Genomic DNA, 122917 nt, shown 5'->3' on the forward strand with positions numbered 1-122917 from the left:
GAAAGGCAGCTCTGCTTCAGCAGTTAACTTGCAATTAATATGTAAAATAGTACAAAGGGTAGTATAAAATATAGGACAGTAGTAAATAAAGGGTGAATTTCTAAAAAAGTTTTGGAATACAACATAAATTAACGGTTTCATCATAGGAAGAGAAAAATCGTTCTCATCATGTTATGGAAACTTACATGAAAATTCTAGTGGAGAATATAGAACAAAAAGGTCAGCTGAAAGACCTGCACCGAATTCCCGTCAAAAATAGTAATTCGCAGAAAATTTAGCAATTTTACAATGAGTCTGAAGCATGTATCTCACCTATCCATAAATGTATCAAAATCAACATTACATAGAGTTATCTAATCATCTACAAAATAAGAAAATGAAACAAATACTACCTCTAAATAAGAGCCACAAAGACAAACCTTTGACGTGGACTGATAAATGGCAATAAGTTATAAGGAGTGATGAGAAGAAATTCAGCATGGATGGGCCAGTTGGATAGACAAAGCTATTACCACAATATTATGAAAAAAACTTAAATACTCATTATATAAAATTGAAATAAATCAGACGTAAAAAAGGAGTAAAACTAATAAAAATAATATGTTTAAAAAATTCTTATTCTTTGAATTTTATCTCGTAATCTGTAACAAAGTAATTAAATTATTAGGCTCTTTATTTTTTATATTTAAATAAGTTACGAAAAAGTTATCATCTCAGAATAATTTAAATATTTATTATTAATTAAACTTTATTTTTGTATTTTATTACCATTTATTCCTTCTCATTATTTTAACTATTTTTTTTTTTTTTTTTTTTAAATTCACTCAAGAACAGCAGCAAACTGCTGGAAGTGTTGTATTATGGTATGGTGTGCATTTAGATGGGGTGGTACGACAAATTACCTTTTATCTCGGGTCGTATTAACGCTGTATGATATCAGCAAGTACCAGATATGCACATAATACCATTTTCTGAATAAATTAAAGGGAAACAATTTCGAATCCAGATAATGTACCCAGTCATAGTGCAAAATCAACTTTGGACTGATTTCTGGCAAATGGTGTACATGTTATGGATTGCTCTCATGTTTTCCTGATCTTAATCTTATAAAAAACATGTTTAGTATTTTAGTAAGGAAAGTATACAGGAAAAAAGCAATATACATCAGTGAAATCATTAAAAAAGGCAATAACTGCTGCTTGGCACAAAATCACAGATCAGGAGAGGAAAGATCTTATTAAAACAACGGCTGGTAGCGTTTACGAAGTAATAAATAAACAAAATGGCATATTGCTTATCAATAATAAATAAAACCACTAATTATTTAAATGTTGAAATCGCTCTATCATTTTGGGACAAGTATATCTTATACAACATTGTTAAAATTAATTTACATTTTTATTTTATTACCGATTTTTGATAAAATTATTATTATATAAAAACAGAATAAACCAAAGGCCAATTTCATTCTATCGCTTTGTAATGTTCTTTTATTTCTTTATTAATGTCATTATTTCACAGCGGCTGTGTTATTTTGAAACTGACTGTATGTGTAAATTGGCAAGGCCGATGCCGTGAATAAGCTGGAATTTTAAAATTCTATCTACGGGCCGAAATATTCGAGGTTAAAATTTGCCATGTAAAATCTACGGTTCGGTTGCCCGTTGTATGCTGGTCGTGCGCAACATGCCAATCCAGTTAACGATTGTTATCAATCTACATTGATCGCTACGACAAATTTTTGGACAAGCGGTTTTCGTACCCTGAACACTGGAAGTTCGATCGTGAGTTTCGCGCCTCGCTCGGACAGGCGCGAAACCCACGACTGTAACGCCTAAATAGGGGCCAGTTTCTCTTAAAAGTCCTACCGGAAGGCATCCCCACTAAGCAGATCGCCCAAGTGTTGCCTTGCCATAACTTAACAAAAACGGCAAATTTTTATTTTGATCTTTACGATTTAACATGCATGATGTCATGACAAAATCAATTTTTGAAAACATGGGCATGTGCGGCTACACGTTTAAAACACTAACATGCAGTGGCGGATTTAGCACTTGAGAGGCCCCAGGCGAAATACAAATTTGAGAACCTCCTCTAAATATTTTCACTACCCCTTTAATTTTAATTTTAATATTATAATATTGAATGATCAAACTTCTAGAAGAAAATTTTATTCGTTATTGACATCTAAAATTTAAAAAAAAAGAAAAAAAAACTCATCTCTACCCTCAAAATTAAGCCTTTTGCGGTTGTTATAATATAACACGGGGAAAGTATTGTAATCATCTCAAATTTTTACTGTCTTGCTACTTTCCTGGTCCTTTTAACGTAAAATTGGTTACATCTCCAGTTGTTATACTGTATTATTGTAATTGTGTCACATTTGACCTTCCGGGTTTTTGTAATCTTGATGTTTAGACACATCCAAAACAGTAAAAAAACTAATACCCGGAATATGTTGTATGTAAGAATGTATGTAGCCTACACGCTAGGGATTGCAATCCAGCAGTGTTTTGAATCCAGCTGGATTTTTGATGGATTGAAATCATTCCAGCTGGATCCAGCGCGGATCCAGCGTGGATGTATTTTTGGTGCAATAAAGTGTTATCTGTCTATCTATCTATCCTGCAATTTATGTTTTTTTTTTTTTTTTTTTAATGAAATAAAACATTTTATGTTCTATAGTTAATGTTGTATTTTTTGTAACTGAGAAAGATCGTTAAAAGCGATTGAATACATTATTATTTTATTAAATTTTGCTGGATTGATTAAGGTATAGTTTATTTATAAGTAATTTAATTATTAGTGTTAGTAAAGTAGTGAGTAAGTAATTAGTAGCAGTCTAGTACAGTGGTTCCCAGCCTTTTCTAGGATGCGGAACACTTTTGTGAGCAATTTTCTTTAGAGGAACACTTACTTAAGTTAATATGAAATACATAAGCTTGTCATCAGTTATTTTATTAGAATTGAGCAGTTATAATTCAATATCTCTACTCATATTATTAACGCCAATTCTAAGACAGGAAAAAATATACCTAAATAACTTTAATGGGAAACTTGTGCCTGATGTTTTTTACATATTTCATTCAGTTTTTATCATTGCCTTTATCTTATTCGAAACAGTAGTACACTCCATAAGTACGAGTCGTACAGTACATATATATTTAAGTTTATGAAAATTTTATGATTTTAATTTTTTGATATTCGACGGCTCGAATACGATTGTACACTTTCCGATTTGCGACTAAATCTGCGGAACACTTGGAGATGCTTACGGAACACCAGTGTTCCGCGGAATACCGGTTGGGAACCACTGGTCTACTAGTTAGCAAAGCGGCAACGCGACGACGTAGACTTTTGCGCAATTATTTAGAAAGTTAATTGAGTATTTGCGGATCTCAGCGCTGGATCCAGCTGGATCCCTACTACACGCGTGTGTACGTGTGTCTGTTGGCGTATATTTCTTTTAATATCTCAGTAAGGGATAAAAATTACGAAAATAAATTTGATAAGGTAACTTGTATATAAGCGGCATTGATGCTATTAAATTTTCGTGGTTAAAAATCGAGGGGATGGGGAAGATATCTTGAGAGGAATCGGACTTAATGAAGATTTTACTCATTATTAGCCCTTACAATTGTTATTATAAAACCCATCTGCCACCAAAATTAAGATTTTTGCCATTTTATAATAAATAATAATATAAAATGATTTTTACAACAAAATCTCGTAACAGAAAGAGCCACTAGCAATTTTAATTTAGAGGTAGTTAATAGTGTTTTTGTTTTCATTTAAGTATATTTTAAATGGAGATTTTTATCATAATTCAACAATATTATTATTTTGAAGCTTTTGTTATTATTTAAATTTTATATCCTGGTATAATTGAAAATTATCGGACTTCCTAATAGTCTCCTTAACCTCTTGTTCGAGTGCAGGTAACAGCACTTGCCACATTATTTAAGAATTAACGCATTGGCATTGTATCATTTCAGATGATCAAGTTTAAAATTTTTATGTTAATATTATTCATCGTTATTTTCCTGATAGTGATGTATACAGAATTTGGTAAGTTATATCAACAAATTTTTATATTTTTGAATAAGTTTAACTTATTTGATTAAAGTATGTTTTAAAATAACTTCAAATATGAATTTATTCAGGAAATTAATGATTGATTTCTCAAAAAATGTTAGGTCCTGTCACGTTTAGACTATTGTCACGTGTCGTTTTTTTAAAAATTAATAAATTTCAAAAAATAAAATAAACCTACCGAAATTCTTTAATCTTAATCTGATGTTTAAATGTTTCAATTACAAACCGATTATTAAAGTATTTCATGTAAAGTATTCGTTTTATGAATACTCAGAAATGTGAATTAGTTAAGGAAGGCCTCTTGTTCCACCACTTCGTCATTTAACGCAATTGGGGTCACACACGTATAGGTCTACACAGATATGTGTGCATCAAAAACCCATTGTTTCGATGAAGATTATAATGCAATCTAAGCAGTCACTGAACAGGAAGCAGATGACTAATGTTTCTTGAGTTTGAAATCGGCTTGAATAATGGGTCATACGTAATAGCGTTTATATCAAACTTTAATTCAGTTTTCGAATGATATTTATTGCAAGTTTAAGAATAAATTTTGAAACATTTATACATCTTAAAGAACATTTGGAATACCACATATATTAAAAAACTGTTTCCGAAGTGGGAATCTTCTCTAATTACGGTATTGAATAATTCAATTCATAACAATTTATACCTTTAATTTAGTAATAGTATTAACTTATTTCCAAAGCTAAATTACCTTGAACTTTTTACAGATTATTATTTCATCAGTAACACACCAAGAAAAGAAAAGTTGAGAATATTGCAATTTGAAGAACAATTAAAAGGGAATATTTTACTTCCTTCCTCCAAAACTTCATCGAATTCTTTAAAAGTATCTTCTACCAAAAGTTTGAATATCTCCAAGCTTCAACAGAACTCGTCTGTTCTTGAAAAAGATAACATGACAAGAATATTATTAATTACTTTCCTTCGAGGAGGTTCAACGTTTTTAGGCGATCTTATGCAACAAAATCCTAAAACCTTCTATTTTTACGAACCTTTACATTTTTTGGGAGTGAGAAAGAAATTTAACAGTTATGAAACGTCTAAAATTTTCAATACTCTATCGCATCTTTTTCGTTGTCAATTTAACGAAACAATTGAATATAACCGGTATTTACCTAAATATTCTTTCATGTTTAATCAGAATAAATATTTAATGTCAAATTGTAAAAATACAGTTTTGTGTCGCGATATCAAATATCATTATAAGATTTGCAGTCAATCACAGTCAATACTCATGAAAGTCGCGAGACTTAACTTGAAAGATGCTTTAGTTTTTCTTAAACAAAATTCTGATTTAGATATCAAATTGGTGTATTTGAGCCGCGATCCCAGAGCTATCCTTAATTCTCGAAAAGAAATGAATTGGTGTACAGATGTGAAGTGCAACACACCCTTTTTCCTGTGTAACGAAATGAGAAGTGATTTGGAAGCTTTAAACACCTCCAACATGTCTCTTCATTGGATAAAATACGAAGATTTATCTTTACATCCAGAGAACATGGCTAGAAATCTCTACAAAGGGTTGTCCATTCCCTTCAGATCCGAAGCTGCAAGATTTCTGCAAACGCACACAAATAGCCAATCCAAAAGAAAAGATTTCTATTCCACATATAGAAAATCCTCGACCGCTCCTCTCCAATGGATCCGTCGTTTATCTTTCAAGGAAATCGATCGCATCCAAAAGGAATGTGGTGACGTTATGAATAAATTAGGATACAAAATGATTGATAATTCCACGTATTATATTTATAATTCACAAGAATTTGGTAATTATGACAAAAATACTTTTTATTGAAAATTATCGATGTTAGAAGGATTTTTAAGTACCGAAAAACGAGATCAGCAGACGGACAGAAAATATATCTTTTTCTATTCAATATAGCAATTTGACCAATAAAACGTTTATAAATAATCACTTATAGAATAATAAATATGATGACTTGTTTTTATAACTAAATTTTACATAATTTCTCAAACCTATTATTGGAATGAATTCCTTTGAATTTCTAAAAAAGTCCTTTTCCGATTGTTACTAGAATCCTATTGTGTTTGGAGTTATCGTGTTCCTCTGATAAATAATGCAATGTTTATCAATGAGTGATTTTAAAACAACTGTTTATTAAGAATTTTTAATAATACTCAGAAATAAATAGCGGAAATTTCTTAAACTACCAGGAAAAAAAAAGGCAAAAATTGTTATATCATCTTGCAGGAATAAAAATAAACACTTAGTATTAAAACTTTAAAACTGGTGATATAAACGTTTGTAGTGATTTGGATATTATTTTTGCTATTAAATTAGTAATAACTTATAAATTACAAACACTGAAATTGCTTATTCTATATTATCTTTTTTCGAATCAGTGCAATAGTGATGTCAACATGTTTTTTTTTTTTTTTTTTTTTTTTTTTAAATTCGAAACAACCTTAAAAGTCTATTTCTGAAATATTTTTCACATTAATTCGGCTTGGAAACAAGTAAAATAAAATAATGCACAAGAATAATTTACTTTTGTTAACAAATCTTATATAGGCTTATTTTTACCTAAAAAATTCAGTTGCAGACTTAAATAGCGATAACTGTTAACTGTTTAGTTAAAATATTGTTTTATGCATTGTATTTATTCTGTAATATTATCAAATATAAAAAAAGACTTATATGTTTCTTCAATTTGTATATTTTGAAATAAAGAAATGAAACGATTGTTATAAAATTAATTATTTAATTGATTCTTTTTTCTTGCACGATCATGTTGCACTTCCTACTTGTTTTTAGTTTATGGTACAGTATATACAAATAAGTTATTCTGTAATAATTCTTTAGTTATCGCGTCACGCAGCCATGAGGTTTCTGAAATTAAGAGGTTTTCGCATAACGCAGAGACTAAAAATACAACTTAATTACAACATTTCGAAAGAATTTTTAGTTATGATGCTAAAAACACTTATTATTAAAGTATCAACAGTTGAGCCAATTTGCATTAAAATAACTTTTAATCTGTAGTGTTTTCCTGTTTACAATCCAAAAATCTCATTTTGAAAATAATTCTGTGTATGTGAATGAATGTTCTTTATAATATTCCTGTTTAATGCATGAATATTCTGAAATTTATTAACCTTTTTATTATCAGTTAATATAATACGATTCTACACTTTTGTAGGTCAAAAACGAGTTTGTTTTTTATTTGTAAGCCATTTTGCATTCATGTTTGTTTTGATTTTATACAGATCTTAATTATACAGGATTAATATACGGGTAATTACAACGGATGAAAAAACAATGTCTATTATGTAATTAATATTCTAAAATTGATCCGAGGAAAATGAAGGTCATTAATAAATTTTCAATACACGGTTTTGGCATTTAAAAGTTTCACAGGAAATTGCTGTTTTTTGTAATATTTTTAATACGATGATGTTAAATACGGCTTTTGTAATTAACTTGAAAAGACACTTATACAGGCATGTAAAGGACGTTAATTTTGTTTTAAATAATAATAAAATTGAATAGAAGTTTTAGATTAGAAAGATTATACGAAGATAACAGATGTTGGAATAACTGCAAAAATCATGGTATGTTTACATCATTTAACTTAGTATAAAATATATAGCTTTTAATTTATGTCTGATAGATTCCACCTTAGATAAGATATTTTATGGAAATAATTTGATAGTAAAACCGAAATAATCCTAATTTTTAATATTTCGAAAGTTTCCATTTGATGGAGATTCTGCCTCTTTCAGTTTTAGTGGAATTGATAAACATGCTAAAATTTAACACGATAACCCTATATAAATAACCATTGAGCAAACTATAATAAGGGCAATTGTAATGTGTATAGCCCTGGACAGGGTTTCCGAAGATGATACAGTATTTCTAATATTGTATAATGCTTTTCAAAATTTTTAAAAGGGAAGTTAAAAACTGTTCGATACGAGTAGTTTTTATCTTTAGAATTTTATTTAATTTTATTAACTCACGGCTTCAGAATTTTCAAAATCGAATTTAATTTTCTATGAATTTTTTAAGTCATATATCACCAAATAACTTATTTAAAAAATGAAATCCCGACAAAAAAATCTTCTAATAATACATTTTTATTTGTATGTCTCTTATCTCTCTATATCTGTCTCTCCTCTTTTCCTAGCCTCTCTCTTTCTCATCGGTTACAGATAACTTTAGAACGTTTTACATAAATTTATTAAACTAACAATTAATAATTTACATTAGTATTCATGGTGATAGATCCAGTATTTATCGAAATTTAGTTATATTTACATGACAATGTCGTACATATTAATGTAAAATATACAGCTGCTGAAAGCAATTTATTTGCAGTTATTTTCTTTTCGACTTTAGCAATTATTTTTGTTACATTTAATGAAAATATTTTTTATAATAAAGACACATCAGAAAATATTTTTTTTCCGTCAACATGGGAAGTATTTATAATAATTTATGCAAACAGTAAATACTTTTTACTAAACGAAAACATACTACAAAGTTGTCTGCATCGTTGACCAGTCGCCTCGTAATTATCCAAGCGTCATTCCAGGGCTAATTGATGCGAATTTCTTATTTATAACATTTTGTGATCGAATTCCTTATATAATATCTGAATATCAAATAAGAAATTCTAACATTCTAAATATAAATCATGTTTGTATAACATTTAAAATGATTTATTTTCTATTTTGTCGTGTCGAATAAAAGAAAAAAAATCTAAACAAATTTCCCTGCAGTCATTCCCTATTTGCAAGAGAATACTAGCGTTAAAATATTTGTCTTCAATTATGTTATGTTAATAATGTTTATTAATAATTGATCTGATCACAATGATAATACAGGCTTACTTCTGTATATAATTACATACAGAATATTTTAAAATGGAAATTCTGAAATTACATTTATTACTATATAACGGGAAATTTGCGCATTTAAAGGGAAATTCTCAAATTAAAAGTATAAAATAACTGAAGATAAGATATTATATCATAAAAATTCTAGACTAAAATCAAGCATTCAGCAACATGGAGAATTATTATAAATTTATATAACAGGTCCTAATTAATTTTAATATATTTAAAAATATATTTTAAAAAACGATTTAATTTCTGATGTTTTTCGAGATTGGTATGGGGAATGATGGGGATTTAGGACCATCATTCCAGTTCATTTACGTACTGTACATATCATGATTAAATTTCACATTTTGTAATGTTTATCGGGCTATGGGGTTGGAAGGATTGAGTTCATCCCTAAAACATCATTAAAGTGCATTGTCATCGGACTTAGGTAACCTATGTCCTGAAATTTCCGCCTTCAGTTCGAAAAACAGTTTAACATTCCTAACAGATATAAAATACTTATAAACTCTCACCGTTGTATTTGTAAACGTACGTTGACCCTTCTTTCTGCCAAAATATGTTTAAGTGCAGTATATTTCTTACCGAAAAAGTAAATGGTCTAGTACAGGGGTCGAAAAGTGCGGCTCTTTGCATAGATGTTTGCGGCTCTTCGGACATAAACTCCAATCTCACCTCATCTCAAGCAGCCTTATAACTTATGAGTTTATGAGATAGAGCCGCCGAACAAACTTCAACTCATACGGCATACTCTCTACCATTCTTTAGCCTGTCCGCACATGATCACTCGCGTTGATTAATATGATTCGCATGCGAGTGGTAGCATTTAAAGCATATATATATATATATAACCTATTGAACGCGTGTTCGTCCGTCCGTGTAATGTTATGCCGAAAACGGCCACTAGAGACGTCCCTGTTGTCGTATGTCGTATTTCGCACATTTAAATTAACAATATAAATTATTATTTACATTAACAGTATAAATTGTTATTATTCATTTGGCCAATAACAATATAAATAATTCAGTATATTTGTAATAGGAATTTATTATCGTCACGAAATGCCTGTAACGCGCACTAGGGGGCGTCCTTCAACACAGTTGGTCGGCGATCGGCTAAGCAGGTAAGCCTCGATGTGGTTCTCTGGTACCTTTGGTATCTTATTTCCATGACAATTTGGCTCTTCTCACTTGACAAACTGCCGACCTCTGGTCTAGTAGAAAGATTTTGAATATGTAAGTAAATAATCCAAAATCAAAGAATTCAAATATTTATGTTCTACTAGACATCAAAGTTTGTTTTCGTTCTTGTAAAACAAAATGGTGTATAAACATAACATTTTGAAAGTTAACTGTCTACTTTAAAAAAATTTATAACTGCAGTAGACTCTCTCTAATCCTTCCTCTCAATTATCCGTTACAGCCTCCAGTGATATTGCCTACTCACTTCCGTTTTCTTGAAAATGTTAGTCATAAATTTAACATCTCGTTTTCTTCTCTACTCTGGTTTCATTTCTGTGTCTTGTAGTACCAGTGGTGTTGGATCCCCAGAGACTTTAGGAATAAAATTTGAATTTAAAAAAATTAGTCTTAAACAGCAAATTTACAATTACACTTTATTAATGAATAATTCAATATCAATGAATGCTCGGTTATCAATCGCTTACTTACACTATTCGCCTGTGAATTGCTCTAGAAAAAAGATCATAGTTCGGATACCGAGTTTCGATCTCGAAGTTTCCATCTAGATGTGTCGGAAGCATTCTAGAACATTTGTTTAGCGGGTATATAGGGACACTCATTTGCCGGAAGCGAGGAATAATTTCTTCATTCTTCGCTTAATTTTTCTACATTCTGATTGTAATAAAAAGTACAATCATCAATAGATGGTCCTTCCAGATCACCCCAGAGCAAAGTCTTAGTTACGCCACTCAGTATTGCATTTCAGCGCACCATATTATTTATCTGCCTTCTTCCAAAACCAATCAGTACCAAAGAGCGACATGTCAGGTCCTTGTTGCCTCTGGGCAGGCTTTAGGCCTATACACTTAATAATCCGGCAGTCCAGTTAATCTGGCACCACTTTGTGCAATGAAGGAGAGTCTGCTTTATTTTCTTGCACTTCTCTTACAAAGTAATTAAGGTTTTCTTTTGTATTTCTACTATCAGAAGCATAGTTCCATTTAGGGCTATATAAATTTTTCTTTCTATAAAACTTTATATTAAAAAAGATTACAAAAGCGTTACATTATTTCAAACAAAGCCTTTAGACTCCAGCTCTAATTGTCATCTCTAGCTTGTCATTCGATTGACTTTTTTATTGGCATGGTAACTGGTTTATAAAAGGCATTAATTTCATTAAATTTTGTATTAGGTAATTCAAATGGGTGGTTACGTAGAAGAGGTCGTGTGTTATATCTCGAATGAGGTCGGATTAAATGAAAACTATACTCGTTATTGGTATTTACAAATTTTTTAAAAACACTCCTCTCTATCCTCAAAATTAATCATTTTGCCTTTTTATAATAGTTAATAATATAAAAGTTATTTTTTACTAACATCACCTAACAGACGACGCCAAGCACAATTAAGTTTCAGCTAGTTTATAGTGGTTTTTAAATCTAAACGTGTTTTACACAGAGCGTACCGAGGGGGGGCGTTGGGGGCGGTCCGCCTCGGGTGTCACCCGTTCAGGGGTGTCACCCGACTGTGAAAAAATAAGTCGCGAAATAAACCTTGATGACGCGCTTTAACATTAAGTTGTGGAAAATTCGATCGGCTCAAAAAGCAATGCCTGGAAAAAAAAGGGTCAACGGATACACGCTAGCCAATATAAACCTATGTGTTAACATCGCTTATTCGATATAGCGTTCAAGTTTGCTTGAGTACGGACATATTACGATTCAATAATCCGATAGTGTTTTATAAAAGAGTTAAGAAGGGTGACACCCAAGGTGCGACTTGGGGTGACACTACGATATCCGCCCCGGGTGTCACCCATGCTAGCTACGCCACTGGTTTTACATGGAGATTTTTTAAATCATAATTTGACAGAATTACTCCATTTAAGCTACTGTTATTACTTAAATTTTATATCTTAGTATAAATGAAAATTATCGGACTCCCTAATGGTTCTGTTCGAGCGCCGGGAATGTCGAGTTAGAGCAGGAATTCTAAACGTTTTTTGTACCGTGGACTTCTTTTCTAGTCAGGTGAAGGTGACGAACCCTTCCTCAGAATAATTTTTTAAATGAATAAAATAAAATTACAAACAAACACTGAAATAGCATTATGTGTTTGTTGTTAATGGTAATGCAGTTATGAAAAGGATTAAAATTACAATAGAAATCAGTTATATAGAAATCACTTTTATTAATATAAAAACATATGATATAGTATACTGTATATGTGTTGTTTTATTGATTTTTAACACAATGATTAACAATTTCACACAATAATAAAATTTAAAGTACTAATGAGCGTAAACAATTTTCGAGAGGTGCAATAACTGTAATGTGGTATGAAAATGTCAGTAGTTTTTATTGTTGAAGTAGATCTACCTAATACTACTGTTATTTTCCAGAATAATAGTATAATTATTATACTATTACTCTGAAATTAATTAGCGAAGTGATGCATGATTAGAGTAGAGGATAGTGAAAATTAAGATACTGAGTTGATTCTTACTTTTTCAAGCGCACGGACCTTTCTACGGATTTCTGGTTAAGAATCATTGAGCTACAGCCCTTGCCAGTTTATTTAAGAATTAACGCATTGGCATTGTTTCATTTCAGATGACCAAATTTAAAACTTTTAAGTTAATATTGTTCACCATTATTTTCCTGATAGTGATGTATACAAAATTTGGTAAGTTATATCGACAAATTTTTATATTTTTGAATAAGGTTAAATTAGCTGATTAAAGACTGCTTTAAAATAATAAAATAAATTAAAATACGGTAATTCTTCAAAAATCTAGTAATCATAACTCGTGTTTGTTCATTTTGAATAAATAAACAAGTAATATAAAAATAAAAAAAATTTTAAAGTCAATTCCTACTTAGGTCAACAAAGAAAACTTTTATTTTAGTTCACACTCTCTAAATATAAGTTCACACTCTGCTAAATATCTTATATAAGAGAAATTTTTTTCTCCCATATAAAACTAAATTAATTAATTAAATTTAATTAATGAATTAATATTTGAAAAAAAACTGTATTAACATCAAGTGTCATCCACTACAAGTTTAAAAAAATGTATTTGAACTTGAGTGGATGAATAAAAAGTATTTTATTAACGATTGAAAATTTGAACAAGATATATAAATATATATAGGGAGAGTGTGAACTAATAGTAGGAATTTAAAAATAATTTAGTTGGTTTTTTTAAATTTAAATAATAATTTGTTTTACTTTGTTAACGAAGTATAAAAGACGTTAAAATTTAAAAATATAATTTTTTATACTTAATAATATACGTAATATCAATTATTCTTCTGGCGTTTATTAACACCTTTCTGTTCCAGACTACAAAATCTTTCTATCCATTTATTGTACAGCTACAAAATTCGCTTGAATGACCGATGTAGTCATTCAGCCATACTCTGATGTACTGTATCAGTCTGGAGCCAAATTTATTTATAAGTATGAAATTAATACAGGATGCATGCAAAAGTCTTTGTGCAGTTTAAACTTTAATAAGATGTTTAGATATTATAATTACTAACCAATTACTGAACGCTTTTATATGCATTATTAGTTTTCTGAACACTCAGAAATGTGAATTAGCTGAGGAAGGCCTCTTGCTTGACCACCTCAGTTCCCTGACTTAACGTCATTGGATTTCTTTTTTGTACCAAACGCCGTTTGGGTGCACGTCAAAACAGTCATGCGTGCATCAAAATCTCGGTTTTTAGATATTTTATGATGAGGATTACAACGCAATCTAAGCATCTGATGAATGTTTTCTTCAGTTCAAAAATCAGCTCAAGCGATGTGTCATACGTAACAACGGTTATATCAAAGTTTAAGACTACATAAAAACTTCAATAACTGAGTATTCGAATAATATTTACTGCAAATTTAAGAACAAATTTCGTAACATAGATCTTTGTTTGGGAATGTTCTGCACTTACAATTAATCCGGTAGATGGCATTTTTGTTTCTGCGTTAATTAATTGTATGCCGTCTGGCTGGAATCTCTTTAACAACGATGTATTAAGTTTGTTTGAGGTGTCATATTCAACACTGGTATTTGACGTTTATTTCTAACATTAGACCAAATTCTTAGTAATATAAACTTTAAAAAAATAGAGGACTTCTTTACAGTTCGTTCAATAAAAATTTTATTTTTTCAAAGTTTATATTTATGTCCCGGCAAAAAAAGCTTTTTCTTAGTAATATACTTTCAGTTAGTGTATAAACTACGTTATTGCTGTTACTTACATATTGAACAATCTTAAAACTGCGTAAGGACATTTGGAATACCACATATATTAAAAAACTGTTTCCGAAGTGGGGTTCTTCTCTAATTACGTTATTGAATAATTTAATTCATAACAATTTATACCTTTAATTTAATAATAGTATTAAATTATATCCAAAGCTAAATTACCTTAAACTTTTTACAGATTATTATTTCATCAGTAACACACCAAGAAAAGAAAAGTTGAAAATATTACAATTTGGAAAACAATTAAAAGGGAATATTTTACTTCCTTCCTCCAAAACTTCATCGAATTCTTTAAAAGTATCTTCTACCAAAAGTTTGAATATCTCCAAGCTTCAACAGAACTCGTCTGTTTTTGAAAAAGATAACGTGACAAGAATATTATTAATTACTTTCCTTCGAGGAGGTTCTTCGTTTTTAGGCGATCTTATGCAACAAAATCCTAAAACCTTCTATTATTTTGAACCTTTAGATTATTTGGGGATACATAACAGATTTGACAGTTATGAAACGTCTAAAATTTTCAATACTCTATCGCATCTTTTTCGTTGTCAATTTAACGAAACAATTGAATATAACCGGCATTTATCCAAACATTCTTTCATGTTTAATCGGAATAAATATTTAATGTCAAATTGTAAAAATACAGTTTTGTGTCGCGATATCAAATATCGTTATAAGATTTGCAGTCAATCACAGTCAATACTCATGAAAGTCGCGAGACTTAACTTGAAAGATGCTTTAGTTTTTCTTAAACAAAATTCTGATTTAGATATCAAATTGGTGTATTTGAGCCGCGATCCCAGAGCTATCCTTAATTCTCGAAAAGAAATGAATTGGTGTACAGATGTGAAGTGCAACACACCCTTTTTCCTGTGTAACGAAATGAGAAGTGATTTGGAAGCTTTAAACACCTCCAACATGTCTCTTCATTGGATAAGATACGAAGATTTATCTTTACATCCAGAGAACATGGCTAGAAATCTCTACAAATGGTTGTCCATTCCCTTCAGATCCGAAGCTGCAAGATTTCTGCAAATACACACAAATAGCCAATCCAAAAGAAAAGGTTCCTATTCCACATATAGAAAATCTTCGACTGTTCCTTTCCAATGGATCCGTCGTTTATCTTTCAAGGAAATCGATCGCATCCAAAAGGAATGTGGTGACGTTATGAATAAATTAGGATACAAAATGATTGATAATTCCACGTATTATATTTATAATTCACAAGAATTTGGTAATTATGACAAAAATACTTTTTATTGAAAATTATCGATGTTAGAAGGATTTTTAAGTACCGAAAAACGAGATCAGCAGACGGACAGAAAATATATCTTTTTCTATTCAATATAGCAATTTGACCAATAAAACGTTTATAAATAATCACTTATAGAATAATAAATATGATGACTTGTTTTTAATAACTAAATTTTACGTAATTTCTCAAACTTATTATTAGAATGAATTCCTTTATTGAATTTCTAAAAAAGTCCTTTTCCGATTGTTACTAGAATCCTATTGTGTTTGGAGTTATCGTGTTTCCTCTGATAAATAATGCAATGTTTATCAATGAGTGATTTTAAAACAACTGTTTATTAAGAATTTTTAATAATATTCAGAAATAAATAGCGGAAAAGTTCTTGAACTTCCAGAAAAAGCAATTCATAATTTGTTATGGACTTAATATCTTGCAGGAGTAAAAATAAACTCTTAGTATTAAAACTGTAAAATAAATGATATAAAAATTTGTAGAAGCAACTTAAACATTATTTTTGCTATTAAATTATTAATAACTGATGAATTACAAGCACTGAATACAAACATTTCTGTATTATTTTATTTTATTTTTTGAATTAGTACAATAGGGTTGTCAACGTGTAGTTTTTGAAAATTCAAAAACAAAGTTGAAAGTCAATTTCTTAAATATTTGTCACATTGTTTCCGCTTGGAAGCGGGTAAAGTAACATAATGCACAAGAATAAATTATTTTTGTTAACAATTCTTATGCTAAAAAATTCATTTTCAGACTATTGATAATTCAAATAGCGATAACTGTTAACTGTTTAGTTCAAATATTATATTATGCATTGTTATTTATTCTCTAATTTTATCAAATATGAAAAAGGTCTTACATATTTATTCAATTTGCATATTTTGAAATAAAGAAGTAAATAAATAAATAAAACTATTGCCGTAATCTTAATTATTTAAGCGATTTTTTTTTTTTGTAAGACCATGTTACATTTCTTACTAATTTTTACTTTCATAGCTGTTACAATATGACAGGGAAAATACCATATGGTGATCGGTCAAATAATGATTCCCAAAATCTCCTATGTACAAAGGGGATCAAATAATAAAGTGGATCTATGTGTTATGTCTCGAGTGGAGCTAGACTTAAATGCTAATAACGTGTAAAATTTTTATTAACATTTTTATAAAACTCTCCTCTACCTTCAACATTAATCTTTTTGCCAATTTATAATAATTAATAATATAAAAAGTTTTAAACGAAAATCTCATAACAGATGGCGCCACACATAGTTTTAACTCTTGCCGGAATGTTATGCAACTCTTTACTAGATTTTTATTTTTTGGAATCAATATCATTACGCTTTTCAATGGTTTACGAATTTTGTGTTGTTTATTTAACTAACAATATTATAATCTTATGTGCTTTGTTCTTTAACAATATGCATTTTCAAGCTTGCTCTTTACTAGTTGTCATTTTGTCTGTCTGTTTTAAGAGATATAAAAGAAATGTAATATATTTTTAATTGTATTGTAGTATGAATGTCGTCTAAATTAAATGATAAGAGACGAGGCTGAAAATGCATATTGCATATTGCGAAGAAAGAAGTGCCGAAAAATATATTTTAGTAAATTTTATGATTTGCAATTTTTGCGTTTTCGGTTGAAGTACAGAAAATGTTCCGTTTCTACATGCGATATTTTATTTGATTTACGAAAAGTATTGTCTTTGATACGCGTAATAAGTGATTTATTAAAGGAATGAATTTTATTAATATCCATAAATTGTAATTTTTACATATCAAAAATTCAAAAAAAAAAAAAAAAAAAAAAAGATACTCTTTAATTATAATCATCATGTAGGTGTTAAGATTAGAAAGAGTAATTAGACAAACCTCAGCCAAATTTGGTAACTTGAGTATAAAATTTTGATTTTTGGAAAAAAATTTTACTTCAAAATTCAGCTTCTAGGACAAAATTATGGCACAACTGTCTCCTTAACAGTCCCATTACATAAGTTTTATAACTAGTTTCGATTGCATGTTGATCTGAATACCCAGAATTGCCGTATTAAGTTTGACGAAAATCCATACATTAACCAAAATATTTCATTGAAGTCACCAAAGGTAACCAAGTAATGTGATGTAGCGTGGTTTTACATCATTTTTTATCATTGGTTATTATTTTTTTAAAGAAACTGCTTCATCTAGACTATTCCTTTTAGCTATACATCCACAAGAGCCGAATTATCGGGCTAGAGTTGGCTATAATAAATAAATAATTAATAAGACAATTTGGCACTAGAGCTTGGCGTTAGGCGCCATCTCTTACTAAACTTAATAATTATAATTAAATTAAATAAATAATTTGGAACTGGAGGAAAAGAAATCGGCCCGAAGCGGGACTCGAACCCGCAACTTCTGCTATCCGTGCAGACACGTTACCAGTTATGCTACCCGGACCTTCAGTCCGATCGCCTCCTCCAGTATATATAAGCTAACATGACGACCATCGACGGTCATTACAATGCCGGCTGGGGACACATCAAGTGCCCACGTCCTCCCAAGGCACCGAGGACGTGGGCACTTGATGTGTCCCCAGCCGGCATTGTAATGACCGTCGATGGTCGTCATGTTAGCTTATATATACTGGAGGAGGCGATCGGACTGAAGGTCCGGGTAGCATAACTGGTAACGTGTCTGCACGGATAGCAGAAGTTGCGGGTTCGAGTCCCGCTTCGGGCCGATTTCTTTTCCTCCAGTTCCAAATTATTATTATTTAATTTAATTTAATTATAATTATTAAGTTTAGTAAGAGATGGCGCCTAACGCCAAGCTCTAGTGCCAAATTGTCTTATTAATTATTTATTTATTATAGCCAACTCTAGCCCGATAATTCGGCTCTTGTGGATGTATAGCTTTGTAACGGGTTAGTCGTTATTTATTTATATTCCTTTTAGGCCACTAGACACGGATATGATGCACCTGGACGTATCGTTTTTTATGATTTTCCCAGCGTGAGTTCGACTCACAATGGGTGCCGCGTGATGAGGAATGCGCCCGACATATCCATGAGATTTTTTTGTCCCGTCAGAGTTCATTCCGCTGCCCCCACGACTGTATGCTGAAAACTTCATCTCTCGGTCACCCCGCCACATTCTGGCTTAATGAACAATGAACAGCCGATCGTTTCCAATGTACTAATCATGACTGCGGTGATCACCAGAACTGAATCCCTGTGACTTTTTGGTGACTAAGGAGTCTCGTTTATCAAAGTAATGTTCTCAACCTAGCTGTCTTAAAAGACAGAATATATCATCATATGTGTGACAACTGCACGCAGATGAATTGCGTTTTGCCGTCGAGTGTAAGCCTATTGAGTAGAGAATGTAGTTTTAGTATGAGTTAGTGCAATTAGAGTATGGTCAGTTGAAAAATAAGGCGACGTAACACTGTAACGATTTACCAAGAGACGCAGGAGACTTTTTATAGGAAGCTTGTCCTTATTTATCTGTTATACGTATGAAGAAAACCCGAAAAATTTCATATAGCCAGCCCACGAAGGCACAACTAACATTTAGTTGTTTTTACTTACTTGGCCATCGATGACCTCTTTAGAGTATGGAGATGGAGAACATACAGAGCCATAACTTTGATGTAATTGTCAATAGAGAGGTTTCAAGGTCGCATGTCACGTGATAAAACACACGTTTGCTCCGCCCATTCGCCATTTTTGTGGTAGTTTTCGCTCGCTTAGCTTGCACGTGGTCTGTTATTCGATGTCTTTTTTTTAGTTTAAACGTACAAAAATACTGCAGTTCTATTATCATTGATTAAGTTAAAAAAGATTCTTTTCTTGTGGGCTATTCTAGCGGTCTAACAGGACGAGATGCAGCTCTGTACGAAGAGAAAATTTCGTTATTTCAAGGCGATCCATACGAAGCCAGTTTATCAGACTTCGTCGTAGATCATGAGTTGTGGCCGAAAGTAGAATTTGGTGACATTATAAACTATTTGGTTTTGACAACAAATTTCTACACCCTGTCACAAATGAAAGCTTATAAATCTTTAGAGGCCCATAACTATTTAACAAGTAGCTGGGTTTCTCCTGATATAAATGTAAAAGTAATGAATAACAGCTAAGTAATATTGCTTGGAAAGATATGTTTTCTTTGTTTAAACTCGTGTTTTTACGTATTTCTTAACTAAGAATTTTTGTCTGAAAGTAAAAGTCTGATTAAAAACAGCTGTGGAAATTTTTTAATTCAAATTGTTCAGTACCTTTATTTTCTAGTTGAAACTAGCATATAATAAGCCTGCTTTTAGTTTTAACGTGTAATGTTTATAAGTTTGCACTAGCTAAAGCCTGAAATTACATTAGTTATTCGTTTATAAATGCACTATACCTAAATAAATTAATATAAGCAAATCGGTAAACTCTTTTAGGTTTTAAAATATAACTTAGTGTTTATTAACGTAAATATTGAAATGAAATGTTTCTGACAAACTCTTGTATTGATATTCACTTTATTCGTAACGAAATTTTTCCGGTTAATTCTCGAGAGCCATGCAGTTTGCCTTCGTCGTGAAAGCTCCTCAGTTTGGGATCCTTGATGACAAATAATGCCGGGAATTTTAAAAAATGATGTTCCTTTGTTCTTGAGTGAACTAGCATTACACCCAATTACACAACAAATCACCAGTGATATTCGCGACGAAAAAAAACAACACAAGAACTCCAGTTAAAGCGCACGTGAACACACACAAAACGTAAACAAGTCACAAAGAGTCACAAAGATGGCGCTGGACAATTGCGCATGCTCATGACGTCACTCGTGATGTCGACAAGAAACCTCTCTATTGTACATTCCACATGAAATGAAGTTAATAAATAAAAAAGTACAGTATTTATTTTATTTATATTTATTATAATAGCTCTTTGTTCTTTTGTATCAATACTTTATTTCTCAACTCCTTAAATCCTTTAGAAAACGTACGTAATGTACTGTGCACATTAATAAGACAGGAGTGCCAAATTTCGTCCTAGTAAATGAATTTTGAAGTAAATGTTTTTGAAAATCAAAGTCTCACATCAGGGCAGAAAGTATACGAAATTTGGTTTAGAGTGGTCCAATTCAGAAAGCTGTGTACGCTTTAATTATGATCGCCTTGTAGAATTAAAATTTCTAGCGTCTAATTAAACAGTTTCCTTTTATTTATCTACATTCTACTATCTGCTATTTAATTACTTATTAAATCTACTATTTATTACTATATAGGCTAAGATATAAATAGTACATTTTGTATGCCAGATTGTGTAAAACATTTCCAACAGATGGCGCCACAAGTATAATTAAAGTTTGTGGTGCCATCTGTTAGTATACTATTTTTACTATTAATTGTTATTAATGCTTTTGACCTTAATTGTCTTTAAAGTAATTAAATAAAAATAATAATATAAAATTTTTATTTTTCAGTAATTTCTTTCACATTATCTGACAGAAAATTTACATTAAATAATTAATTTTACCATTTTATCTAAAATAAGATTGTTTCTTTGATAAAATAACGGTAATGTATTCGCCAAACAATTAAAAACCTAATATTCTAAAAACAAATATTTAATTAAGATCTATATTTTGAAAATTTAATTTAAAAAAACGAAGTTGCCACGAGTTCCAACTTAAAATTAATATAAATAATTAACAAAAATCTCAGAATCGAGTCTTTAATCACATATGATCAGTGGTGGTGACTCGATCTCATCATCGATTTCTGTTTTAACAAAGTAAAAATTTCACTGTTTCAAGTACAGCATCGAAACCACAAACTCGTACAAGATAGACATGATGCGAACCAACAAAGCCAACCATTACCCCCACCAAATTACTCATATCTATCTATTAATATATATTAATGTTTCTTGTATATGAACACTTGCTACATCCATCGATATTTAATACTTCTAATCGATTAAATCAAGCTAATAAACATACAATAAGCATCACTTATTATACTACAGATGAACACACTCGTTTGTAACATAATGCTTAGATGCAACGGCATACTTATGGGGGTGATGTGGGTGTTTGATTCCCAGAAGTTTTATGGTACTGCTTAGATTCTATCGATTTGTAGAGTTCATATAATGAAAATTATTATCTAAATTCTATAAATGACACATATTTAGTACATTTACGTACTTATTTGTAGCATTTTAATGCTACAAACAGCATGGTGTTTCACTTCTTTACGTATTAATAAGTTTCGTTTGATTAGTGTAGCGCTCTGCAACAGATTTATATGTAATTATACCTCGTTAACATTAATAATTCCAACTTTTCAATGTATATTTTGATAATAAATATATATATAACTTTGCTTAAAGTGACGACGCGTTATTTTATCAAATCGATATTAAATACGTCCCACATTAAAAAAGGAATCTCGATTGTATCAGAAAGAATAATAAAGTGAATCTCGTTAATAAAGCTTCTGAGTAGGCTAAATCTAGGTTTCTGTGACGTTTCGGGTGGCATTTTTCGAAGTTAAAGGCTAACCCAGAAACGCCGCTGTGACCCAGAAATTACGATAGAGCCCCTAAAAAACAAACCAAGGTCACCGATCGGGATTTTGGAAAAATAGCCACTCATTAAAATAAGCATATTGTCGTTCCTCGCTACAAAGAACATAATAAAATATAGTCACACTCCAATTGTGACTTTAAAGAGATGGGATTGACTTTTATTATTTTATAATGATCGATATCAATCGCTTTAAATCACTTTAACGAGTATATTCGATATAGAATTATACGTTACGCATTTTGTATAGGATGTTCTTATTTCCAGACACTTTTGTAATTAATTACGTACTTTTTTTTATAACGTCGTGATTTCGTTTCTCGTCTACGTAATTGTGTACGAATTATTTTCTGTCGGTAGGAAGGAAGGAAGGTTCACGCGTGGCCAACCGGGCGCTGTGTTAAGTCAAAGAAGACCTTGAGTTAAAGATCGGTTTGTGTTAGGTCCACCCGATATCAACACGTCGAGAAGTAAAAATGGGTCAAGTGTAAGCTTCAGAATTTCTCCACCCTCGCCTCCGACGCTCGCGGTATCGCGCGATGCGTGTGAGAACGAAACAATTGCGTGTCCCACGATAGAAAATGAATACTTTTAATCGGATGTGATAATTATATCCGAAACCTGCACGAAATTCATGCTCTGTTCATTTACCATCGAAATCTGCAAATTTCGGGTTAAGGGTATCGCATTTTTTAAAGAAATTTGCTTAAATTGTATCAGAAACGTCATAAATTATCGGTACAAACGAATCTTTGAATCTTATCTGACGTTCTGCGCTATCAGTAAGATCACCTTTGAGAGTAATATTAAAATTATTATTATTTTTTGACATAAATGAGTCATACTTTCAGGAAGAATAACAAACGATCTTATTTTGAATTTTAAAAAAAAGAGACATTCATCCGCCCTCTTTAGCTATGTTTATATTAAAATAAAAATTAATTAATTTGCATACTGGAATTTTAACTTCCTCTTTATTTCATAAAGGTAATTTCCGGAATTCTTGTGCAAAACTAATGCTTATTTTATTTTTATTCTGAAGACTCCAGGACCATCAGTTCGCCTCTAAAATTAGCACTAAATCGAGTAACCCAAACAATAAATATAAGGTTTACTAAACACGAGTCTGAAATATGACAATTTGAAAGTCACGTGGTTTAGTGATAATGTTTGCAATGAGAAACTACATTCAGTAATTCACAATAAGGCGGCTTGCAAAGGAACTGGAACGACGTCCCGGAACCCATGAGCTTTAGAGGCCCATCAGAGGGAAAAAATCAAAAAATTGTTCGTTTTCTGGATTATTTTTTTCAAATAATGAAATAACTTTGTTCACGGGCTAATATTTATAGTAGATTATTTTTCTACTTCAATATTATCGTCATTTGTCAAGCAGGGTCTTGGAAAGGGGGCCCCAAAATGGTCAGCTCTCCATTGTCTCGGGGGGGGAACTCTGAGTGCTATATCGAGGTTTGAATGTATCGTTATTTTATAAATACCGCTAATTTTATCGAATCGTTTGCAGTTTTCTTAACTAATATATAACAGTCAAGTTTTAAAAAATTATAAGCACATTTAAAGACTAGAGACTAATAATAGCAACAGACCAAATTAGAAGAATATCCATTAAAAATAATTAAATTACTAATAATCCAAACGACTTCGACTAAATTTTAATTTTCGAATTTACGTTTTTTTTTTTCCGGAAAAACAGTAATTTTACTTAAACGACCGGAAAATCTAACAATATTCCAACATTCTTCCTGACATAACAATGAATTGTTGATGCGTGGAGCTATAAAACATCCACTAACTAGTAAAGGATTGTCCTTGACATTGTATTATAAGATAGGGAAAAATTTTCAGAATGTTTTCGTTTATTTTTAATTTTTGAGAGGAAGTTTTTGTCATTTTAAATAAATAAATAAATAAATAAAATATATATATATCCTATATAATAAATATAAATATACATAGTTTAAAAGTTGTGTACGTATATTGAGCAATCGGTTAACAACACAGAGCGAAAACGACATTACATTATGTCGAAACACATTTGTATACCTTATTTAAATGTCAGCACTAAATTAAATATATTTTACAGCAATCTTTTTAAATAATCTAATTATGTATGTGGATTGCGTGCACAAAAAATGTTACAATGAACACTTTCAAAGATTATTGTGATTCGAAAAGCGATTCAGGAAAGGGAGATCCTGTTTCCGTTATCGTTTCCGGTATTGTAGAAGATCCTGAATACTAGTAAATAAGAGAAAAATCCCCACCCAATTTGGAACAAACTGCTATGTTTACGCTACCATCCCTTCCTTGTTTTCTACTGAATACCTTTTAAATGATTACATCCTAGTATGAATTTTATAAAACTGAATAATGTCCTTTGTTATGTACAATATTTATCGATATGCTTTCGTCTTCTGAAGACAGAAGAGGATTTATAGTGTGCGGGGTGGTCCCTTCTGGCAGTTTTCCCGAATAAATCCTGGTAGTAAATTTCGAGTAAAAAATTTTGTAAGACATATTGTTTTTCTGTATCCTCTTTAAAGATTTCTGAATCCGCTACTCCCTGATAAAACCTGTCAATTGTCTGCATTTTTTACGCCAAATAAATGAATGTCAATCATCGTAAGTACAACGTTTCCATTTAATAATTTCACACTATTTTCCACAATTTGCATTAGTAGTTACGTTTTAACTCTTAAAAATAAGGCAAATGGCGCAATGTGATAGAAAAATGGCAAGCGATTGAGAGTATTTATGTAATTATAATAGAACCTCAAGTAGTCTACACATTGCGAGAAAACACATGGTTTATTTTAAATTTTAAAAAATTCAATTAAACCTTTGGGTGGCGTTTGAAAAATCAGACCATCGACATAATCACGTGATAGATCCTCAAGCGATTTCGAATGTCCCAATTTCGGAGATGGTTTATCGTCCGAAATTTTGTCCGACATATCTCGTTTTTAAACTAACTTAATATGTTTATTGCAGGTATAAATCTAACAAATGAGTATTTTTTTTCACAATTGATTCCGTTAATTTCACGTTCCATCGAGCATTCGTCACGATTGCATCAATAGAAACGATCGTACTGCCGAAACAAATTATGTCATAGAAACTAATCAAATTATGCAAATTAGCCAACCATCTCTTAGAATCTTGTATATTTAATTAAAAACACACATAATTACGAATATAAGTCAATTAATACCGAGTTTAGAAGGTACAATCGGAGTACAACGACCCTGTGGTCATAAATGTTAAAAAAATACATAAATAAAAACGATAAGAAGTAAGAAAATGCATTAATGAATAAAGTTATTATTTGGATGGTTGTTCATTCAAGGTTAAAACCACCTACCGATGGCATTGCTTATTGCCTTTAGGCAGGAATAGAGTCGAAAAAATAAAAACGAAATAAGGACAGCCCATGATGTAACCAGACCCACCTCACAAATACCCTAAAAGGAAAATGATAATAAGGCCATTGTCGACTATTAATCTATAAAAATACTTTTTTTTTTCAAAATATTCTTTCAAAGAAAATAACTTCTGTACAGATGGGGTCGTATATTCTCCTTTCGTTACAGCAAGTAGTAATTACATTCGAGCCTACTTTTTTTTGTTTGCTTTGTACCTATACTCATCGTTGTAAGAGTTAAGCATATTTTCTTTTGTTTCTTAAAGAGCTGAACGGATATTTTTTTTACTAAACAATCGAATCATATTTTCAATATATACACCCATCTTTAGTTATAATTCGACACAAGTAAATACTACTTTCGGTATTTTTTTTTTTTAACAGCATCGCCGTTATAAGTACACAAAATTTCTGATTTTTATATCTAAAAACACTCGAGGAATAATTTTATATTTAAAAGATGGAGACATAATTTCAATTTTATTGTCAACCAACGAACAGATGGTCATTCGAATGTGGGTGTTTCTACGGAATTCCATTAGCAAATGTTTCATTACAAGACAAGGTTGCTAACTTACCAAACCCTGAAGAGAAGGTCATTGGAACAGAAGATTACCATAAAGAGGGTTTGTTTATTATACGTCATAATAAGAATGAATTGAAAATTAGGACAACATCCAGCGGACAATATCGAAATTGCAAAATTTGCCACGATTATACAATCTTCTTCTAAACAAATTATTATTTTGTCCAAGGGCTTTATTGAAATTATTCCAATGTCCATACATTGCAAAATTTCAGATGATTAAATATGATTCATGTATTTCCAATGACATATTTTATAAGGGATTTTTTGGAAGACATTCTTTTCTAATTATAGAATATTTCCTTCTTCAAGGTTAGTAGTCATCTCGATTGTATTTTTTGTTTTTGGTTTTATTTTTGATGAAGGAGATTTGAATTTTTGCAATATAATTTTAAAAATTACATTTTTCTAAATTTTCCTTATAGTCTTAATGACTTTTATTTGAAATTTTATAACAATGATACAAGACCTGAATTTTAATCATTATTTTCTGTACTTAAAAATATAATTGTGGAACGTATGCTAGTGGAGTTGCTCATTTACCTTATTATTGGGCTAGTGATTTTAATATTTTTGTTTGTATATATCTAAAAATAAATTTATTTTTAGATGTTTTTAGAATCATTTAAATATTATAAGGCACAGTTAAGAGTTTTTAAAAGACCTTTTACTATAGGGCATAAGCAAAGTCAAATTTACATAAAAGCTAATCAAACTACAGCTTAGAGCTTCATACTACGAGGGGGCCTCGCTTCCTTTTCAAAAAATTCATATATATTTTCATTACTTGGTCTAAAGAGAAGGGCCTTTTGTAAGTTGTAAGTTAGAGCCACAATTTAACGCCATAACGCAGGACTTCGAATTCGAATGTAAATCCAGTCCTTGGTATAAGGTTTTAAAAACGTTTAATTCCTTAAATAGAAGCTGAATTTTGAATTTAAATTTGTATAGGAATTTAATTTTAATTAACAATCGTTTAAAAAAAAAAATGTTATGTTTTGTTTAGCCTTAACTCTTATTGTGTGCCTTCGCTAATTAAACACAATTAAAGAAGTGGAACAGTCACTTGTATTGTTCATTGAATAAACAAATATGATTGTGATTTAATATAATTTTTGAAAATTTAAGCATTAAACAAAGCTTTTTTGTAAACTTGTTTCGTGCTGAGACAATATTTTAAGATTGTTTCAACGTTGTTCCAAATTTAAATCGAGATCCAACTTTTCAATATATATATATATTGAGAAAGTATTTTAAAAATTTAATTAAAGATACAAAATTATATTTAAATTATATAAATTGCATCATAATAATCCTCTCACGTCTTGGTCCATATAAGGAATAGACTGAAATCGCAAAGTTACGACCATAAAAAAATCGGTTTGCAAGCGGTTTTTCGATGAAATTCCTGAACACTTACCGCTCCAGCACCTACCTGTACTACCTGTACTACCTGTACGTCGTCGGACCAATGGGAAGAGTTGGTTTGACGTCACGAACTGGCCAATTCTTCCAAAGTTGCTAAAGCGAGAATGTTACTCCTGCGTTGCCATACATGTGTCTTGTACTATGGATGTATACGAAACTAAAAGTACACGGGACTAATTAAACGACTGTAGTACGTTTATGTACATACCATGAAGAATATATGTGATTTAAGAAGATTATTAACAACTCTGATTATACTTTTTTGCCATCAGGTAAGTTGTTAATGCGAGGACAAAGAGGTCTATGACCAAGTGGTTCTCGTGGCAGATAAGGATAGCATCTAAGTCTCCCCATTTATTACTATAGAAGTATAAAGTTAGATATATTTACTTTTTATATAGCTCTAGTTGAATTTTGTTCGCTTCCTCGTTCAAAATGGTCGGCTCTATTAGAAGTAAAAACAGAAAATTTTAAGTGAAAGTTAGTGAAAGTAAACTGTCTAAAATCAATCTTGCGGAACTAAAATAAATACATTATTCTGGTAAAAAAAAAAAAAAAAAAAATTGTGTATTTTTCTAAAATGACAAATTGCTGTTTTGTAGATTTGTATTTTATTCTATAAATTTGGGAATTTCGCTTAAATCTAAGTTCATAAGCAATTTGTATAGAAGTATATTTTAAAAATCCATACAATGTGTTAAATTTATTGATGTTTTATGTATAAAGTTTTTATTACTTCTTGGATATTATTTACTTTCCATAAAATAATACCTTTTAAGTATGTAGTTAGCATATTTTTGATATTTTTTCTTCTGACAAACAAGTAGTAGGCGTAAACAAGTATTATCGATAGGTCTATAATATACAGAATACTGTATCTTTACATTAACATATGAAAAATACCCTTTTAATTTTAGTCTGTAGTTAACATTAGTGATTAAATTAATTTAAAAAATTAATGAAAATGTACATTTTGACATTTATTTACCATAAATTTCTATGCCAACACTTTTAAACATTTCGTCACATAGGCGAGTTTTATGGTTATAGACGAATAGGTTACAGTAATCAAAAATAAATAAAATAGTTACAGGTTGGTTCTTTGTCAATAAAAATTGAATTTTTAAACACGTCCACGCAGTACGGCCTCGTCTAGCGACCCATCTAAGTAGGACATATGCGGATCACGTGATTTACCCCACGTGCTACCGATTTTTATTGACGACCAAGGATGTCCCTCGTCCGATCTCTAATCTGGAATTAATCGAGCGTATCTTCCACCCTTCAAGAAAAAAATATACAATTTTATTCTTTTACTTTCGAATAATCGGTAATTAAATATCGAAATTCGTGTAATTTTGTGTCCTAAATATCCCATTAATTTTCTTTATTTTTGAGAATTTTTATACGCTCGTCTTTTTGTTTTTTTTGTCGTAAAACAGAAAACACGCTCCAAAAAACTGCCAATTAAATTATAGTAATGTTCATATTCAATAAGTATTTAAAATTTTTAAATATAGCAAAATTTTAACCATTATATTCGTTAGATGGTGTCTCAAAACTGTCCCTAGCTCCCAGTGAAATTGCCAATCCATATCTCGTGAAGCATGGTCCTTTCTAACTTTTTTCGTCGTCTAGACTCTAGGGTTCACCACTCACGGGGAGCTGAAATCTTACCCTTAATTTACCTACTTATTGAAGTTAAGAAAATCATTTCCCTACTGAAAAATTAATTTTTTTTTTAAAAATAAATAAATAAATAAAAATATCCAATATATTCTTAATGACTGGTTGTTCACGAAGGAAAAATTACGAAATATTAACAGCGAAATGTCATTCTTACAGTCTAGAAAGCATTTGGGCAGATGAAATATTGCTAAATGTTTTAATGCTTGGCTGGAATTTTTGACAATTACTCGACGAACTGAAAGGAAGTAAGACGGCGAAAAAAGTAAATAACCAATTTCGAAATCTTGCATTTTGTTCCGAAAATTACACAAGAATTGCCACCTACCGTATGACATCATATCCTGCACTTCGACACACCTGTTTAAAGATTGTCCTCTACGAAATTCCAACATAATTTGTCCTTTCAGAGAAGGTTGACGTTCGATTCTCGTTAAAGCTTAAAACTTACCAGCTGTGTCCATTACGACATCGTCTCATTGAAACATACTGTAAAACCTTTCGAGTTATTGCCTCTACGTAGTACTATAATTATTGTAGGAGTGCTGCACTACCGATGACAGTTGTTAAAATCGGAACAGCCGCTTTCATAAATGGAAAAGAATGGCTTTAATTAAGAAATAATTTAATTTCGAGGCAAATTTAATTAGGAAAATTCATTCAAAATTGAACATTATCTCATCTTAATCATTAGTAAACAGCTTAAACTTTTATTTCCTTTTTTTCTTTATTGTAATAAATAAACTGTAAAATAAATTATAAAAATTACGTTTTATTACTGAATTTTTAAATATTTTTTCTATTAAAACATTACGTAATTTTTCAGTCTTGATACTTAAACCACAAGCATTTTAGTATAATGCTGCATCGTTTAAACGGTTTTAAATTACGCACGTACGTTTAAATTTGGTTAAATTTTTAAGACAATTATATAAATTTTCTGTAGAATAAAACGGAGATAGAGATATTTCCATGAATGCAATTATACAGAAAGTTTAAGTTGTTAATAATTGAATAAAAAAGGAAAAAAATTACAGAGAAAAAGGCAGACTCGTTTATTTCCAGTTTTGAATTTCTTGAAACAAAAAGGAATTTTGAATAAAAATTTTTCTTCTTTCAAAAATTTTTCGTTTCGACACCTTTTAAAACCATTTTTTTTAAATGTGTAAAGTCATAATTTAAAATTTTTTTGTTATTTTTCCGCTTCTTTACACTTTATACTTTATTTAATTATCATGCTTATACTTTTTTTTTACATCAATTTAAAAAAAAAATTGTTAAAAATTTAAAATTTTAGAATTACTTTAGTAAAATTTCCTTTTTTCCTGAGTTCTTTCTACATTTTATTTATTAATTAATGAAATATCCAACTGACTTATCCAGGAAACATCCAACCAACCGTATTCATCAATTACTAATGCATAACTATTTTACAAATTATGAATCTTATTTAAATAATTAGAGAAATCTTAGAGCCGAATAATTATATATATAAAAACATTTTCATGTTACAATTATAACTTTAATTACGAATAAGAATTTCGTATTATGAAATAAGGAGAAATTTTAGTAATTTCTGGCATTTATTATTCTTCCTTAGATTTTCTTGTAAACTATTTAAATTATGTTTTATAAAATAAGAATAATTTGGATTAAATTTGCTTAATTTTTAAGCTTTTTTTAAAAAAAAAAAAATGGGTGACCGTCAGTTAACCGAGTTAACTGGCGTTTTCGGATTGACTTTGGGCCAATCTGTATTTTTTTCCTTATATTGTTATTTAAAGTTCGAGCTATATTTAATTTTCCTCTTATATTTATAATTGTGCTTGTTAAATATTGCTATTAAGGTATAGAATACATACTTAAATTCGTTTAATTTTCGTGTAAATCGATTTTCTGTCCCAATTTTTCATTTTTATTTTCATTGTAAATTTATTTGTAACATTCGCAAATTTAATTATGAATATGTAACGTAATTTCATATGCAAGAAAGTACCGTATTGTACATTGAAAATGCACGTTTTAAGTAATTAAATTTCTTAAAAGCTCCCTTTAAACAAGTTAAACTCTTGAACCCTGTTGTGAGATTTATAGTATTAAAGTCGCTGATGATTTTATGTTGTTTACTCAATAAACATAAAATTACAAACGATAAAGTAAGACGAACATGATTAATATAATATAATAGTTTAGATGCGGATGAGCTGTTTGAAGACGTATAGTAGTAAAAATATTTCGATGATTTAATTGTTATTTACTAATTAGATAGTTACAATTAATAAATAATTTACACGAAGGATGAGTTTTTAATTATTTCAAGAAAATTAAGAGATTAAAAACGACGCCCTTCATCCATTCGTCCATTATTTAGATGAGAAAAGAGGAAGTAATGAAGATACGGTTCTTGACTAATTAATTAAAGAAAAATTCGAAAAATCACAAAGGATGATCAAGTTAAAGAGATTTTTCTTTTATGTTAGCATTTGATAATGTCGCCTACCATCATTTATTTTTTATTTTTCCTCTAGCTAATCAGTGGAGGAAAAGCGAAAATGAATGCATATTTTTTATTTATTTAATTATTTTTCAGCCTCTTTTAAAGCTAATATAAAAAAAATAATATATATATATACCGATAACTCAAAAATGTAATTTTAAAATCTCCTCTTATATAGAAGTGTTAAATAAAATTTAATAAAATTTTACACTACTTCTTTTCGTATTATTATATGCGTGTATATCGATTTTTCCTACGAGGAAGTTTCGTGTTAGTTAAGTAATTCAAATTCGTTCTAGTATAAATTATGCAAATTTGTGTTTAGTGCTTCATAATGATCATTTAACCTTCACGCTTCCGTTAATAAAGTACTTCTTAAATTTTGTTCACGAAAGTAAGATCAATATTTTCTATACATTAATTTGTCTGTAATGATACTAGTTTGTATCATAGAAAGTATATTAAATTGAGATAAATGATATAGAATAATCTGAAATTATAATAAAAACTTTGGCATGATAATTATAATTGAAAATTCAACTTAAATATATACAGAACTTGCATAGAAGCGACTTGATACACGTAAATGACAGTTGTATTCATTAATAGTGAGACTTTTGTGAAGTTACTTTACTAACATCAGTTTTTCTGAAAGAGGGTTGACATTGTGATTTATTTTAATGCTATTATAATGAATGTTATACCATTATTTTTAACTGGTTCAGTCTTTTATTTTTATGGATGAGCTTACATTTGATAGTAATTTATACACACAGAGAGAGAAGACCGTGTTTTCAGGATTAACGTTTAGTTTTTCCGATGTTTCTGCAAGAAAAAAATAAATATATAATAATGATTCATTTTATAAAAAATTATCTTGAGGAAAAAAATTATATATGAATAAATTAGTTTTAAAAGTTATCATGGGTTGACAATTGGAGCTGTATCGAGTATAGGAGATTAAGGCTATCCATACAAGAAGAGTCGTTTCCTTAATGTGAAGTAATAATCTTAAGCATCAATGATTTTCGCAAACATTTTCAATTATATATTTCTTTATGAATAGTCGAGGATACGCGTATACCTATTAAATATATTACTGTTATAAAAGTATATTTATCCTGTCTTCGTTCATTGGTTAGTTTAGTCGTCTGAAGCAAGCGATGACTCTGTCATTAACACACCTAACAGCTGTTGAAATTAACTCATAAGTTTACGTAATGTTTTACCAGGTGCGTTTAAAAAACATTTCATAATTCGACAACAAATTATTGATTCTAAATGGCTTACATAAAAGCATTTAACAAAATTGAAAATATAATCATCATCGCTAATAATTCTATCACTTTGGTGAACTATAAAAGCATGAAATGGGGAGTATATCGCTAACAACTTACATTAGAAATTATAATTTATAATAGAAATGTGTTCTGCTGTTGCAAACAAGATGGTGGCCGAGATTTGTAAAGGAAAACCTCATTCATCATCATCATCATCATTTGAATTAGCTTGTGTTATAAACATTTATTAATCTTTATAATAATAATTTTCTCTAAATAGACATTAATTTTATCTTTTTATTGATTTTTTCTCTGCAAGAAGATAATTGATATATTGATATATAATTTTTTATGATAATAAACAACAAATTTTGTGATATAAGATAATAAAATGTGAAGCATTGAATTAACTGTGTTTCTAAGATAATTAATTTTTAAAATATTTATACATTTGTAATATTAAATCAGTTCATTTGATAAATATTTCATATTTTTTTTTTTTTTTTAATATTATTGAATTTATCATGTAAGAATAAAATCAGTAATTGTAGGCAGACCTCTGCCAAATTTGTGGGAAACATCGTGACACGAATTTAAACTCTGTTAACAGATTGGTTGAAATTGAAATTATTCGTTCGATTATTGGAGTAAGATAAAAAGTAGGCGGGGAAACTTTTTAGATACGGTTTTAAAGATTTATTTCCACGTATTTGGCAGAGGACCGCCTATATTTATAAATTCAGAAATGTTTTTATTCAATTATTTTACTTTTCAGTCGTATCTCAAGGTTATCATGTTTATTTTCAATTCACTTTGCATATTTTGGTTGTATTTAATTAAATTATCAAATTAATTTTATTATTTCACTGATTTAATCACAAGTTAAAATATAAAATTGTAAGGCACTTTTAACAAATTTCTATATTTAGAATAATAAAAACATAGTTGTTTAATATATATATATAAATTCAAATTAAAATTAGGCCTGAACCTGAGGACGAAGAAAATTATATTCAAAATTACTTATTAAAAACATGTAAATGAGAATACAACTTCATAAAATCGTCTTAAATTTCTTTTAATAAATTGATGAATAAAGAAATTCAAATATTTAAAAATATTAAAACGCGTTTCATTGTTATAAAGTTAATTAATGATCATTTAATAAGATCAATAGATATTATGTATAAACAAAAAAAGGCATTTATGAAGCTAATATTGAGAAAATGAAGATTAGAAAGTTTGTATAATTGTAATTGTAAATAATGTTTCAAAAAGTATATAAACTCTTTTAAAAAATACGAAGCAGTATTATAACTCTACGAAATATTAACTTAAAAAACTTCAAATTTCTAAATGCTTTACATATTTTTAATTAAAATTATTATTTATTTTTAAAAAAATTCTTTGTTTTCATTATTTTTTAAATAACTTATAATAATTTTTAAATAGGATTTTTATTCATCCTATTGTAAAAAACGAATGCGAAATTAAGTTTAATCTACTTATACTTAATTTTGATGTACTATTTTTATTTATTAATTCATTTTATAGACCTATAGAGCGTTGTTAAAGTTTTAAAATATATTTTTGTAAGTATAATCAATATTTTAACCATAAAATTCTTTGAAATTAAATGGAAAAAGTCCATTCGTTTGTCCATTCCTTTCGAAACAATTCTTGAAAATAGGAGAATAATGCCAAATTAATTCAATAGAAGTTATGCCTGGTGGGATGTTAAATAGTCAATAATTTTGGCTTAGAGCCTTGACATAAAAATGCCAAAAAGTTTTTATAGACGCATTGCACAAAGAACTTCTTTACAAAGTAAATCTTTACGTGCCCTCTTTATTCATTTCTTATCCTTTTGTATCAAATTTATAGAGAAACGAATGGAGTCAACCATTTCGTGCTATCATATATATGATAATAAACGTTCCCAATTCAGTTTTAGAATATAAATTTCCATTTATCTAATATAAAATAGATTTATAATAATACATAAATTATAAAAAATAATAACAACAGTGTTTGCCTGGATACTTTTTATATTACCGCTTGCCTTTTTTTTTCCTTTTCTTTTTTGTGCAGAAGCACTTATTAATAATGGTAGTAGTGGCTTTAACAAAGCCAAAATTTGTCATTTGACAGCTTATTTAAAATTTTCTTTTCAGAGCAACGACTACTAATGCATCATTCATAAGTAGAAAACTACTAAAATAAGTAGACGGAACCAGTTTATGAGCCTACTGTACATAAATACTTTGCTAAAGTATTTAAATTACAAGTAGACGAACTAATAAACTATTTAATGTAATGCATTCTATTATAATTAGGACCCATTTTATGTTAAAACATAAAACTGTTTTAAACGTTAAAATAATTCTTAAAATTCGCTTCTACACAGTTAGAACTTAATTATTGTTATTAAAAATTCATACCGGTGCTTGTTCCTCATAATTCAATTAAAATTAATTTATTCCCTCCCGTGTTCAGTACTCGAACTCTAATCAGATTATAACTGTTTAATTGAAAAAAACAAAACAGAGTACTTATCTTAAACAATGAGAGAACAATCGAAGAAATTAGGATAAATTATAATCTACAGGTTGAGATCGAATAATTGTATTAATATACCTCGATGAATGTAATAAATAATATTAAATAATATATTCTTAATGATAAGATTATTGTGCGCGTAGTATCTAGATAATAGGAATAATGAAATTCTCTTAAAGACTTACTTACTTTGACCGATTTTATAAATCGTGATAACTAACAATAATATTAGAAACATTTTGAAAATTTTTTAAAATGTTTAATAAGTTTGCACCACATGAAACGCTATAGATTTGCCGGTTTTTTAAACAAAATTATTATAATTATATAACTATTAATGTGTACAAGAGACATACAGGGTGACCCAAAAGTTATCATTGAAGAAACTAAATTACTATCTCATTCGAACAATCAATTTTTATCAAATTTTCACTAACTTTGAAGAAGAAAAACACTGTTTACAATTAATATTTGCAAGAATATCGGAAACACTGAAGAATAAAACACGGTTTTGGCAACCCTATATACCTACATTACACATTATATTGAACTATTTACTATAATATTACACGTTAATATATATTAATATGTGTTTAGTGTACTTTTAACATAAAATTTGAATAATTTTAATATTTTCAGCTTGAATCAATGTTATTTTTAGATCAATTAGCATAATTTATTGACATCTTCTGATTTACATTATTGGTTTAGAGAAAAATCACATAGTTTACGCAGACATTCAAGATCATTAGTATCACACTTTTACTTTCACCTAAGAAAAAAAAATTGTGTACCAAAGAATATCTACTTAAATTTTTTTTTTCTGGAATTTAATTGTTAACCTACGAAAATCGACTTCCTGGTTATGTGGGAGATTACAAAGTAGGACACCTTCAATTGATATATTTGCTGCATGATATTTCGATACAGATAATACTAAAGATCGTTTTCTAGATTATAAAACTTTTCTATAAAGTTTTCTACTTATAAAATTACATTTCTGTATGCGAATTAGCTAAATATTTTATCAGTTAATTTTTAAATTAGTTCACGTATTTTTTTTTTATCGGTTATATTGAATACGAGATAAGAATTAATCTCCTCGAAAATATAATTAAAACTATTTTCCTTATACTTTTTTTATTTTAAGCAAACTTCCTTATTTTCTACAACTTTATATAGAAAAACGGGAAATTCCCTTATTAAATAAGGAGCATTCTTGCCATTTTCGTATAATAATTACTCTAAAAAAAAATGCATTTTTAAATTGCTTTTATTGATTTAAATATTATTTTTGTCTTTTTCCCCTTCGTTCTAAGATACGTAAATACATTCAAAATTCTAGAATAAATACATTATTTGTGCTACTTTCGCGATCATTTACACGTTAATCGAATATATAAAACTAATATAAAAGACTATAAATACGTTTTACAACACGCAATTTTACTGTTATAAAGCTGTTATGTTGACCTACCATAATAGTTTCATGACAATATCAGGATTTACAACAGTATCATGATCCAGTTTAATGTATCGGGATACCAATCGGTATTCGTTCATATATGTTAACGTGTGGGTTGATTGTAGAAAAGTAAACCTGTATTTTATTTTTATTGCAGAAAAGTTTACTATAACACAATGAAAAAAAAAAAAAAAGATTTACTTCTCAAATATTTAAAAAAAATGCATGTGAAATTCCGAGTTAAATTCCTTTAGAACGAAACTAATACCGGTCTTGGTCTTGGCAATGGGAGACTAATAAAAGCCTTTTTTTCCTCCCTTTCTTTTTACTCTTCTCGCTTTTTTTTATTACGGTGGAAGCACTTGCCCGTTAGAGAGAACAATGGTCACTTCCTATAGCGCCACTAAGTGAGGAAAAACGAAAACAGAGGTCTTTAACCCGCAAATGGCAGGAAGAGTATGGCCAAATAATGGAATTACAGCTGACTGCACGTACAGGGTGGGATTTTGTAAAACATGTCGTTTGGCCTGGATATTTTTTTTATTTTTTCCTTTTTCACTGCTTGCAACAGAAACTCCCTTTCGTTTTAAACAGTTTTTCCACCTCTTCGAACCTCATTGGCTTCTCGGCGGACACTTGTTTCAGGTTAAAGGTCGTTGGCGATACAATCTCGTTTCATTAGTTTCTAGAATATTTTCGTGATCCGGGGATAATTTAAAAAGCATAAAAGATATAGGAAAGTTTTAAACTGGTACCACCACAATTTCATATAATATTTGAAATGATGAATGACTTATTATACTAAAAGAATAGTGTCTACCGTATATAACCTTGATACGTATTCTTAACGGACTCGGTCTAATTAGTTCTTATAAGCTCGGTCGTCCTTCGATAGATTATACTCTATACTTATAAAAAAAATAATATTAGTTTCTATACAAGTCAAATATAGATTTAAATCCGTACTCGGTGAATTATAGTTAATTGGACAAATAATTCTTTTATTTTAAGGTAGATAAAAATCGGTTCAATGTTATTCGTTTGATCAATTCATAAATTGTTGGTTATAACAAACAACGGAAGTTAAAAGCGATGCCAAGAAGGACAAGACAGGCTTGTCTTGTATGACCCACTTATAAAAATCAGGAATGACAACAACGTCATGGTTTTAAAATAAAAATCAATCTCTTCAGTTTTAAAAAGAATTCTTTATTTTACAGTAAAAAAAAAATTAAATTTACTTTCTAAATTTACAGATCTTTTAAATGATACAAAGAATAAAACTTGGGGTGTTGGCGTGGAGAGTATTTGGGTCTTATATTTTTTGTTACAGTATACGCGTACCTATAGGAAATGTAAATTTACAGAATTATATATTTTAAAAATATTTAAATACCGTATTCTACTTGTAAACTTATATAACAAAGACATACAACTTATCTGTCACAGACGAAGGAAGAATGTACTATTGACTAGTCTATACAGAGATAAATGGTACACTTCTATACGTGTATAGAATAGATAAGTAGAATATATTATAGAAGTAATACAGTATGTATATCCTTAAACTAGTCAATAGTATATCTTTCCTACAGCAACGTATAAAAAGGACATAGAAGTTATTTGGAAAGCAAATTTTAAGAAAGAAAGTCAATTCCCGGTTCAGTGATGAAACGATATTAAAGATCCGTGGCATGGAACATAAGTTCTAACATTAGAAAAAACAAGTTAGTTGTTTAGACAATTAAACTAGTCGTCAGCTGGAAATACTTATAAAATCAATAAATTTTTCACGAATTATTCAGTTTTTACTTTAAACAAAAAATAATTAAATGAATTTTCCTTTAAATAATTATATAAAAAACAACATAATTAGGTAATATTCAATAATTAAAACTATATTTTATGAATAATTAAGAATATCAATTATAGAAGTAGTATTAACATTAAGTAAAAATCATCTTTAGGATAACATTGTGGATGAAAACTCGAATAAAAATAAAATAATAAAATGAATATAAAATTATCGTTAGTCTTTATTATAATTAATATTGTTTATACTGTACAGGATGGCCACAGTCAACCAGAAATCAATGAAATTATTGCTAAATCTCTTTTACTAGAAAGTACAGTAAAATTGTCTTTACAACGGTTAACAGATTTTGGATATTTGGTCCCAAAATCGGTTAGCCGTTAATTATGTATAATAATTAAAAAAATGCAATGAAAATTATTATTATTAAGATAATAAAATCTTAAATTTAGGTATAAAGCCGCACGAAAGTAAATTTCTTTGAGAGGGATGGAAGAGCAATCAATACATGATTATGTATCTAAGAAATAGATTCCTTGAACACAAGTTAACCTTTTCGGTTAATGTTACCCATGGTTCCAAAATGGCGGCTCGTCTCTGATTCCAGCAAATAGAAGAAAGGAAACAGTGGGGACGCACGTTCTAACCTAACCTATTCTAATAATTTTGTTGGTAATAATTATGGTAGTTTATTAGAATAGGTTAGGTTAGGTTAGAACGTGCTTCCCCACTGTTTCCTTTCTTCTATTTGCTGGAATCAGAGACGAGCCGCCATTTTGGAACCATAGGTAACATTAACCAATTTTTCTTTCAATATACTTTTCTAAATTAATTTCAATAATTAAATATCAAAAATTGTTAACAATAATAGAATTCTTATTCGATTGCACGTGATACTATCTTCTTGAGCGTCCTTCGAAGAAGCAAAGACCCATCTTTGTAAAATCTCGATTTCCACGATTTTAAAAACACGTCGATAATTTAGCATTGAAATCATCATCATTACAACACAAACAATACGTTAATAGCGTAAAAAAATCTTAACCACTCACCTTCAAATTTCACGGTTTTTTTTACAACAATTTGGCACAATCTGGAAGATTCACAATACCATGTTTCTAAATGTTCGTGCCATTTATAAACAATGAAATGGACGAAGGTTACATCCAATGAGTTTAAAGTTACATTCACGGATATCGAATTTTATGATCCAAAAGTAATTAAACTAAATATTTCCCGGTTTAGACAATTTATGAAAATATTTTTGAGTAATTACCACCGTAAGTGCCGTTTAATAAAGGAGAATTGTCCTTTCTTCTTCAAGGATGAGTCGGGAACATTTGAGTATCGCATTATCTTAGATGTAAAGATTTAAACTTTTTTTTTTTATCTTAGGGAAGACTTTTCTACGTAATATATAATTTGCTTTAAATTATGGGATTCAACTTGAAAGGTAAACACAACGACGTTCTTAGAAACGTTTAAGTGAGAAATTGTTTTGCATAGTCACTCACACAATAAAAGATTTCTTTCAAGATTCACGCACGAAAAAAATAATAAATTTTATATTTATTTTTATTATAAAACACAATTTACCTTATCTTCGAGTGTAATTTGATGTCATTTTTATTTTATGTATGGATGATTTTGTACATTTTAAAAAAATTGATTTATAACGTTCCTTGTATTATATGAGATTTCCTGCAAAATCGACGCACAAAACAAAAATTAATTTAATAAAATTTTCAAATAAATTTCATATTTTTTAAAGTTAAAATTAACGTTTTACAGTCTCTACATTCCAATGACACCTTAAAATTGTATTAAATTAAATTTTTTTGACAGGTTCAATGCCAGCCAGCTGAACAACAGTTGGAATTTAAACCAACAAGTAAGTTAATATATTCCATAATTTTAATTTTTATTAAATAAAGTACAATATAATCATTATTAATTATAATTTGGTATGTTAATTAACTAAGTAAATTAAATTATAAGGCAATACAACAATATAAAATTAACTATTAGTAAGTAATTAATTATAGTTTAACAAGTTTCTAAAAATTTTATAAAAGAGAAATTTCTGATTTTATACTAAGAAAAAATTAAATTTTAAAGTTTTTTTTAACATTAAAATTTAATTAACAGGACGGAGATTATTTAAGAAAATATTATCGTTAATGATTTAATTCGCTATTTTCTTAGATGACGTATGTTTTCTAACAAAAATTTCGAATAAAAAACAAGGTTACGGAGATTCATTTTGATTCTCATATCTTGTATAACCTGCTTTATAGTTTCGAGTGAATTTCTCGGCGATTTATAAAAAGTTTCATTACACTTCGTACTTTTTGGAGTGGAAATTATCGTATTTTATAAATAGTCACTAACGCAATAAACGAGAGATAAATAAAAAACAAATCAAAATAAGCAAAAGAACAATAATTAAATCAATATTTTGTCTAGTTTTCATTCTAAATACAGGCAAACCTCTGTACAACGGCCACTAACAATAACATAAAAAAAGATCGGTGGCCGTTATTTAGAGGTTCTTTTGTATGCATTTTTTGCTTTAAATAAAGTTCCCGAAAAAAATGGCCGCTGTTTAGACGTGTCTTTTATTGGAGGTTCGATCGCATTTCATAATTTTTCTGAAAATTCTAGAATTGATTCGTTGTAAATTGCCTTTGTAATAACTCCCACGACATTTATCATCTTAACAATTATAAAAATATTTTAAAATTTATTACCAAAAATTCTGAGATATTTTACTATCATAAACTCTAAAAATGCTATCTATAATTTAATTTTTATTCACATATAAAATTAATTCCGACAGCTTTGAATTTGAATGGGTAATCCATATAAAATTACACCTTGAACTCGAGATAAAATCAAATAATTTCTTTCCATCGTGTCCTTGGAGAACAGTCCCAAAACTAAATTTTGGAAGTTTTCCTTGACTCTTAAATTCTGTCTTCTGGTTTGTGAAGATTCTTTAATCATGCTCTATAACCCCATGATATCATTGCTATCTTTCGGGTCACCGTCTCGTAAACACACTAAGAATAATTTATCTCCATAAATACATAATTTTATACTCTACTACTGTAATAAATAATCTTTTTTTAAAATTTTTTGTGGTAAAATATGGATATTAATTCATGGAATGTAAAGCAAAACAGGCGATACCCGAAGGTATTTATGTCGCTATTACAAACTGCATAACAAAATGGTTGTTTTATTAATATCTTTCTACACCTCCTGATTATTCCATTATCTTTAGAATTAAGGGGAAAAAAAAGCAGTTTCCTGTATCTTAAATGATGTTTAGATCGATTTCGTAACGAGACACTCTTCGATACAGTCTACTGAGCACGGTACTAATTTGTTAAATTGTTGGTTCTGAGTTATAAATATCGACAAAAATTTCACGGTTGGCTAATAATAGGCTACTTCAAGGTGAAAAACTATTAAACGTCCAACAGAAAAGGAGTCCAAGCTCGTCATTCCCGAGCACTTCCGGGGTCATCACTTCAAATTCCTTTCTATGTAAACATTTCGCAGAAAGATGCCACTTTATAACGGTTTTGACCTTACTTTAAAGAAGTATTTTTATAATTTTAAACTAATTTAGTGTGATAATATCGTACAGGAAGCTTAATTACATTTTATATTTCTCGATAGTCAATGTTAGATGCGATCGTCGACAATTAATAGTATCTGTAGTCACCGACAATCGATTCGATGGGGTGGTACACGTCAAAGACTATAGAAGAAGTTCTTGCTCTTCGTATGGAAACAATCAATATAATACAACGTTGAAGATTAACCTGTTAGCGACACCTAATGATCCCGGTTACTGTGGTGTGAAGATAAAAAAGGTTTGATGGTTTAATTCTATATCCTTTGTTTACTGTGTACAATATATAGAAGAGGCAGTTTAATGATTATTTATATCGTAACTATAGAATTCTGATGAACAATCCGTGGATATTGTTGTAAGAATTCATAAAACTTTAGAACTATCTGGGGATTTATTTTATCATATCGACTGTGGTAAATCCAGGTTTAAAAATACGAGGTAAGTAATTAATATAACGTTAAATTTATGTATATTAATTTAATTGTTTTAATGTAAAATGATATTTTAAATTTAGAAACGAATTATCGAGAGTTTCTTTGAACTTCTTGGATAATAACAAGAAGACTTCAGAATTAATTTATGGCCATCAATATTCACTGCGAGCTTCCATTTCCAATCCAGACAGTTAGTATATTTTCCAATTAATTATTCATTTTAACGCTTTATTTGTTATTATTTCAATTTTATTTAAAATTCGATTAAACCTTTTACTTAACATTTGTATAATAAATCAATTCGTGTTAACCTTTTATGGAGATTTTTAACTAGAAAACGTGTGGGCGGTAGATTGAAGAGTAACATAACGTGGGCAACACTTGAGTCTAGACACAGGCCAATGCACTCTTGTTACTCAGTGGGGCCATTTATCTTTCATCTTTGTCTTAACGTTACTTTTTTCTTTCATCTTTTCAGGCATTTATGGATTGAAAGTTAAATCTTGTATTAGTTTTGCATCCAATGACACCGAAGTCCAACTAATTGATAATAATGGGTTCGTATTAATTTAACACTATCCAATGAGAATTAAAAATAAATAAAATCGAATATTTTTATTTAATAATTAAATTATATTTTTTTAAATTAAGAACGTTGATAGCTTTTTTTTCAAAATTAATTAGCATTTTTAATTATAAATTAACACTTCAAATTAAATTCATTCCAATGTATTTATTATAATTTTTAGGTGTCCAACTGGTAAATTCTTATCCGAATTTCAATATAATAAAACATCACATTCCGCGGATGCAAAGTTATATTCGATGTTTAAATTCCCAAACAGTAATCAAATTCACGTTCAGTGTGACATAGTCCTTTGCAGAGGAGGTTGCGAACAGGTAAATACAAATGAAATGTAAAAAAATAAAAATAAATATAATATAATTTAAAATAAATATCATAAAACACAGGTAAATTGTCCCGCTAATTACGAACAATTACCACGCGCTCTTCCACAAAGTCCAAGTACTAGAGAAGATAATGTTCAATTGTTAGCTTCCACTTCGGCATTTGTCGTACATCCAGGAGAGCAGATTCGTAAGAATAATGAAACTTTCACATTTATTGTTATTATTATTATTATTAATTTTGAAAGCGAAATTTGATAAATTCTACGAAATATTTCAGTTGCCCAAGCCACAACCGAATGTACAGAATGGAGATTTCCATGGTTGATAGGTCTTTGTATCTGTTTAGCTGTTTTATTATTAGTTATGCTAATCGTCAATATATTCCTGTGCTCTTCGTTGACGTGCACCTGTACTAAAACAGAAGTAAGTTGTATTATAATTAAATTTTAAAATATGATATGATATAGAGAATGGTTCATGATTGTGATATCTTTCAGGTGGTGGAGAAAGAACCTTCGGAAATGGAAGACTACGATCCTTATAAATTAGGTTGGGCACCGGGTTCTCATTATGGATCTCGCACGTCGCTCAACAAACCGGGCTACACGTCGGGTGGTTCGACACTCAACTCGATGAGCACGGGTAGTGATCATTATGCCATTGTTCATTCTCGGCCCGGAAGCCGTTATTCTCAACATTCGAGTAGGGAGCCGTTGCACGTTTCCGGAGGCCACAGGGGTCCCGGATCGACTCTTTCAAACGGACAATATTCATCCAGAATCTAATGGACCTAGTCTACATAGTTTCGGGAGATTTAACAGAATCTACGAAAAGATAATGGACTTTTCATGCGTAGATTCAGGCGATCTCCACCGAAACTAAGCATTCCCGATTTCGTTTATTTTGTATATAACATATAACTTCTTCAAATTTTAATTAATACGTGTTCGTATTCGATGTATAGCATCAATAACTAATGTCCTTTTATAATTTATTCCCCGAAATAATTTGAACACCGAGAAAATTACGTTATTTGTGTATATATTTTTGGTAATCCCGCGTATATTAATGATGTAATCGTAATAGAAATGACATTTTTTTAATTATTATTAAATTGTCGGAGTTTTTAAACTGGTTTTCTGACAAATTTCAATTTTTTTAACTGTACTTTACCGCCATTTTCATTAATATTGTTATCAATTTCGGTATGTCGGAAATCTACGTTTTAATCTTTAATAAATAATTTTTTAGAGAAAAATTTAAATATTATTTTATCAAATAAATGTTTTGTACGTTTAAACCACATTTATTAAATTACTTGTCAAAATTTGATGATTCTATATTTGATTACGTAAGTTACATATATTACTGATCTATGATACAAATGAAATTAATTCATTCGTAGTTTCGTGTTCATCATAACTTCTAACACAACAAATACACCATATACGAATTTGACACGCACCAAAGAGTGTCTATATTAAATAATTCTAGTGTTATACAATAGATGGAGACACAATACTAGACGTCCACACATTTTTCAAACTCATTCGTGCGACTTTCCTTCACTCCTTTTATTTCTTGTGTCACTTCTTATTCGGTAAATACAGTAGAACTTTTAGTTCAGTTATACTCTACAAATTAAAAATTTCAAGTAATGAATCGTTTTTTCTGGTAGAATAATAAAGTCATTGGGGAGAAACAGTAAATTTTAACAACCTAAAAGTTATATACAGTATTAATACCCAGGGCCTTAGAGGCACCAATTACCGAATCCGAGCCATAGAAACATACAAATAAATCAATAAAACAAATAACAGTATATTTTTCCCATTATGTGAAAAGAAAGTTTAATTTCCATTGCTCTGGTTTCATAAAAAAGAAGAAGAAGAAGAAAAAAAAAATACTAATTATTTTTATGTTCATTACCACAGACCAAATTGTCGCTCTGACGTCCTCCATTATCTGAACCTGCCAACATCAAATTATTTAGTAACGAGCAGATTCATTACTTTCGTGTCATAATAATACGATTTTAGGAAAATAACAATAATAATATAACTTATTCACATTTCGAAATTTTACCTGAACTGCACTGCCGACTTTCCACTAGACATATGAGGTTCGGGGTTTCTAAATAGTAAAAAAATAAAGCAATTTTACTGTTGCAATTGTATGGCATAATTTATATATATAAACAATTCATTAGATACAGTTAGACGTTATTAATTTACGTGGAGGGCTCCCAATCTTTGTGTCTAGGAACCCGGAAAGCCATTGTTGAACTTAGTATTCCTATTACGTTAAAAATATTTTTAGAAAACTTCATATAAAATTACTAATGGAGAATATAATAGGGAAACAATACGAGATCGCGTACATATTCACGAATACAAATAATTATTCAAGAAAATATGAAAAATTATAATAAACTCATTATGATTTCAAATATAAACATTATTCAGCATTATAGGAATAGTAATAATAATAATAACGCAAAGAAAATTAAAAGAAATGCTGTTTTAAAATTATTATTTGATGAAAAATGTGCTGAGTTTTAAAAACGTTTTAAAAACTAGGGAAGTAAATCTCAACACTAAAGTATTTTTGAATTATTTGAATTCACGTATTTGAAATAAATACATTATCGGGATCGAAAATACGCGTAATTCTTCTAGATAACACTTCACCTATACGTTAACACTTCAACTATACGTTAACAATGGCTGCCGCTTACCGCGGCAGCCATTGTTACAGACTGAAATGCCTAACAAATATTAGACAAAATCCATAGTGGCACAAATGAAAATGTTACATAAACTACAAAAGCTACAAAGATCAGAAGTATCGTAATAAACAAACATTACAAAATTCAATAAAATATTGCACTATACTAAAACCCAATAATATCATTTATTAAAAACACAAGGAACGCAGGAAAACAAGGTAGCTTCTTTTCATTTTGTACGTCAATTTCGATATAAAAACCACAACATCGCTGTTAGCGAGGTTGGAGTTTATGGGATATTTTGACATAGCTACCCCACGATCCACGATGTCTAACTACTTATTGGTAATAAGTAGTAGCTGGGCACCACGGAATAGAATGCCACAAATTCCAACTATGCGATGTCGTACACCGCAGTAGAATTTTTTCTCGATTGCTTAGTTTTGCTGAATGGCTCTTATTGTACTTTAAGAATTTTGATTTTATGAAATAAAAAATATTTACTTGAGTATCGTATTTCGTTTCAGTGAGAGATTTTCTTTTGCAATGTATACTGCTTGTCGATTTTCTACAATATTATGGGCTATTTTTTATTTGAAAAGATCGTATTTTGTACATTTTTATCCTTGTTATCAATTATTGTTGACACCTCTTACATTAATCAGTACACTGCCTTAATATATAACGTGGAAAGTGTCGACGTTCTATTTTTGCTAAATAGAATTATATACAATAGAAGTTCGTTAATTTTACTAAATTTATTGCGGAAAAACTATTCACATACATAAGTTTTAGGAAATAACGTTTCAATTTTGTTGCATACTTCCTTAAGCTGGAAAATTTATATATTTATTCATATTTTATGCGACGCGGGCCGCAAAAAATATTAATGCCGGCCGCATGCGGCCCGAGAGCCGCGGGTTGCCCATCCCTGACTTAGAGGATTGTAGACGACGGGGGAGGCCGCCACTAGATGGATTGAGTGTGTTAAACGAGATTTGAAGCAATTGAGAATGGATGATGGGACGAAGAAATTACAAGGTAGAAATGAGTGAGGGTACTTTACTGGTAGTTGCCAGCAAAAACTTTTAATGATCTCTAGAGCGATATGATTATGATGATGATGATTCAATGGCACCTGCAGTCTATGAAAAATGGGGACATGAGCTATAAAAAGGGCATCTTACATTACGCAAGGAGTTTCAAACTCTATGATTCAACGTGGGATCAGCGCTCCCATAAGGTGGCGCTGTTGCAATCGGTACTAACTTGGCCTCAAAACAAGGAACGGGTATTTTTTTTCTTAACTCTTTCCGCCCTGTGGGCACTAAGAGGGCCTCTTATAGCAAGCCCATTATGGGTTCGGCCAGGCCCACAATGGGGCGGCCGGGTGGTGAGGGACGGGGACCGACATATCCGGATGCACCACCCCCCGAAAAATTCCTGGGGATTTTTCGACCCGTCCGGATTCGATCCCGGGTTCCCCAGAGCGGCAGGCTACTAACCTTGACCGCTCGGCCATCCGGCCGCAGGAACGGGGTTTTGGTCAACATACAACAAAGTTGCATGAGTCAATGGACAAATATCGTTCATTAGTTTCTTTTATATTTGCAGAATAGGCTAGAGTCATGAAATTTATGTTGTTTGGGCCCCTCGGGAATTAGAAAAAGGAAACAGAGACGAAAAGGAAGCACTTGCCCCAATATACAGGCATCCCTGTGATGATTCTATTCGGCCCATGGTCGGGCTAGCAGCCCACCATGGCCGAGTGGTATAAAATCATCGAACGTAGATAGTTTAGTTAGCCTTAGGTTCGCGTCTCACCAAGTAAAATTTTCCGGGTTTCTTCACGTGTCTAACGCCTAAATAGTCGAAACTTTTCCATAGAAAGTCCTTGGAAGATTTGCCTATGAGTTGCGCTACTGTATCTCATCAAACCAAATCAGGCTAGCGAAAAAGGCATTGAGAAGAAGCCATAAAATTTTCCGAGACTCAAACTCGGATCCATTCATTAAACTGACATGTTTACAATTTGCATATTTTATGGAAGTATAATAGAAAGCAGAAAAGTAGACTTAGATAAAGAGCGAAATGGAGAACCTGTAGAATGGATCCCAAATAGATGTAAAAAGCCCGAGAAAGTTATAGAAGATAGGATAAATGTAGTCTTTCCGCCATGTGGGTACTAAACAAGCCTACAAATGGAGCAGCCGAGTTCCACACACCCGGGACGTGTATTCGTTACCGCACCTAGGGAATTTTCATTGGTTCATTTCTATAAATTACGCTTACCACGAGTTACTTCATTGTCTTTCGCTTATTCCAAAACCGGTTTCGAAGAGAAAACGTATTTTGTACAGTCTTAATGGATCAACTTCCAACTTGTTTTAGGAATGACGTCAGCGAATATTGGAATGAAAAAACGATATCGCATCGACAGAGGATCTAAACAAATGAACTGCAGAGTCTATAAAACTGGCAAATACAAAATGGAATACTAGAAGTTTGCGTTTATCAGCATCGAAACTTCTATGCTCGTATATATTTAATGATTATTTGTATAAATGTTCTTAGCTACATCACATATGCCTATGCATTTTTCGATAAAGTCGTAAGCCGTTATAGGCAATGTATGGCTCTATCGTGACGAGGTTTGGTCACCCCTGTTATGCGCTAAATACTCAGATTGTTTAGTTTTGAATTAAGTTAGGTACACGATTTTGAATTCTTAAAAATAATTCTAATAAAAATTTCAATTAAATTTATATTATTATTGAATCTATATTATTGTAAAACTTCCGTAAATAATATAACGGCAAAACAACGCTCAATAACTTTCGGTGAAAACATCACGACACAAAATAATAAGCGGATTTGTCCAACTTTTAGACATCATAATTTCATTAGTCTTTATCATAAAGTTCATATGAGATTGTACTGTATTTATACCGAATGTTTACACGTAAGCAACCTGCTGCCTTATGAGATTTGTATGAAATGGGACGTGGTCTCTGAAAGTAATGTAATATGTCTGAATACGTTGTAACATCTTTAGAATGAAAGTTACCTGTTGTTTACATCCGGGCATTGCAGCTCCACAGTCGTACTTATCATGGCGGTACGATGCTTTCATCTCCGATTGAAAAACAGAAAGCAGTAGCGATCAACCACACACATTGTTTATATTTAGCTGAGCGCGAAGGAAAATCAAAGTTCGTTATTGTGTTAGCAACGTAGTGTTTACGCGCTGACGCGTCGCACGGGATAACAGCGCCAAATCGAGCATAAAAAACTACATGATATAATTCACTTATCTCTATCTACTGAAATGGTCTCCTCCTAAATGTCCAGATGTTTTCATTTATTTAAATTATTTATTAATCATTGTACTTTTTTCTTTGGGAACAGCTGTTTTCACTTCTTCCACCAAGAGTGGCGTCACGCATTATATCAGTCAATAACTTACTAGATCAACGTTTGCTGGTTTATCGCGGCTACATGCAACCATAGTCACATGCGACTCTGGCAAATAAAAATAAAATCTCGCTTCAAAGAAGTTTCCTTCGCTAAAGCGAGACTGCATCTTTCTTAATAAGTGGGTACTAAGAGGATCTTTTTGGCAAGCCCATTATGAATTCGACTAGGTGATGAGGGAGAAGCCCACATCAGGACGGACCACCATCCTAAACATTTTTCGATCCTCCAGAACCGATCCAGAGTTCCCCAGAGCGGTAGGCTGCCACCTTACCCCTCGACCATCAGCACGACTACATTAAAAAATTGCTATATAGGTTGCATCAAATGGTTGCACGCAACGTACTGTACATTGCTGCAACTTCCACGAAGTTGTACCATGTTCAGGTAAAGTAAAAGATTAGATTCTAAAGCTGCACCTTAGGATATAGTTTCTTAGACAATTTTTTTCAATTTATTTATCATAAAATCAGCGACTTCGTTGACGGTTACGAACATTTCTGTAAGCCTTTTAATTAAATTATTTAGCCTTAATAATACGACAAACGTTTTAAATCACTACATAACATTTTGATGTTATTTTTTGATATGTTATTTGGTGATGAGATTTTCGTAACTTTTGTATAAATAATTAAATAAATTACACAAAAGAAAACTCTTGACAATTTTTAATATCATTCAGAAGTGAAAAATAAGTTTTAGCGACATTATTAAATATGCAATGCAATGTGGTGTAATATAATAATAGTAATTACTAATCATTTATAAAAAAATTAATTTGGATTTTGATCTTTTTTCTTCTCCATTCCTTCTTTCTGTTTTCTCTGTTTCTTGGTCATTGCTTCATCGATAGGAGCTGGTCTCACGAATGGAATTTCCTCTTGCAAATCTAATAATGTTTGTAAATTAATAATGAAACAAGTTTCATCTAATGTAATATCTTTATGTATTCAAATATTAAAAGATTGAAAGTAAATGAAATAAATTATAATTTTTAATATCTAATTTGGTATAGTTTGATTTTTCATATCACCAAAATCTTTCATAGATGATACATTAAAATAAATCTTTTTCATAATTTCAGTATTTGTAATTTCATAAAACTAAAGAAAAAAGGAAAAAAAAAAATCAGTAGAAAACTAGATTCTGATGATTTTAATGGGGGCTTACTACTACTGTTTTATTAAAATTAAAAGAGAATGTTCAGCCACAAATGTTTGTGACTGTTATAATTAATTAAGCTAATACAAAACCAATGTATTATACTTGCATTAATATGGAAATTGTGTATGCATTTGTTTATGGAAACTGTATGTATAACAATGTGTAATAAATGAAAACTGATTAAGTGATTCATTTGTAAAAATGTATTTTAAAAATTTACCACTAACAGCTTAAAATTTAATAGATAAAGCAATATTAGTTATACTGTACATACTGTAAAATATATATTGCAATCAATCTATTATATATAAATCAATTTATAAGTCAATTATCAATATTGTTTGAAATATTGGTAATAATGATGTAATTTGAAAATATGAAAAATTTCTTTTGCAATGTTTTGTTAAAGAATGCAATGATAATCAATATAGTGTGATGATCTGGAAATTTACTATCTATTTATTATAAATATTTAATTGGTAAACATAAATTTAGTAAAGGTGTTCTGAAAGAAAATTCTTTCTGAAATTAGATTTCTTTAAAAATGTAACTCAGTAAAAGGTATAACATTTCTAGAATAAAATATACTTTATCCAGAATTGCTTAAAAGTATCATTAAATAACTCTAAATGATTTATACTTCATTCAGTTTATAATAATTCATAATACAAAGAACAAAAACAATTATTGAAAACAACTGATTTGATGATTGAAATAATAGCATTTCAATAATTTCAGACATTAATAATAGTCAAGTTGAAATTATAATGTCAATAATTAAAAAATTACCTGGAGGCATAAATGGTTTTAATGCATCAGGAATTTTTATACCAGTGTCCGTCTGATAATTTTCTAATAAGGCGCAGATTACCCTTGTTGTGGCACACATGGTGGCATTTAACATATGTACATAATCAACCTGTAACAATTAGAATATATAACTTTTAAAAAAAGTCATAAAAATATACTGAACAGTTAATGCTGTACAGTATTAACTATAGGTTATTGTAGAAAACTATTACTAAAAAGTCTATAATCATGCAATATGTTAAACATTTCCAAAATAACATTTTATGTCTCATATCTCATACATAGTCTCTGAGAATAGAATACTGGTAATAAAAATTTTCAACACTGAAGATATTAAATGACTAATGATTTTTGTTTTTATCAATAAATACTAATGGTTTTAATGATAAAGGTTAGATTACATTAAAAATAAATTTAAATTACTTACTTATATTTCATTCAAGATATTTATTATTATTTTCTAATATTAAAAAAAAAAAAAAAAAAAAAAATGTGTGTCTACATTTTCATATATACTGTATATTTTAAAAGAAAACATATTCATAAATGTTTCAATCTTCAGTTTTTCCCCTTCAAATTTTAATTTTTAAAAATTTTTTCAAATAGTTCCTAAATTCATAAACTTTAAATTATTTTGTAATCTTTATGAATTAGAAATACACTGAAACAAATACAAAATGAAAATAATTCTGTAAAAGTTATAGCAGGAGTTACCAAAGTGCTTTAAAATTAATATAAATTAAACAACAAAGAAATAAAAACTCATTTATTATTCTACACTAAAACTTTCCATTCTAAAATTATGTTTAAAACAAAAATTAATGAAAAGAATTTAAGTAAAAAACTTTTACTCCTAAAAAGAATGACTTATGAGAAGACATCAACCCCTGCACTCCTCAAACTGTTTGATTTTTTTCAAAATATGATAGTATATCCTTATCTGACTATAAAGTAACCCTTACCAATGCACAAGGGTTTGCAAGATATCAATGTTTAAAGTTTTGGTTATATACTGAGTTCATAAAAATGAATCATAGGCAAGCATAGTAGAATGAGTAAGATGGCACGTTGGCAAGCTTGATGTTGTGGCTTCCTGTCTCTCTTCTTTTGATTTTTTTTTAAAGAAATCTTTTCCTGTAATATGGAGTCATGTGAATTATTATATATATTAGTCCAAAAACACATCATTTTATATAATCACTTGACAGGACAATTAAAATTCACTTGCTTCTTTTGCACCAATTGAAAGCACCATTTTCCCTTCCAATGATAAGATATGCAGAGTATGCATCAAAATTCATTAATGACAGATCAGTACTTTTAAATGTCAATGAAATCAGCTTCTTTTGGACAATACAAAAGAAATAATGCTCTTGTAAAGACAGAATTCTAGAATAATTTTATTTTTTCCATTGAATAATAAATTAGTATGTTTCTTACAGTTGTTAGTTTAAAAGTATATTAAATTTATATGCCTATGACCTAATATATAATAATAATTCACTGGATTGCTTATTGCCCAAGATTCATTTTTATGAACTCACTATATAACCAAAACAGAAAACTTTAAAGGTTAATATATTGCAAACCCTTGCACAGTGGCAAAAGTTACTTTACAGCAGGCCTGGCTAACCCACGGCCCGTCACATTAAATTGTGTGGCCCGCTAAGCAATATTATATATCTATTAAAACTTTTGTTTCCCATTATGTGTATACCAAAACAATTAAATAAATGAAAATTTGCATGTGTCATTGTTATAATGTGCAAGTGCGAGTACGAACTCTTGGTATAACAATAAAATCTTATTCACTTTGTATTTGTTTTACTTTTTTAAAAGCATGTTTGCCTAAATTGTGGTCCACTGTAATATTACACGTGATCAAAGTGGCCCGTGAAACAATTTGGGTTGGCCAAACCTGCTTTACAGTATATTAGATAAGTGTACTATAACATATTTAAAAATCAGACAGTTTGAAGACGACCCCTTGTGAGTTTGATATATATTGCAGTATACTATCCCTTCCAGTAATTCATGGTAATGTCACTCAATGGAACTTTCAAGCATTTGCAAGAAAAATGAGTTTAAAACTTTCCTTGCTCCTTATGAACCATGTTATGTGGATAATATGTTAACAGCAGTGTAGCTGAGTGGATAACATGTTTGTCTACTATACCGTATGTTGCAGGAATCTTACCTTTTTAAAATTTTTCTGATCTGAACTAAAGATTATTATTGTGCAAAGTATTTTTCTAATTTTAACAAAGAAACTATTTTGTTGTTATAACATTTATTTGCCATGCACTTTAAACATTTAATTTATTGTAATTCAATATTTTGAACATTCTATTTCCAGACAGACATACAGCAAGGCTACAACAACAAAAACCTTTCTTGTAAATGTTGAATTATTGGTGTATCAATATGACAGATCATGTTGATACACCAATAATTCACATTTGCAAGGAAGTCACATAGTATGATCTTTTCTACTTGTTATAATTATAATTAAGCACAATGGGTTTGTAACATGACACCCTTAACTCAACATGTTGCTACACCAATAATTCAAGACTAGATAAGAAAGGACTTTTCTATATACTTGACATCTGTTACCATTATGATACAATAATGTAAAAATAAAAATAATGAGAAAAGTAATAATAATTTAAGATTTTATTAACATTTATTTTGCATAGCATGTAAATTATAATTACAAAATACTGAGTTTTCTTCATTGAATATAAAAATATACAGGTATCCCTCATATAACATAGTAGTTATGTTCCGAAAAAGTGTCGTATTATGCGAATCTGTGCTATATGAAAGAAAATACTAATGCAAAACATAGGGTTACAGTTTTTTGAAATCCAAGTTGATTAAACAAAGATGAATTGTATGTTTGTTAGTTAGATGAGTGATAACACTTTCTAAATAATGGGCTCATTAAATCATTACTTCCAATTGGATAATAGAATGTCATGTGGTCACTATGGAAAGATTTTTTAAATTTGTTATAAAAGTGATATGATCACCTATCATTTTTAAAGTTTAAATTTAATGAAGTAAGTTTAAAATATGCCATTTGCCAAAATATTTAAAAATGCAACTTAAGGAGAATTTCCTTGTCAAGCATGAATGTCACTGCAACGTAAGTGCGATCACCAATCCAAAATCTATAAAATGTTTATTCTATAGCTAATATTTCTGTAAAATAAGTAGTCTATACTTTTCATCAGAACATAAAGCAAATATAACCAAAATTTCATCTGGATTGGATAAAAATTGCAGGAGTTGTAAGGAATTCACACACAGACAATGGCTTTTATATTAGTAATATGGTACATAAGGAATAATGAAAATTTTAAATTAATTTTTTTCTCATGTTTCAGAGTTGCATGAAGTAACTTTACTATGAATTAGTAAATAGTACTAACTATGGTACAATATATATAAAAGTTAGTGTATCAGTTTTCTTTCAAAATTATAAGATTTTATCATCAATTCTAATTTGTTTACATGTTTATTTAATAAAACTTGTTTTAAAAAAGTGTTTATTATTTTAGATATTTTTAGAATTGATTCATTAGTTTTAAATTTTTGGTTCATTAATTAATTTTTGTTAACCACAAAATAAATAGCCTAATGAATACAGCTATAATAAATTTAAGAGCTTATCATATCAGAGAATGGAACAAAACTAGAACTAAAATTTTTACAAAAACTTTCATTAGGCTATTTATTTTATAATTAATTTTACATTGTGTGCTAGAAACGTTATTTAATAATTAATTTTAATTTAAAAATTTTTCATACTAGAAACTAGATTTATAACTTGCTGAACAGAAAACAAAGTTCTAAAAATGTTTTGTTATATATAAAACACAAAACAATAGCATATCTTGAGTTATAGTAATTGGAAACAAAAACAGCAGTTACTTTATCATATGTTAAATAATCCTGAAATTATAAAAATAACAATATTTTCTTATAACAACTATTAAGTAAGTATCAATTTTTTTTCTATCTTACTTGTGCATTCATTTTCTTTGTCTGTCCATATCTAACCAATAACCTTCTAGCTTGATAATCTAAGCAATTAGAACATGACACTAATTCACGAAATGTTCCAGAAGCAGGAAACCAAGCTTCTAAGTCGTACTTTTTAGCTGCTGCATTATTAAGAGCACCTTCAAGAAAATTAACAGAAATTTATTACCAAGAAAAACTTAGATTCTCAAAAGAGTAAAAAAAATCTAATCTTTTCTATTGAAATATTTTATTATTGAAATAATAAACAATTGAAAATGACATTTTAAGCTAAATAAATTTTTATCAAAAACAAAAAAAAAATGACTAATAACATAATAATAAAGATAATTAATATGTTTCTATTTATTTTGGTAGGTCATGCTAATATTATGTTATAAAACTTCATGGTTGAGTAGATAATGATAATATAAAACTGTCATCTGTGATATTATTTCTATCATATTTTCCAGTTTTACTGTATGAAAGTGAAGCAGAAATTATCCACAATGTTCTAGTAAACTTTCCTACAAAAGTGTTTCAGGCTGAGACAAGCCAGGTATGCACAATTTCTTGGACTTTATGGCCTGAAGCAAATCAATCTTAAAGCACTATAGATGAGGAAAATCTAGCAACAAGTTGCCTAACTTTTCTAGCTGTTATGAGATTTTATTTTGAAAATAATTTTTATATTACTGGTATTAATTTGATAACACTAAATAAATAAAATCGCATATGACATCATCTGTTATGAGATTTTGTAATAAAATATTTTTATATTATTAATTATTACAAAATGGCAAAAAGCTTAATTTTGAGGATAGTGATAAATTTCATAAAAAAAATTGGAAATGCTAATAATGAATATCTTCATTAAGTCCATCCCCTCTCAGGATATGACACATGGCACCCCTTGGCTTTTAACCACCAAAATTTAATAGCATCAATGCCCCTTATACACAAGCTACCATGCCAAATTTTGTTTCTTCATCAATACCCACATATCCAAGGAATATTTTTTCCCATTTTTTTCACTTTTCAGGAGATCTCAAAATGGGGAAATTTGAAAAATAGTCAAAGGGTCAAATTTGATACAATTCCAATACTTTTCCTTGTTACACATACATAGCAGCCAGGAAAGTAAAAAGGACTGAGATGGATAATCCACTACCTCAAACTTATGCATCCTTACACAGCCATCCAAATGACAATGTAAAGATGCATACTGTCATGCAGCTAAAGAATTGAGGTAATAAATTATCCATTTCACAATCCTGATCTCACTCTCTGAGACTATCGTCTTTTTGGTCCTTTTAAAGATGTTTAAAAAGGTCATTGATTTTCTTGATTGATCCGATTGATTTTCTTCCATGATAATCAAGAAGCAGCGCACAACTGGCTTGTTTCTTAGCCTGAAACTTTCTTTTCTGCTAGGATTCGAAAGATTGTGGACAGATGGAGCAAGTGTATTGAGAAGCATGAGAACTACATTAAAAAATAATGTAAAGATTTGTTTCTTAGTACTTAGTAATCTTAGTAATAAAGTTTACAAAAATACAGTGAATAATTTTTCACTCACTTTCACATTTATGGAAATTTGATGATTACTGTGTATGCAATTGAAAGAGTTCAACTTACATTTCTCCTTATTTTTTAATTGAAAATGATGTTATTAATTCATTATTATATTACAATACAGAAACATAATTTTTCTTTTCTGAAATATAATAAAAATTCCAATATTGGGAAATTAAAAATATTGTACAATAACATTATTTGAAATAAAACAAAATCGAAAACAGTTAATAGCGAGGTTTAGGCTGAAGTTTTAAATGCGAAAACATGTATGTCAGACATTCAGCACCGCCTTCCTGTAAGCCTAGAAGTTTGACAATGATGTTTGGAATGTTGAGCATGATTCCACTGACTTTCCAAACACCATTGCCAAACTTCTAGGCTTACAGGAAAGCAGCACTGAACATCTGACGTACACGTTTTCGCATTTAAAACTTCAGCCTCAACCTTGTTAATGATTTTATTAAAATGAGTTTTTAAAGTTCAAATGTCATTTTTTTTTAATATCAAAAGTTAAAATACTGTAAGAAGACCAGCTAGATTTGCAATTATCAGTAACAAATACACCATTCAAATTCCAGGAAAAAATATTAAGAAGGTCTTTAAATATGGCTGAAAACATTCATTATGAATAAATTTCAGTTGCTGGAATTTAAAATGTGTATTTGTTATTGATAAAACTTAAAATTTTGGTAATTTCTCTTCTCCAGTATAAACCATATTATGGAAAATAAATCTTGTGTATAAAAATCACTCTTTTGACACATGAAATTTCAATTACAAAATAAAAGAAATTATGTTCCTTTATAAAAAAAAAAAAAAAATTATATTTGAAGTGATTTTACAATGATCAGTTATTTTAAAAATTATTGAAGTTCTTCCCAGAGCCTGATTTAGTTGTCTTAGCACCATTGAATTGAATGAATAGAATTCTTAAAAAATTCAATTCATTCAATGATGCTAAAAAATTTGTGATACTACAATATACTTATACTTAATGCCATGTCTTCATTTTTTTTGTCTTGAGGACTTAAAATTTCAATAATGTTTTTGACATCAGAAATCATATTTCTCTGTATATTTTGTATTGAAGGAAATTGGATATCTGTTTATTTTCACAAAAAGAATTATTCTCTTTTCTCAGTAATTCATACACACCTTAAGATTTAATTAAAAGGTTGTTTAATTCAAGTTTATGAAATTATGAGTATCTGTTAAAAATTAATTTAAACTAGATTTAATTGCCATTTTTTAAATTTCATTTCAACCAGACAAGAATATATCTGATGTTATTAAATTAATTTTCAAAATTGAATCATCATAAATTAGGAGAGTCAATTGAAAGTGAACCACATTCCATGCTGTAGAAGAGTCTGATCAATTCAGCAGTGTATGTAGTGTCTAATAAGCATCTTCATTCTTTGTAGTTGAGTGTATTTACTTTTTGCTGAAAATATGCATGTTCTGTAGTTTGAGCAAAACTTAACATACTTAGCATAATATATGCTTAAAGTTACACAACAATAGATTGTGAAATTTTTAACAGTGGAAAAAGTAATGAGAATTGTTTATTGGTGAACACTGAACATCACTAGTAATAATGAAGTACAAAACAAACAGTTTCAGGGAAGAAGGAACAGTTTAGATGATGAGCCTCATCCATGTCAAGTGAATCACATGATAATGCCAGAAACATCTGAATTGATAACTGAGACATTGTATTGAAGGATTCTGGACCATCCATTTTAGAAGCCATATTCAATTTGAGGGTGAATGTCACACCAATCTTAGGTTAACAGGAGAGAAAAATATCACGTAAGCATTAAATATGTATAAACACTGCTATATTTGCAGTGTTTATACATATTTAACGCCTTTGTGATATTTTTCTCTCCTGTTAGAAGCCATATGATACAAGACCAGAAAAATAAATCAGCAAGTATGAAAAAAAGGAATTAAAGGGATAAATTTTATTCAGATGATGGTGCTAAGGAACATTCTAACCCAGCAGTCACAATCATTCTACTTGGATGGTATTAATAGCAATGGGATAAGTTTCTTAATTCTGGTGGAGACTACTTTCCAATAAAAAATATTGTTTCTGAAAAAACCAGGTATGGCTTCCTTTCATTTGATTCACTTAATACATATCCCTATGTAAGATAAAACAAATATTTACAAGTAAACAGCATCTTATGCAGGGCTACAATTAATAAAGTTAAATATCATAACTGGATTGTATGGAAATTATTTTTCAGAATCTATAATTATCAAATAAACTTTTCGGAGACAGTGAAGAAAGTCCTGAGAATCATTAACTTGCACAATATTGTATTTTAAGCTTATAAACAATCAAATACACTTTCAGAAAATATTTATTTATTTTATTATTTATCTTAAAGTTATATATGATTTATAGAAATTTAATCTAAATATTTATCTGAAAAATGAACTTTATTGCAATATTATATGAAACATGACCAGAAAGTAAGAATTAGTTGAGTATTATTATATAAAACTTTGCAAAGAATTTTTTAAAAATAAGTTTATTGCAAAATGTAGCAATATTTTCCAATAAACAGTTAAACTTTGCTCCAAGTGATTATCATTTGTTTTTTCACTTAGAGATTTTTGGAATACTAGAATCTAGAGAACACTCAAGAGACAAAAGACATTGTGCAGACTGACTGAAAGACTTGGCAATGAACTTCTACAACAAAGAATTATAAAACATGGTGCTACAATATGACAAATGTTTGAATTTATGTGACAATTACATAGAAAAGTAACATAATACATACATGAAAAACATTTTACAATAAACTTATTTTAAAAAACTTTTTACAAAGTTTTTTTTATACCCAACCAATTCTTACTTTCTGGACATGCCTCACATTAATGGATATTTATATTTGAACATGCCTCATATTGAAATAAAATTGATAAATTATTTGAAATTTTGAACTTACCAGATACAATATTTACAATTCGATATGGAATTCCTAAGAGTTGACAGAATTCTTCTGCATTTCCAATCATCTCATCAAACATTTCCCAAGACTTGTTATCATGAGGTGAAGTAAGACAAAACTGTTCAACCTATACAATGAAAATAGATAAAGGCATATGTATCACATATATAATCAAATATAAAAACTAATATGTGGTTATTCATTGTTCAAGTTAACCTTTCATTAACATACAGTTTTTATTCTTGAAAATAGGTTATATCAGTATGTAATGTAATATTAGAAATAAGTAATCACAATATATTTTACATTATCTTACAATTACTGTTTTTTTGAAAAGTAATATTCTAAAGGCCAAGACAGTCAAGACATTAACCTAGCTCTCTGAGGACACAGGATCATATCCAGGCAAACAATCCCAAAGTTTATCACAGGTAGTCTGTCCCAGATCTGTCAGACTCTGTCCCTTTCCATCCCCACTGGCCTGATCAAACTCACAATGCACATGATAAAAAAAATGCAAGCACAAAGACGAAAAAAAAAAAAAAAACATTTTATCACCATTCAAAAATATAATTATATAAATTCATATATTTAATATACATCTGTTCTGACCAATTGGATAAAACTTATTAATAACAACAGCAGCCTATTATTGACAAAATTTCTTTATTAATATTAATATTTATATGAAAAAGAATTGGTTCTCTACTTTTTAATGTTATGGAAAAGTAATCATAAACTCATAATATTAGAAAAATTTAATGCATATATTAATTTAAAAAGTTTAAAATTTTTATATATTAAGATTAAATTATTTTTATTATTAAACATAATGAAAATAAACTAATAAGATAGCATCTAGAAATAAAAAATTCTTTATTATAGAATCTTTATTGTACTTTATATACATAACTGTATTTTTACTTAGAAAATGTCTGATGCATTTAACAAATACAATAAAGACAAAAAAAAAATAATTTACCATTCATTTCTAAAAATAAATTTACTTAAGACACACAATTTATAATGATTTTAAAATGTATATTACTTTTTATTATGATAATTTTTCATTAAAAATATTTAAGTTGATACATAAAGTGTAATCAAACAAAAAGTTTACATTTGAGCATTTATTTACTATAGACTCTCAAGATAACATTTAAAACTTCTTGCTGGAATTGCTATCTCTAAGATTTTTAGTACAAGCAATGCTATGCCACCAAACCTTTTCCTTATAAGTAAACGTTTTGTTTGATCTCTCAGTATATAAGCTTCTCCATTTGTTTATGACACAAAAGATAATTTATATCTGGAGTAGACATTCAAAACATGTCTTGTCACAAAAAATCAAACTACTGTATAGTCAACAACTTTGCAATTAATATCATATAAAACATATATTTTCATTTAAAACACATTCTCTATTATTAAAAATAGACATACAAAATTAAGGATTCAATTAAATACTGATTTCTCTACTTCTCATATTTGTTCATAGTATGTTTTGTCCAATCTAGACAATCAGAGCAGCTTTAATATAGTGTATAATCAGTCTGTGTCCATGTAAGTGTTGAATTTATTGTGCCTTTGTGACAACTGTGTGTTCATGTTGAGTGAAATAGTTAAGTAACAGTATTCTTAAACAGAAAATGGAAGATGAGATTGGAACAGTAAGGATAAAAGAAAATGTGGGAAGTAGGGAGCCACAAGTTTCAGGAAAGTGAGAAATGGAAGAAACAGATGATTGATTTGTGGCACAAAAATGTACATTTTACAGAAATTCCCGACAATGTGACTGAAGAACCTGAAATTTATTGTGATTATATGAACAAAAAGCATGCTACTTACACATCTAAACATTTGCAAAAGCAGATTTTTTCTACCTATTCCTTTGTAATTATTAAAAACTGGATGCTGTAATGATAAACCACAAAAAGTCTTTTGTACTTTTTTCTATATGTGTAGTGTTTTGTCCATTATCTGTTCATTAAAAAATGTAATTTATATCCCAGATTCTTTCAAAATGTGTTTTGTCCAACATGAATTACTTTTTAAAAAGTTTTCCAATCTTAATATTTCTGAATTATTATTAAAGTTTTAAAAACAGAAAGAATAACATGATTAAAAGAATTCTATCATCATCTTTTTAAAAAATCTTATAAACAGTTTTTTGTGTATTACTAAATTTTCAATAATTGTGACAAAATATGTTTTAATTGTTAGCTCTTCATATATAAATGTACATATATTTATTATTTAATTTATTTACTTTTTATTCAGTTATTAATCTCATATAAAACAAATAGAAGGGACATAATTTTGTTTCTTTATATCTATATTTTAGACAATTTTAATGTTTAATCCCTAAATATGGAATTTATAAGTTTAAACTTTAAACAAGTTATTATATACAACTATTACAAATAAATTTGAAATTTATAACAACAATAATTTAAAAAATTTAAAAAGTGTTAATTACTTTCAATTGAGAAATTAATTTTTTTACCTTTTCAAATTGATGCACTCTAAAAATTCCTCTGGTATCACGTCCATGAGATCCAACTTCCTGACGAAAACAAGTTGACACTCCAGCATAACGAATGGGAAGTGCTTCAGTAGGTATCCATTCATCTCTATGAAATGCAGCAATTGGTTGTTCAGAAGTTGCTATAAGATATTTTTCTTCAACAGTATTTCCTTCACCTGTTTTTTCACTTCCTTTCCCAATAACCTATTATGTAAAATAGTTTCTAATAAAAAATTCAAAACTCAACATTTTTAATAAAGAATTTTATTAATATATGCTAAAAGTATATACATTTTAAAATTTATATAAAAATTTTAAAGATTTAAAGATAAATTATTACACTCTCTGTTGCTCTTTTTATAAGATATAAAGTTTCAGTTTGTTTTGTTTTATGATTTTAAACTGACTTAAATTTAATTTGGTAAAATCATTTCCTTCATTTTAATCAGGATTGACAGCGATCTATCAATTTATGCATAAGCCTTGGAAACCCATGAGAAGAGGCAAGACGGTGGGTATGAGGCTTATGCATAAATTGATAGATCGCTAACACCGCACATACTCGCAACGCACCATCACAACTGACCACCACAATAACAACCTCCCCGACGTGGTTCAACCGGTCCCTAAAAACACTATTCCAAAATAGCTGAGAAAAGAGGTATTCAGATCACGTACAGGAGATGTCCTACCATCTTTGACATCCTTCACAACGGAAAAGACCCTCCCAAACAGAACAGACTCCCTGGAATATATAGTATTCCCATTACAGACAACAGGATTGATAGGAACCTCGTTTATATCGGATCCACAAAATGCTCCTTAAAAGTCAGAGTCCAGGAACATATAACGGATGTATGTCATCAGAGAAGTACAGTACTTCCGCCGTTGCTGTGTAAGCTGCCAACCTGGACATTGTGGCGGCCTTCCACCAGGCAAAACTCGTACACACTACGTCACACATCGAACACCTTAAGTGGCTTGAAGTCATTCAAACCCACAGATTGTTCCTCAATGAGAACTGCATCAATTTTAAGGATGAGTTGGTTCTGTCGACAGCATGGTAGACGTTGATGGCACACCTGCACACCTGAAGAAAAACTCCCAGCAATTCGAAAACGTTTGTGGTGATCTGCATCCTTTGTTTTTACATCACACTGGTTATAGGTTCTAAGAGTGCAGTATTCATTATTATTTTTATTTGTAATAGGAATTTATTATTTCTACCACAGAATAACACCTCTGCTGCTAGAACACCCACTAGGGACGTCCCAGACTACTAGTAAAAATAAAATAGTAAGAGTGTCACTGTTATGTCAAATATAGTAGTGATAAATATTTTTAATATTTAATTACTACTGTATTGTACTTAGTATAACAGTGACAAGTATGGAAAATATTTGTCAAATTTGCCAAATACCAAAATACAAAAACATTATTATTTGATATTTAAGTCAAAAAATTTAATTATGTACAATTTTTTCCTACCTTATATAGTTCTTCATCAAACTGACTTAATTGTGCCACTTCTTGCATAATTTCTTTCCTCATAAAAAATGGTGTATAAATAGCTTTGTAACCTTTAGTGTAAAGAATTCTTAATGCTAATTGAAGAAGAGCTTGTTCTAAAAAGACTGCAGAATTCTGAAAAATTCAAATAAAATTTTAATTCTAGTTACGTAGAAGTTTTATTAAAATTTGAATACTTTTTATAACAAAATATATATATATATATATATATATATACACAACACACACACACACACACACACAACAAACAAAAAAGGATAGATGTATAAGACTATTGGATGCAGTATTTTTAAAAAAATAGTGCATCCAATGTAAATAAAATTATATCAATTTTAAAAATTTTCATTTTGCATACATAATTGTAACATATATAATTAATATGGTAAATTATATAAGGCAGTTCACAGTTATGTTTATTTAGAATCTCTCCATAACTATAAAGAGTATAATACATTCCATGTCAATATTCTATGGGTAGATTCTACTCAAAAGTAAACCTTAAAATCCTCTATAAATGTTTTTCAAATTCCACTTCATTTCCAAGTTACGGCCTGCCAAAAAATCAATTATGTGTCCACGTCTGCAGAAAACATTTTTAGCAGTTCCAAAATATTTTGTTTAAAATGACTGAATCAAAAGCTTTGTTAATGCCTAAATATATTATATGTCAATTGTTTACTTTTGAAGTTCTGTATTACTTCTTGTTACATAAAAAGTAAATTAGTTGCAGAGAAAGAGTGTGGGACATCATAGTGTTGAATGAAATACAGATTAGAAATAATGTACTGTACATATGCTTATACAGACATATTTCAAATATTTTTAATATGGTAGCTGAATCTGATACAGGACAATAATTACCAGATTCCTTCTTCAGGACTGCTGCCATCTATGAAGAATGCTACCATTTTGGAACACAACTACACTGAAATAAAAGATAGAAGATATAACAAAAATGTAGTAGCAGCAATATGTTTGATTTTCTTGTAGAAAACTGAAGAGAAGTAATCAGGATATTAAATACTGAAGAGAAGACAGAAGAAGTGACATCAGCTATTTCATTAAAAGTAAATACTATATTGCTTTCAGTAGAAAACCTTTATTATGTGTGTTAAGGAATAAAGATACATTTGGCATTAGAAGGAAGTTATTTCAAAGAAAAATTAAAGCATTTCATAATATTAAACAAAATAAAACATAAAAATAATAAAATGGGAAACTAACTAATAGATAATATCCTCTTCCCCCTGAAGTTACAGAACCTCTTTCTCCATCCATTCCATGAATCATATGAATAAGATCCACATGAGAATATTTTCTTCTTATAGTGACATCACCCCAAGTACGTATAACAGGATTCTCATCCTAAAAATATTGAAATGTAAATTATAAACAAAATAATAAATAAATTATATTGTATATTAAAGTAACACACACACACAATATTTACATATATATATATACATACATACATACATACATACACACACACACACATTCATACAATGAATGAAATAAATAAATGTCAAAAATAAGAAAAGTAAAATGAAATTATGATTTTTCAAAAATGTGTTGTAATTCCGAAACAATTCAATTAATAACTAGTTGTCAAAAAAATTAATCTGTTAATCTAAAATACTAATTCAAAAACTGTGAATTAGAAATAAACACTCATCAAACCTGATAATATTAATCCATTACATCAACTGCCGTAATTTATTTAGAATCTTTAATGTCTTAACATTTTATGTATTTTTATGTATAAAATAATAACAGATGAACAAAAAGAAAATATACAATCTACATCAACGTCACACCAGAATCCAATTTTGCATTTTCTCACGCTAGAGGCATTAAGAATCCTTAGACGTTACTTGCCAACAATTGACAATTGCGAAGATAATGTTATCAAGGCATTCATGATCGTTGAAAAAGAAAGTCGAGACAGTTAAGTGCTCAAAACAAACAACACTAAATGAATTTTTCAGTTTTTCATCTACAGAGTAATTGTAAATGGAGGACACAATGTATTGTAAGCCTATACTACTGTATAACGCACTACTGCATTTTATTAATTGTAGTTTTGTGGTTTTTTTCCAACTTCGCTTTAGTCGTCACATCAAATAACTCAACACATTTCCACTTCCCGAAGGGGAAGTGGAAATGTGTCGAGTGGAAATTGTAAAATACAGTTGACTTATGTGGAGTCGACAGTATTTTACAATTTTGTAATTTTTCTAATTTATAATTATTATTGATTATATTTTTGTCTTATATCTTTTCTATATCTACTATATAAAACTGAAAAACTGACTGGGCAGTCTCTGTCATGATATGCCAAAAACGGCCACTAGGGGCACCCTAGCTATTATTTAAATTAACAATATAAATTATTTATAACAATATATCTATCTATTTTAAAACTGAAAAAATGGCCAGTCTATGTCAGCATATCGAGCACATCAAGCATAACGGCAAACCTAGGAATTGTCAGAGTCCATGCACGACTCTTTTTGATGGTATTCGGCATGCATGTTGCTTGCTGTGTTATTTAAAAAGAATTGGATATAATGATATAGGACATAGTGCATGACAATGATAGTTATACTTTTTTGTTTCATTATTATAAGAACAGATGTAAAAGTTCAAATCCTTAAAACACCTTTACAAGGGGACTTAATGGGAGATGGTAAAGTATTTATCCAAAACATCATGTATCGAGAAATACTTTAATCATGATTTTAAAAACAAACTTTATGGGTCTTTGAAAAACCACCACTGGCCTGCAAAGTACAGCAGGTCAGTGGGGTAACATGCAGAGAGATCATGCAAATTACCCTGAGCAGTTCACTTGAAACAGTGTTCTGCCAAATGTCTCTGCACTTTAGGTAAACCATTTGTAATTAATTATTTATCATTACTATGCATGCTAACTATTTAGTATGCCCTGATGCCTGCATCAGGCTTTTCGCATGCATGGTTAATAGTTTCCAAAAACTAGTATCAGTGTTATTATTTGTAAGATCAAATTTTAATCATTTTATAATGATTTTATTTCTGCATAAATATGTATTTAACATGATTTTTGATTAGTTACAATTTTTTAGATAAACTAACATTGTAATTATGTGAAAATCATCTTACATATATCAAAAATAATTTTTTTTAAAATAAAATACTGTTTAAACTATATTCAATTTATCTTCTCATTACAATAAAATATTTCATAAATTTTATTTTCTATGCTTTCAGATATTTCTGTTTTAATAACTCTGAGCATAAATGATATATTCTTACCTCATCTGCACTAACAGGAACAGAATCATGTAGCCAATTAGCAACTTCTTTTAATGCTTCATTTCTTTCATTTTCAAATTTAGTCAGCTCTTCATTGCATTTAATTATTTCTTGGTCCATCAGAGAACGAAGCTTTTTAATTTGCACTACAGTTAATGCCTTTCAAATACAAACATAAAATTTATTTAATTCTTCTTTTTATTATTAAAAAGTCATACTTTCATATTAATTAAATATGAAATAGTAATTAAAAAAACGTAAAATTTATAAATTAATTACTTTAAAACTATAAAAATATGGCATAATATTATAATATTGTAAAAACATTAAAATAACTTTATTTATTATATTAAAAAAAAAAAAAACCAAAAATTGTCAAACTCATATTTTCTGTTCTTATAAAGCAAGAGAAAATATTTATTCAGTTTTAGAGCCTAATTATTTTATTAAAATTAAACCTTTTCAGATTTTTAGCACAATCTTCAGATTCAAATCAAGCAGAACAGAATACAATGTTTGAGTGAAAAAGCAATACAAATTTTAAAATAAAAACAATTAAACTATAACATAGTAAAATAATATTTTTTATTTTAACTGTTTTTATAAGTCGAAAGAAGCTAGTATACATAAAAGCTTGTACTTATGCATGCCAGCTTCTTTTGGTATGTACAGTACTTTTATGATGGATTGCAAATCAATCCAGAAGCACTAAGTCAATTAAATAATTTCTTTAAGGCAACATATATCTTTGAAAAAAATAATTAACCTATAATTAAAAATATATTATTTAGCAATAGAAAAATTTTTAAATATGTTGTTATGTTAAACTTAAAATATTACATGTAATTATTATTACCTGTAGAGTATCTAAAGAAAGATCATTTAACTGTTCCAAAATATTATTAGATAAAGCATCATCATTTCCAATTGGTTCTTTTTTCTATATAAATAATGAAAATTGTTTTTGAAATAAAAAGATTAAAATTTAATTTAATTTTTTAAAAAAATTGTAGAATTAATTCTTACCTTCATTTTGTTCCCTATCTCTTTACTACAAAGGTTTTTGATTTTATTCCAATTATCCAATTGATGCCTCACTAAAAAATTATTTTATGTTAATTTTTAAATCAAATTAAATATTACATCCTATAGTATTTAAATTTCAATTTTGTACAGAATTTTAAAAAATACAAGATAATTACTTAAATAAGAATTAATTTTCACGTGATATTTAATTTTGTTTTCATATACAGTGGTACCTCATATTTCAAACTTAATTCATTCCATGAAATCCAAATCAATTTTTTCTAAAAAATACCCATTTCGATAAACTTAAAAACAGCAAATACACATAATTTAAGGTAAAAATAACAAAATTAAATGTCTTAATAAATTAAAACATAGAAACTATAAATAAAATATGTAAATATTGTATAATAAAATGAAAACTGCGTTTATAGGTTACAGACTTAAACTTCCTTAATCTTAACATAGATGTGTAATTTTATCCTTTGTTTAGAGTCTTACTTTAAACTCTACTTCACAGTTTATTTGAATAAAATCAAGTTGTAATGACTTCAGATAAAAAGTGTATCAGGCATAGTATGTTTTATAGCTTTTGAATAGGATATAATGCCATACAAACAGTAAAAACAATCATAATGTGTATGGGGATGATGTCCTTAAACTTTGAGCATGTCAAATGTGGTTTAAAAAGTTCCATTCAGGAAATTTCAAATTAAAGGATACAAAATGTATGGGGTGCCCAAAAATGTTCACAAAGAAAAATTGCAAGAAGAAATTGTTAAAAATTGACAACTAGTATATATAAAACCAAACACATCGAAAATAAAGCAAAAAACAAAAAAGCACCGAAGAAATACAAGCATAATGCAAAAGTGAGTATAAGAGACTGCTTGGACACGTAATAGATTGTGTTTATGCTTTCAGTGTAAGTACTGCACTGCGTGTGCAGTACGAATGTCGAAGCATCATACAAACTCCAAGGCAAATTTTTGTCAAATTTTTTGTTCAAACTCTGAAGAAGTTGAAATACAAGATACCACTGTATTAATAAATATAAACCAAAGAAAAACATAACTTTATAGTAATGTAAATTAAAGAAATAATATATTTGACATATCACTATTTAATTTTACAAAATGTAATCATTACCATATCTTTAAAATTTTTAAAACTAACAGCAGAGCTCTCATACTTGGTGTAATTTATTTGAAACTTCCTGATCTTCAATTCAGTCTTAAAGTCTTTGAAAATATTAACATATAAACTACACACAACTTCTTGACATAATTTAATTATTGAAATTTAACATATCAAAATTTAGCTGTAGATAAATGATTAAATCATTACTCTTTATTCTGCATAGTTATGTCTCTGTTATACATAAATGATGATAGTAAGTATAGAATCAATTAAATTTAGGACATTATACATTAACAATTACAAAAATGAAACAAATGATAATTGGTAATTTTATTCTAATCCCATTAAAATTAAATTTAATGCAAATACTAATAAATCATAATTAATCAAAACTGTCTTTAAGAAATTACAAATAAATAGTATTGTATTTAAGCAATAGAGAGGTTGTGGCCAAAGTTTTCATCTCTAAAATGTGAATGTTGAGCACCACCACCTTGTAAGCCTAGAAGTTTGACAATAGCATTTGGAATGTCATTGGAATCATGCTTGATGTTCCAAATGCCATTGTCAAACTTCTAGGCTTACAAGATGGCAGTGCTTAACGTTCACATTTTAGAGAGGAAAACTTTGGCTACAACCTCTCTAATAACTAAGCCTGATTTTCTAATATCTAAATATCTGCAAATTAGATTAGCAAACTAAACTTTTAATTTAATTGATCACACTGAAATTTAGACTACAGGTAGGTAAACCTATAGGTTGAACACTATCTTGTGCTAATAGCCCAAAAATTTGATTTAGATATTTAGATATACTTTATATTTTAATTTCCAACATGTTAAAAATAGGATAATAAGAATATATCGCTCGCTTAGCTTGCACGTAGTCTGTTATTCGACGTCTTTTTTTAGTTTAAACGTACAAAAATACTGCAGTTCTATTATCATGGATTAAGTTAAAAAAGATTCTTTTCTTGCAAGCTATTCTAGCAGTCTAACAGGACGAGATGCAGCTCTGTACGAAGAGAAAATTTCGTTATGTCAAGGCGATCCATACGAAGCCAGTTTATCAGACTTCGTCGTATATCAAGAGTTGTGGCCGAAAGTAGAAATTTGGTGACATTATAAACTATTTGGTTTTTACAACAAATTTCTACACCCTGTCACAAATGAAAGCTTATAAATCTTTAGAGGCCCATAACTATTTAACAAGTGGCTGGGTTTCTCCTGATATAAAAGTAAAGTAATGAATAACAGCGAAGTAATATTGCTTGGAAAGATATGTTTTCTTTTTATTTGTTTAAACTCGTGTTTTTACGTATTTCTTAAGTAAGAATTTTTGTCTGAAAGTAAAAAGTCTAATTTAAAAACAGCCGTGGAAATTTTTTTAATTCAAATTGTTCAGTACCTTTATTCTCTAGTTGAAACTAGCATATAATAAGCCTGCTTTTAGTTTTAACATGTAATGTTTATAAGTTTGCAACTAGCTAAAGCCTGAAATTACGTTAGTTATTCGTTTATAAATGCACTATACCTAACTAAATTAATATAAGCAAATCAGTAAACTCTTTTAGGTTTTAAAATATAACTTAGTGTTTATTAACGTAAATATTGAAATTAAATGTTTCTGACAAACTCTTGTATTGATATTCACTTTATTCGTAACGAAATTTTTCCGGTTAATTCTCGAGAGCCATGCAGTTTGCCTTCGTCGTGAAAGCTCCTCAGTTTGAGATCCTTGATGACAAATAATGCCGGGAATTTTAAAAAATGATGTTCCTTTGTTCTTGAGTGAACTAGCATTACACCTCAATTACACAACAAATAGTCATTACCATAGTGATATTCGCGACGAAAAAAACACACACAAGATGGCAGTGCTTAACGTTCACATTTTAGAGAGGAAAACTTTGGCTACAACCTCTCTAATAACTAAGCCTGATTTTCTAATATCTAAATATCTGCAAATTAGATTAGCAAACTAAACTTTTAATTTAATTGATCACACTGAAATTTAGACTACAGGTAGGTAAACCTATAGGTTGAACACTATCTTGTGCTAATAGCCCAAAAATTTGATTTAGATATTTAGATATACTTTATATTTTAATTTCCAACATGTTAAAAATAGGATAATAAGAATATATCCAATGAAAGAATCTAGCAAAAAGTGTGATGGGAACTTAATAATTAATGCAATAACAGAGGAAGAGAAAATTATAAACTAAAGAATAGAACAGACCTTGAAAAGTGGGACAGGGTATTTAAAATGTCATTTTTTTCTGAATTATTCATATTCAAATATGTTAAATTTTAAAAAACTCATCATTATGAATGACTAATCTTTTTAGAATGTTAAATAGAAAACAATTCTTAATATAAAAATGACTGTATTTAAGATTTTTACATTAAAAATAATTATAAATATAAATTTACTTAAATTACAGGAATATAATGATAACCTCATGGTAGTTATTAATATTACATTCATTACTTTAAATTCAGGTATTAAACTTAATTTTTTTTAATAAAATGCTTAATTTTAGGCAAAATTAAGTCATCAATTCAACTAAGGCCAATTCAAACGATATTTGATAAACAAAAAAACATTTCTTTATAAGTATTATAAAACAGCATTATATGGTATCCATTCCTATTACATATTTACTTAACACAATTTATTGTGTAATTACTGTTTATAAAACAATAAAGTAGTGATCACAGAATTAAAGTTTTATTAAATTAGGAAAACATGACATTTTTAAAATTGTAAGTTATGCATTCATTCAGTACAATATATTTTGTTACTCAATGTATTTCTTCATATATCACTCAATAATTAGTATGAATGACTGAAGAACATGAATCTGTTTAGGAATGATTTATGAAATTTTAGATTAAAAACAAAAATTTAATCAATTTTAAACAGTACAACATGTAATCATTCTAAAAATTAAAATTTATAATAGCCATTAGATAGAAATAAAAATTTAATTTAATAGAAAAACTCTCTTTTCCATTTGTTATGAAAATCTTACTTTAAAAGGAACTGTCAGAAAAACTTAAAGCAAAGATAATTGCATGAGTCGTGGAACATAAATCTGCCAAAAAAATAACTGTGTATCAATTTAAATATAAAAAAAAATTGAGATAGAATAATTAAAAGTCAAAGTTTAACTTTAAAAATATTTTTGAAATTATAGTGATTATTTCTATCTTCATTATAGTTTTCAAAACATTGATGATTATAAATTGATGGCACTATTTTATTAATTATTTAATATGATGTCAAAATTTAATTGTAGTATTATTATCACACACACAACAAGTACTATATCAGTTATACCAACAGGAAATCTAATGTTGTATGAAAATAATAAACACATTTAAAAATAACTGCTCCTGTATAAGCTATTTGCTCTAAATAACTGTCTCCATGTATTAATTATTTTTTATCACTAAGTCACGTCTAACCAAACTGCAAATATGATAATACTTACAAATAGCCACAGTTCTAAAGCTAGATTATTTATTAGCTATAACTGTGCCAAATATTTAGCACAGTTATAATTAATGAATAATATGACTTTAGATCATTAGTTATTTAGTTTTGGCTATGCTTTATGTTTGTAACAAAGCATTAAATATGTATTCCAAAACTCCCTTTTTCCAGAAACTACAGGATCATTGAGAATTTGTTAAATTATAAATGTAAGGCCGCCGACTTCCAGGGGAAAACAGTTAATCACGCATCAGGAAAACCTAGGGTCGAAATCGTATGTGGGTGGTGGCGGTAGGAGACAAAGATGACAAGTGTCTTACACAAAACCGTTTATTCTAACTACTAAATTAACTTACATATAATTTCAGCACAATACGATCTAGATCGTTAGCGTTGTTGTTGTCACGTTGGGAACGTTCCTCGGTTAATTCTGGAGAGACAGTCCCTTTTCCCGTGATCTCCGGATCGTCTTGACTTGGGTGGACTCTGGGTGGAGAGGAACTCGAACGCAGGAGAATCGTCGCACGTCTTGTTCGAAAGACCGCAGGAGAATCAAACTTGCTGTCTGGAGGAGAACCCCTGTCTTCGCGACGGGAGTTTTTTTAATATTTTCCCTCTTGAATCTCACCCTTTTGATTGGTTCTATTCCTCCTCTCCCTTACCCCGATTGGTCATTTCTTTTGTTTCTATGCGAAATCGGAGACCGATCTGGGTCGGGAGAGTTCCGAGAGGTGTTGACGGAGTCTTTGAAGTTCGTGCTCGTATATTCCACCGTTATGGCCCTCTCTTTGACATTTTTGACCTCACGCGGTCCGCCAGATGCTTCGGTGACCATTTACCCCCCTCTGTTTCCCGTTTCTGACACTCGTACACGAGCACCTGGACAAAGCTCCCTCTCTCTCGGTTGACATCCCCTCGATCGTTCATTATCGTGTCGCATTTGTTTTAGGATAAGTTTTGGGAGAGTTTCCTTCGTGTCTGGTTTACATCACCAACACATGTTCCTGACACGATTTGACTCTCGAAACTTTATAATTATTCACCATTTTTACGCGTTTTTGCGATCCCTACATAAATGTGAATGACATCCTTATTCAAAATGAAGACATTCTAAACAAATAAATTTAATCTGGCAATCATAGTAATAAAAATTTTATCTTTATGTCATCCATTGTTTTCATTATTCTTTTCTGTAAATAAATTTTAAAAATAAAGGGCTTCCAGCAACACCTTATTACTAGAAGAAAAATATATCTGTTGTCTGTTTATATACTTGGCATACAAGGAAAAAAGTATACTATCTTTTGGCATTAAATTTATTTACTTGATGAATTAAATACTACCACAAGTACTTTGGACATTTCAAAATGTCATCCACAAGCAAGGAAAGAATATACAAAATTCATTCAATTCATAAAATAAATATATTTAATGCCCGAAAGACAGTACATTTTTTTCCTTATACTACATTTGGCATCATATGTGAGTATATAAATTTTTACCTGACATATTTTTCCACTTTTGTTATATACATGTTCTATCATTTTTACCAGCACATCAATAATAGTAACATAGTGCTGGTAAAAACGATAGATAATTATTTAACCGAGTTCAAAAGTACTGAGTACAGTTTTAGAATACAGGTTTAATAAGTAGTACTGTTATTTAATCATTTATTGGAGATGCCAACATACTTAGATTCTGTGAGACAGTTTAGGGTGATTTTGACAGTCTTACATATATACTCAGTCTAATATGTTGAAAATTGATTTCTCTGAGAATGAATATTGTAAATTTTGTGGATTAGAAGTGACCTTTGATGCTTATCATGTGTTGGCTAAATGTAAAGTTTTATAAACAAAAAGATTTTGTACTTTAGAAAAGAATTTCTGACAAGTTATGATTTTATAAGTTTGTTGCATAATAATAAGAATGAGAAAATATTTATTGTGACATCGTCACAATGCTGGACTGCAATTTTTAACTTAAAAAATATGCTCTCCAACTCAAATTAGTACTGTAGTGTCTTGCCTCTGTACATCAAACACAATCCATATAGAGGTAGCTTCACTCAGGTCCACTTCTTGGACATAAATATCAGTGTTGAGAGGTTTTGTAAACCACATGCAATCTTTACATAGATTCCAATTGGATCACCTGATCCATTTGCATACAAAATTGTAGCCTTCAGGGCCTTAGAAGGGTGTGCATGCATACCTCTACCCCCAAGCATTGGCCAAGGAATTAAGACTTATAGAATAGGTAGCTAGAACACATGGTTACATCAACATTATACAAAGATTGTGTAAATGGTGCCAATGTACACAGGCAGGGTCCACCCTCCCAACAGACCTGCCGATGGATAAACAAAAGGAGACACAGGATCCCTCTTACTTTTTAACCCATGCTTAAAGGCCTTATATACTATAATTGCAAATAAAATGAGGGTTAATATTATGTACAAGAGATGCCTCTCCATGTTCAGCCTACTATGTAATGGAAAGACCTTCCCAACCCCAGCAGACTTTCAGGAATATATAGAGTCTCCACCAGGAACAATAGAAGGGATAGGGACCTGAGGAACATTGGATCGACTAAGTGTTCAATGGGGATTAGGATACTAGAGCATATATTGGACATACAACATGACAGAAACAATATGGCCCTCTCCATATATGCCCAATATTACAGCAGACTTCTCTGGAGCACAACTCATCCTTACTACTCCACATGCAAAACACCTCAGGTGGCTAGAGACAGTGGAGATTTTTAAAGCTTATTCCATGTCCATTTGTATAAATTTTAGGAGAGATGAGTTTATCGATGGCTTGGCAGGCTTTACTTGACAGCAAAGTTTAATGGCTTTGTTGATCTTATTAAAGGGTAGCACAGAAATAAGGGTGTGCAGAAATCCCAAGTTCAAATTTTTGAACTTACGGTTCCAATTCTATATTTGAATATTATATTCTGAAATGAATTTCAATTATCCTGCTAGTTCGAATTTAAAAATATCTGAGGAAGAATTCAGGAGTTAAAATAACATTTGTTGTTTGATGTTTAACCTTAACACCAGATATTGGTTTTTGTGCATGGTATTATTTTATTTTAATACTTTATGAATTCCAGATTTCATTCTATATGAAAAATTGAGAATCTACAGAAAGAAAAGTTACAAACATTACATACAAATTAAAAGGTTTCATAAAATCTTTCTGAGTTTAAAATAATGTAATAAAATTGAGAAGTGTTGATTTAAATAAAATAATAAACAAATAAAAAAACAGTTCAGTTTTCATGAAATTAGTCAAATAGTTAATGTTTGATTTATTAATGCAGTGGTTTCCAAACTTTCTGTACCTACACACCCTCTTTTTTCAGAAAAAGTTGTTGCAGCCCCTCTCAATTTTTCATAACAATCTAATTTCATAAATACTAGTCCATTTTATTTAATAGCCTACAAAACATTATACCATATTAAATAAAGTATATTGTTTGTTGGGGCTCAACTCTTGTCAAGACATTTTGGCAAGAGTATGGATGAATTTTTAGCATTTGTACATAAGTTGTTCAGATGAGGGTTGTGAATTAAGCATAACTGTTTTGCTGATTCATTTTTTTGACATCAGTTTCACTTTTTTGTTTGTTTGTATTAAAAAATGATAATTTGGTAAAAGCTGCATGCCCCACAGATTGGAAAACATTATATGAAAGCAATGCATCAAAAATTACAGATTATACTAATGTCCCCAATTTTGCCCATTAAAGACTGCTTTAAAAAGCAATGAAGTTAGCCAGAGCATTAAGACTGACATCAGGCATATCCAGATCAAATGATTCCAAATTATTCTAGATATTTCAACTGAGATTTGAACCTATTGGACAATGCTGGGCTGTAAATTTCTTAATCATACTTTTTAATTTATTTAATTTAAAATATATGCTCATCTACCTCAAATTACATCTTGTCTTTGTCCTGTACATGATACTTTTCCTGTCAGCAAGAGAATCTTGCCAGTCATTAAGTCCTTTCAGATGAAAATTTTTGAATTGAAATAATGTGACTTTTGGTTCGCATCAGAAGTTTGTATATAGTTAACTGAAGTCTTCTATTCCTAATCTTTCTATATCTGGCCTCGTCTTTCATCCATCTAATGCCATTCTCAAAATTAAGGACAGACAGGCAGAAGAACAACAGTGGAAATTTATATGTCTACAATTTTTTCAAATTGCAGCCCAACAAGGTATAGATGAAAACTTAGTTTAGGGCAGAGTATAGAAAATGCAAGAAACTAGCATGGTAATATAAAAGATCAAACTGCTAGAATAAAATAGAAAAGATTACAGCATATATAAACAACAGAAACATAAAAAAATCAGCTTTTGGTGTAACATACACACAATGTTGAAAACATTCAAATTTCAAATCTTTATTTTTTTATAATTTATTCTTTGTCTCACATTCTTTGTCCATTCTAAATTTTTGACAATATTCTGTAATGTTAAAAATCTTTGATTATTATATTTCATTTGCTTTTATAGTCTTTTCGGGGATACTATAGATTACCACCTATGGAATTTCGAGTCTTTGGGTATATATTTGAACTCAGGAGACCGAGACGAGTTCAACGATATCCTACTTTTGGACTGGAGACGAAAAATAATAAAGTTATCATACTTTTTTCCAGCGATTGCGCGATGATAGGGAGTCGTGTCGCTCTCTCCGCTAAGTCGACCTTGCTATTGCAATCGAGAGTCGCGTCCGTTTGCCGTTAAAATTGCCTTTAGTAGACGTTTCCCCCTTTTTATTTTTACTTTGTTCAAGAACTACCGTGAATCAATAACTAGTGATGTTTAGCACATGGTGGCCTGCCGGTGGCTCCCCTCCGGGAGGTCAGTCGGGAGCATGAACAGTGGGAACGGCTGCCATGTTCACTGCCATTAACATTAACCAAAATGGCAATCGCGTGATGATCGGAAGTTGCGTCGTTCTCTCTGCTCTCATATCGCGTGTTTAACCCTACTGGAGATGACCATAGTCCGACGTCATGGTTTGCAGACTTTACCACGAGATGGCAGCACTAGCAACTATGGTGCCATCTTCATGAGAGCATTAAAAAAGTATGATAACTTTTTTATTTTTCGTCTCCGGTCCAAAAATAGGGTACCGTTGAAGTCGTCTCGGTCCCCTGAGTTCAAATATATAATCAAAGTTCTGAAATTCCATAGGTGGTAATCTATAGTACACCTGTCTTTTCTTCTTTAAACTGGTGTAATACTAAAATCAAATTCTTTATCTTTCATAAAACTGCTAAGTTCATGAAACAAAAATTACACTACACTAAAGTCCACTAAAATTTATTCACTGAAGCTTTTTTGCTTTTGGAGTATAAATTTAAAGCTGGTGTATTAAGTTTAGAATACATTTTACATTTGTGTTCTATATCAGGGGTGGCCAACAAGTCGATCGCGATCGATCGGTCGATCGCCAAGCCAATTTTGGTCGATCGCTAGCGATGTCTTGACTTAACGTATTATATTTGTAACCGAACGCAACTGTGTGCATGCAGTTATGACTCGACTCACAAGCAGTGACTGCACTTCGTACTGAAACAGTGTATAAACATAGTATGTATTTCACACTTCCCCCTCCCCACTTAGACTATGCCTATGACAACAAGTCGATCGCGACACGTTTTTACGATAAAAAGTAGATCTTATGTGCACAAAAGTTGGCCACCCCTGTTCTATATCATTAATATGTATTTGTTTCAAGCAGAAGATATAATCTGAAACAAAATAATCATCCGAACAACTTATGTACAAATGCTAAAAATCCTTCCATACTCTTGCCAAAATGTCTTGACAAGAGTTGAGCCCCAACAAACAATATACTTTATTTAATATGGTATAATGTTTTGTAGGCTATTAAATAAAATGGACAGTATTTATGAAATTAGATTGTTATGAAAATTGATGGGGGTGAACAACATTTTCTGAAAAAAGAGGGTGCGGAGGTACAGAAAGTTTGGAAATCACTGCTTTAATAAATCAAACATATTAACTGTTTGACTAATTTAATAAAAACTGAACTGTTTTTATTTGTTTATTATTTCATTTAAATCAACACTTCTGAATTTTATTACAGAATATCTAATCATATTACCAAAATAATAGTAATTTAAATTTCTCAAATTTAACAGTTTGATCTTTTATGCTTTTAAAAAATTTGACAATCACGTCTCACTAACTGAAATTTAATTCCTGAATTTTTTTTCTTATAATTCACAATAGCCAGAATTATAATCAAAGTTCTTTATATTTTAGGACATATTGGTCTTAGTGTAGTTTTAAGGATGACACATATAATGTATTTTCAAATTCTAAGTACTATAGTATAAACATAATAAGCTTGTGTGATTATGACATACAAATTAAAAATGATATAAAATTTTTGAATTACTAACTAAAGATATTGAAACGTGTTTTAAATATACACTATCATCATTCTTAGGTTTTTCTTGCAGGATTTTTTTATTTGGTAGGTGATTTATACTATTTATATATTTGTATTACACTACCTTCATTTTAATGCAATATTTGAAACAGAAATGTGAGATAGCAAAAGAGAAATTTTTTTATTTATAGTTATATTTAGTTATTATACTTGCATTATTTTTCATTTTGTTTCAGTTATTTAGAGTTTTGGGGATTGTATTATGTTAAACCTCAACTGCTGTCTCAACACTTCCCAACTAGTGCTTTACTTGTATAATTTCATAGTAATGTTTGAATAATATTCTACTATATTTTTGTAACCAGATATTGGAAAAGACACAATAAGAAAAATTTAGAAAAATGCTTACAAAAATTTTTAAGCAATTTTGTTTTTATCTTGTGGCACTAAAATGGCCTTTTCAGTAAGCCTATTATGGTTCAACTTACAATACAGTGGCCAGGTGGTGAGAAACAGGCCCTTACATATACAGACAAACCACCATCCAAAAATCTTTAGAGTTTATTGACCATTCCAAATTCAATCCACAGTCCCCCATAGCAGTAAGTTGCCACCTTAACTGCTTAACCATCTGGCAGTCTTTTGTAGACAGTGTTCAGTATGCAAACCAACAATGTATAAAAGACAGTTGTCAAACAGGCACAGAAAGTTAACCTTTATTTTTGTTTGTCAGTGTAGAATTGTTGAATTCTAAGTGATTGATTGATTGGTGCCAAGTAAGGGTTGTTCTGCTAGGTTCTTTTCCTCAATCAGGTTAATTGAGATTTTGAATCACTATAATTCTATAAATTGTGTTAATAATCAATTTTATTGTGATTACTAAATTCAGATTTGTGACATTTAAATTGTATACGATTTATTATTGTAATGAATTTTCATTTTTTAATCAAAAAATCCAGTACTGGCATTTATAATTTAATCAAGTTTTTGAGCTTTTTTGATAAACTCTGGTGCAAGGATTTTTAAAAAAATATTTTGTACCTTGCAAGGAAGATAAAATATTTATATGAAGTGGCCAGATATTTTGTATTGTGCAGGACCATTCTGTATTTTGACCTCATCACATTTGTCTGAACAGTTTGCCAGGATGCTTACATCTCTCTAATTTCAGAATTTCTCAGAAAAAATATCTTGTATTTCAAAGAATCCTGATTAATTTTAAAACCACACATATATTTATAAGTAAATGATTGCTACTGTTCTTCTTATTATTTTTAATCATAGATATAATATAAAGGTAATGATGTATATAAAATTTTTGACATTTTGATCCTTCTAGTTGGTGGTGCACATCTCACCACATAATCAGATGCAATTGTCAGCAAAAAAAAAAAGAAAGAATACCAGTGTCATGTATTGATATAGGTCCCAAAATATGTATTGGGACTTTGCCAGGATAATTAATACAATAAAAATATATCTACAATGCAACTATATGTCGTTTCAGGAATGTCTGTGGATGAACAAACCACTGCTACAAAAGATATATTACTTTGAAAAGTATGTAATGTAGCAAATTTATTTTTATTGCTGTAATTTACTACAGTAATAAAAACAAAATTGGCTGTTGTATAGATTACTCCCGGTAGAATTTTGGGACTTTGAGTATATATCTGAACTGAGGGGATCAAGATGAGTTCAACGGTATCCTACTTTTGGACCGGAGGTTTTCTATAAGCCTAACTAGTGACAGCCACCTCCCAGAGGGGTAGGTTAGGTTTTTTGGAAGCAGGAACAACAGATTTCCCATATTAGCTATACAAAACCCTGTCCAGTTTAATTTATAATGTGCACTGATGCTAACATCTCTTCTTATTTGCATTAAGAGATTGTATATCATGTTTAAAATTGTTGTTTTTATTGCACTTTTGTTTTATGGCTATTATCAAATGTGATTAGCCATGCAGTGATATTGACAATAGATGCCTCATCAACGGTAGGTTCCTTTCTCTAACATAAAATCGAAATGATAGCAGCATGTACTAAACCTACATCAGTACTATTTCAAGCTATACAAATGATGTAATTTTTTACATTGTTGCATGTTCTAATTATATATGTGGCATAGTTCACATATAGGATGTAATAGTCTTAAAAAGACTTCATAATTATATTGATCGTTCTTATAACTATACTCGAGCAAATTCTAGTTTAAAACCGCCAGTCGTAAAATATAATAATGCCGGTGACCTTTAAACGGCCACCGGCACTCTGAAACATTATTATTATATTATACAACTTATCTTATTGTTTATTGTTACGAATATATAAATTCTGCCGATTACTTATATAAATAAATTGACATAAAATCATGTATTGTTAGAAACACATGGCTTACATTTTCTCCATTTCATGTCAGAATCAACCACCTTGTCCACTAAAGTTACATCTTTAAATCGCTTCGCTTGATTTTCTCTTACTTTAGAAGGATCTCCTCCTTTATCGACTCGAAATACTTCCAGGTCTAAAACCATTTTAATTGTAAAAATCTCGCAGAAAAACTTTTAATCTCTTTACATCAAAGCTGATGCAACGTCTGCATACGAGACAGACTAGTGGCGCCATCTAAAATATATATATATATATATATATATAAAATATATATTCGAATAAAAAATAATAATGCTTTAAAAAATTATTTTAAATTCAGGAAAACTTTGTGTTTAATATTTATTTCAAATTGATATTATAAATTTTTGATTTTAAAAAGTATCATCAATTCCACCCATAATGGCTTATTTTTGTTTTTTTTATTTTTAATTACGAGAGCCTTTTTAGCAAGCACATTGGATTTTGCCAGGCTCATTGTGGAGTGAGGCTGTCGGATAGTGAGGAACGGACCAGTCTCCAAAACATTTGTGGGGTTTTCGATCCGTTCGAATCGGATCCTCGATTCCGGTTTCCCAAGAAATTGACTACCATCTTAACCATTCGGCCATCAGCCTGTCGCCCCTAGACACAGACTTACTTGACAATGTAATGGTAGATCTGCCCATGCACGTAAGAAGTTTGAGTTTCGTCAAACACACAATTTTTTAGCCATATAAGGAGGGAGTGGAACGGACATATAAAGTCACCATTAAAAATTCAATTTTATTATTTTGTGTTAAGGTTAAGGAAATTTTGCAAATAGAAAGTATAATTAATTGTCTAATAATCAACTATTTATCAGTTGCTGCATCGCGTGTTGCTTGATATGTCCTTCCACTCTGTTCATAGAGGACAAGATGATGGAGAATCAACCGACTCACAAATTTTGAGGGGACCAGTGGGGATAAAACTCCATTAAGATATAATTAACTCAAACTGTCAGAATACATTTGTATTTATTAATTTTAAACCTACTTATTAGTTTTTTTTTTTTTTAATTTTTGCTTGTTATTGCATGTCACAAATGGTCTTATCAATATGTAGCTTATTTCTGTCAGGACTCTAAAAATTCTTTACTTGTCAAAACCTGTAATATCTGGAATAAGTGTGCTTATGCTGTCTTAATTTTTAACTATGCCCGGTAGCTTCAATCAATGTTCCCTCTAAGCTGCGCGGCTGCGCACTGCTCAAATTGTTGCCACGCACGAGAATTTATGTGCCGCGCAGGCGAGCATGAACACTGATTTTAATTGTTTTTTACTTATTTCTCACTCTGTCTGCAACATGATTATTGCTACGTATATTTCGATTAAATACATTAAATCATTGACAAAAGATAATATTTTGTATGGAAGTATGTTTTAAAATGAATTTTAACCTCTACTTTATAATTAATTATTTTACTTTTTATAGGAAAAAATAGATAAGATATATATATAATTAATATATATATATATATATATATATATATATCTTATGCTCAGAAAAATTTTTTGCTCAGAGAAGTACATGTTCCGCTCAGCTACACACAAAAAAAAAAAAAAAATTAGAGGGAACATTGACTTAAATAACTATGAAACGCCATTTGTGCAAATTGAGCAAGAATACAAACGAGTACGAAGTATGCAAGTATGAAGTTTTTCTTCATAAACCTGATTATTAAAGACAAACGAACTGCCGAAGTATTGAGTTACAAGCTTGATATTTCTATTAAAGCAGCCGAGGTAGACAAATCAAGAATACTAGAGAGCAAAAGAAGTACTACAATCTCGAAAATGAACTAGAAATCTTCCATGTAAGGGTGAAAAATCACAACATTTGTCTTCTCTTAAATGCTTTAAAGACGATTTCACCCACATGACTTGAATCGGAAAGGGAATTCTTGGTAGCTGGCTTTTCATTAATTAAATAAGAAATAGATAGAGTGATCGGAGTATCGACCATTTTTGCTTTTTAAATCTTATTATAAAAATTTACAATAATATTTTGTAATATGTTTTATTTAAAAACGAAAATTACTTTTTAAGTTAGAAGTTTGATCTAAGTTCATTTTATTCTTTAAATTTTCTACTCAAGTCAATTTTTGTTGGCATTTTTGTTGATGTTGTATGCAGTTTCCAGCAAACTTTTATAAATTTTTTTCTATTTGTGAAAATTTCTACGTAATTCAAAGGTAATTTTTAATATATATCTTACACAGCATTATTAATATGATATTGGAGGTTGCAGAACGTATTAAATTACTTTAAAAAATGAAAAATAATTATACCATTTGATTTCAAGATATTTTGTATATCTTAAAAATAATTCTATCCCGGGACAAGCAAAAGACAGGGAAATGAGAAACACTAGAAGGAATAAAATATTTGTATCCCGCCTACTTACAACTTCTGCAGTTTGACGTAACAAACGAAGAATTTGGCACCATTTTCTAAATAATAAAAATTTTCGTTGCATCGACATTTCGATTATCACTTATAATCGAGAATTTTTATGTATAGGCCTTATAAAACGGTAAAGTATTGGAATCTTGTCAAAATGTAAACTTCAATTCTTTTCCGAAATAATGACAAGCAAAAATTCTTTAATACAGCACATTAATCTAACTTGTGTGTTTTTAGTAACATGATAAAAACTATAACCATTTAATTAATAATAATAATTCTACATTGTTAAGATAACGCAAATTGCTGCATTTTTCAGGAAGACACAGATGCTATTTTCTACGAAACGTTTAGATATTTTGAGTTTTGTGTATAAAATATTACCGATTTAACTTTACATCAGTGATGAGCAACCGACTATGGCGCAAAAATTTATGGGCACTATAGTCAGCATAACTGATAAATATTTCAATTTTACTTATTTTGTGTTTATTTTTGTAATATCTTTTTTTTTTTATGATTTACGCCTCAAACACTTAAGAAGTGGTTGTAAAGAATAACCGAATTAATAACATGCAGAAATAAGCAATAGTGTGAAAGATGAACTCGGGAGTAGACTCAAGTTTATAATAATAGGCCCAAATTGCATATCCACGGAACAATTGAAAATGCCTTCCAGGAATTTGTATCTAGGATCCCTGCATTTTATGAAAATACGGTGTCAATAATTTACCATCTTTTCGACAAAGGTAGAGATACGCCTAGGATGCCTACTTCAATTAATAAAATTAATTGTTAAATTTAAGTTTTAGCTATTTCTACTGTTCTTAAATACCGTCGGTTTATGTTAAACCCCAACAATTGTGTTCATTACGTATTGAGATTAAGATATTGAGATTAAAATTCCATTTTGATTTTGAAAATTACAGACCATATAAAAAAATAATATTGAGTAATAGTTTTTCTCAGCTCAGGTTAGTGTTTCAGATTTTTTAAAAACTAATCTTAGAAATTAGATACAAGCAAATGAAGAAACCGTAGATAGATTTTTATATATTAACGAGCAATTATTTATTGATATTGTCACAATGCTGGGCTGCAACTTTTAATTTATTTAAAATATATGCTCTCAATTACAGTTATACATTGTCCCTATATATCATACTTTTCTTGATAACAGTAGTCATGCCGGTCATCTATAGAACTCCGTTTTAGAGAGTTTTACAATAGAAGTAATTGTGAATTAAATAGAAACCGTAATTTGTGATTGAAGAACTCATTCTCAAAAAACTTAACACTGAATAAATAATTGTGACGCAGGTAAAACTAACGGAACGGCCTCCTACCCGTTACTAATTTACTTACATGACCGGATGACCAATCGGTCAAGGTGGCAGCCTACCGCTCTGGGAACACGAGATCGAATCCGGAAACTCCCAAGGAATTTTTCAGGGAGTGGTCCGTCCCACACAAACCGTTCGCCCATTATGGTCTGACCGAACCCATAATGGACTTGCTGAAAGAGGCTTTCTTAATATCCACAAGGCGGAGTTTTTCTTTAAACTACTTACATATTATAAACTATTCAAAATAATGAACTTTCATTTTAATTAACGGCAGACAGATGATACTTATCAACAGACTAATTTTGTATTAAATATATCATAGTAACAAAACTTTCGTAACAAGTTTGATTCATGCTAAGAGACAGTGCCATAAATAGCAAAATTCACTTCCGTTACACGCTATTTTATTTTTAAAAAATCGATTAATTCTTATGCTTTCTGTATAGCAAATGTATTTAATTTCCATAATCTGAGCAATTCTTTTGGCTACAACCGATTTACAAACTGCTAGGACAGTTCATCTCGAGAGAGCCTATATACAAACTCAAACACAGCAAAGGGCCAGTCAAATACATCAGTAAGTCAAATCAGACGGGGTGTATTCATTATTCGGTAAACAAAAACGTACAGTACTATAATTAAAAAAAACTAAAAGGCTCTATTGTTGCTAGGCCTTTAAATGGAACGTAAACAGTTAAAACAGAAAAAATTCAAACGTCTAATTCCCGCAAGATGTTTGATTTCTTTTCTAAAAATTAATGCTTCTAAGCCGCGGGCCAGATATAAAGCCTTAACGGGCCGCCAGTTTGCGACTCATGTTATATACCAGGGGTGGGCAAGCAAGAGTTCAGTAGGAGCCAAAATGTAGGTTTTGCAAAATGCATGGGAGCCGCAGTTCTGTACTGTCATGGCGGATAGTATGGTAAGGCCCGCGATTTTATTACATAATATAAAACAAATATTGAATTTTTTAACAAACATATTTTCACAAAATTATAAAAATAACGGGGATACTATAGATTACCACCTATGGAACTTCGGGTCTTTGAGTATATGTCTGAACTCAGGAGACCGAGACGAGTTCAACGATACCCTACTTTTGGACCGGAGACGAAAAATAATAAAGTTATTATACTTTTTTCCAGCGATCGCGCGATGATAGGGAGTCGCGTCGCTCTCTCCGCTAAGTCGGCCTCGCTATCGCGATCGGGAGTCGCGTCGCTTGCCGTTAAAATTGCCTTTAGTAGACGTTTCCCCCTTTTTATTTTTACTTTGTTCAAGAACTACCGTGAATCAATAACTAGTGACGTTTAGCACATGGTGGCCTGCCGGTAGCTCCCCTCCGGGAGGTCAGTCGGGAGCACGAACAGTGGGAACGGCCGCCATGTTCGCTGCCATAAGTAACATTAACCGAAATGACAATCGCGCGATGATCGGAAGTCGCGTCGCTCTTTCCGCTCTCGTATCGCGTGTTTAACCCTACTGGAGATGACCGTAGTCCGACGTCATGGTTTGTAGACTTTACCGCAAGATGGCAGCTCTAGCAACTATGGTGCCATCTTCATGAGAGCATTAAAAAAGTATGATAACTTTTTTTATTTTTCGTCTCCGGTCCAAAAATAGGGTACCGTTGAACTCGTCTCGGTTCCGAGTTCAAATATATAATCAAAGTCCTGAAATTCCATAGGTGGTAATCTATAGTACACCAAAAAAAAAACTGTAAAAATAATAATAAAAAGCAGAAATTAACACTTTCAGCAAGAGCAGCATTTGCCCATGTCTGCTATATACTGTCCTACCACGGATGAAAATGCACTAGACGTTACTATTCATGGGCTAAAAGACAAGTTCATTGTGAAAATAGTTGTGTCACTTCAGAAAATTAATTAGTATAATTAATAAACAAACTCGCAAATGAAATAAGAACTTAATAGTTACCGTATTAATAATTTACTTCTTAGAATCTACACACATTTGAATAAATTGCTTGCAGATAATGTAAGTACTGTACAGTACATTGTGAATAATATGTTTTGACTTCGAAATCGTTTATTACCTATACTTGTAGGTGTCGGATCCATAATCAAATTAATTCCATACAAATGAACACTATTGTAAAGATAAACTGATAACATGATAAACTACTGCTCAACATTGCTTAACGATATACACTAATTTACATTTGTTCCATTTTCATTGCCCAACATGGAAATAACCATTGCTGGAAATCTGTCAACTGGGATTTCTGGATCCGTGACCGGACGTAAATTTTCATCCATAAAAACGATCGGTTAAATACTGTACTTAACAGTTGTGTGTACTTAACATTCAAGAAAATAGCCACAACTTCCAACTTGCCATTTCCAAATTTCTTCCAAATACAGTCGACTCCGCGTAAGTCGACACCCCAAGGGGAAGTGGAAATGTGTCGAGTTATCCGATGTGACGACTAAAGCGAAGTTGGAAAAAAACCACAAAACTACAATTAATAAAATACAGTAGTGCGTTATACAGTAGTATAGGCTTACAATACATTGTGTCCTCCATTTACAATTACTCTGTAGATGAAAAACTGAAAAATTCATTTAGTGTTGTTTGTTTTGAGCACTTAACTGTCTCGACTTTCTTTTGCAACGATCACGAACGCCTTGAAAACATCTTCGCAATTGTCATTGTTGGCAAGTAACGTCTAAGGATTCTTAATGCCTCTAGCGTGAGAAAATGCAAAATTGGATTCTGGTGTGACGTTGATGTAGATTGTATATTTTTTTTTTGTTCATCTGTTATTATTTTATACATAAAATGTTAAAACATTTTTATTAATATGTATATACCGTATTTTACGGACTATAAGACGCACCTTAATTTTTAAGCAATTTTTTTTTTTTTAAATACCCATAAGACGCTACGGAGTATAAGACGCACCTGAATTTTGGAGACAATTTTTCGAAGAAAAAAGTGCGTCTTATAGTCCGTAAAATACGGTATATATATATTATTAAATATATTAATTATGTATTAATAAATAAATCGACTCCCCTCTTGAAAAAAATGAGTTCGCACCACACGTGCGGAGTGAATTCATTTTTTCAGGCGGGGTGACGACTTATCGGAGTGTGGGACAGCAACAGTATGTCGACTTATCCAGTGGTGACGAGTAAACCGGAGTTTTTTTTAACATTAATGCCTTTGTAAGTCGGCCGGGACCACAGAAAACTGACTACTTAACCGGGTTTTATGCGGAGTCGACTGTATCTCCTAACTATGCATTAAACAACTAAGAAAAGAAGTGCTCTACTTGGATTCATAATCTCATAAGTATATAGAAACGTAATTTTTTTTTAACACATTCTACACTTAGCTTTTTAACTCAAAAATTGCTGTTTATTCTTCCAAGACATGACTGTCAAATGGAGCAGTGTGTGATTGAGTGTATGCAAATTTTAAATATGCATTGGATATTTTTAAATAACGTGTGATACCTGAAATCACCTATTTTTATTTCAAATACAAGGGCATCTGCCCTGATACACTAAGCCTGCTTTTTTCTGTTGAGCATAGTATTAAAATTCCGAACGTATGTACTTTTGATCCTGACGACAAGTAGTGCTAAAATTTTGCTTCTGCTTGAAAAATCAGCTAAGCTTATAAAATGTTGAAATGGGTAATGTGAGAAAGCTTTTTCACAGTCCACAGCATTTTGCATATTCAAGACAGTATGTGAAAACTAGGAATCAACCTCAAAGCAAACAGCTCTAGATTCCTGTGAGCATTGGGTGAAGAACTAACACTTTTGGTATCATCAAGAGACGACTATCACACTACCACTGATGAACCTTTTGACATGCTAACTGTTTCCTACAGGAGAGTCCACATAATTTTGCACGAACATGGATTCCCCAGTTTCTGAAGCACGAGTTGTCACTGATAAATGAAACCTGGCTACATCATTTTGATCCTGAGAGCACAGGTCAATGTGAAGTCACCAGCATATACTACAAATGAATAAGAGTTACTCTTATCAGCCGGAAAAGTAATGATCATCATCAAGGAATAGTGTACTAACCACATATAACAATCACTGAATAGTACTACCTGTCAGTTCTGCACACTGTTGAATTACATCTAATTTCCATGACAATGCACATTGTTACTAACTTGTTGAGCAAAGTTTTTGGGCAATAAACGCATCTTGTACATTGCCAAATCTGACTCTCGTGTTCTCTGCATCAAAGTTAAAGTGCACAAAATCATTTTCCCTTCATAATAGTGGCCAAAACATTAGAGGCAATTTCAAAAAATATCTTGAACAAAAAACATGTCTGAGGACAGGCAGAAATAGCAGAAGTGAATTTCATGAGGAATCTTTCAAACAGACCACAGTCACTATCTATGCCTTAGAGTGATTATCATGTGAAAGGGAAAAAACAGTCTAAATTTGTTTTGATTTTTACTTAAAAGCACCATTGCTCCTCATTTTAAAAACATAAATAAATAATGCAAAACACGACTCTCCTTTCCACTAGAAAGTGTTTGGCATTATTTAATTTTATATGTAGCTGACAAAATTAAAAAAAGGAAATAGTCTAATTTTTCTCTGGTTTATGTACAAGGTATAATTTTCCTTTTAATATTAAAATTTAAATTTTAAAAATAAGTGCATATTATAAAAATGAATATTGTAACATTTTATATAAGCAGATTTAAAAGAAGAAATTTTTAAAATTTAAGTAGAATTTTATAAAGTTTATATTCTGTTTGATAACAAAGTTCATTGAAGTTTTTAAAATAAATGAAAATATAAAAATTAAAAAAAGGTGTGCCTAAGTTTCTTATAATCAACTTTTTTTTTTTATATTCAAAGTATAACTTTACATATTCAATTATTAATATTTGAATAAGCAAAGTTTAAATTTTCAAACTTTATTTGAAAATGAAGTTTCAAATAAAATGAATTGGAATTATCAGCATGAAGCAGCAAAACAGAATATACAGGAAAAATGTGTGTGTACTTATTTAGGTCAATTATTTTAAGTCAAATAAAAGATTATTACTGTAAAGCAAATATTGTATATTGTATAATTGCAATCAGTTTAAAGAAGATGTATTATAGTATACTAAGCAATAGTTTCAATTCACATTTTGTGAAGATAAATCTATATTTAAAAATGTGAACAATTACACAAAATGAGATGTTTTTTAACAAATTTTCAAAGATAAATCACCTAAATAAACAATTTCTTCAGAATACCAAATAATCCTGCCAATATTTTTTGAGATATTCTAGTTTATAAATTGCTTTTTTGAAAAAGTTTATAAAATTAATTTATGTAAGTAAATAATCTTAGATTAAAAACAACTAAAAAATTATTGAATGAAAAAATGAGTGATATGATCTGAGCTTCCTATTATTTACTGCATTAAGAAAATTTGTTTCAAATTATCAATAAAATCTTGTAATCATTTATCATGTAATTCAAAATTTAAATCAAATTTACTATTTTCTTAAATAAAATTATAACAAAGTTCTGTAAACTCTTATCCAAAAAGATTTCCTTACATTCTGTACATAGGCAAATTAATTTACATTACTTGAAGCTTCCACAAATTTATCATAAGTGAGACTCAATTAGTATTCTTACATTTTATCCTACCAAAATTCCTAAATAATTTGGATGATAAATCCATGTAATTAAGCAAATTGATTTCAATTTAACAACGAACAGAATGATTCTGATATTTATCCAAAATACTTGGTATGCAATAGTGAAAATCATGTCAAAATATTTTTTACCATTAAAAAAGCATGTGAAATTTGAAATTTTTATAATTTTTTTGGATAAACCCTAGATTTCAATAACTGAAAAACAGCTAAATAATAAATATTTAGATAAGAAAAGTTGCAAGATAATAATTGGACTGCTTTATATTTTAATATGAGTTAACTGTATGAATATATAGGATCATGTTAGTTTGATAACATATCTATTTGTTCCTACTTTCTACATGATGATCAAATCTAACTAATAATTACAACTATTCTTTCTGTAATATCTGTGAAGTGAATTGGAAACTACTATAGATTATATAGTATTAAAATTTCAAATAAACTTTATAAAATTTTAAAACCTTAAAAATTCAAGTGTTTATATCTTTGTATCTTTGATATAAATCTCAATTAGTATTTAGGATAGACTGAATGCTTTATTACACAGGTCTAACTATGGTACAGTTCTTTTTGTTTGGAATTTACCATATTCAGGACCTTTGATGTCTATTGTTAATGAATAGACCAAAATAGCCATACTTCCCACATTTTGGTGTTAGAATCAGGTGGTTAAGCTTCAACGAAACAGGACTAGTCTGCCGAGATATGTATACATTTCATGCATGAAACTGTATAATCTCACTTTCCACTTGTTTGATGGCATCACCATTTACAGAGAAATCTCTTCCACAGTCAGATGTATACAAAAATGTCCATGAGAAACAAATTAGATAAAATTTGACATATGTGTGCTTTATATATTACATGTTCTCGTATTATGAATATAAATACAAAAAATTTCAAAAAAAATGAGCAAAAATGCTAAATTCTGTTCAAATAAAAATCTTATATTTAAATTAGTATAAAATAAATAAATCTCTTTAAAATTTAAAACAGAAATCTTAATTTCCAAGCACTAATATATATTAGACATCTGTAAACATGAGAACAATTATATATAGAGCATCACACTTGTCTCAAGACTGAACAGACAACTGTGGAAGTTATTCTCTTTTGAAAATAAAAGTAAACCTAGAGTCATGCAATTTATGATTGGGCAATTTGCGATCTGGACTGTTGTTGCATTTGCTGATCTTTCAGATGTTTTTCAACCTAAAAAATAAAAAATAAAAACTTTAAATATGCATTTTTTACACAGTAACAAAATTGTTAACAGTACAACTTTCATTACTGATTATTCTAAACAATTATAAACATTTTGAAAATTATTAATGTAATTACTTGTAATAAATATTGTTTTTAAACAAAATCTTCAGAAAAGCTTTTAATCTTTTAATTCCTGCCTTATTGAAGACAATGTGTTAGAATAGGATAAATTGTATTGATATACATGTATATCAATACAATTTATCCTATTCAATAAAAGTAGAATATAAAATAGAAATATTTATTACAAAATTTTCATAGATATTTTGATAAAAATTTGATCATCAATCAATCCATCAAATTTGGTTTTTAATCATAATTATATCTATTATGTTACTGATTGTTTTGTGTGCATAATATTAGTTAGGAATCTAATGAAAAATTTATTTAAAATTAATTTATTATTATTATTCTTCTAGATAATAATTCCAAACAGAATTAGATTTAATTATTCATAAATACTTTATATATAATCACATTAGGAACACCTGCATAATAACAGGTTGGTCCATTTTACTGGGTGATCATGGCTTGCAAACTCTGGGGCATAGACTACCAGATGCCAAGCATCCTCTTTTATTAACTACACCCACACTCCTTTGAATAATTTTGTCAGTTGTGAAGGAGTGGGTGAGAACCTCACCACATGTTCCAGCATATCCCAAATATGTTCAATGCAGTTGCAGTCTGATGAGTTTGCCAAGCCAAGACAGTGTGTAGAATTCATTGTTGTGTTCTTTCAAGCATTCCCAAGTATATTTGTTCAGTAAGATGGTGTGTTATGATAAAACAGGAAACAGCCTGGAGATATTGGATGTAGATGATCACCTAGCAGGTCATTGCATTGTTTACCATTCACGGATTGAGAGGACGATCAATGGCCCTAGGCCTTATTAAGAGAGTGCTACCTAGATCATGATACTGCCACTACCAACTATTCAACCAGGAATGAGGCTTGATACTGTTTATGCAAGATTTGAACCCAACAGTGTTTATGGTTCAAGCATGAAACATGGTTCATCAGATTTTATGGTTCATGGTTCAGCAGACTTTAAACAACTTTCTTCCACATGTCCAAGACCCAATGATGTCTTTCCCTTGCCCATGAATGGCAATGTTTGCAATGACACAGTGTCAATAGAGATGCCCATGCAGGTTGATGGTTATAGAACCCCAGTTGCAGCAAGGTATATTGAATGGTCATTGTCATAACAAGAATGTCTTCTCCATTGTTGTACTGGCAGTAAGCTGTTCCACTGTGATGTTCATCTCAGATCAATCACATATGGCCATACCAAAAGATCTTTGTGCAGGACCCATCCACTTGTGGTATACACTATACACTATGATATGAGAACAATCATCAAGTGCAACTATCTTGGAAATACTAGCATCCATCCTCCAGATTCCATGATCTGTCTGCTCAAATAGTCCCATTTGCCCATGACCGGTAACTGAAGTCAATCAATCAAGTCAATATATCATAGTGCAGACATAATGTTCCTAATTCAATGATCATTCAGTATATAAACACAGGAAAAAATCTGTTATCCACATTTAAATTACAGAACTAAATTATCAAAAATTTTAAACAACAAAAATCATTGTTTTTGTTGTTTAAGCACTATAAAGTGCAATTAATCGACCACTGGGCATCCTTTCATCCTTTTATATTTTATTTAGTTGACAACGTGTTTCAACTAAATAAAAAATAAAAGGATGAAAAGATGTCTAGTGGTTGATTAATTGCACTTTATAGTGCTTAAACCAGTGATTCTCAAAGTCAAAGTGGGGGTCGCAACCCCTTGGGAGCTGCAAAAAATATTTGGGGGTCGCTGAAAAATTGATGCCAGATCAATTTTTTTTTCAAATATTTTATAAATTTACTATGGATTCATGTTTAGAAATAATAGAAATAAAAAATATATAAAATAATTTTTACTTAAATAAATTGCACATATAAATAATAAAAACAATATAAATATTTTAATACGAGCCTAATATACATAAATTTGTGCGCTATTGGGGAATCCCCCGAGTTCCACTCTCAACCTAAACTATGATAGAACAACATTGTCATTTGGAATGGTGTTCGCTAGCATTGTGCTGTAGGCAAGTCGATTTAGAAATACAGTAGAGTGTCATTATCCAAAAACCGATCAACCGAAAGCTTTTCAGTCAGCAAATTTAAATTTCCGCTAGTGCTGTGGCACTGCAATATTTGGCTATGTCTTGGGCTACTCCAATATTATTTTAGTTGGTATGCATTTTTAGCTGGCAGCACTGGAGCGACCATGAAAGGGTACTTAACCCCCTCCCTCTGGGGTGTTTTCCTACACATAGTCATTCTTTGGGGGTCCTTTGAAATTTTTAAGTGCAAAAGGGGGGTCGCGAACCAAAAAGTTTGAGAAACACTGGCTTAAACAACAAAAAGAATAGTGACACGGTTTCAGATAGTAAAATTTTAACACAATGAGTTTTTTGCCTAACACCTATTGCTCCCGATGATGGTGCTGAGACTGCCATTTGATTTCTTTCTTGCTAAATTTTAATAGTTGTTTATGTACACAAGGGCTTTAATAAGTAAATATTTAAATAAATTTATTGTTTTGTAATATTTTTTTCAAATGCAATGATGGTTCTTAACCAACTTCTCAAAGATAGCAATTTTTCCTTCAAAATTTACTAATTAACAATATATAGTGTATATTAACAATATACACTATATATCAGGGCGGGCAAGCAAGACTTCAGTGGGAGCCAAAATGTAATTTTGCAAAATGCATGGGAGCCGCAGTTCTGTACTGTCATGGCGGATAGTATGGTAAGGCGCACAATTTTATTATATAATATAAAACAAATATTGAATTTTTTTAATAAACATATTTTCACAAAATTATAAATATAAAATTGTAAAAATAATAATAAAAAACAGAAATTAACGCTTTCAGCAAGAGCCGCATATAACAAAAAGAGCCGCATTTGCCCATGTCTGCTATACACAGTAGGCTATGTACAGTATTGTATAGTTTTTTGGTCTGTAATATATTTATTTATTCCATAAATAAATAATTCATCCTACTAACATATCCTGATAGCAGTAAGGTTACTTAAAATAAGTAGCTCAGAAATAATAATAAAAACAGTGCTTCTATATTAAAACAAATGAATGTTTATTGCAAGTGGATATTTTCCTCTTGCTTTTAATTGTTTGTTTTGATGTAATTCCCACATTCTTCACTTTTGTAAAAAATACAGTCTGATTATAATACAGTAGAGAGTCATTGATCCGAACCCCGGTTATCCAAACGATTTTCAGTTGGGCTGTGTTGTGCTGAATCAAACGTTTTTGATACTAGATTTACTTCTAAAGTATAATTTTCATGCTTTTATATTCTTCAATATATTTATTTTGTTTGTACAAAATAAAGAAATAATTTTTAACAATACAATAGCCTCGATTATTATTATTATAAAAATTTTCGTTAGGCTTAAAATCGACGAAAATTCAACACGAAGCGACATGCAACGGAGAAAAATTTGAACATCGGACAGGTTAATATATTTTCTTCGTACATAATCAGTTATCTGAACAAATCACTAATCCGAACAACCCCAGTCCCCAATTGATTTGGATAAAAGACTCTCTACTGTATATAAATGAATAACTGTATGTGACCATCAGTAGATCATCCAACTTGCAATCTCACTAACTGTGAATCAGCTAGGATAGAGTTCAAAATGTTGAAATAAGACATTTTCAGTTAAATAATCAACATGTAGAATAATATGTGCCTCTATAAATTTGTAAACTCAGTATTTTTCTTTTCTTTTCTTTGTGTACAAAACTTTAAGATGAATTAATTGAACTTTCACCAAATAACCTTTAAAATATTTTTTTATAAATTTATACATGTTCTATTAATCAGAACTCATTTGAATTATATCTTTAACTATTAGATCAAAGTATATATTTTAGTATGTACATATATAATAAAAAAATAGTACATTAAGAATATAACTTAAATGAATATAAAATGATTCAAGTTATAATTACTGCACGATGTAATTATTTAAAATTTAAATAATAAAATTAGGTATTAAAATTTTAATGTTAAATGATAATTTATTTGTCTAACAAATAATTTATTGTACAGTACATAAAATTTAATTTCAGAGTGAAAAGAGAGAACATTTGTTATTTCAGTTTTCACATTTTTAATATTTCATGGTTAGGTAAGTAACATTTTTATATATTTTCTTAACACATATACGAATTTTATGTTATTATTATTTAATTCAGTGTTTTCAAATGAGAAAGATTATTATTTATTCTCTTACAATCACATTACATCTTGAATAAAAATACAAATAATTTTTTTACAGAAGTTTTAACTATAGTTCAGAATTTTGTTAAATCTTCAATTCAAAAATAATATAAATTTCCTGCAAGAAGTGAAAGTTGATTCTATAAAATTTTAAGTTTTTGAACTCAGACAAAAAATAAATTTAAAGAATAGACAAAATTACAAATATTGATTGTATCACAATATTTATCAAGAATTCAATAACTTATGTCAAAACTAAAACAATCTCATTTATTAATTTATCAACTAATAAAAACAACTATTAATATTGCAATTAAGAATTTTATAATGTAATAATAAAAGAATATATTATAAATCTAAAATAAAAAAATGTATAAATTGCATGTTTTAAAAATACAGAAACAAAAATGCATTAATACAAAAAGAAATTTTAAAACTTTTTATATTAAGACAAAAACGAGTTTGCTTATGTTTATAATAAATCTATATCAGTTATATGTATCTTCACATAGATTACAGAAATGTTTAATTACTATATAATATTTTTCATAATTTTACATAATATTAGCCAAACAGAAAGTATGGTAATATAGTACCAAAAATTTTCACGTAATGCAGTTATCTTTTGAAATTTGAAAATTATATTATCACCTAGTTTTGTCAGACTTCCCATTGTTAATCATAGATACTTGTAATTATTTCTCATATTCATCAAAAATATTCACCTTGAAAGATTAGTATATTTTGTATTTAATCAATCATTTTCCTATTAAGAAAAGTTACATTCATACTTATTTTTTTATATATCTGTTTATCTAGAGAAATTATACATCTGTAGTCAATTAGCAATAAAGGCATCATATATAACACTATATGTCTGAATGTTTGTAAACTTAACATTAGATCTGAACAGGCATATTTAAGGGCACGTGTGTAAACTAGTTCCCGTTTTGATTAGCCTTGGATTTTTTCTATGGGTTGTTAACAAAAGTTATCAACAAAACTTGTATTTTGTAAACATTTATTGCATCTTCTGGTCAATTAATTTTTTATTTTTAATTCTTCAATTAATGAATATATGGGTCATGGTACAAAATGCATACTGTAAAAAGTGTGTTAATAAATAAAGCATCTTTCTAAAAGCAATAATTATCCACAAGGTCTCAATAGTTAAGTGGTTATAGAATAAATTGGGATCATCCTGTAATCTCAACCACACTATTTGTTATTACAGAAAATGCTTTTAGCCCTAAGTATAATTAAATTAATTAAAATATCTATAACCGTGAGGCAGATAATAGTAGGGCTTATCACACCAATGATAATGGGCACAAATGCTCAAGAATCAAAGTAAAAACATTTAATAAAACAAACAGGGTGTACAATAAGATGATTACAAAAGTATAGAAACCAAAAAATCCAAAATGCATTTCGGACTATTTTCCAATAGAAAACAGTCCCTCATCAGTTGGTTAACTAAAGGTTTTAGTACACTTAAAAATTATACAAGTTGAAAGAATAAATTTAAAATTAAACTAAAAATATGCCTAAAGCTATACAATAAAGATGAAAATGTCACCATGATAGTAAGAGCAGTAAGCAATATCAATGTTGTCTTATTATTTTTGCACTCTGTTCGTCAAGTTACCATGCAATGTAAAGAAGAAATATTACTCCTGTCTACATTGATATTGCTTACTGCTCATACTATCATGGTGACATTTTCATCTTTATTGTATAGCTTTAGGCATATTTTTAGTTTAATTTTAAGTTTATTCTTTCACCTTGCATAATTTTTAAGTATACTAAAACCTTTTGTTAACCAACTGATGAGGGACTATTTTCTATTAGAAAATAGTCCAAAATGCATTTTGGATTTTTTGGTTTCTATACTTTTGTAATCATCTTATTGTACACCCCATTTTTGTTTTATTAAATGTTTTTACTTTGATTCTTGAGTGTTTGTGCCCATTATCATTGATGTGATAAGCCCTACTATTATCTACCTCACAGCTATAGATATTTTAATTAATTTAACACACTATTTGTGTTTATATTAATTAGTAAAATATTCTTTGAAGACTCAAAAATTTGTTTGTATTTGCTACTGTATGAAGCTTTTCCATAGCGTTGTAGAGTTATCGTTGACTGTAACACCACCTAACAGGAACAATTGTCATTGGTAACTTCTTTGTGGAATTATATGACCAGTAGAATACCATATTTACTCAGGTATAAGATGATCTTGTGTATAGGACAAAGTATGACTTTATAGATCAAAACAAAGAAAATTAGATTTATTAATACAGTTCTAATTTTATTTCATTTAATCACACATAAAATATTATCAAATACACATATTAAACAACCATGTTTGCCTTAATAGGTGATAAAATGGAAAACAAAGCCAAAACATGAACTGAAAAAAGTTTATTTTTAATGATTAAGAATGTGCTAATATTCATTAAAAATAACAATTTAAGTAATATAAAATAATTACATTTATAATCATTGCTAAGTGACTTGTATTTCATTAATGTTTTTATAAATAACTAGAAACTATTTTCTGTGAATGAATCAGATGCAATGCAGTTTTTAATTAATGGATGTAGGATTAAACCAATAAACAAAGGAAAGTGTGTTTTACTTTGTTAACAATAGGTGCCAACTTACGATAAATAGACTGTAGACCTATAATGACAGCATGAAATATACACAATTCACAGAAATTATTGCAAAAACGCAAAGAATCCTTCGCTAGCGCATATAAGACAACCTAGGTTTTCAAAGCAGTGAAAAATGAATAAAAACCTCGTCTTATATGTGAGTAAATACAGTATATAGACCATGCTTGTGTCCAACTTTCTTTATAACACACATTACAAAAACAGTAAGCAGTAGGCAACATAAAAAAATAATTTATGATTCTAAACTGATAATGATAAATAAAATTCTAATAAAAAGACTACCAAGGTTATTTGGAGAAAGAAATTAATTCATCACAAATAAAGATTCCAAAATAAAATAATATGACAATGGGGTAAAATATTAAGAAAATATTTATTTCCTGAAAGTGAACTATTCTGAGAATCAAATGAATTCCAAATTGTTTCTATTTGTTATGATAAATATTAATAATTGATATCTTAATGTAAAGGAGTAAAAACTATTATAGAAGTATATGTTAAAGTTTCATCTTAATCTATTACATTAAAGATTAATATAATTGGTACTTTACAAAGATTATCAGTATTTTTAATGATGATTGCCATTTAGAATAACATATTTACTTGTAATACTAAATGAAAATGTAGCACTAATCACTACTAAGAATGATGATTAGTAATACTTCAAACTAAACAAGATTAAAATACATCAAAATACATCATTTTAAAATATCCTAAATATTTGTACTTCAAAATTAAAGTTTAATATCAATTATTTTAAGAAAATAATTTCTTCATATCTATGTACTTTGTGGAAAAAAGTAAAACATTTTAATGTTATCTTCCATAAAAATACAAATTTAGTTAGATGAAAATATCTTACTTTAATAACCATTAATAAGATGTTTTTGAAAGTAGAATTTTATATATATAAGTAGAAGTAAACACTTAAAATTTCAGTGTTTATATTTCAAATTTTACTTACTATCTTTCTAACATGGTTTAAGGCTTCACCTTCAGTTTTCCCTTTACAATTCTCAGGGACGATAAGGTGGAGTGATGGTAACTTGATTCATTACAACTATATTCTTGCCTTGCCAGGAAACTTCACTGATACTTAAAATTTAAAACAAATTTTTTTTATTACTACTATAATTAAGTTCTAACAAAATAATTAAATTTTGTTAAAAACTACCTAAAACACTTACGTCTTGGTAATGGCAACAAATAATTTCATTCCTTCTTGGCTGACTCCAGATGATATAGCTGTCACTAAACACTGTCTTTCTTTTATATTTTGTTTCGCTCTGCTGTTTAACTACAATAAAATTTTTGCTATGTAATACAATTTAATATAAAAGTTTTATTTTCAACAGCTAAGAAGACATTTAAACCATCAATAGAATAAACTCATTTACAATTAAAAGTCAAGTGCAACAGTGCTCTAACCCCTTTTTTTTTAAATTGAGATGCTATTATGTAAAAGTGGCATACACTACTTCTTCAAATTTCAGTGTGATACTTGTTTTGTTTCGATCAATACTTAATTGTAGTAAGTTTTCATTTTGTTCAGAGATATCTAATACATAAAAATTTTAGCATTATTAACTGAAGTTTGATATCTGAAGAGGTTAGATCACTGTTGAACTCTTCATTTTTCACATGTACTGTACTAGAAAAATATACTGAAAGAGAGATTTTTATTTTAATTAAAAGGCTAAGGGAAATAATCCTTCATTTTCCTTAAATGAAAATACAAGGCATGTTCAGAAAGTAAAGATACAAGGTGAATAGAAATCCACAAAAAATTTTTTCACAACTTTCTGTAATGCTGCATCTGTTAGGGTCTGAGTCTTGTGACAGAAATCGTTTGATTTTAATTGCATTATCATTATGCTTGCCGTTGTGTTTAAAATGGTCATGTCAGTTTCTAATTCTGCCAAATAATTTGATTTCTTTGCATTCAATCAGTAATTTGACTCCTTTGCACAAAAGGAAAAACTGCCACTGAAATAGGAAACTTGTTTCCATTTATGGTGAAGACACTATGAATATGCAAAATATGACAAAATGGTGTCCTACTTCATGATAATATCCATCTGAACACTGCTCAAATCACACAAGAGTTATTACAGAAATTCAAGTGAGATGTTTTGGAATATCTCTCTGAAAAGAAGTTTGATAAGGATGACAAAATTCAAGACACTGTGATGATGTGATTACAAGAACAGACAGGAGGTTTATATGACATCAGCATCAAGAAACTTGTTTCCAGGCTCACCAAATGCATTAAGGTCCATGGTGATTATGTTGAAAATAAACATATTCTTAAGTTATTATAAATCAATCTAAAAATAAAGTGCTTTAGAAACATTATCTGAACTTTGCATCTTTACGATGAAGCCCACTTCCTCAACATAGCCATTAAACTAGAAGCAACTACCATCCAAACTTTTTCGCATTTCAAGATTCTGAGTCCAAAAATGTAAAAATCTTGAGGGGGCCATTTTTTGACTGATCACCATACTTTCCCTCTGTTATATAAGAAAGTAAAAATGATTTCATTCATTTGGAAAAAAATACATCATTTTTAATTTATATCATATAATTATTCATTTTGACTTGTAATAGTGAGAACCAAGCATTATGCTGTTATGATAACAGATAACAAGACTGACTAGTATATGGTTCTATTAATATATCTGATAAGAAAACTATTCTTTAAGAAAAATTACTCTTGCTTTATTTTACACACTTATCCCTCGTTTTACACGGTACTTTTTTTTTACACGTTTTTGCTTTTACACGGTTTAAAAAATAAATGTAGAAAATAAACTGGCTATGATCAAAAGGAACAATTTTTAACTCTAATCTACATCTATATTCCAATCCACCTTAATTATATGTTATAGCTGATATTTAGGATACTAGGTGACAGTTTTATTTCAATCCGTCAAATAGTAACCGATAACGGATATAGGGTACTCCCCCATATGCACGAAGTTGCATTCATTGCACATAGTTTTAAACCAGAAAATTTTAATTTTTCATATTCATAAGTAACAAACAATTACATTATTTTTAATTACATTTTTTACATTACATTACACAATTACATTACATTTTTATGAATCTATCAGATTTTATTTTTTGTTCCTTTGTTCTTTGTATTTAATTAATAAAAGAATATATTTTTTTTGCCTTTCAATATTTTTGTTTGATTTATGTACCTTTAAAAAATTGAAAAAATTCATAATTAATAAACAACGAAATTATGCGTTTTTTGCATACTTTTCGATTTACACGGTTTTACATTCAAAAAGATACAAATTCGATTTACACGTTTTTCTCAGGAACCTATCTTCCGTGTAAATCGAGGGATAGGTGTATATATATAGGTATTATTTATTTCATTGATTCTTCTCCTGTTAAAATGCATGGAAAACTTAAATTTGCTACATGGCAAATGGCAATGTGAGTGGCCACCTTGTGTTAGTGTTATAAGAACACATTAAAAATGAAATAGAAGAAATATTAAAGTAATATCAAAATTTAATAATAATAATAATAATAATAAAACAGTAAGATAGAAAACTGAGTTAAAAAAAAAGAGATATTATGGAACAGAGTAATACAGTATGTAGATTTAAATGTTGTCAAATACCATACCATTATAGATAGATAAAGCAAAAAGAAAACTTGAAATTAGATTGAACAAAAACAGAGTAGATTGGAGCATTCTAGATTGGAATGTATAGAAGACTCTCTGACATGTTTGAATTTGAACTTTTCCCCCCCTCCAAAAATTTTTCTTAAATGTCCAATGGGGTGTATCTATTTATAGTGTGTGTTGCCTATTACAATATTGGGTCAAATATGACCCACCAATCCCTTGAAAGAAGAAAAAGTGATCTGAAGAGTGGGGTCCAGAGGTTTTACTGGAGCCCATGCTGTCTCTTCACAGGTTGAATAAAGAAAATATTTTCTGGAATCTATGTAAAACTAATTGCAGAACTTCAGAGATTTTCCATGAATCAACATTATTCCCACCGAATATCTGGCTCAAAAGTGTTCATAATAGTAAAATAAAAAACAGATAAAAGTGTAATAATCTTTTTCATTACATGAACAGAATGATTTAAAAATACTTATAAAAATGTATAAGTATTTGTATGTACTTATAAAAATGTATAAGTACTTGTATACTGTAATTTTTTTTAAATGAAATTATGTAACTAATTAAAATTACAGTAGTAAATTTTAAATGTTTAAATAGATATATGTTGTTGATAATTTTCTTTATTACATCGATAAACTATTAATTCTTTATCATTGATCACATGAATAAAATATTTTAAATTAATTTAAATGAATTCTGTAGATTTTACAAAATATTTCTATTATTTTGTTAAACAAATGTTTATTTTTATTTTACTTTCATAGTGATATTAACTAAAATGCTCTATAATTTTACTCTGACATGAAATCATGTCAAATTGTTCCAACAGTTTAATAAACAGATCTTAAGAATTAAAATTTAAATTTTTTTAAATAAAAGCCAATTAACTCCCATTGTCTCCATTTCCACATGTTCTGAAATTTTCCAATTAGCTCCTATAAAAATCCGTTATTTGATACATGTTAGAATTACAATGTATTTTTAAAACTTTTTATTTTTAGATTATGTAGTATTAAAAACTTTTTTGAAACTTTTTATCATCTTAATATTTTATTAGACTATATTATATAGGAATTTTAAAACTTTTTTTTTTACAAAAAAAGTGTATGCAATGAAGAATTTATACATTTAAATAACTTATGTATTGCAGTAAATTAGTTGTATAATTATGCTATATAAAAACAAATAAATTATTACCTTATCAAGATTTAATGATTGTAGAGCTGGAGGAGTACTCGATATTTCCTTTTTTACTTCAACATCTTCCACAAAATCCAAATTAATCATATGTATATCATTATTGTTAGCTTTTCCATTAGAACTGGGGCATTCTGATAACAGATTAAGGAATCATTGATTTTAAAATACATCAAATATTACATGCTAAATGTAATTTAATGTCATTAAAATGACCACTTATATATATATATATATATATATATACACATGTTACTGTGAAAGACCAAAATTAGAGAATGTCGACACATACGACAGCCCATTGGTGAAAGACCAAATATTTGGTGATATTATTAATGTTACATTATGTTAGTATAGGTTTAGGTTAGGTTTAGGTTTGTTTTAGGTTAGGTTAGGTTAGTTTATGTTACATTATGTAAAAATGTACTTCAGACAAGCAGCTGCAACTAATTCGAGAAATGGAAGAGAAGGCTATACATGCTATAATTGCAAAAAAAAATTGCTCTACGACTAAATGCTAGGAACAATATTTTTATTTCAACGTTCACATCAGTGCATGCTGAATGTCCGTGAAAGTGAGAAATAATGATATTTAGAAAATTTCGTACATGCACGAAACGACTGTGTGAATGCCGACATTCACCGAAGAATGTTGATATTTGCAGGATTTCGGTCTTTCACAGTATAATATATATATAATTATACACACACACACACATATATATATATATACACATGTTGTCCCATGCAACTATTTTTATGTAGTTATTTGTTTATCATATGTTGACCAAAACCACATTTCTTGTTTTCAAAGTTATTCCCAAGTACCACCAGTACCACCTTGTGGGAGCACTGATCTAACTCTAAACCAGAGTTTGAAGCTCCTTGCATAATGTACAATGACCTTTTTTAGAGCTTGTACCCCCCTTTTTGATAGTCTGCTGATCACTACCATGTGTACAAGAAATTTTATATACAGGAAATAACTGAGAAAAGATAAACTTTGTAATGGAACAATCTTGTAATTACATAAAGTTTAGAAAGTTAGATTGAAGTTGTCTGTTTAGAATTCTAAAATTAGATCATATATAACAACATCCCAGAGCTTGAGGTTTTAATACTAGCCAAATGATCACCAATAATAATCAGGCTAATAATAGCCCAGTCATTATCAGTGATCATTTGGCTTATATAGATCATAAGAAAAAAATAGAAAAATTTCTTTATAAATATTCAACCCCATCATACAAATAGTTAGGAAGGAACAAATACTTTTCAAAATAATAAAAAAAAATTTTAATCCAGGAATAAACTTGTTTGATTTCTGAAAAAATTAAATGGAATCTTGTTTCATCTTAGTATTTATTAATATACAGTAGAACCTCGCATCACGAGCAAACCAAATTGTTAAAAAAATGACTTGCTTAACAAGCGATGTTTTGCATAACAAGTGACCAGGAGAGGGGAAGTCCTGGATTATGCACATGCCCTATCAGTCTGTGTTTAGCACTCATTCCACTAGCATCTTAGTGTTGCTTGTGATCACACATTTTTCCAAACTTCTGTTCACACATATTACTTACAAACATCAACAACCATAGCATGTTATAAAATAAACACGCCAAATGATAAGCCAAATTCTTGGTCTATGTTAAAGCCATAATTAAATATTAGAAAGTAATTAATTTGACAAGAGGTAGGCAGTTATGTTACCATCTCGTATTAAATTTAATGACTGATTCCAGAAATGACTAAATTAAAATTTATTTATTTATAATTATTACATTAAATATGAGATGGAAGCGTAACTGCCTATTTCTAGTCAAATTAATTAATTTCTAATATTTAATTATAGCCTTTACATAGCCAAGAATTTGGCATGTTTATCAGACATATTATCTGTGACTTTTTTCTTTTCTGCAAATCAAATTTGCATTCCAGGTAGGTCATTCCACACTAGAAGAAAAAATGATGATTCATGCTCCTTAACAATGTATATCATATAATTTTCTTTGAATAAACGTTATACAGTAGAGCGTCGAAAATCGGAATCAATTGGGGACTGGGGTTGTTCCGATTACCGACTTTGTATGAAAAAATATATTAACCTGTCCGATGTTCAAATTTTTCTCCGTTGCATGTCGCTTCGTGTTGAATTTTCGTCGATTTTAAACCTAACGAAAATTTTTATAATAATAATCGAGGCTATCGTATCGTTAAAAATTATTTCTTCATTTTGTACAAACAAAATAAATATATTCAAGAATATAAAAAACATGAAAATTATACTTTAGAAGTAAATCTAGTATCAAAAACGTTCGATTCAGCACGACACAGTCTGACTGAAAATCCTTCCGATTACTGGCGTTCCGATTAACGACGCTCTACTGTACATAAAATATTTGAGTATTTTTTCGGCGTGGAATGCATTATCATATTTTACATTAATTTATATGGAAAAAAATGTTTCACTTAACGAGTGTTTTGCATTACAAGTAAGATTCTGGAACGAATTATGCTCATTAAGTGAGGTTCCACTGTATATTTTTTATATAATTCTATTAAATATTTTTGAAATTTTATGTTTATAAATATTAATGAATGCTTAAAACTCCCTTATGCTGTATATGTTCTTATATGCATAATGCTCTACAAAAAGTTATTCTGAAATCTGTAGTAGAGATTTCTCATATAGACTGTATTCAGTAATAAATTTCTCAACAGATGGCACAGCTAAGGAACTTACTAACACTTCCAACTTCTAACTTCCTGTTGTTGCTAATCAATGTTTTTGTGAGTGTGAATATTTCTAGAAATATGTTTATGACACTTTGAGATAATGAGTGCAAATTTACACCCTAAACATAAATATGGAACAGTATGCTGAGTAGTATATTCTGTTAGTTTCATAGGTCAACCATCCAATAATCCCAACAGTCCAGAGTGGGTACCATCATTACATCTTCACAAATCTCGAGAAAATATAAAAAATAAAATGTTACAATTGCTATAAAAGATCCAGATAATTCAGATATTTCCAGAAATGCAGATAAGTCTTTCAAAAATGTTAAAAAAACAAAAAGATACTTCATAGATAAACCATCTAATCATTCCAGAGGTAAGTAGCACTGAGGAACCAGCATATCACTTGCAAAATAACGCAGGTGAAATGTCATAGTATATATCTTATTAGAAGAAAATATAAAATTAAAAAAAAAATTCTAATTACATCCAAAAAAATAGCAAATCTAGGAAAAAAACAAATGTTTAATATTCAAACAGAATATTACAACTATTATTTATCAAGATCAATCTTATTTTACAGTGGATTGATAAACACTTCTTTATTTAGTAAACTGTTAGAGTTTATTAATACAACTGGAATAATTACAGGTAAATTTCAACTGAGAAAAGATCAGTTTATGCTGACCTTGATGAAACTAAAACAGGGATGGATTTGTTAATAATGATCCAAGTTTCTGATTTGCAAGGGCAAAATTTTGGTCAGGATTTGCAAATCCTGACCAAAATTTTTAAGCAAACTGAAAGTTATAATAAGAATAATAAGCCTATCTCTAGCACTAAACAATAAGCAGAAATATTATTATTTGGTGTGAATAAAGAAGTATAGACTATTATAAAGCCCATTATATCTACACATTAAATATATTATAATGAAAAAGTATTAAAAATTTATGATGATAATTCAATTTTTGTTGGCCCTTAACACTGGGACCCCAGAGCTTAAGCCTTATTAGTCCCTATGTAGATCTGCCCTGTACACAATATATGTATGCTGACTGGGTATTGCAAACTTCCAATATAGTCTGGCTGTGTTAAATGCTTTGAATGACATCATGAGCACACAATTGTTTGCCGCGGCAAACCTCCACATGAGCAAGTGATCGAGTTCCCCGCAAGCATCGCACTGACTTAAAACCGCTAGTCAATAGCTGTCAATATAAATAAAAGCAAACACAAATGATAAAAGAGCTTACATGTTAGAATAAATTATTATTGGCATATTTGTTCTCAAATAAAAAATATATTGACAATCAAAACTCTCTCTTAAGCATGTGGTACATGCTAAGCAAGCCCAGAGAATTCATCCTTGCTGATTTAGAATCAGTGTATCTACAGTTGTAAGGATGTTTCAGGACTGGCTTAACTGTACTATTGTACCATTTAATTGCTTATATTGTACCAAAGAATACAATTAAATAGCACAAAGAAATACAGTTAAAAAACTTGCAAGATATTTTCAAAGACCCCACTGTTTGAAAATATTAGATGCATTATTGATTAATTTAAACCTTTCCAAACTTTTATATGCTTTAAAAGCTTCTTTTGGGTACATAGGTATATTTACTTTGCATAAGATAAATCCAAATGTTTCCAAATTAATGTATGCTCAAATTTTTAACTGTTTAAAAATGTTATTTCTGACTTATTCGTCTAATGGATCTGGAAATTCTAATCTTTATATTTTTTTTTCTTGATACCTTAAATTTGTTTCAATATCCTACAAATTAAAATGATTTTCAGGTACCTTTCACCTCTATCATTTAATTACAACTAACCGGAAACACAAAACAGAAGTTCATGCAAGTCTTTCATAAAAAGCATGTGCATGTTTTTGTTTATCCAAGAATAAAGTCTATACACTACATTACCTGCTTATGCTACATTAGAGCTTCTCAGAAAACAACTTTACTATGTTTCACACAAGTGCAGCTATAGAAAGATCTCTTGTAATAGCATCCACATCTCTTCTTATTTAGGCTTTCATAAATTTTCCCAAAATGGATAATACTTTGATAATACTTAGTAAATGATAAGATACAAAATCAACAGCCTGATGGCTACATTTGAGAATTTCACTACTCTACAAAGATGAAAGACTTAAGCATTGGATATTTCTAGAACTTAAAATGATTTAGTTGATATCTTTTTGAGTCAATATAGAAAACAGAAGTACTATAATTATAAAATCTCATATTTTTGAAAATGAAAAGTATTTCAGATATTTTATATATCTAAAATATATATAAAATAAACCAGAAGTCTTATTAAGTTTGAAATTATACTATTTATATAAAAATAGTAAATTTAAGATCTTAAACATAAATAACTACAGTATTAAAAAATAAATTATTATTTGTAACAAAAGAATTATATTTAAATGCAATTTATTCTAAATATCCTTCAGTTGAGAATCTTGATAAATTTTTAAAATAAATTATCAATATCTGCAGTGTCATTAAATATGAATTTAGTCACAAAGATATGCGTCATTAGTCAGTTGATAATTATTTATAATACCAGTAATAAAATTAACAGAACAGCATAAATTGCCCTTAGTATGAACAGTTGGTTTGAGTTATCTATCTTAAAAAGTCCTTAATAATAATCATAAGATATATAATAATTATTATAAAACAGGAAGCACAAATATATTCATACAAAAAAATATTTTGCTAGTTAGATTTATACTATATTTATTTGAATGTAAGACAGATTTTCCTATTTTAATATCTCTGGAAATGTATCACATCAAATATGAGAAGCATCCTATAATAATTAGCTATCTCTATCTGTCTTATTTTTCTATCACTAATTCCATTGTGTCATTTCAATACTTTTATTAGATAAATACCTTATCACAAATACTGTATTGAAGACATCAGCTTGGGGACCATCAATCCTTTCCCTCCTTGAACTGTTTGGATTTTTAATGTGTTATAGTACCCTTATCTGACTAATACACATTAGCAGGAGTTACTTTACTGTGTAAGAGTTTGTAAGATATCAACTTTAAAAGTTTTCTGTTTTGGTTATGTACTGATAAAAATGAAATGAATCACAGCAAACATGGTCAAATGAGTATGATGGCTAATTGTCGAACTTGATGTTGTAGCTTTCCACCTTCTTTTGAATATTTTTTTATAAAGCAATCATAAGACTGCATTACAGGAAAAGAATCATTATATATTATATAAAATGATTCACAAAATATATATATTTGCAATTATAAAATGATACTGGCCTAAAATATATATATTAGGCCAGTATCATTTTATAATTGCAAATACAATAGACTCTCCTATGTACAAACTAATATGGGATGATCCAGATATTAGAAAAGTCTGACAAGGAGACCCTACGGCTTTGGGGAAACAGATTTTGATTATCTTCGGTGTGGAGGTAGTACACCGTGTGAATGGTGGGTTTTCAAAGTAAAAATATTAAACTTGGAACAGTAGAAATTAAATTAAAATAAATAAATAAAAAATAAATTAATGCATAAATAAATAAATACATTATAAGTATTTATGGATAAAAAAAAAGTATACACATGAGAATTGAACCCAAGCACACAAGCGCATGAGTCAGGAGCGTTACCACTCACGCCACAGCTCAAGCGACAGTACGCGTAATTTATATATGAAGTGCTAAAGAAAATTTTAAGTTCATTTTTCTCGATTACATTTGAGTATTGCACTTCAGTATTTTACAGATAGTATATTCACACGGTGTACTACCTCCACACCGAAGATAATCAAAATCCATTTCCCCAAACCCGTAGGGTCTCCTTGTGAGTAAGGGAGTGTGATCATTTTTAAAATGCCTACCATATACATACCAGGTTGTTCAATAAGTTTTGTCATTTGATAAGAACAACACAATTTTATGGTTTGAAATACATTTTATTATTTAATATAATCGCCCTGAACTTCAATACACTTGTTCCAGTGATCTTCTAATTTATGGATTCCATTCCTGAAGTGAGAATTCAGAAGACTGTTGAAATACGCTTCCACAGCTGCAATTACCTCTTCGTCTAATGAAAATCATTTACCAGGCATGAATTTTTTGAGATGTGAGAACAGCCAGAAGTCAGAGGGAGATAAATCTGGCAAATAGGGTGGATGTTGCAAAAACTCATACTTTAATTCACTGATTTTTGCAATGGTTTTGAGTTGTGTGAGAGGGTGCCCTGTCTTGATGAAAAATGATTTTTTTCTTCTGAAAACCAGTTCTTTTCTCATGAATTCTTACATCCAGCTGGTCCAAAAGGTTACAATAATAATCTGAGTTTATTGTTTTACCAGTTTGGAGGTAATCCACAAAGAAAATTCCTTTTGCATCCCAAAAAACTGATTTTAACACCTTGGCTGATTTCTGGCATCCATTGTGCACACAGCTTTCTGTAACACAAAACTTCAGCCAAAATTTCTCTCACACTGCCTAATGAGATCCCTAGGGCTTCTACTAAATCTCTCTTGGTTAATCAACAACCTTCCAAAACCATATGCCATATTTTTGCTACAATTTCTGGCGTTGATACACTTTTTGGATGTCCTTCATGTGGATCGTCTTCAAGACTTGTATGACCACGTTTAAATTCAGCAACCCATCTTTCTACTGTTCTAATTGAAGGTGAAGAGTCCTTATACACTTTTAACAATCATTCATGAATTGTTTTGGTGCTACACCTTCCAAAAATAAGAATTTTATCACTACAAGATATTCCATTTTTTCCATTGTAAAAAAAATACAGTGACATGCAACTTTGAACAGCTGTAAATATACCAATGAGTTGACAGATCTATGTAAAACTTCACACGTGTTCATAAAATAGTAGTACTATTTTTAGAGAAATAAAGTGACAAACTTAATAGTGCCATCTCTTATTGAATGACAAAACTTATTGAACAAGCCTTTATATATATATATATATAATGTTTATTTTGACTTTTATGCTTATTTTTGACAATTACAATTAATTTTGAAATTATTGTGTTAAAGTTATTTGTTTTATTCTTCTTGATTCACTGACAAACTGCTACATCATGCCAATGCCTCATCATTATCACATTAGCAATGGTTGATGCATTGTGCTCTTCTATAAACTTCAAGGCAACCTTAATAAAAAAAATTAAATGTACACATTGCAGTATGGATAGGCAAGATTTGGACTGATGTACAATATTTAAAAAAACTTTTGTTGCCTTTATTGCTGTTTGCTGTGTATTAGTTGGATAAGTATACGGTAACATATTAAAAAAAATCAAACAGTTCAAGGAGGACAAGGGTTGATGGTCCCCTTGTTAGCTTAATCTTATTAGTCTATTGTAGTAATGTTGTACTATTTGAATGAAAATTTCAGAAAAAGTTGATCAGCACTCTCAAGAAGTGTTACATTTCTGATGCTTTAAAACATGTGGAAAGATCTGAACATCAAATCCAGTGTTGATTGGTGTATAGTGTACAGTAAACTAAAACTGCATGTATATAATAAGAAATTAAAATTCAAGGACATGGCAAACAACATTAGTGTTAATTCAGAAGAGAAACATTACAAGTGAAAAGATTTCTAACTTTGATACTACAGAAAACAGTGATATATAACTTATTTTACTTACAATAAATGCCAAACAGATAGACTTTGTTCAGTATTTCTTGTCAAAAGTTTTTTTTCTTTTTTGAAAAAATAGACAAGAAATCTGAGGGTAAGCGTGTAGAAACCAAAGGTACTGTACATCTTAGTTTCAAATAAATATAGTTATTAACTAATGATTTTTTTCAAACTGCTCTCAAAAGAAACTGCCTTATATACAAGTTTTCTTCCCCAGTTTGATTATAGAAAATTTTACAAAAGATATGTCTTGAAAATGGAAGATGTATATTCACTTTCATAGTTACCTAAAATTTGTATAAAAAAAAAAATTTTTATTCAAGTATTTAATTAAAAAAGCTATAAGTAATTGAAGAGATTAGAATTTATCAGCAATCTTGAGATTTTATTTGGATTATCAGTTTAGATAATGAAGCACGGCACAACATTGAGTGTTCTTCTGAAAGCCAAATGGATCAAAATCCTTTCTAACAACAGTTTTTTCTTATAAGCCTACTTATATCATGTGAATAAACTATTAAACTATTAGTAAAAAAGTTCAGCAAATATTTTCAAAGTCAGTTCTACAAATTGCAGGTGGGATATAAAGTTATTGTAGAAATAATAAAAGGAAAGGAGGTTTACCAAAACTACATCATCATACCAACAGGGAAGGAAGGAGCCAAAAGTGACTCAAAAAATATGCACATAATCAATAGATGGCCCTAAAAATATACTGTAAATTTGTTTAAAAGTAATTTATTACATTTCTTCTTTTGTACATTGTCAGAAACATTTAAAAAATTTTCATCAATATTAAAAAACACCATAAAATTACAATTAAACATCAATTCTTTATTATTAGGCATTTTCTAAACTTAATGAATTATTTTTTCTGAATTTATATATACAGTTGAAACTGTATCTCAAACACATTTAGTTCTAAATTTATTTTCCCCCTGCAATTTCAGTCTAAATTCAACATACTTCCCATGCTTATCTCAAATAATTTTCTCCCAAACTTATCTATCTCAAATTAGGGACTGAAATGTCAGTTACAAATTTAATGCACAACGATTATATTTTGATAGCATAAACTAATTGAGAAACATCTCTTGCAATACAGTACTTAGTTGCAATTAACACTGCTTTTCTCTGACTGGCTATGAGTTTGGCTTGCATCTTATTTGTTGAAGAAAGTATCAGAAACTATTAAACTATTTCTGTTAAAGTATATCAAAAATGCTTTATTTATATCTAATACAGGTATGTATGTACCGAACTTGCTATTACATTTATAAAGTACCATACCTCCAATCAAACTTATTACTGTTTACTCAAAGCCTGTCTATCTCAAATTTTTTCTCATCCTGTGAGTGTGAAGATAGAATTATTAGAATAAGTTTCAAATTAATGTTTTAATCAAATGAAAAACAAAATTGATACATTTTTTGATTCAACTGTATTTGACTTAAATTTAGATTAAATAAAGAGTTTATACAATTATTAAAAATTTGAACATAATTTAAATTCTGTTTTGAACAGATATTTTTTATTGGCTAATCTACACAAGTTTTTAAAACACTTATTTAACTTGCTTTGTATCATGTCTTCAGTGTTATAATTCAAATTTCATCCTCTTCTAATCAAGGCATGCATATCTTCAAAGTTTTAGACTTCTACATCTGATGAATTCATTTTCACACCCACTATTCTCCCTACTCCAAACCAAGTAATTTTTACATTTAGTTATGTTTAATCATGATTTTTTAGAGTAAATGCACTGTAATCTTGTATATGTTTCTACCGTAATTTTGAAAAACAATCAATAAAACCTTTTAAAATTTTTTAATATATATAAAATTATTATATAATCATGTTTGTGCATGATTATATAATAATTTCCTGTTAATACTTCAACAACTGGATATTAACAACAACAAAATGTTTAAAATTTTATTTAAAATTTAATGTTTTATATTCATTTTGGATGACTTATTGTAGCAGATAAATTTAACAAGTTTTAATTTGTATTTAACATATCTAAATAAAATACATTTAATTTTTATACAAACATTGATTGTAATTATATTGAAGTTTGTAAACAAACAACTGGATACATTATAAAACTACAAGCCAACCAATGCCATATGTCATTGGGCTAGAAGACTACTATAAAACCAATAAATTATGAAACAATTTGGTACTAGAGAAAGGCATTAGGTGCCATCTTGTAATAAATTTAATGATTATAATTTTTAATTAAATAATTTAGAACTACTGGAAGAAATAAATCGGCCCAGAGCGGGACTTGAACCCACAACTCCTGCTTGCCGTGCAGATGCATTGCCAATTACGTTACCCGAATCTCTGGTCCAATCCCATCTTCCAGTATATATAACATTGTTATAACCAGCAACGGTTATTAAGATGCCTGGCTGGGGAATGCATCCAGCACTCACATCCTGTAAACATCTCCTAAGGCATTCAACCAGCCATCGCAAACCCAGCAAGGCATATATAAACATCATCACTATAACCTGATACGTTATAGTTTGATCCTGAAGTTTGGTATATCAATCACAGAATCAAAAAGACAGATTAATAACAGCAAAATGTTATTAATCTGTCTTTTTATTAATAACATTTTGCTGTTATTAATCTGTTATAAATCAATTATTCAATTCTAAATTTCAAATAAATATATCTTCCACTCATTTCATAACATTACAATAATTTTTTAAATGACAAATCAACATAAAGCAAAAATATTTTAAACTTCTCTAAGTTTAATTTTGTCTTTAAAAAAGTTCAAAAAAAAATTTGTAAAATAAGAAAAAAAAACATCAAAAATTCAAAACAAAAAGTTAAAAATTTAATTTGTATACTTTTACATGGAGCTAGATATCTTCTAAGAATAACTATAATACAGATACTGTTTGGACAATTTTTAAACAACAAGAAGTTCTTATTCAAAAAAATCTATTATGTTAATACTACTTTATTACTAATTTTTAATTATATTAAAAAAAAATTGATATATAATGTCAAATTTTTTAAATGCCAGTTTCAGTTTCTTCTAAAAAGTGTCATTCTATCAATACTTTGAATTTAATAACATTAATATTTTTTATGGTTTTTGTTGTAAACAAAAGATATGAATCATAAATTTATTTAACTTGGTTAAATTCCATTGACAATAATTTAAATCTTCAGTCATTACAATTCATTCTGAATTATGTATATTTATATATTCTTTAAACTCTAAACTCTCTCTGCATGTGTGTGTGTACACATACAGACTTTAGAGAATAAATAAACTGTGTATACGCACACACAAAGTTTATTTATTCTAAATATGAAACTTGTTTTGAATGATTATAATCACTAAAACAAGTTTTACACTTAAAAGTCAAATACTAAATTTTGCTATTATTAATTTTCCTTCATATTTCCAATTTAAAAATTTACATTTGATTAATTTTTCCCTCTTATTTGAACAGGCTAAAATAAAAAATATTCTATTTTACTTTTATGGCAACGTCATATTAACACAACAGTTTCTCTCAAAATGATAGTCTTCTGTTCACACATCTTTTACAAAACTAAAAAAAAAAACTTTGATTCTAATATTCTCTCTCTAACACGTAAAAAGTTATTTTTGCTAGTTTTTCAACTTTTTTTTTAACTTATATAATATTGTCTAGCTCTGTTTTTTAAAAACAAATTCAGAAGGTAAAGTGAATTTAAGCAACTTATTAAAACTTCAATATTGAAAGATTAAAACAGATTAATAGAAGATGCTTCATGTCAACATACACCATAATTTGATTTTTAAAAATTATTAAAATATACTGTACAAAGGTTAATTTTTTAAATAGACAAATTTTTTTATTCAGCAATAGATTAGATCAGGGTCCCCAACCTTTTTGTACCTAAGAGCACAATCTAGAATACCGGGCGGACGGCGGGCACCATTTATTTTTTCAAGGTGAATTTATACTTGGACATAGTTAATAATACATACACATAATGTACAGAAAACATTTAACTCCAAAAATGTAATAAAACATACACAAGACTATTAACAATAATTTTTACAAAACAAGTAATTACTAAACAATGCATACAAAATCTACAGAGTATAAAAATTCTTTATAAAAAATATAAATCTGAAAGTAAATGTGTTTTTTGGCATTGCATTTCATTGGCCATTGCTTCGTAATTAGGAGAGTATGATGATATTCCTGCTCGTAAGCAATTGTCAAGGTCTGTAAGTCGTGATCTGTACTTTGATTTTATGATATTCAGAACGGACCGGTTTATTTCATTTCAGGTATGGGAAATTTGGTTGGTGAAGATTTGGCGGAGGGGAAAAAGAGATCGGTCGCATTTCGCTTTGTGCTTTTATCTGTGTTGGACGCCATTTCTACTTTTGAGTGGTTAATCATTAAAAACGAAAAAACTTTTACATAGCATTTTATTGAAAACCGAAATATTTTTATTTTTATCGTGGTCGCACAGCGGCGGGCACACGTAAAACGATCGGCGGGCGCTATAGTGCCCGCGGGCATAGGGTTGGGGACCACTGGATTAGATTATGCAAAATAAGTTCTCTTTTGCTGTTTAAAATCAAAATATATTAAAATAGGTGTTTTCATATCTTCATAGTATAGAAGGCATCTTACAATCAAGATTGAAAATATCAGTTTTTGGATTCAAGGCAATGCATTATACACTTCTAAACAATAAAAATCTGAATTATGATTAATAATCAAATGACTAATTAATTAATAACTTGCCTATGTGACCTATCAGTGAAGTTTCATTAAATTATTGATAATTTGTCTTACTTTCTTCAATATTACTGTATTGGTAGCAACTATGCTTGAAGACATTACTTGAAAATAAAAATAATTATCAAACTATAAAAAATATTCTTAAAAAAATGAAAGAGTATCTAACAAACATTCTTAATCATTTCCAACATATTTAGTTTGATACCCAAGATAGAAAAATTTTTCCAATGTTACTCTAAACCAGTGATTCTCAATCTTTTTCGATCCACCGCCCCCTTTGTTCCATAAAGTTATACCCAACGCCCCCATGTGAGGAAAGATTGGAAATATTCTTAGGAAAACTTTTCTATGAATCTCACACTTTGTGCCTTTACCGTACATTGTTCTCGACATCTGGAAACCATTAAATGAATGTTTCCTCTTATCCGTTTGACAGAGGAAAGGGAACTTTTACCTTTGATCACCGTTCAGTACCCTGCCTCCAACACCCCCTAGATTTACTCACCACCCACAAGGGGGCGTTATCGCCCACTTTGAGAAACGCTGCTCTAAACCATGACCCATGACCTCTATCATAACTATAATAAAAATCGGTTCTCAGTGACAAGCATAGTAATTATTACATCTCTCAAACTTTATTGAGGAAGAAAAACCCTTTGTTAGTGGAGAATTTAAGGAATATTTTATATTGTGCATTTGTACTATCACATTTCTATACTTTCAAATTGATATATAGATAGTCCTCTGTTAACATAGCAGATATATTCCTTTAAAATAGCATGTTAAATGAGCATTCCATACAACAGCTATTTGCAACCCTCCGCCTCCAGAATCATATTATAACAAACAAGGAGCATGACATAGTAAAAGATTGACTGTAAGTATAAAATTATTTTAAAAACAACAATACATCTTGAGGATTACTAATGTACTAAAATAAATATTTTGATTTTACCATTTGTCTGCATTTTTGCACTAGCATATAAAAATTTGCAGAGTATCTCCAAGAACATATCTTGTAGCATTATGTTTAGTTGAAATATGTTCAGTTGCTTGTTTAAGGCAACTGAAAATATTTTATTGACCAGAAATATTTTTGGCTTTCCTAACGCAATCATCAGCCATTCCAAATAGAGCAGTTACACGTGAAAGAATATATTAGTTCATTTTCAAAAAATTTAAAATAATTGAAAATTTAAACACAAATTAAAATTAACAATCCATATATAAAAAACTAACACAAATTAAGTGCTCTAAAAATTAAAAATTAATAATATATTCAAAAATGTAAGTGCTACAGCATGTATCTATACAACACAACACACATTTTTATTACTATTTATTATTATTTCTTCATCTTTTTTCCACAAGTCACAACAACTTGTTTAAATGTAAAGTTTACAATCTGTTAAGTTTGCCATTCAATTATTTATAATCTATGTCCATTAATATTTGTAAATGTTCAATTTTTAAAACACAAACTTAATAAGGATCATTAAAAATGATTTATTCAACTTAAAAAGCATTTTCAACCTTTTTATTGTTATTCAAGGTTATGTGTGAATGAGTAACAATCTATTATATAAAATATTTAAAAATTTAAATGTTAACTCTAATCAAATTCAACTACTTTTTGGCAATAAATAAATATATAAATAAAATCAATAACTCTCCAATACTGGAATAGAATAAACATATGCAACATACCAATACCAGCACACTTGAAATTAAGAAATATTTACTAATGTTTTCATCTGTTTATAACAGACTTCTTCAGGTATATAATGCAAAACAAGATGGCTACATTAAAATCAAATGAGTTTTTATGAACGATTTAAAAGTTCAATTTAAAATTCTTCTGGAACAAAGTATCTTTACAGTTTAAAATTATTTTCCAAAAATATTTTTGAATAACTTACAAAATGCATGTAAATTACTTCCCGAAAAAATTATGTATTTAGTTTAAGATAAAGATTTTCCATAAGTGAAAATATAAATTAAATCAGTTATTTGTGTGAAAATAATTGTTCTGAAAATTATGTTAACTGCTGTAAGTAATTGGAAAAAAAATAATCTTAAACTAAATACATAATTTTTACAAGAAATAATTTAAACAAATTTTGTAAGTTATTTAGTTTAAAAATATTTTTGAATATGTATTTTGTTCAGAAAATAATTTTAAATTGCTTTGTAACGTATATGAAAAATAATTTTAAACTGTAGAAATACTTTGTTCCAGAAGTAATTTTAAATTGAATTTTTAAATCATTCATAAAAACTCATTTGATTTTAATGTAGCCATTTTGTTCTGGTTTATATACCTGAAGAAGCCTGTTATAAACAGATAAAAAAATTAGTAAATATTTCTTAATTTCAAGTGTGCTAGTATTGGTGTGTTGTATATGTGTAAAAAAATTTTTTTTTATTCCGAGATGATCTTCCAAATTCTGTCCAATTGAGTTACATCATGTGAATTAATTACCTAATATACTTATAACAAATATATCCATATCTTATCTATTTTTCTAATTGGATAACAGTTCCTTAATTTATAAATTAACTTTGGTCTTTCTACAACATGTTACTGATTACACTTATTGTTGGTCACCTTAACCAGCATGTTTTGATATATTTATGGTACAGTTTAATGGAGTTTATTTGATGTTCAAACAAAATTTCATCAAATTCAAAAAAATAATAATAAAAATTGTTAATAGGTTAGTGTGAATAAACTCTTATTTGCATTCATTAATATCATTTATTTGCTATTTTTAAATATACTAATAATCAATATAGTAAAATTTGATATCTGTTGAAATTAACCAAAGATTTGTGAATTTTATAAATATAGCCTCCATTAAAATTTGTGTAAATAATTTAAATTAAAATAAATAATTACTTTATACATCAATTTAAATAAATTAATGATATTGATAAAAACCACAAAAAATATATATAATGCTATTACAACCTGTAAATATATTAAAATTTATATAATTTATTATGGACTTAATTATTAAAAAAAATAATAATAAACAATAAATGACAAACATTGTATTTAAAAAATAAAAAAACCAAAACAGATTTTATTCTGCATCACAAGAAAATTCTCAAGTAACTTAACATTTGCATTCGTGTTGTGTAATATATGTCATTAAATGGAATATAGAGTAAAAAAATTATAAAAAGTGTACAAATCTATCTTTTTAACATATTAAAACAGTAAATTAAAAAATAAATAACTTTATATTATAAAATTCAAAAATGCATAAAAACATTTACTAGATCAAATTAGGTCATTGAATAAGCATGTATTATGTTTTTATTTCAATAATTAGTGTTTGAATAATAATCCCAATTATTAATATTAACACTTGTACAACTAAAATCAGTTAAAATAAGGCATTTTTATAAGAAATAAATTTTAAAACACAGTTTAGAAACCATGTTTTCGTGTTTTTTTTTATTTAATATATTATTATTATTATTTGATTAATAAAAATAAATTCTTAAATCAAATATATACAAATCAGGTTAGGTTCCATTAGAAATTTCATTAATATTACTATGAACTTTTGTTTTAGAGAAGCATAAACATCTTTATAATTGATACATTTCATGAATTTCAGTAATAAGTCATCGAAAAACACACACATTTATTCATTTGGAGTGTAAACATTGATCTGTAAAGGCATTTAAAAAACTCGAAATTTTTTTGCTAAGTTATTTCTGTCAAAGCACATCTTAAAAACCATTTGTGCATAACAAAATTATTTTACTTTATTGTATAATTATCAAAGGACGGAAGTTTAAACATATATAAATAAATACCTACAAAATGATTTAATATGTTAAAGAGGTTAAAAAACAGTATATGTGATAGGAAATTTAACATCGATGGCTTATTCAAAAGGATACTTAATATCAACATCTTAGTTTGATAATCGAATGCAACGACTTCACCTTCTACCGTTTGCTGGTGACATGTTTTACATCTAACGATACTTCCGACAGTAAATAATGTAAAGTCCTCGTTTTCATCCGTCGTCGCCATCTTGACTTTCATTTTGGTGAAGAAGATTTAGTCTCGACTCCACAAACCGGTATACAAATAATACTGTGAACGAGAATACATGTTCTTTAATAACTCGGCCGTGTACGTGGCGCTCGTATTTTACTTTTTTAAACTTTAAATTCTCAAAAATGATTGGTTATTTAGATAAATAATATACAGTTTGCCCAATTAGAAAAAGTTTAAATTTTTCGTCATTGTGTTTACAGCCAATTACAAACAGTTTTATTTGCTTATCATCGACGTAATTACATGTTTGCTTTAAATGTAATATGTGCAATGATTGGATCATTTAAATTCAGCGACGCTTTAGTTTAAAAATTTAACAGTAACTTTATGTTATAAAAGTACAAATTTATTTAATTCAGAAGAAAAATTTCCTTAATTTAAAACGCATGTATTTTCACTTCCTGTCATTTATTCAATGTTCATGTG

At 29.3% G+C, this 122917-nt stretch overlaps 5 protein-coding genes and 2 long non-coding RNA genes across 8 annotated transcripts; 3 read left to right on the forward strand and 4 right to left on the reverse strand.

The window, feature by feature from the left end:
• Positions 1-4874: 4874 nt before the first annotated feature.
• On the forward strand, positions 4875-6055 carry LOC136985789 (carbohydrate sulfotransferase 3-like). Its single transcript, XM_067283145.1, has one exon. It carries the CDS (start codon positions 5018-5020, stop codon positions 5915-5917), a length of 900 nt encoding a protein of 299 aa, XP_067139246.1. The 5' UTR covers positions 4875-5017; the 3' UTR covers positions 5918-6055.
• A 6784-nt stretch (positions 6056-12839) lies between these two features.
• Positions 12840-15726, forward strand: LOC136985808 (carbohydrate sulfotransferase 1-like). Its single transcript, XM_067283167.1, has 2 exons — positions 12840-12855; positions 14619-15726. The coding sequence occupies exons 1-2, from the start codon at positions 12840-12842 to the stop codon at positions 15704-15706; spliced, it is 1104 nt and encodes a 367-aa protein (XP_067139268.1). The 3' UTR covers positions 15707-15726.
• A 12080-nt stretch (positions 15727-27806) lies between these two features.
• LOC136985784 (uncharacterized) lies at positions 27807-45158 on the forward strand. The gene is made up of 10 exons (XM_067283142.1): positions 27807-28002; positions 40876-40921; positions 42718-42914; positions 43002-43114; positions 43191-43300; positions 43589-43667; positions 43860-44010; positions 44083-44209; positions 44300-44445; positions 44520-45158. Exons 1-10 carry the CDS (start codon positions 27940-27942, stop codon positions 44805-44807), a joined length of 1320 nt encoding a protein of 439 aa, XP_067139243.1. The 5' UTR covers positions 27807-27939; the 3' UTR covers positions 44808-45158.
• On the reverse strand, positions 28690-30020 carry LOC136985793 (uncharacterized). The gene is made up of 2 exons (XR_010882393.1): positions 29745-30020; positions 28690-29012 (listed from the first exon to the last, which is right to left on the reverse strand). It is a non-coding gene; the product is annotated as an uncharacterized lncRNA (long non-coding RNA).
• A 186-nt stretch (positions 45159-45344) lies between the features above and the next one.
• LOC136985785 (uncharacterized) lies at positions 45345-49941 on the reverse strand. 2 transcript variants are annotated; one of them, XR_010882391.1, is made up of 3 exons: positions 49818-49941; positions 46108-46155; positions 45345-45656 (listed from the first exon to the last, which is right to left on the reverse strand). It is a non-coding gene; the product is annotated as an uncharacterized lncRNA (long non-coding RNA). The 2 variants fall into 2 exon arrangements; XR_010882390.1 differs by lacking the exon at positions 49818-49941 and adding an exon at positions 46236-46316.
• A 936-nt stretch (positions 49942-50877) lies between these two features.
• SerRS (Seryl-tRNA synthetase) lies at positions 50878-82861 on the reverse strand. Its single transcript, XM_067283207.1, has 11 exons — positions 82648-82861; positions 69155-69225; positions 68985-69068; positions 68129-68287; positions 66056-66196; positions 64790-64945; positions 63281-63505; positions 60772-60901; positions 56231-56388; positions 52178-52307; positions 50878-51113 (listed from the first exon to the last, which is right to left on the reverse strand). The coding sequence occupies exons 1-11, from the start codon at positions 82781-82783 to the stop codon at positions 50998-51000; spliced, it is 1506 nt and encodes a 501-aa protein (XP_067139308.1). The 5' UTR covers positions 82784-82861; the 3' UTR covers positions 50878-50997.
• A 9732-nt stretch (positions 82862-92593) lies between these two features.
• LOC136985839 (protein LSM12-like) lies at positions 92594-122575 on the reverse strand. The gene is given in 6 exon segments (XM_067283208.1): positions 92594-93289; positions 101323-101379; positions 101381-101453; positions 101546-101655; positions 105214-105347; positions 122329-122575. Coding segments are annotated over 6 exon segments (588 nt in total). The 5' UTR covers positions 122477-122575; the 3' UTR covers positions 92594-93223.
• Positions 122576-122917: the final 342 nt, after the last annotated feature.

This window comes from Centruroides vittatus, unplaced genomic scaffold, assembly GCF_030686945.1.
Source record: "Centruroides vittatus isolate TY-2023 unplaced genomic scaffold, ASM3068694v2 contig_979, whole genome shotgun sequence".
NCBI classification, from domain to species: Eukaryota; Metazoa; Arthropoda; class Arachnida; order Scorpiones; family Buthidae; genus Centruroides; species Centruroides vittatus.

Excerpts from the sequence above, each read along its gene's own strand:
- LOC136985784 (XM_067283142.1), top strand. The coding sequence starts at position 27,940 with ATGAAGAATATATGTGATTTAAGAAGATTATTAACAACTCTGATTATA. Across the intron at positions 43,115-43,190 it reads TCCAGGTTTAAAAATACGAG|AAACGAATTATCGAGAGTTT; the intron begins GTAAGTAATTAA and ends TTTTAAATTTAG. Across the intron at positions 43,668-43,859 it reads CAACTAATTGATAATAATGG|GTGTCCAACTGGTAAATTCT; the intron begins GTTCGTATTAAT and ends TATAATTTTTAG.
- SerRS (XM_067283207.1), bottom strand. The coding sequence starts at position 82,783 with ATGGTTTTAGACCTGGAAGTATTTCGAGTCGATAAAGGAGGAGATCCT. Across the intron at positions 69,069-69,154 it reads AGATAGGGAACAAAATGAAG|AAAAAAGAACCAATTGGAAA; the intron begins GTAAGAATTAAT and ends TTATTTATATAG. Across the intron at positions 56,389-60,771 it reads AATTGTAAATATTGTATCTG|GTGCTCTTAATAATGCAGCA; the intron begins GTAAGTTCAAAA and ends ATTTTCTTGAAG.
- LOC136985789 (XM_067283145.1), top strand. The coding sequence starts at position 5,018 with ATGACAAGAATATTATTAATTACTTTCCTTCGAGGAGGTTCAACGTTT.